The sequence below is a fragment of the Lagopus leucura genome, unplaced genomic scaffold (genome assembly GCF_019238085.1).
Source record: "Lagopus leucura isolate 7727_CA_CO unplaced genomic scaffold, USGS_WTPT01 Super-Scaffold_100008, whole genome shotgun sequence".
NCBI classification, from domain to species: domain Eukaryota; kingdom Metazoa; phylum Chordata; class Aves; order Galliformes; family Phasianidae; genus Lagopus; species Lagopus leucura.
The window spans coordinates 30,610,920-30,733,669 of NW_024962265.1; the positions used below are offsets into that span (position 1 = coordinate 30,610,920).

Below are 122,750 nucleotides of genomic sequence, written 5' to 3' on the forward strand. Positions count from 1 at the left end.
AATATTGGAAATACAACTAGGAAACTGGATGGAGCAACTAATTTTAAATCTTTTCACCTCTGCAAATATGAGAACTTGGAGTCACGTGAATGTAATGTACACAGATTAAGCCTTCCTACTCACTCAATACAGCCACTGAAAATGGCATTGTGAAAAAAAACAACAAAACAGTTGATTCAGAGAGTGAACCCATGAAATTAAAGTAAATAGTTTAGGATTTGCTTTTCTTGGCAGGTCAGATTCAGATGCAAGAAGGCTAGAAACAGCCTTTCTCCCAGTAATTTAGTGAAGTTCACAATCTCTTTAAAAGCTTCCATCACTAGGATGCACTGAGATCCTTCACTGGAATGCTTTTACTGCACTCTTTCCTGGTCTGTGAGATCTCCACTGGGATGATACATTCATACGAAGTTAGCGGAAGGGTAGTGTAAATAATATGTTGTTCAACGTGCCTTGCTAATGATACTGCAGTCACCCAGTGTAATGAAAGTACCTTTGAGTTTTGAATTGAATGGACTACAAACAAATGATGAAGCCAGAACTGGACTGCGTGAATGTGAATTATGGCTAAAACTCACAGTGGGAAAAAAAAAATAAAATAAAATAAAAAAATTGGGAACCATCGAGTTTTCTAAGTACAACAACTGAATGGCTCTTGTATCATTATTCTTATAGGTAACCAGAGTGTAAACAAAAAAGAAAAAAAAAAAGAAAGTAAATAATAATAAAAGGCATTCAACAATACCTTTAGGAATATTTTTATTTTATTTTATTTTATTCTTAAAGCTTTATTTAAATTTATAAAACTTCTGCAGCCACAGCAGCCAGTGTGATCATTCAGACCTAGTCATTAGCAAAGACGCATCTCTACTATCTGGAAGCTTCACTGAGATCTGTAGCACCACTTTCCCCTAACGAATATAATACAGGCTTTATACTGGGTGAGAACAACATTAATGTCATCTTCAACCTGATACCAAACAAGACAAAACAAGACATATCACAGAGTAGTCAATCAGAATCCTATACTGACTTCCTTCAGGTAGCATTGCAATCCAGAACAGTCAATATATAAGGTTGAAAACAGCTCAGATCACTGATCACTTATTCGGACATAAATACTGCAGATTCAAGGACTTTATAGATAAAAATCATGGGAAAAGCTACCCTTCAATAGCAACATCATTATAAAAATTGGGCTAAAAAGAAGAAAGAATCTAATTTTTAAAATTCTGAAAGTATTATATATCAAGCCATATTAGAAGATAAATCCCTTTTTTAAAAATAAAAGATTCATCCTCTAGATGATAAGTAGAAAGAGTTTAGTTCTGCTTTTTTAGTATTTAAGCATAAACTAATCACAGATTTACGTGAAACTAATTAAAGTCATATGATCAGACATGAAGTATAGTCATATGGTTTGGAAGATTAGATGATGTGAATGAGACAAATCAGATACCTAAAATAGAAGAATGGAAAAAGAAATCCCCCCCCTTGAAAACTCATTATCTTGGAAACAGTACACTAGTAGTCTCCAATTTAAAACAAACTAGCAAAACAAAGATCAATTGACAGAGCAAGATCTTAAAAATCAGAAGTAAGAGATGTGAAGAAAGAAAATTTTGCAACAAGAAAAAACAAAAATGTTTTTAGAAAGTAATTCTTTCATCTTATAATCCATAGCTATCCACTAGCTTTTGTACAAAATTGTATTGCTTACAGTCTTAAATGAGGCTCCCACATTCAGTATACTAAAAGCACTATTATAGTTCACATACAAAATCAGCATGAGTAGCAGTCCTGCAGCAGTGACAATCAGGAATTCAGTTCATACACCAAGAAAAGCTACAATTGAAGGCAAATCAGAATTTGATGGCATACCCTCAGCTCCAGCTCCATGATCCAAGTTGTATGGAAAGAAGAGCACACAAGGTAAAGTTCTGAATTCTTCATTACTTTTCCAGTTACCAATCTCAAATATTTCATCAAGAGAAAAAATACGAACTGGCTAGAAAGTTAAGAAGTAAATACATATTCTTGAAACTTTCACTTCTTATTATCCATAAAAGGGAGTGCATGATGGACACCAAAGCAAGAGGTTAGAAGAGTTAGTGCAGTAGGGGAAGTAGTATAATGTTGGGAAGAAATCTGCCTTAAAGAAAATGCCAACTGGAGATTAAATCTAACAGAGGCAATGCATAGTAAAGTCTTCCAAGGGATGGAATTTTCCCCACCTACAGAGCTTTCCATAAATAACTTTCTTGTGAATCTAAAGCTGCAAGAGAACACAGTGAAACTCTGTGGGGACAGAAGATAACTGAAGATAATTTTATAATTCTATACTCTTCGGGTATCGTTGCACTGCTTTAGTACATCTGGTAGATTTAAGATTTTTTGAGAGGCTTTTTTTAGCCCTCAGAACAGCCAGACTGCATCTACGAGGAATGTGCAATGGTGAAGGCACACTGAGAGATGGCTGGGGAGTCAGGAGGGCCATCAGCCCCAGTAGCTGTCATCCCACAGGGTCTGACCATGCTGGGCAGATCTGGTTCTGGGCACAGAAGAACTAGGGAAGAAGGCTTTCCCACCTAGTGAATCCAGTCAGGAGACAAGACCAGAGATAGGTCTTGAAAAAAGGTACAGCTAGATCACAGCTTCAGCTAGGAATGGTAATCAAGGCTTAAGTGAAGTTCTCAGAGCAATGGGGAGAGTGTGTATGTGGGTCTGATAATTTTGAGAGTAACCTCTATATGACTATAATGAGAAGTGCTGTTAAGATGCACACTACATGCTGATGGGAAAATGTCTGCCAGCCTGGGAACTGCAGGCCTGGAAACAGTCTGGAAGCTAAGGAGACACGTGAAGGGAGCAGGTGGACCTTGAAGTGCAGCTGGACACCTGAGAATCAGAGATAGCCTGAAGAAACCATCCAGGATGGCAAAACAAGAAATTGAGGAACAGTTTATCACCTGAGAAGGTGAAGAATGGACTTAGACTAGTTAAGAGTCAGCTTGACAAGTGGGAATTTATGTGAGAAATAAAATCTTAAAGAAAATAGAGAAAGATAAAAAAAAACTTCATCATTTACTAGCTGTCTCAGAAAGAAGTTAATAGTATCTGTTGATTACCTGAAGTACTAGTGCCCTACACCCTCTAATGTCTTAGTGGTGTAACAAGGATCTGAATTTTACAAAATGGATCATCTCTTTCTAAGAAGCTTCTCATGTTGCACATATTTTTCTCTCTCTTCTACTCTCTTTCCCTTCCCCTATCCCCTTCTTGACCCCTCTCATTTTTAAACAGGTTGAAGCTTCACTGGAACTTCAGGTTAATTCTGTGATGCTATAACATTGGCTACTAAACTCAGTGATGTTCCACATACTGTGCTGTAGATCAGCTTTAAAGTGGGGCTCTATTTTTTAAGTCCCTTTTCTGAGCTTTTTTCTGGTGGGAGCTGTTCTCTTTCGAGATCAGTTTTCTTTATTAGACACCTTGATGTTGATATTACTTTAATCTACAACTTCTTGGGATTGATTTGATGCACTCTGTACCACTGATTGTATGAACATATACAGATTATACAGGTATGTATGTTTTAATTATTACAGTTGAGACAAATATAATTGTGAAAAGTGTGCTAGTGATAAATATATTTTCTACTGTATTAGTAAGTTTGTTATCCATAATAAATACATAGGTTACATTAAAAGCAATGTCTCCTATTTATTTCTATGGAAACTAAAACAAATACAAACATCACAATAACACTGTTTGATAGAGCAAATTCTCAGCTACAAAACACTGTTTTTGAACCTACTCATCACCACTAGCTATGCACTGTCACCAGCAATGAACAAAAGCCTGCATGCTGCTCTCATAAAAATCTGTATGGTCATCCAGAATGTGGATGTCTTTCCTATTGCTGCTGCCATCACTGGAAAACACCATACACTGTGAAAGTTTTCCATAAATGCAAGCACCCATGAATGTCCATTGGAGCATTTTTTCTCTACATGAGGAACTCAATGACACGCCTTTTCTTCGGAAGTACTTTTATGTCAGACATCATTTTGTCAGTCTGCCACTCTGCTGCCATCTATTACACAGCAACAAAATGTAATGGAATATTGGTGGGAAAGTTCAAGCTTTACTGCCATACCACCAACATCTACCTCTGAGATTGTGGACCAGCATAACTATATAGGAGGCATTACTTTTGGAGAAGCCCCCATGTATTCACTTCCACAGTATTATTGATGTTTGTTGAACTTGTAACACCAATCTGTATTTTCAGCTATGTTATTAAGTTTACTGCCTGTAATTTCCTTTCTACTATCTCTCATGGCTTCTACTATGAATTAGTGCTGCACCCTTAACATCTACTATGTATATATTTGCTTTCTGGTAATATCTGCAGTAGTTTATCGTCTTCATTTTTTAAATTGTTTTAGAAATCACAATATAATTACTAGTGGTAGTTCCTTGTTGTCTGTAATAAATATCAAACAAAATCTTCCTGCCTTTGTAAATTACAAAATCCTACCTATCCACTGCTGTGATCTCTCTATCTTGTTCTGTATAACCCTACTCTATTACCCGCAGGCTGGGCAAACTCACTTTGATTACGATATGCTTCTAGGTAAGGCTAGTCAGAGCACATGAGTGCTGCTTAGTGCTTCAGGGACCTGGCAGTTAAAACTAATACATACTTAAACTTGTTAAAAAAACGATGACACCTTCTCACAGCTCCACACTAACCAGTAGAGTCATCAGTTGTGCAAGACAAGTTGCTTTATTCTGTCTCTTCATATCTTCTGAATGCTTTTAGAGCACACGCCCTTTTATAGTTTCTGCAAAGTTGCAGGACAGGCAACTGGCCCATGTAACCCCCATGTAAACCAGTGCTATGGAGCCACTATATGAAAAGTCAAACTATTTACATGGAAGTTTTTACTGTCAGGAAAGTAGGGAGGGAGCTACACAGATGTTAGGGACAGAGGAAAAAATAAATAAATAAATAAAAGGAAGTTTGTCTCCTCTTGGTTGTCTGTGGTACACTGTGCTTCAACAGGCTGCAAGAATTAAGGAGGGGGAAGCAGAGGCATTGTCCCAAAGAAGAGATGAACCAAAGCTAAGAACATGAAATGAAAAACAGTGGATCATATTATGGTACAGACCTCATAGAGATGGGAAAAGTGAAAACAGGGTCAAAAGGATGGACTTGACTTCAGGGAATGGAGCTGCTTAGTTGAGAAGTGTCTATTTCATAACTAAATGGAAAAATAAAAAAGAAGCATGATACTGAGTTGGTTCACTGAAAATCAAGAATTGAGCAAAGTAGTGAAAAACAGGGCAGATGAGCACAAATAATGTTAGGTGATTGTCAATGTCTGAAAATTAAACACAAATGCTGAAGGTCCCTTTAACCCTACCACAGATTCATGACAAAACCTGAGTGCATGTCAGATACATTTTGGCAGGAAAGCCAGGAATCTTGGCAGAGCAGGAGCCACACTGAGTACAGCCCTGTGACATGGCCTTTAAGGTCCTGAGTCCTGGTATCAGCCATGCACTTTCAGCTGTACTGCAGGTAATTAGATCTCTGTCCCTCTATTCATTTCTAAGGAAAACCTTTGTTATTTACTGATCAAACTACAAATATTTTTCTAAGAGCTGGGAAGGAGGAGGTAAGGTCTTGTCCTTGTAACCAAATTGCCTCTGCTTGTGTATAGACGTCAAACCAGTTTTACAAGAATGTTTCAGAGGTGTTGCCTTGCAACACAAAGTTACACATTACACGTCCTTCATCAACTCTTTCCAAGGAGACAATGTACACTACTACATATTTGATCTGTGTTTCTTTGTTCAACACTTCCTATGATCCTTTTGCACCCTACAGTTCGATCTCTTTTAGAAGGCAGACGTGCAGAACACACCTGTTTCACATCTCTTCTTGAGGAGTCTGAAAATACATTTTATGTTCTTTGTGCAGCTGCTTTTGTTGTTGTTGTTGCTGTTTAGATACTTCAAATGAGGCAAAATTCCTTACGGACCACTATTTTATTTTTCCATGTTCTTATTTTTAATAAGAATTTGCCATAAATATTTTTTTTAATAGACAGGAAAGATATCTTTTAACCATATCCATTCAGACTGCGTTCATCTCCTCCCACTGAAAAGTACCTGCTGAAGAATGAAACTGTTCAGCATGCTCTTAAACTCTTTCCAGAGTACAAAACTCAATGAATATTCCTAGATTATCATTAAGGTTAGGGGGTTTATTTTTACTATGAAAGGGCTATTTTTGTTACATGTGTTTCAGGATGAGATCTCTTACCTGTTTCATATTCTGTTGATGTATTACCTCTTCTGTTAATGACTTCATGGAATGCTATCTGTGTTATACCTCTAAAGATATCTTTCAGTATACAAACTCTTAAAAACCAATGAATGTCTGATCTGTTCTCATCTTGGCCTAGGTATATCTTTTCCCCAAACAATTATGAAATCTTCTTATCAAGATCTGATTTATCTTTGTACCTAGCTAAATCAGCAAAAGTAGGAACAATTCCTTACCTGTCCAGTCTGAATCTTTGCAATGTTGCACAAGACCACTGCATTTCTTACTGTGTCTCCAGAGAGAGCTAAAAGTTTCTCTTCAGTATGCACGTATGTTCAGTTTGGAAGAATTAGCCCTCTTGAACAGACTCTTCCAATAAACTTGCTATATTTTCTCCTGTTACTGCTCTTGCCATCCTCAAATGTATGTTTCATAACATGGTAGACTATGGTGTGTTCCAATTAAACTTACATACCTCTCAAGGAGCACTTACATACCTCACAAGGGGACTGGTCAGGTCTGTCAGGCAGCACTAGAGTTACCTGCCATCAGCTACAGTTAGGTTTTCTCTTCTCTTTTCTCCTTTGAGTCCCAGACCATTGTACAGTTCAATTCTGAGAGAAGGAGTAAAAGCCTGTTCTTACAGAAGACCTTAGAATCTACTCTGTATGTGGCACACCCTGTGTTTATGTCCGCAGGACTTTTGATGATTATTTCCTTAGGTGAACTAGATCCAAATAGAATAGAAGTACTGGACATTTCTTATTATTTCCTACAGTTATTTTCTATTATTTCCTCTCTCCTTAAAAGAGCAGCTGAGCACTGTAGCGTAAGTCTGGATCTTCCTCTGAGAAGGCTAAATGTTCTGTATGTGGTAGAGAAAAAAGAAAAATGAAAATTCAAAGTGTGGCTAAAGATAAACGAGTCTCATGACTGTCAAAGTGTAACTGCCAGTTCTGCTGCATATCTTCTGAGAGCTCTGCAGTTTTTGAAATTCTGTAGTATGCTTGTTGGATGAGAAAAACAGCAGAAAAAAACATCGTTCAAACCTACAAAAAAATCTAAAAATTTTCTATTGCTTCAGTTCACTGAATGTGAGGCATTGTTTTGAAAACCTAATGAACAAATAAAACCAACCCTTCCCCACAACCAACCCTTCATCCTCAAATTAAAAAGCAATAGAGCCATCACTGCAATTAAAATGGGATATACAGTACAAGGACGGAAGCAGGAGTTATGTCAGCTTCTACTTTCAGCTGCATAAAAAGCAGCATGGGTGAAGCATCGTAAGCCCAACATTTCTCTCTTCCTCTCACTACTTTTTGCCCAAAAGAGAAATAGCTACAGTCATAGCTGAGAACTCAAAGTGTAAAGCAAAATTCACAGAGCAGAAGAAAAGAGGAAGTGAGGAGTCCTAAGTGATATCCATCTTAAAAATCTGTGTATTCCTTTGGCTGTTCATATTCATTGCAGTTAATCTCCTGGAAATCTGTGATTACTGAGAAAATGTTATTTCCAGAGTCTTTTGCCATTTTATATTTCTATCTCCTTAGCAGGCTGAGCTTGTCAGTATGTAGAGGTTGATTATGCTGTAGTGTGTGTGAATAAGTTTCGTAATGGAGTAGCATATGTTGATTAAGTGTTTGCACTAACATAGATAAGCATAAAAACAAAGATCTCTGATACTGATAAATCCTTCATTTCCTGGGATCTCTCCTAGGTACAAAGCCTTCATTGTTCGAGGCAGAAAAATGAGGTTTACCAAGTTGACTGGGACATGAATATTTTGCTATCCAGCTCTTTAATGCAGTGCAGTTCACATTTTGTGTTGCTTGATTCCGATCACAGATGATGCACAACCAGAGCAAACAGATCACCTGAGCTTTGATTATCTCCAGAAATAACTCCTGCTCTAAACAAGGAAAGTTAATTCAAAGAAGCAGCTCGCACATTTTCAGCATTGTCTTCTTTCTTGGAGATGCAAGCAATGAGTCTCAGTTAGGTGAGACTGACTCACTTTAAGGCACTCCTGATTACTTACAAATCCCTCAACAGCTATGATCCATTTCATTTTAGTAGCTGTTATCTCTCTACTGTCCATGATAATACACTCAGTTGTAGAGGCTACAAATCTGTGGTTAATTATGACAAAGTAATCTGAGCTCAGATGCTTTTAGCTTTTTTCTCCTTCCATTATTTTGAATATTTGAAATTATTTATTTCTTTAACACAAGTCCTAACTATTGCTTGTCATCGTTAAAGGAGTCTTTAATACCAAAACTCTGAGGTAAAAGTAAAGACTTTAATCTCAGTGACATCTTCTCTACCTATATGAATTCATCATGAAAGTTAGTTTAAATGTTTCATTCTGTGGTTTTCTTAAGGGAATGTAATAAAATAGGTTATTTCAGAATTTAATAAACACCAGTTTTATCATGATGGTATTGCTACTTAGATGCTGTTGTATTACATCTGAAATGTAAGCAAAGGTCTGAAAGGAAGTAACTGCATATTTTTAAGCAACTGATTACATGATTTAGAACCTAAGCAGAAATATTTCATAAAGTACCTGAAGTCAAAATCACTGCCTTCAACTCGTTGATGACTAGGAAAAACAATAGTGCCCTTATTTCTTAATGATTTTACATGAAATCATATTGCTACATGACTTAGTGAAGTATAAGCACTGCCTGAAATTTCTAAATGGGACAATAACCAAAGATAATACGAACAATGTTCTCAGAACCCCTGTATTTCTATTTAAGACTTTGGACTTTATTTATCCACGTTATCTAAAAATAAACAGAACACATTTTTTCTTTGTTAACAGCACTGACAATCACCAGAAAGGAGACATGCTAGATTAAAAGAAGGTAAAAAAACCAGCTTAAACTGTAATTTCAACATGGAACACTAAGTATCAGCAACCTCAGTATAAAGATCAAACTGAATTCTTTATGATGCAGAGTAGGAAAATATTCCGTGAACATCAATGGCAGTAATGTCATACTAAATAACGAGTTATGTCATGGGAAGGAAATTTTACATGAGAAATAATAAGCATATAAACCATATCAATAAAACTGCTTTCTAAAGATGTTAGTTACTGAAGATCCAAGCCCATTTGGAATACTGGTTATATGGTGCACCCTATATTATAGTTCACATGCTGTATATCCAGCTCTGAAGTTACTGCATTATCAAGAAATCCTGAATATCCATAGATTCTAAAAGCTGGAATTACCTTTTCTGTGTAGTACCATCATTCTAATCACACAATTAAATACTGATAATATCAGCATAGCTATACAGCCAGGTTCATCATAACAATTGCACAAGTATTCATATGCAGCCTCTGTGCTACAGTAATAAAGGCAATATTAAAAAATCCTGTAATTGGATATTTTTATTACCTTTTCAGAGTCACCATGCATTTTGAAAATTGTGGTAAGACTGCTCAGAGGCTTCTTGGGTAACATCTAGAACTCCAAATTTTAGTGCTGGTTAAATGAACGTCGAAAAGTCATCTGCATTTTGTATTTGCATTTACTTTATCTCCTTTTTGTTTCCTTTCAGCTAAAAGTTTTAGCAGATAGAATTATTCTGTTAATTACTCCTGCACAATTTCAGAAGCTCTTCCTGCAAATAAAAACTGGATATGTAGCTTAATTATCCTGCAGCATGAAAACACCTTGTATGCTGTGATCCAAACTGTGTAGCAATCTGGCATTTCATTTTCAAAATGTGATAAACTTTGAAAAGTTTAGCAAAGTCACTGACATTCTTTAAAGAACAATTTTTTTTTCTTCTCTTCACTCTTTCCAGAGTGAAAATTGAAGTATATCTTTTGTTAACTGAAGTGAACTGGGAACTGTTTAGGTTCTGTGCTTGAAAAGTACATTTTCTAAAGAAAGCCTTGCACAGTTTGAAAACCAAAACATTTCTAAGGATTCTTGTTTTTGATGAATCATGTGCTTATGATCTTCCTTAGATATCTTTATTCATGCTCCCTACTGCCTTTTATCAAATCGTCAGTAATCATCTTTACATAATGCCACTGCATTAGCACAACCATACTAAAAAAAAAATGATGCATTTTCTCTAAAGTTTATTCCATTTTTGCTTCCACTGCCACTACCAAATCCTTGATCAGTTATCATAGACTTTTTTCATGTTTATGTGGTATTTTGGCAATGTGCTTTTCTCTATAGTCCCAAACTTCTCTCTTAGGACAAACAGAGAACAATTAGTCCCTTTCCTTACACAAAACATCAATGCCAGAGACATTCCCAAGTTCAAAAAAGTTGCACAGAACTGTTTTATATTTGTGCTAAACTATCTGCTGAAATTCTTGCAGGTTCTGTTCTTGATCGTATTCCTTTTGGTATTCACAATATTTCTGTTTCCTAGTGCAGAGTCCCAGGACATAACTATCTCTCTGCCAGAAGCATTACAGAGAAATCCTTTGTGTCTCTCTTCTACTTCAGATCACAATCCTAGACCGTTAGATCATGAAAGCATCTCCTGACTTTACCTTACTTTTCTTCTCACTCTGCTCTCTTACACAAAATTTTTGTATGTCCCCAAGTATGTGCATGAGTTCCAACCAGAAAACTTCATTTGTCCACACTCAAAGTTTGTAAAATGTTTCTTGGCAACTTAACTTGACGTACAGAAAACAGTGTTTGTTTGGATCTTAAGCGTGTGGCACATACTAAATGCCTGAATAAAATATCTTGGACTGAATTTAAAGTGTCAGCAAAATCACATTCCTTTCCAGAATGTTTTATCTGGTGACTAGATATCTGAATACCAGGATGCAAGGAGTTGATGTGTATGTAACAGAAACGTAGGAATATCAAGAAAAATAGTACTAAAACATACGTCAATGAAACATTAGCTCCACCCTTCCTCCTCAGATGACAAAAATCCACATGCATCTCAACTAGATTCACTGTTATATTGAATGGTGAAAGGATTAGTCTAAGTAACTTGACAATGTGAGATCTAGGTCTGAGCCAGTACTAGGTTTATTCAAGGAGACAGAGAATCTATGAATATCTTAATCTAGTTCTTATTGCTGAGAAATTCAAGCTTTTTCTTGTCAAGGATTTTTCACTGGTGTGAGAGTGAAAAGCCTTAGTTTATGACTGCAGAACAGAAAGTTCGTGTGCTGATTAAAGATCTCAATCATTGACCAGTATTTTTATTGATTAATTTCATGATAATTTTGATTTGTTTTTCTGTAGCAAATGGTTACCTACAAGAAACGGCCAGAAACTGCAGCATAGAAAGTTCTGCACAAATGTGCACAAGAACTTCTTTATGGTGAGGGTGACGGAGCACTGGAACAGGCTGCCCAGGGAAGTTATGGAGTCTCCTTCTCCGGAGATCTTCAAGACCTGCCTAGACACCTACTTGTGCAACCTGGTGTAGGGAACTTGCTTTTGCAGGGGGGTTGCAGTTCATGATCTCTGGAGATCCCTTCCAATCCCTATGATTCTGTGATTCTGTGATAAAATCATGAAATTATTTCAACAGCAGTACCTGAAGAGGTATGTGACTGGAATCCCCTGTATTCATTGACTGTATCAATATTATACAAGGGTTCAAGAAAAATATGTAACAGGATAACATAACATATATAATTTCCATCCTATTTCCCAGGTAGACCTTTCCCATTAAGAATACCAGATACAAAAGTATTTGGACTCTGTTTGTTCAACAGACACTATATAACAGTATATAACAGTATAACACTGTTTCAGGACAAAGCACAAATAAGTATTTCACAGTCTCACCATCTAGAGCATCTGTCCCAGAGACAGCTCTTATATGTGTTTCTTTCATTAGTCAATTTTAAATTTTAAAGGTATTCTAAGATCATCTTTTCCATAAAGCAAAAACCCTTGAGAATAATCAAAAAATGCCACCTAACATCCTTACAAATGAAGTTTTTCAAAATTGCTGAACTTGGTGCTCTGAATCTCAATGACTCCTCCTGAATTTTCAGTATCACAGAATCATAGAATCACACAGAATCACCAAGGTTGGAAAAGACCTTCAAGATCATCCATACACTGTTACACAAAGAAGGAAAAATACAGTGGTCTGAGAAATACTGCAGTTCAGACTGAAGAACACCAGGTAACCAAGTTACCAGCTAGCTCTTTCAGAATGCTTTTTCAGAACCTTGCATGTTACTGCATCGTGCATACAGATCTATTAAAGTCTGTAGAGGAAAAAAACATTTTATAGAGTCTCTATGGCATATTTCAGCAGTATTAAAAATGAGTGGTCAGTCAGATCTGAATACATCTACATATAAAACAAAAAGAAAATATTTAAGTAAATTTCCCCTAATGTATCAAGTGAATTATGCCTCATTGTATTACGTTGATTTTTATGGAGTACAGAAAATTTAACTATAGAAATTAGACAGCATTTTCTGTATGTCTATTGTTGCAGAGGCTGTATAAATGCTGACAACAGCAGAAAATTATCACAGAATCAAATAGTGAGTTGGAAGGGACCCACAAGGATCATCAAGTTGAACTCCCAGCTCCATGTGATTAAGATCACCTTTCTGCAAATGTCATGGCCCATCTTTCCACTTCATCACCCCCTCCTGACAGGAGATAAATAAGTCACTACTTTCAGTTTAACTTCAGTACAAAGCTATTAGGAAAGATCAACACTGAAGTCTTAATGTAAGACTGACACAGATGCTAAGTTCTCTTGCTGAAAAATAAAGCGACTTAAAATTTTCTATCTACTCTTATTCTTATCATGTCAGTCACTGCTCAAACCAAGATGTTAAATCTAAAATGTCTTACCTTCTGATGTACCAAAAGGTATACGAACAATGGAAAACTACTTTCTCTCATCTACCTGCTCAAAACATAAAATATCAATCCTGAATAATGCCCAGTACAAAAGACCTAGGTTAAAATATAACAACAGGCTTGGTAATAATCCAATTTCATTTATCCCTCACCTAGGATGCCATTCAAAAACTAATGAAAGCTCCATAGAAACCTTTAATTACAGTCAGCTTACCAATCTAAGGAAGCTTTTTGTTTGTTTGTTTTAGAGTTTTTGTTTGTTTGTTTGTTTGTTTTGGTGGTGAAGACAGCTTCTAAATTTCCAGACTAAACAGGTTCATAACTTGATCATTTGCTAACACTGGCCTTTCAGGTTAATACTTCCACTTTTCACTATGGCTTTTATTCATTTGCTATATTCACAATTTTTTTTTTTTTTTTTTTTTTTTTCCACAGATATCCTTTTGCTCTTGCAATGTCTACTGATAATACTTCCTCTTATTTTCACATCATTCTACTTGTTTATGCATTTAAGTAGCTCACCTGTCTTGATACCACACCAATATAGTCTCCATATACTCTCTATACTCTCACACCAGTATACTCTCCCATATACTCTCTAGATACCTCTGTAAGAAACTTTTCTGATTTCTCATAGTAGGTTTTGTTTGGTTGTTTTTTATTGCCCTCTCCCCACCAATACCCAAATCACTTTGTTGAATTCATGACTGATTATCATATCAATCATATCGTATCATATCAATCACATCATATCATATCATGTCATTATCCTTTCTTTTACTGATGTGGCTTGTTATATAACATAAGTTGCATTATCTGATATTTCCAGAACAAAGTTATACTATCAGTTATATGCAGGTATCTTGAGAAAGAAAATAGAGAAGAGGCCTCTCACTGGTCAGTCCCCAAAGATCCATCCAGGGTGCATAACTTTTGTATGTAGCATATTGCTCCATAAGGATAATAAGGTCAAGAATGACCATCCCATAATCCTGTAATTGCATAATTCACCTTGGTCCAAACCATACTCAGCAGATGCTGCAAACTATACTTACATAATGTGATCATCACAACACTTTCACATTCTTTCTAGGGAGTTAACCACTCTATTTCTTGTTTAACATTGAAATCTGTATAGATAAGAGTATCTCCAAATCCTGTAATTTAAAGGCATCACATAATGATGCCTTTAAATGCATATCAAAATATTGCAAATGTATTTAGTGGTATTCCCATAACATCTTCTGTTTTTTTTAAGATAAATAAATAATTGTGAAATAGAAACTGTCAGGTCATAAACTTCAAAAAGGATTTCCCCCAATTTATAATGATGGATAATGCATCAGAGATGTCATCAAAATTTAATTCTTGTTCTGCTAATAATTTCAGGCATTTAGTCTTGCTTCCTGCTTTGCTCCTTTGTCTCAGGTAAAGCTGTTAAACCTAACTGTTGGATCATTAATGACTCATAGCCATACCTTTAGCTTCTTGAGAGAATTAAAAAACAAACAAACTACAAAACAACAAAATACAAAAAACCAAATCACACTGGTAAAGGGTTAAATAAGACCTTTACTTTATGAAGCTGCTAATAACTGTTACTAAGTTACTAAGTTACTAAGGCATTGCTGCATAACTTAAATTTATCTCTATTACGACATTCCGCTAGATGCCATCCATTTCTTACACATATCGTATTTAATGAAGTCCCTGTAGTCCTCAGTATCCTGTAGTCAACAGGAGATCAATACCTCAATACACAGACAGCCTTGAAATTCTCATCTGAAGCACACAGAAATGTGTAACTGAATCTTGTTACCCATCCTGGAATTTAAATACCTGATAATTTGTTACAATACAGTATCTACACAGAAAGGTTCTATGGAGCTTAAGATCTTTCTAATCCAACTTGGCATTTCAGTGACGAACATCTCTGTTACATACTTCCTGAGGACAGTCTTTTTTTTTTTTTTTTTTTTTTAATTGGATTCCCTCTGTGTCAAACCCTTGATTTCATTCTCAAATTACTCTTATAAAAATTGCATAGAGTAAAAGAGTGCATACAAAGCTTTGCTACTTGAAAGATCTCCCAGTCTTCAGTTATGAGAGAGAAGCAAAAATAAATAATTAACAAAGAATAGAGAAATTGAACATAATGGGTTTGTCTTATATATCTCATATGTAGCCCAGTACTGTCACCCACAGCAGAGGCTGCTTTTATTGCAAAGAGAATATTGAGGAAGTATAATACATACTGGCTATGACTGTCATCTATGTTCCTTTCCTACCAGTCCCTCAAGAAATTTGTGATGGAAACACATACTCATGTTTCTTTATCATCTGCTGCTTATGTACAAATCCTCATTAGCATTAGTATCCCTTTCTCTTGCTAAGGTCTTTTTGTGAGAAATGCAAAACAAAATAGAAAAAAAAACCAAAAACTCCTATTTCATACGTTAAAGAATGCCTCACTGGAGCAATTTCTTCTCTCTGCTAGTGCAGATATTTATGAGCACAGCATGCAGGCTCTTGTTCATCATTAGTGAATACACATAGCTAATGGTGATGACTATGTTGAAAAAGAGTGTTTTGTAGATGAGAATTTGTTCTATCAAATAATTTCATTGTATACTTTGCTACAGTTTCCATGAAGATAATAGGAGGCATTACTTTCAGAGCAACCCATACAGTTAGAGCAACTTGAAAAAAAGATGGTAGAATCTTGTACTCCATTCATGAAGTAAGCAGAATAGTGACAGAGGTTGGGATGATTTTTTACATAAATTATTTGCTGTGTTTATCTCTGAAACTCCAGTTTCAATATAAGAATTGCATACTATCTTATAGCAATGCTAGTAGTCACAGACATCTTCTACATAGGCAGTGAACCCAGATGTAACTTCCATATGTTATTTGCATATAAAGATTCAAGAAACTGTGAGCAGTTCTTAGTTGGATATTACTTTTCTTGGTAAGATGCACAGTCTTCAGGTTGTTATAGACTATTTCTAATCAGGCACAGAACTTGAAAGATTTGCCCGGGAACAGACAGTGCAGTAGCTTGTCCTTCAAAAAAAGAAAAGATAAAAACCTCTCCAATTAGTTTTTATTTCCTATAGAATGTTAATTTCATCTCTTTTCAAGAAAGGATGTGAAATAATTAGCAATCACAAGTAAAAGGGATTGATTTCCAGTCCATCTCCAAACTGGCATGTACTTTCATTTTGAAGATATTCAAACTTCAAAGATGCTTTTTATTGCCATTATATCTTAATTAGTGATTATTTCTGAAATTTCTATATGAGAATGTGTTTAGTTAAAAAAATGTTGTTTTTCTACATGAGCATACTCAGTATAATTTGTTATCTCCTAGGCACTTGCCATGCTACACAGGCTTGCTCCTCTTAGAGATAGGATACACGCTGTGGCTCCCCTCTTGGCCAAGCTTCTGTGGGGATTCTATGGGGATTCTATACGGATTTCCTTGTATGTTAATTAAGTCAAAATAGGGAAGTGAAAGATGAACTCCTGGGTATTTGGACACAAACATATTTTATGTCTGGTTATAGACAACAATTAATTGCTTTCTCAAGCAGAAATTTGACTATTCTATGTACTAGAGCAAGTTGAAAACTAAAAACGTTGAGTAAGTTTTACAAAATATGTCTTCCAATAATCACAGAATGTTTCAGGAGAAAACTGATTTATGCTTTTGCTGCAAAATATTCATTCATCATACCAGATATAATGTTTTTTAACAGAAAAACAAACAAACAAACAAACAAACAACAGCAACAACAAAAAACAACCAGTACTATTATAGGTTTGGTATGTAAAGTATGTATTTCTCCAGAACAGCCTATAAATTTTAAAAAGAGATGCTTTGAAATTTTTCAATTATGCATAATCTCTATGAGAGTATTGCACTGAGCATTTAGAAACAGAAAACAGAAGAATGTGGTTTAACCCGGCAGGCAGCTCAGCAACACACAGCCATTTTCTCACTCCCCAGAAGTGGGATGAAAGAGAGAATTGGAAACACAATAGAACTCACGAGTTGAGAAAAAAAACTATTTACTAAGACAGAAAAGGAAAAGAGAAACAAAACCACAATGATAACAAATATATATATATACTCTATGCAATTTCTTGTCATCTGCTGATAAACATCCAGATAACAATACAGCTGCTCACTGACTCTCACCACCCACTGTCTTCCCCCAGAATTGTCCCACCTGCAACCAACCCTCCACAGCTCTACAGCCTTCTGCATGGTGTCACATGATATGGAATAACCCAGTGCCTAACTCAGGCCAATGTCCTGGCTTCTGCCTGCCCCCTTGTTGCCCTACTATAACTGCAGTGGCTCTACCCCAAGTGTGCTTCCGTCATTCAGTGGCAACCAAAGTATTGCTATGCTGTTAACATCGTTTCAGCTGAAACAAAGGAAGTGCATTTTCATAATGGCAGAAGACTAAATCTTCTATCAGGCATAGTTTAATTTATCCTCTGAGTTCATACAGGTTAACTATCTTCTAATTTTACAGAAATTTGAGATATCTGCAGTAACTGCTCTTCAAGTACCATCAAATCACCTAATGATTGCAGTTCTATTTTTTTATTCATTCCAACACGTATTCCTTAGAGACTCAGACATGGAAAGAACTTCAGGATTTCCTTTCTCTTTAACTTTTGTATCTGTCCTTTGATTTGTTTTTGAGCTCTGAACACAGAAATTCCAGGGTATTGCACACAAACAGCACTCATTCTTTCACAGTACTTTCACAGAAAATTTAGAATCTAAAAAAAATAAAGAAGTGTGTAAAAACATCCTGCAAAGAGGGTTTTGTCACTTGCCTCTAAAGCTGTATTTGAAATGCTAATGTTTCCACTGTCAAAATTTCATTATGATAATTGTAGTTTGTATGCTGAATCTCTTCAAATGCAACAGAACTGCTTCCTTTTTTTTTTTCAGTAGTTGTATAATTTCATGATTCAGATTGGCAGATTCAAAGCAGTTCAAAATATATGTGAATGTATGTATTTCTATAGTGTATGAATGTGTATGCGAGTATCTAACAGAAAAAAAAAAAACATAGTATAAAAAGTAGGCAATAAGAGTAAATCACATTCTGTTGACGCTTTTTAGTGAGAAAAGAAAAATCACTACTTGGAACGGAAACAGATCTCTTTATATATAGACTATTTATTCATAGAAATGTCATAATAACCATAACAGTAACACCAGCACGCTAAGAACAAATTATATTTATGAGCAAATCTGCCCTTATTTGTCACAAACTTTTACTTCACTTTCAGTTTCACTAATAATTATTTTTCAGAAAACAAAACAAGTAAAATATGTTGAACTGATATTGTAGCTAATCAGAAACTAGGGAACCAAAGGTTCTTGTTGATACTACCTGTGTATTAATTTTAGGAAGTATGTAACAGATAAAAGGTTTATGAAGGTGACACTCCTCTTTTGGAGTAGACTCAGGTGAAGTCAGAGCTCTGGACCACACATCCCTCAACATAAATGGCTGTTTCCCTGAAGGCTTGAAATGTAAGTCTGAAGGAGGACATTGCAATTTTTTTCTTCTGCCTTACTGTTTCCTATGGAAACAGAAGAGGACATCTACAAAACAGGTTTTGTTCACATGCATGTTTGTGAAGGACATATACAAAGGCTGCTCCAAAAGTAATGCCTCTTATAATGTCAGCCCATAACATCAGAAATGGATGTTGGTGCTATGGCGGTAGACATTGAACAACATTATTACATTTTGCTGCTGAGCAATAGATAGCAGCAGAAAGGTAATCTGGTAAAGTGTCATCTGACATGGAAGTTCATAGGAAGCAAAGGTGAGTCATTGAATTCCTTCATGTGGAAAATATTGCACCCATTGACATTTGTTGCCTCTTGCTGAAAATGTATGGAGACAAAACAGTCTTTGCATTATAGAGATAGAGAAATCTTCCATGGAGGGAAGGATATTATTAGAACTAAATTTGAAAGTTTTCTTACAAAATGGCTTCTTTGTAAGCCTTAAGATGGTACTTAGGAGAAAACTACTTTTATGAGGATGTTAAGCAAGTTAGTATGGTGGGAAATTGAGAAATGGAGCCCATGTACTGGTCTCATTTACCAAAGGAAATGCTTGAAAAATAAGAGGGAATGTCAGGAGTTGTACAACTCCAGTTGTAAAAAAAAATTAAAAACTTTAGAAAATAAAGCTGTAAAGATTCTGGGCAAGGTTTAAGCATTATAAGCATAAATTTGAGAAAACACAGCATGAGATATGCCACTCTTTGTTTTCAATCAGTACAAACAATTCTTGTGTTTAATCTTGGTAGATCAAATATTATGAAATCTTATAAAAATTTTGTTAATTATTATTATATATACCATACCTCCATTTACTTGCATTTCTCAATAGGTTTTAACTACTAAATATTCCTCAACAATTTCCCACATTTTTTAGTGTCTGTGGATTTGTCTTAATAATATATCATTCATTTCAATATACTCTTCTATGTTCTCATCAGGACTTTCACTATATCTAGCTGTATTAAGGCCTCTTGATTTTGGGAAATCCCAGATAATTAGACTGAAAGGGACTACATAGTGTAAATAATGAGTAGAATATATTTAATTTTCACAATTTCCTGAAAAAGTCTGCCCTCTGTACACGTCAAGGGATTGTCTTAAATCTTTATGCAGTTCACTGATATAAATAATTAAATATATCTAGTTGATAGGTGCTGAGAAACTGTTCTGAAACTAGAATTTACTACTGTAAAGAATCTAGATAAGGGGACTAGATTGAAATCTTTGTCAGATATATTTTTACATGGAAAATAGAAAACTTGCCACAGAAAACGTGGAGAAAGACCTTTTATGATTGCACAACTATTTTGTGTTTTGAGTTAACTTGAGAGAAAAGGCAGTGAGGCTCAACAAATACTAGTTAATGGAGGATGAGCAGGTCTCACTTTGGAAAGGAAAAACACTCTCATGAATAAAAAATAGGAATGCATGTTGCTTTGAATTAATTTGATTGATTTCAACTTTGCAACAAATTATTCCCAGAAGGATACTTTTATTCTACTGGTTAACCAGAAATTTAGTTCTGAAATCATGACAGTTTACTCAGTCCTTGGAATAATGAGGAAACAGAAAAGCCTGCTTTCTTTTCTCTGGAAAATTCTGGTGGTTCTACCCCTTGTATTCACCAACTCTATACTATAACATCACAAATAAGCACAGAACTACCAATGATAATCTGCAATAACCTGAATGCACAGAAGTCTAGAAATGAACTCTGCTAAATAGTGCCATTTCTACTGACAAAATTTGCAACTAAATTTGCCGTGGAAGACATTTTTTCTCATTAGTAAGTAAAAGAGCAAGGCATTAGTTAAGATGAAAGATAATCTTTCTTACTTAATAAAAAACAAATGTAGTAGTTTCCATAAAAAAATGGACGCTCCAAGTATGAAATTGTCACATATTTCATTTTCTGATTCTAGCACAAATATAACTTCTTTTCTTTATCCTACAAATCACAGTGCATTTTCCCCAGTTTTTTTTCTGGATTTTGAGAAGAATAATGGTACAAAATAAATCTTCTGTTCACTGCTGAGGAATAAAAGGTATCATGTTAAATAATTCTGCTGAGTACTCCTCTGGATCTAAGCCTGCACTCATTCCTGATCTTCTATTTTCCTCCTTTGACATAGCAGCATGATTTCACTAGAACTGATCAACTTCCTGTATTTTTATGTTGAACTACTAGCGTAATACCACCCACAGCCTTAGTAAGCTAACATCCACCATTTGGTCTCCATAAATATTCTGGAAGCATCAATGAATGTCGATGAGTGCCATGTTTTCTACAAGTAGCAATTCAATAACTCCCTTTTTCTTCATAAGCACTTCCATATCAGACATCATTTTGTCAGACTGCCCCTCTGCAGCTACCTGTTGCACAGCAACAAAATGTAATGGGATATTGCTGGGAGGGTTCAGCCTCTACTGTCCAATATCCACCTCTGACGCTGTGAGCAAACATGATAAAAATAGGAGGCATTACTTTTGGAGCAGCCCTAATACAATTTTTTTTGTTCAAATTTGTTTCCAAGTAAGAAATCATTTCATAGAATTTTCTATTCAAGTACCTGGCACTTGTTCTTTTTATTGTTTTTATATCTTATATAACATATTCATATTTTTACTATTATCAGGTTCTGCTATCACATCAGTAAAGTCCTGGATAAAAGGCTATGATCATATAATATAATGATGTTTAATATCAAGCTGTGCATTCACAACATTACGAAACAAAGTAATATCATGTTAATGTAGCATATAGAGACAGAAATTCAAATGTTAACAATATGAAGTAACAATTAACTTCCTTTTCACTTTAAATATTGTTCCAGTTGCTTCTAAACTTTTTGAAACGACAATGTTCTGAATTGCTGATGATATCTTTTTTCTTAAGGATGAAATACAAATTCCAAAATAAGGAGGTTCTAGAAAATAAGTCTAGATTTATCATACATGAGAGGTGAGATCGAAGGTATTTGTAGAATAAAGCTGTCTTAGAGAGGAAGCAAAAAGCTTCACTTTATGTTTCTGAAACCAAGAAGGCCACTCTTATATTTACTTAGAGACATCCATTGAAATGATTTCCTGGATTATGGCCAGAACATTAAAAAAAAACTGCACTGGTTGACACTTCAACACTTTATTAGCTAACATCAGAATGTTGTATTTATGTATGTACATAAGCAAAAAAATTCCACAATGCTTAATGCAACTGCATGCAAATAAAGTATGAGACAATTACATCATCAAGAAAATGATCTGCAGTCAAATATTCATTCCTAATTTCTTGGAAATATGATAATCATTCAAATCAAATCTTAGCTCAGTTCAGCTACGTTGTAACTAGTTCTATTAACACTACTACCCATGAAAATAACCTTCCTATTGGAATGTCTCAAAATGGGATTTCTGTTTGTAAAGTCTGAAAGAGACCAACATTTTAATTTCTGCTGTGAATCATATGTAGCAAGAGGTTGAATGTAACTCTTTCCCCCTCAGATAAATATCTTACTGCTGCTTAGCACTGTATGTCCCTTTCTTTTAATCTGCTTTTTAATTCCTCCTTAGAAATGATTCACAGTTGCCCTGACAAGAGATTCAGAGTCTCCCAAACACGTTGAGTCAAGACATCTGTTGTGTGAATACTGTCCTTGACAAAGAGGATTTATACGGTGGAAATGTCATCACTAAGTCTCAGAGCAATGCCATCCAGTTTCAGTCTATGCATTTTGACTTTCTTACTTTACCCACAGTGATATTAGTACACTTTATTTGAACGTGTTCCCTGCCTTTAAAAATGCAAACACCGAGGAAATTTTTCCCACTTTTACTGTCAAATAACAACATCTATAGAGAGTGCCTTATGACAGATCAGAGCTTCCCAGTAAGTACAAATCAGGCCTCTTTGCTATTTGAAAATAATGCATCAACTTAGTGGAAAAGAAATTCGGCAACAAGCTGTTCAGTTTCAAGATGGATTTACTTTAATATAAGAATTTAAAATACACTTCAATGGCCAATTTTTGTCTCTGTTGATAGAGGTGAGAAATTGCACATAGGTGAGGAAATTCATTAAAATTATGTTTCCTCACAATGTAGAGTCTCAAAGCAGCAACTCACAAACAGTAGTAAGCAAGACTCTACACGCAAGCTAGGCTCCTAATAAATTATTTGGATAGGTGGCTGAGGCTGATCTTCATCATCTTGTCTGTCTGATCAGAAATGGTTTTAAGCAAGACAGCATAAAAACCTTTTTATATGGCATTCACACACTGTGCATAATCCAAGTTTATTGAGTTTTGTGCTAGCAGCCTGCCACTGAAAGCAGCAGCACAGCACTATTTCTCCCATGCACAGCAGACACTCACATTCCTCAGGTCCATCTGTGCACAGCTGCAGTCTTTCTGGCTGTGTTCAGGAAGGGAGGTACATTACGAAGGCCTTGTGATAGATTTTTCCTTAGATCTGCATCCTTAGATGTTACTGCAGAACTTAAAGTTGACCTTTTCCTCTTATCATCTCTGTTAGTAAATAATGTACTTGATTCAGTACCTTTGCGGCTGTCAATGCAGAAAAAAACCAGGCTTGTTCCTGTTAGATAGGGTTACAGTGAACAGGTCATCAAAGGGGTTGAATGTATTAAATTTATGTTATCCATCCCTCCTAACTTTCTTGATTTCTTAGTATGTATTTCCCATGGATTTGCTCATGCTCTTGAAAATTCAGGATATTTCTCAGGTTAACACTACTATACAATGTCTATGGGTTTCTAAAAACAGCAAGGTGATTTGCAATGACAAAGGACTTGATAAGCACATCTTAATTTCAGGTAATTATTCTGTAGAGCACCTTTCCCATTAATTCTCAAAAATCAGGACCAGATTGAAAGGCAAAAGCACTGCATGGAGAAAGACCTGCACTTTCTGTCCTACAGACACATTTGCTGTTGTTGATGCACCTCATTCAGGGCATAGTCTCAGTCTTAAATTCCTTATTGAAATAAGAAGCATGAGTATGTAATTGATAATAATCTGCAACACTTTAAAAACAATTCAGAGTTCATTTAAACAAAAACTGCACAATACCAATAGCATGAAATGTTGTAATGACATTAAAAGAGATTTTTTTCAAGGAGTAACAGTGATGTTCTGTATTTTTAAGATGCTATTACTACTGAATTTTAGTATAATTACAATTATTTTACTTTTCTTTAATACATTAACAGTACAATTCACTTTTCTTTAATACATTAACAGTACACTGTATAATATGTACTCTTACTTTGTTTTGTAAACCTGACAAATGCAAAATCTCTTGTCATTTCTTTTCCATTACTGTATTGTCTACAGTTCTTTGCAACCAAAGATATACAAATAACAGTAATAATGACAATAAGAGTATATTTCTGTAGTTACTTACAAAATCATCATTAGAATAAAATGATGATGTGAAAACCCATAAAGTCAACAAGAAGAAATTAAGCTGTCATGTTTCCTTCTTTACCCGTGGAGTTATTTTTTTGTTGCATTTTATGAAGACAAGTCTGAAGACAGTTTCTAAGACAAATAGATTTGGACATCAGGGTTGGCCATATATATTTATAAGTTCATTTTCTAAAATCAAACAACTTAATTTTCTTTCAAAATGATGAGTATTTGGGCTCATCTATTATTTTCATCTACTATTTAAAATGAACACTCAAATAAAATGCAGTATCATAGAATTAGAGTCATCAGTTCTCCCCAAAGATTTAATGAGGTACTAGGATGAAGGTGTCATTGTAACCTTTGTTGGGGAAGTTCTATTTAAGTCTTTGCCAATTTCTGTAGTTTTGAGCTTATAGTCCTTTCTTCACACCTCTGTGATCTGTTTTTCTTTTCTACTTTCTGTGTCTTCCCTGAGGTCCCTATAGAATTCTTGTTTTAATGAAACCCACTAAACATGAGTGTAGCAGAGTTATAGTTTTCCCCAGCTGTGAAGGGGAAATGCAAATATTTTCTGGTACCTTTGTTCATTCCCTGTTATTGAAATCAATCTTATGTTATTTGTCTCTGCTTTCTTACCTAGTTGTGTTTGAACATAGTTGGTTTTTTTTTTTTTTTTGGATTAGGAGAAAACGAACCCAGCAGTAAAATCTTATCTCTATTTGTTACATCTACAGTGCTACAGAGTAAGTTCAAACCCTGAACCTAGTCACCCATACTACTTAATTATTAATGGACTTTGGCATAGTTTTAACCTATAACACCTGACACTCCTAGAAAATGCTTGGGATTGCATGAGCTAAGAGCCATTCCCACCCCCAAAGTTTCCTCCACAGTGCTATGCTTTACTAACCTTCTCCTTATCCCTCCCAGCTCCTGCAGTATTCTAGCAAGTCTTGTACCACAACCACACCCACATGCCATGTCTGTGGCACTCCAGAACTTGTAACAGGTACCCTCAATAATATACTCTGCAAAAATTGCTGACAGGCTGCAATATTATTTCATTATTTCAGTCACTTTAACTGGGGAAAACAAAAAAGATATTATTACATCCATGTATTCAAAGACCATCGCAGGCACAGACACAAGGTGAGGAATGTTGTGTGGATGTGGTCAGTCTATGCCTGCTGCTCTTAGAGCTAATGACCACTCCTTTACTGTATTCAAGTGTACCTGTTTTCTAGTACAGATGTCACCAGCTGTTAGGCTGAGGATGCAGATCAGTGCTATTGGTGATGCAGAAAGTTATTGAACTTAAACAGAATTAGTTGTTCATGAATCATGTGTTCTGGTGAGTCTAGGAACAGATTAACAGATAATGCTGAAGGAAGGTAAGATGTATCACATTTTTAATTATTTTTATAAGCCTTGGAATGTAAAGAGTCTTCTTTAACCATAGGATTCAGCTACTAAGCCCCTTCCCTAGATTAAACACATAAGCAATCCAACCAGATTCACCTTTAAAACAAAACAGATGCGTCTTATCTTTTGAATGCAATCTGTTTTGAAATATATCCCAAAGAATTACATTCCTTCAAACCCAACAAACTTGACTGCACATCTTCTACATCTCAAGGAAGTGCCCTAACCATGAGGCCATACCTTAGTTTGGGGTTCACAGTGAAAGGCAGAGCACCCAGCTAGATCTGTTTTGCATCTACGCCATAGTTAAATGAATAATACCTGTTGTTTTGCTGGTTATTTATAGTTTTAATCACAGAACTAATCTAATGTCCCTAAATCATCTAGTAATGATTAAATCCCATGCCTATTGCTTTTGATGGGAATACTCCACATTCTAAACAGCATGCCAAATGCTCACAACACCATGATCACATCTATTTTCTAGGCCACGGTGTCCGAAGGAATGTGTTCTGGCTTAGTTAGGCTGAACCCTGCTCTGCCAATTCATGACACAGCGTGGTAAACAGTACTACAGTGGGTCCTTTTGTGAGCAGATCTTAGATCTCTAAATCACAATGTAATTGAGATGCAGAGAAGGTAATGCTGCTCAAGACAAAGTAATTTTGTAGTGAAAGTACAAACCTTCAGACTGAAAAGGGAAAATCGAGTAAGTCATCTCCAGAGTTAGAAGTCACTGGAGTGTGTGTGCCTCCTGAGATTTGAGTACCTTACGTATTTAAAGCAAAGAACTTGAAATTCAGTATATTTTAAAACTCATAGCAAAAGCAAAATTCCATCAGAGTAATGTATTTATTTTAGAATATCTGCAGACAATATGGAACTCAATCCTGAAGGACGTCATAAGTGTATTTGTGATTCCCTGAATTCAAAACTATCAAGCAGTGCTTCCATTATTCTCAATGATAATATCTTGCACAAAACGTACAGATATCTTATCCCTGTATTTCTCAGCCTTAGCATGCTCCACACCTATTACGGTACTTTCTGAACTTAGATCTATTTTCCTTATGATTGAAGGCAGGAATCTGAACCAGTTTCTCTCCTGTTTTAAATTATTAATTCTCTCAAGGCTATAGATATTCTACAGGTAACACAGACAAGAGGGAAGATGAGACTTAAGCTACTTCTGCAAGAATTGTTATTCTCTATATAAAACCATTTTTAATCACAATTATGATAAAAGGAGTTTAAGATTGAATTCCTTTGAAATTAACTGGAAAGTAAACTGAAGCTGCACTCCACAGGTGGACATTCTAATATTCCAGCAGAAAGTAATACTTGACTTTCCCAGTAGGTTTGTCTCAACCTGATCAATCTTCTGTTTTGTTTTTTCTTACTTGTATTCTAGTAAAATTTTTTGTGCAAGGCCACACAATACTTTAATCTCCTACAAAGTGATTTTTTTCCCCCATTCTTCTGGAAAATAAAAATAAAAAAAAAAAAAACAACAACAGGTACAACAAACAAACAAAAACAAACAACCCACAGTTTTTTTAAAAACAATTAACAACAAAAAATACATTGTTTAATTCACAAACCAAATTGAAAAAATAAATTCTTTGCACAGCCTTAAAGCATAGTCAGTTTCATTGACCTAAATGTGCCTATGTACAAAAGTAAATTGAAAATCATACTCCCCTGACATTACTTAGTACTGTCACAAGCAATTTTAGAATCACTATTATCCTTCATTATTAAGATTTAGAAGAGCACTAATTTGTAAATCTGGGCACTTCTGACTTTGTTCACAATAAAAACCATTACAGTATCACCAAAAAGATTTTTTTCCCCATTAGAATTTATTGCTATTATTTTTGTTATTATTAATTATCTTAGCCACTCTAACACATCTCTTTCATTCAGGAGATTGACATATTGACATATGTGACATGAATGCCTGCCAAAGAACTAATCAAACACTTTTCTCTGAAGAAGCAAAACCAATCACACAGTCATATGTACATAATAGAACATGAGTGTTCATTTATAAATAATAAATCAGTTTCATTGTGCATACTGAATACAAATTACCATATTTTTTACATCTTTCCTTTAAAACTTCTCATTGAGAAATAAACGGGAATTGACTTCATTATGTATACGTAGGTTACTCTGAAAGCAATGCATCTTATTTATTTCCATGGAAACTAAAACAAATACAGAAAACACAATAACACTATTTGAGAGAGCAAATTCTCAGCTACAAAACACTATTTTTCAAGACAGTCACCACCATCAGCTCTGCATTTTTGCCAGTGATAAGCAAGAATCTGCACACCACTCTCATGAAAGCATGCACCAGTACAGATGAGTCAATGCCACTGTTGCCACTGCTGAAATGCACCACTCATCACCACATTGTACTCACAGTAACTGTTTGGTCTCCATAAATTTTCAGCAAGCATCAATGAATGGCAATGGGTGCAATTTCTTTTCCACGTGGAGGAATACAATAACACATTTTTGTTTCCACATTTCCACGTCAGATTCCACTGTGTCAGACTGCCCCTCTGCTGCCATCTGTCACATGACAACAACATGTAGTGGGATATTAGTGGGAAGGTTCAACTTCTACTGCCATACCACCAACATCTGCCTTTGACATTACTTTCAGGGCAGCCCTCAAATATATGTTCGTTTTGTTATCCTTTGAAAGCCATGCCTTATTGCATTTGGCCATTTAAAATGATAAGTAGAAACAGAAGACTTGTAGTTATGTGTTTGTTTGTCTTTATGAATACTAAATTTCCTTTTCTCATTATGAGAACTGTTAGAACCGATTACTGATAACCAATGAGACAAATTTGCTTTTGTATAAAAATTATCTAAGACTAGTTTACCTCACAAAACAATAAGACCTATGTATCTGGTGAAGGCTGTAAGAAACAGAATCTACAATTTTCATGTATGGGAGGAAAAACAAACAAACAAATAAAACACCAACCACCAACATTTTCTTTCACAGAAGAATATAGCTGATTATCAAATGCTTCTACCTGTTCTAAGTCTGAATACACTTGACAAAGAGATGTTACATGCAGGAGAAAAATATCTGCTTTATGAATATCACAAAATAGCTGCCAAGTATGTGCAGGTTTACAGTAGCTGCATTTCTGGTCTGGGTTCACTAGCCATATCTTTGGACTTGTTAACGCATGAAGCACTCTTTCTTCTGCAGAATTTTATGTAGTTGAAAGGAGTAGATTCACTGGTCCTCATACGAAACACAAGCGCAGCAAAATTTTGCTGTTTTTCCCATTTCTACAGGTGATTACTGCCAAATTATTCTATTCAAAGCTGACTCAAGTAGTAGTCAAAACAGAAAAGATAAAAGTAGCAACCTGCAGTTAAAGTATAGTTAAGAGACAAAGAAAAGTTTAAAGTACTTTTTAAGGGAGTTTGTTGATAGGCAGGTAGTAAAAGAATTAAGTTTTTATTACTACATCTAAAGAAAAAATCAGGGAAGACAATACAATGCGTCTTCTTAGTCCTTGCCATTGTTAAATGTTGAAGACTAAAGCAGAAAAAGCTTTTCACATGGAAATTCATAAGTTATTACCAATGGTTGTTTCTTTTGTTTGTTTGTTTTTATTCTCTTCAGCTTAACTAATACACTCAGTGCAGAACTATCAGCAAAAATTGAAGGCTTGTGCTAAGTTGTTGCACTACAGGATAAACAGAGTGGATCAAACTATTGATCAGTCAAAAAATAGTTAAGAGTGGTATGACAAATCTGTTATGGGTGCACTGATCAAATTTTCTCTGAAAAATGATGGCAACATGCAAAGAAGAGAAAAGTTAGGATGGAAGCCATTTCACTTTAAATATTTAAACTGCAAATGTTCATATCTGTACAAACACTCTGAGCCGTCTTTGCAGTCAGTGGAAACAAATGGGCAGTTCCAGAACACAAATAACCTCTTATACTCAACTCAGTCATTTAGACCTTTCCAGTGAAAGTAACTGTGTCCTTGAGGTACTTGTTTGTACCACTCACAATAAGGATATCCTATAATATTAGCTCAGATGTAGCTGTTACATTACAAAAGTTCTCTTATTAATCTCCAATAAAATAACTGACATCCAAAACATGCCTGGTAAGTGTGTCCCCCTGCAATTGAATCTTTTAATGTGTAGTTTGGGATCCTGCTTACCATTTGTGTGACCTTCCTACAAGCCATTTGGAGGGGACTGCCTTATCTCACTGTATCTGTCACTGCAACTGATCCAAGTTTCATAGATAAAGTGGCTTGCAATCACAGATGACAGGTCATGTTATGCATTCTTTTGCCTTTGGGCAAGATCAAGTATATTTTCTATGAGGTATATCAAAATACATTTTTACGTGAAACTCGTTAAATGGTTTTGTGAATTATTATTGAGAAAAAATATCCATATTAGATAACCAACGTCTATGCTGTTCAGCTGCCTCAGGGCGGTGAATAGGTAGGCCCTTGAGGATAAAAATCCTGACAAAGCTGTATTCAAAACCCTTGGCCACGTTAACTACAGTAATTGTAAAATGTTCCTACATTCCATTTTATGGCCATGCCAATTTTATAGAAAGCCTATATCTATTGTTCCAGTGATTTGTATGGAACAGAAATATCTGTAGATCTGTCTAGCTAATGTGCAGGCTAATGGGAGCTACAGGGTAATAGTCTGACCTTAACTCACTGATTTCTTTCAAAGATTCAGCTCTCTGTGCATCCTATTAATCTACTAATGAGTCGAACTAGTTCTAAAGTACACAGGCACCACTTCCAGACTTGTTAGAATTTGTTTGTCTCTCCCTGGTTTTCATCAATGTCAAAGTACTATCCACAGAATCAAGCTATTCTATTTTAAGAAGTACTCTGAGAAAGGATGCCCTTACCAGGAAAGGCTTTTGGAATTTGATAGGAGAAAAAAAAAAGCATAGTATATAATACACAATTTAAATCTGAATGAGAAATAGTTTTATTTACATTAATACACGTTAAAAAAAAAAAAAAAAGTGTAAGTGTCTGTTTCATATCTGATACAAGAGTTCCATAGCATATTTTCATAATGGAAAATTAAAAAGGCTTACAAGCGTCCTGAATATCTGTGGCTAATATAAACTACAGAGTACGTCCTACAGAGAACTGTGCACAAAAAACTATACACTTCAAGAAGAGGTCTTTTTCTACTGCACTACTTAGTTTGAGCTATTTAATTGCCTATTTTTCAGATGGCTTTTGTGTTAGGTTCTGCAACTACTTTCATTAATATGCCTTATAAATAAGATAAGCAGTGTAGCCTTTTCAAGCCTTCAGGAGTTGGGTATAGCTTGTAGATCATATCTTCGAATGTAGTGAAAGAAACTGGGGCTTTATGTGCTGTTTTGTTCAAAGAACAATTGAAGTACGCAAAATACAGTGTGCTATTGTGAAGAATGGGCTAATTTTGAAATTAAAAATGATATCTCTAGGCTCAAAGATCTTAATTTCTAGCCTAAAAAAGAATAGCTTGGATCATCTTTGCATAACTGAGATGTGTGAAACCATGCCCTTTTTTAATGACTCAGTACATAAAATATTGATGATTGAAGATTATTTATTATATACCTAGCATAAAATATTTTCAGATCTAAATATGTCCCAAAAGGTAATATTTTTTAATACTTTGGTTATTTTAAAAGTTGTACAAGAGTATCCAAGGACTTTGCTTCCAACTAGCTGCTGTAATTCTGGTCAGAGTATAAAAGGTTCCTACAAGGCTTGTTTGTTCTGTATTAGAGCAGCTAGTGTCAGAGATTTAAGTCCTCCTCCTTTTGGCTTCATCTTCATCTGTTCAGGAACACTGGCTGGCTGCCACTGCTCTGCAGCTGTCTAGGCTATGTCTCCATAGCTGTCCTGGGTCAGTAGCTACCCTATGTAACCTTAGTCCTATGATAAATTGGATTGTGTCCTTTGCAATTGCTTTCCATTTTTATTTGATGGTTGGATTCAAACCTGTTCTATGGTGTATTAGCTGCTGATCCTTCAGATCAGTCCGACATTCTGAAGAAAATGAGTTGGAGGTGCTATACAAAGTAAAAATCTTTAGACTAAGAGAAAAATAATTTCCCTTCCCTGATATATACAATCACTAACAAGGAAAATAAAATCTCTGTTTACAAGAAAGTGTTTTATTCACATGGAACAGGTAAGAAAGGCACTCAGACACAAAATTCAGAGCAATTTCTGCATCAATGCAGTCTTTCAGTATCACATAGAAACAACTCAAATAATCCTGTTAATATCTTAATGTACCTTAACTAAACAGCCCCAAAAATGAAGAGCTGACATTACACTGATAAACAATGATACAAGCATGCTGATGTTTACCAAAGACTGCCTTTATATCGTGTACTCAGTTTACAGTATTCTGTCATGCAATTTGCACAAACTACAGCAAATGAAAAAAAAAAATAATAATAATTTTGTGAAATCCCAACTTAACTCAGAGAAAGAAAAAAATAAGAGAGATATTTTTATTGCTTTTCTCAGAAATTTAATGATTACAGAGGAGTATCTTCTCCAATTTCTGGAAGCATCAAGAAGCAAAATATGTAAAATGCTGAACATGTGAGATACAAAATTAGCAGCCTATCTTATATGATGTCATATTTTTTCAATGTGTGTTCAATTAGCACAAATCCCAGATCACTCTGAAATACATACAAGGCAGTTCATTAGCTGATGAGGTCCTGACTTGGCTCCATGGACTTTATTAACACTACTGTCTAGAACAGAAGTTTATATATACAGCTTACACTAGAGCACTTCCATACAGATGCCTAGAGATGTCTTAATCTTCATTGGAGTCTCTTCCTACACCACTAAAAACTGCTGAAGAATTCATGTTGTTTGATGGGAAGTGGCTACTGCAAGATATCATAATTTCATATCCCAAGATGTGTATTACTGGCAATGAGAAAAGGACTGACAGTAAAATGGTAATATGAAAAAATAATTTATTACTGATTTTGTGACTTAGCAATGCAATCCCAAGATAACAGAAAATATCTCAGTCTCATGACCCATTGGAAAAATAAATTTCTATAAATTATAAGTTCTTATACAGGATTGTCTACTGTAGCTCTACACAGGAATGACAGAAACTACCTGGAGACAATAAATTGCACAACTATATTTTTGATGTAATCGGTAAAGAATAAAATACAAGATATGTTGAGGAGTTTTATTTCTGAACCACGCAAAAACACTCATTAAAACATAATATTTACTGTTAGGTTTTACACACTCTGGTAAAATGTTACTATCCCAGAGGAGAGCTGCAAAATAAAGCTTAATTTTACCAAGACATAAAGACAATAACTAAAAGCTCTTCACGCATGTTTTTGAACATATAGTCCAATGCTTTCAACGCAATGAAGGAAAGTATGGAAAATTAATTGCACAGTCAATAGGTTCTGATTTTTCATGTTAGCTTGAGAAAAGTGTTATATTTCTACAGACCAACCTATTGATATTATTCAGGGTAATATTCAGACTGTGGTAGCTGCCAGTGTTAAAACATCTACCTGACAGGATGATTCAGACTTGTTCCTTTAGATATCCCAGCCATCACACAGTCAGTGGGTTAAATTCCTCAAAGAGGAAATAAAGAATATCTAAGTGGGATGCCTTTCATTTTCCACTGGCAGGACAGCAAGTGTCTCTGGGTACACTACACCATGGTGTTTGTTTGAACAGTTAGTTCATGTACCTATGCAGAACAGGCATCTTCATCTCTTCATCTTCAGAGCACTGAATTCACTTTTGACCACCACAAGCTAATGAAGGATGACCCTTTTTATGCACAATTAGGGAATATGAACAGGAGACTCTAAGACTTTTCTCTATTTATATCTCCTACAGAGATGGCTCCACCTCGGATAGCTGCATAGTCTGTCAAAAAAAAAAAAAAAAAAAAAAAGGCAATTTTTCCTCTTCAATCTGGATCATAGCACAGAGAAAGATTGAAGCATTAGACTTGTAAGTTTTGAAAGTTCATCATTATATTATTTCATTTACATTATTATTTTAGCAGCCATTGAGTGAGATAAAAAATGACAAAGTATTCTAAGCAATCACCACTTAGAGCTGAAATTTACAGAAGCACACAATTAATTCATGTTCAGCAGAAGAAACACATTAAAATAGTGCACTAAAAACATGCAATTTGGTTAGTTTTTAGGGCCACAAATTATTTACATAATCAGCACATTTAAATTTTGTTAATGGGTTGTGAAAGTATGTTGCATTCCTAAAGAAAATTAGAACTTACTTTAATATTGGTAGCTAGCACTCTGGAAACATTTGACGAATTTGACTTGTTTTTTGGTCTTTCATTGTAAATGTATGGAATGATTTCTAGTTTCTGTGGTACAAACAAGTTTTATTTAAGCATCTTTTTAAGCAAACTGAGCAAATCTTTCTTTCCCTCCTCCCTCTCCTCCTGCCCTTTTTTTTTTTCTGGTTCTGATCCATTGACATCAGCTACCTTATGCAGTCCACATGAAAGAGTTAACTAACTCAAGAAATCATAGAATCATAGAATCACATGAAAGATGTCAAGAAATCATCAAGAAATATGTCAGTTGAATAACTTCAGTATTTATTTGGTAGAAAGATGTCCTTTCTATTCTACATTCTTTCTATTCTATATTCTTTCTATTACACAGAATTTCTATTCTGTGGCTTCTTTGGCAAATCAATATATCCTGATGTTATCTCCCTCTGTTGTTCTACAGAATCACAGAAAACAGTAAGAAGAGTTATAAAATGGTATCATTTTCCTTGTGTGTTCATGCAAGATTTCACTTCTTAACAAGTAAGAACTTGGGAATTGTAAGAGTGCTTTAGAGTGAAAGATGTTTTGTCTGTTTTAATAAATGTCTACTAAAAGTATCATATTTCCTCTGTACTCAGCACTGATGAGGCTACACTTTGAGTGCTGTTTTCAGTTTTGGACCTCCCACTACAAGAAAGACATTGAGGTTCTGGAGCATGCCCAGAGAAGGACAACAAAGCTGTGAAAGATCTGGAGCACAAGTTTTATCAGAAGCAGCTGAAGGATCTGGAATTGTTCAGTCTGGAGAAGAGGAGGCTCAGGAGTGACCTTATCACTCTCTACAGCTACCTGAAAGGAGGTTGTGATGAGGTCCCACTAGTGATAGGACTAGATAGGATGACCTCAAGTTGTGTCAGATTGGATATTAATAAAAATGTCTTCTCTGAAAGAGTGGTCAGGCACTGGAAAGAACTGTCCAGGGAGCTGGTGAGGTTACTGCCCCTGGAGATGTTCAAGAACCATTTAAACATTGTACTGAGAGACGTGGTTATTGGGTAAATATTGGTGATAGGTGGATGGTTGGACTGGGTGATCTTTGAAGTGTTCTCCAACCTTGGTGTCTGTATGACTCTTTTCTTTCTCTCTCTTCTCTGTGCTTGTATTAGGATAAGCATAATGGTAGAAAAGGTATTTCTAGATGACAAGAAATTACAAAAAAAAAAGAAATCATATGCTCCACAGAAGACTATGATAGACATAACAGGAACATTATGTAATGATTACACTGGCAGTATAGACAACAGCAAGTAGAATAAGTAGCTTCCTAGTCTAGCAACTGTAATTTAACAGAGGGTCACGGTGCCCCTAGGATTGTGGTCAGCTTTTTTCAGCTGCAGGAGCCTTCTTCACTTCCCTGTGATAGTGATTTATGTAACTGAATATGTCAAACTGTGTTTCCAACAACATTTTGAACACTACAAGAGACCTGACAAGCACGAGCAGTAAACTGCAGCTGTATTTTCAGCAGTATTACACACAGTAGTGATCTGGGAGTTGAGTTCATCAGTGACCTACCTAAGTTGTTACCTCCCCTCTAGAAGAGTGGTTTATTATCTCTCCCAGGTTTCCAGATTGCTTTTCTATTATCTATTTATCTTCTATACTTCTAGTGACTACCTGTTTCAGCTGATAACTGCCAGCTGCCTCAAATTCTTTGTGATGCCTGATAAAGATCTCTCACGGCTGAGTCTATTGCTGTTGTTACAATGTGCTGTGTTCTCTATCCCCAGGAGCTGTAAAAGAAAAGAATTTTATTGGGCCTTGAATAGATGTGTTTGATGCTTATAAAGAAAACTGATCTCAGCAGAAAGATGTACTTTGGCTATATTTTATCATTAGAATTCTGCAGTATCTAATTCTAGTCGAATTTTTCACACATACACAAAATGAAGTGCATCTATCTGTTTCACAATAGCATAGCAAAACTAGGATTCACATAGCAAAACTAGGATTAAAATTTTATGTTAGTGGATGGGCTTTCTGTGTTCATGAGTGAGGATGCAATGGGACGCAGGCTGACAATGACTAGTGGTTGATATAAAGCTTACAGAAGGTGGCTGAGGTGAATTACCAATATGGTTTTAATGACTACGCTGAGTATTTGCTGGAAATGAGCACAAGAGCCATGCCAGCTTGCCCATGCATGAAAGCAGTTTGAACAGTGTGTGCATGGAGCAAAAATCAGTTAGAAAAAGCGTGTAATCATGTTGTAATCATACAAACACTAGTGACACCAAGAACGGTGACACTAAGACCCTTTAGGTCTGGACTGTGATTAGAAGACATAACTGGTGAGATAGCAGAGGGAACTAAAATTTTGCATTCAAATGAAACTGCAGGACAAGTGGTAATGGGGGTAAATAGGCTAATCCAGTAGAAGACTTACCCAAATGATTATTTGATAGATTCACATAGATAATATCAAGTATTCAATATCAGCAGCATTAATTTTTTTCTTTCTCCAGAGAAAAATATTTCTTAAAAACAAATTCCAATAAAATCACTAAAAGGATCTCAAGTTGTTATGAATTCAGAGGGGAGAGTACATAAGATGCAGTCTCCCAAAGTCTATCTCACTGTCAAATGGATGTGGAATGAATAACCAACCAAATATGTAACTTCTTTTCACATACACAATACGTAGGTAATTTTACTTTATTTTTTCAAATAGATCACTGAAACATACACAGACAACATCACCCTCCACACATAGACAAACACATGTGTATACAGTGCTTGGAATCTTTGCTAGCTTCTTGAAATTCACACTTGAATTATTAATCACTATCACTAATACATTTTTAATTCTTACCCTTAGAGTGTGGTTGTGAACATTCTTACTTTGAATAATGGGCTGCCTACACTGAAGGTTCTCAGAGGCTGGAAGGGTGTAGGACAGTGACAGAGCTTTTTTTATCTACATCAGGGACCTTACTCACTTCAGAGCCCTCCTGTAGCACTCAGAGGGGAGCACTTGCTTTAAAAACTTGGTGCCGGTGAAAACAGGAGCTGCATAAAAAATAAAATCATACTTCAACATTTAGTCTAAGGGCAAACTGCAGCTTTTTGTCACATTAAGCAGGACACTGAGCTGTATCCAAACTTGTGCAGGCTGTGGGCCAGAATCACACACTGCTTTAATTGCAGTTAGCTTGTGTTCAGTCTCTGCCTCAGACTACAGAAATGTGATCAAGCGTACAGCAACAATAGGTAAATTAAGATGCACGGACCTTTCCTAGAGAGGCTGCTCCGAAAAGAGGCATGCAAACTGCTTGGGGCACATAAATACATACATGGAATATGGGTAGTATTCTGTAACAGTAAATATTCTAATGTTTTCTACTATTTCTATATAGACATGTCAATATGTAAATACTTATTATATATACATAGAATACATCCATTTTCACTGTGTTATATATCATACTACATAATGTGTACTAGCACTAGTACAGCAAATATAATCTGTGATTTAAACATATCACTGTGTAAAATTTATTGTACAGAACATATATTGCATACATTTATGCATAAAGAAAACCTATACTTACATTTATACAGCTATGTATTCATAAAAATTAAGGCAAACTAGAGGAAATAGAACTATAAAGTGAAAAAACATCACCATTTATTTTCATGCATTTCCTGTTTCAGCTCCATTTGAAAACCACTTTTTTGACATTCTGCAAAGCTGTATGTGAAGTGGATACTTCATTGAAAAAGGTAATGTATCCATGTTTTTCTGCATTTTACACATACTATATGAGGTCCTCTATGGCCTACAATTTTCTTCAGGGCACACAAGGTGTTTCAATACAGAAGACAGCTTACCACTAACACAATGCCAAGTTTAAAATCTGTATTTCAGCAATAGCAGCCCAGAAGATCCTAATTTAAACACCTGAGGTCTTGTAGTTGTGGGCCTGCCTGGAAGGGACCATGAGTTTGAGCATGGCATTTGTACCAAAGTCTTTGTACACCCAGGACTTATATCCTTGCTTGTATACCCAGGAGTTAATGCTTCGTGTAGCGGGCCTCTCTCATTTTTTTTTTTTTTTTTTTTTTTTGTCTCTCAAAGCCTGTAGTATGACCTGATGCCAGAATAGACCCTGTGATCGTGGGTATTCTGGGCACAGTTTCCATCATACACTTGCTCAAGAGATGACTGACACTGCTACCTGCGTTAATACAGCTGTGAGTTTCATGAACTGCACTGGCATTCACTGTGGATGTTTATTCCCAAAAATGACCCCGGACATAGGCAAGTAACTCAATTATTCTGAGCTTATATGACACCACAAAAATGGCTCCAAATTGTTTGTTTCAGAAATGAAAGCATTTTCTGTGTTACTCAGTGAACTACTTACTGCTTCTTAAACAACTGTTGTGCCAGGATCTGCCCAGGAAAGGCAAGCTGGCTGCTTTACAAGCACGTGATAAATTACTCCCTCCTTCTGAAGCTAAAGAACTTCCAGTGGAAACTGATGATAGACATATTTTAACAATAATATCTTAGAGAAAGAAGGAATTATAAGATAGGCTGTTATGCTGCTGAGTCTCTCTTCTTATTTAATATAAATTTTAAACAGAAAAAAAATCTCACATAAAATCAAGCAGAGCAAATAAGTAGTTGTAACAAAGAAATCTGATTTCTATGCACCTGTGCTTCAAGATGTCCTCTGTGCCTGAATTCTTTGATGCATAGTAGATATTACCGCTGCAGCCTTTTCTGGGGTGTCCTGCTCCTTTCCAGAGTATTTTTGTAAGGCCATTGTTCATTTTGGCTGAAGCCAGCTAAGGGATAAAAACACTATTAGCAGGAGATAGACAAGCCTATCAAGTCCCTTTATTGCTCAACAGCAGCTCAACAAGCTGAATATTCTCAACTAAAGCCCAACTTCTCATATCTATAAAGATCTATCCCCAGTTCTTAAAATGCCTGTGAAGGTCCTGTTTGTAAAGCTCGTACCAAACAATCTGCATGCATTAAAGTTATAAAATAATAAAAATTACATGGTATTCACAATTACTTTTTGTACATATTTTGCAACATGATGTCAGCAACTGTAACTACTTTTTTTTCAGATTACTTAAAATGTTGCATATGACATGAAATGTTACCCATGAGAATAGGCATTTATGGTAAAGGGTTTAATTATGTGATTATGTTCCATGTTCCATCATTCTCCCCATAGGATTTTAGCCTCAAGGACAGAATTTTGGGATAATTTAATGGCTGTTCTATAAATATGTTCATGGCATGTATACAAAACAGTTCCTGAATTTTTCTGGGAAGTGTGGAGGTAGGGAAAAGGGAGAGAGATCCACGACTTTAATCAAGAACTCATTCCTCACAGCCAGATTTGCTGTTTGAGAAGGTGATGTTCTCCCGTTCTGCACACAAAGATCGCTGTCATTTTTTCTTGACATAAGCTTGGCGTGCCTTGCCGTAACCTTTGTGTGGAACGGCCATCGAGTGCAAACAGCCACATGATGCGAAACACTCGGCGCCCCGTGTCCCGCTGAGGAGGACAGAGGGGTGGGACGGAAGGACGGACACGACCCGTCCTGGCAGAGCCGAGGTGAGGAGCGTGACACCCCACGAGCGCGGGGCCGGGCGGGGGCCGGGCGCTGCCTTTCTCGCTGGCTCGTCGTCTCCGGGCCGGGCGCCGCGCCCCCGCCGGCCCCGCGGAGCCGGGTTGGGCAACCCGGGAGGCGTCTCCTCCGCAGCCCCCGCCCCGCCGCGCCGGTGCTGAAGCGCCTCGGCCGTTCCCCCGCAGCACCCCCGGGACAGCGGCGCCCCGTCGGCCCCGCAGCAGCACCCGGGCCTCCCTCCCCGCCGCCCAGCCCGGGCTGTCCTGGCACGGCTCTGCTGCCAAGGCTGCCTCATGGGGAATAAATAAATTCATAGCCCCGCTCACCCCCGCGGCAGCGAGAGAAGCCGGCGGCGGCCGCGGGATTAGATCCAGCCCGAGCTAGAGACCAGGTAACGTAACCTACCCGCCAGGAGGGAGGAGGAGGAGCAGCGAGGCCGCTGAGGTCGCCCCCATCGGGGAGGGCTCCGGGGGACGGAGACGGGGCTGCCGCAGCCGGGGCGCGCCGGCGTCCCCCCCACCCTCCAGCCCCGTTCGCTGCGGGCGGGAGCGCTGCTGCTCCCGCGCTGTGCGCGCCTCAGTGTCAGTCACACACACGCACACGAGCCGCCACCCACGCAGGGATGGACGGACGGATGGATGGACGGACGGATGGACGGACGGACGCCGCCCCTCGCAGGCGCTGCCCACTGGTCCCGAAGCAGCCGCTGCAGGGAGGCGCCGCACGCCTCGCCGTGCCCATGCGGCCGCCGGGCGCTGACAGCGGGAGGGGAGGCGGGTGGCGGGGCCGAGCCGAGGCCGCATCCCGGGCGTTGCCGCACCTCCCGTTGCCGCCAGGGCCGCCCCCGCCTCGGGGCAGCTCCGCCGGGAGACGTGGGCGGGAGGCGCGGCAGCGAGGCTGGAGCAGCGTGCCTGACTGGGCGTCACTTGGCGGCTGCGGCCCCGAGGGGAGCGGTGACGTCACAGCTGTGCTGGGGGTGATCTCGGGGAGGGGTCCGCTGGGACCCTGCGCTATGGCTCTGCCTGGCGTGGGCCGGGCCGCTCCGAACTCGGCGGCGCTGGTTCATCATCTCCGAACATCGCTGGCTTTGCTTAGAGGCTCTGCGCCCAGCTCTCCCCGTGACTGGTACCAGAGCCGGGAGAACGCTCCTCCAGCGTTATTTTTATACGACCTCTGCTCGCACAATGGGGACACAGCGTCCTTGAAATCTCTCTTGAGTGGGGCATTGATAACCTTGTCCTGAGAGAAAAGGGTTTCTCTGTGCCCACGCAGATCTCTGTGCTCTGGCACTGTGGTTGTTGAAGTGACCCCTACAAGACACTGGAGGTGGGACACGGCCCTAACACAGACCTTTTCATATTCTGGAGACCAAAGTGTGCTCTGGTGCTCCTGGGAGGGACGGTGATCTCTTCATCCCGCAGGCATGCCACACTTATGCAGGCACACCGCTGCTTTTCAAATCAGAGATGAATAAGAAAACTAAACAGAAAAATAATGTTTCGAGAGAGCTTTTTTTCTTTTTTTTTTTTTTTTTTTTTTTTTTTTCCTCTCAGATGCCAGCCTGAACTGTTAAGCAAAGAAGAAATCTTACTAAGATTATTCTTCCTTTCCCCTCAAACAGCTTTCAGTAAACTGAGGAATGTGGATGCCTTGTCAAGGCATCCATTCCCGATTCTGTGGTCTCTATAATAACCACTCGTGTCACCATAGTGACATCCACCTGTGTCTCCAGTTACATATCAAATAGCAATGAAAGACATGCTTGCAGCTTCCCTTGCAGGAATGGAGCCATAAACTTAAATGCACACCAATTGAGACAGTGAAATATTGCCTTGACTCTCCCTAGATGAACCATGATATGAAAGGTGGTCTTCAATGCTGAGGGGGTAGACTGATATTTAAAGGAAACAGGAAACTGAGAAGTAGTTCAATGAAAGTAGTAAGGCTTTTATTTGTATATATTAAATTTGTGAATAACATGCTTGAATGATTCCCTTCTTACTTTTAAAGACAGCTCTCTCCGCTTTTCTTCCATGATTACTGACTTTGGATATCATACTTGAGAATGAGTGCTGAATATCTTCCACATAAAAGGAAGACAAGAAATTATATTTCAAAAGTTTCTATAATGTGTGCAATTAATTATGGAACCATAACTTCACGTATCTGAATAGCTCAGCTAACTTAGTTTGGAACACAGTCCTTCTAATGTAAGTGACCTAAGAGCAAAACAACTCTGAAGAAGGCAAATACTGGTAGATTTGTGTGTGTATGTGTGAGTGGTTTCAGATAATTTCACCAGCTTCATTTTTTTTAATATGATGGAGACATGGGATAGCCTAAGTCTCAAATGGTCTCTACATGGGAAGTCTTCATGGATTGTAGAAAATGAATTTCCCACATTTTGTGCATAGGAAGACTCTTTGAAAGATCTAGTGATATAGCTTGTCTGAAGAGGTACTTCTCATGTAAATTGATGAAGGAATAGTAGATACAAACTTCTGGGGAGACTCTGAAATATTTTAAAGGGAAATATCAGAGCAACAATTATATGGTTTAACATTGTGACTCTGCAGCTACAGTAAGGATAGGTTGAATTTTTTTTCAGCAATTTTCAGTGTAAATGAATAGGCCACTAATAGTGCAAAAAATACCCATCCAGTCTTTAACAATTCCATCTAATAATAAATTCCATCTAATTCCACCTGTCACTTCTCAGTGGTGTGTATTGGATTTGGACTCACTCAGATCTTGTTATTGCAAAATCCTCATTCTAGAATCAGGGTTCTAGATCTCTCTGCTTAGAAGATCCTATGGGCAGATTTGAAGATGCTGTTACTTACAGACATAGAAGTTAAGGCAGAGTGAAGAGCAGTCTTTGAATTACAGGCTGATTTGTTTAAAAAATGTTGTTCTTTCATTACTTTTCTTCCTTGGATTTTGTTCAGTATTTTCTACATTTTTACTATTTCTTTGTGTATATATACTTATGTTTCTGGTACCCATTGGTTTTCTGTTCTGTCATTTTAGGAAAAAAAATCCAGTTTAGTATCCTTTATTTCTTAAGTAATTTTTCTTGTCCTCTTTTTATGACAAGCAGGTGGCTTTGCTTGCAGTATCTCCTGGTTATTCTTTAAGGAAGGAGACTACAGCTCACCTGATTTTTCTCCTATTGCAACATCACAGGATATTTGTGAAGAGTTGAATTTGTCTTGAGTATATTTCTGCTTTAGCAAAGATGGTGTCTGAATGAAATTCCGAGTTGATTCTATGCCTAACTCTCTTTGCTAGAGTTAATGCTGTCCATTTTCTAATGTGTGAATCAAGACAAGAAAAATGGTCTTTGTCTATGCTAATTATCTGTGCTGTTAAATGATTTTTTTTGTTGTTGTTTCAAGGTGGGTGTGATTATGAAAATGTAATTCTCTTTTGATTTTTATTTAATAAAATGTTAGGTCATATCCATTAATAATTGATAGTGAATGTTAGTTCCTATATCTGTTCAGATAATAATATATATAATGTGCTAATGCTTGCACAGCACCAAGGAGAATATTGCATAGGAAAACAGGATTTCATTCGTCAAGTGTTTTATGTATCAAGCAAATGTGAGAAACAGGCTGTGTTTCACATATGCATCCCAGTCCAAACCTGCATTCTTTGGCATGTATGTTTTATGAGCCATTGTGCCAACTTTCGTAGTTTTATTGTGAACCTTGGAACATTCAAGCAATAGTAGCTGAGATGTAGGAGTTAAGGGTATGATATCCTGTGACTTGAGAAATATAGGCTAACTGCTTAGCTTTACATTCTATCATGTATTTCCACTATTTCTTACAGCTGTTGTTCTTAAGTGATCAAAACAAGCTTTTACTGAAGAAGAAATTTGTAGCTCACTAGTCACAGTGTCTGGCAAACTAGAAAGAGTCTGTTTTTTTTTCCCTTGCAATCTCTTGAGTTTTAATTTATAATATTTATGTCTGGAGGAGGGGTAGTCACAAAATTGCAGATCATAGAGTCCAATCCCCCTGCTAAAGCAGGTAATTTCCAATAGGGCACACAGGTAGCTGTTTAGATGGGTCTTGAACATCTCTGTAGAAAGAGACTCCACAACCTCTCTGGGCAACCTGTTCCATGCTCCATCACCCTTACCATAAAGAGGTTCTTCCACATGTTGGGATGGAACTTCCTATCCTTGTATTATCTTTACACACCACTGAGAAGAGCTTGGCCATTTGCCTCCCACCCCCCTTTAGAACATTTCCTTATGATCAGCTCCTTTTATTGACTATATTTTTGAATTTTGTTTATAAAGTGATGTTAGCTGGTTCCTTTATTTGTTATCATCAAGTTCAAGCCACCACTTACCTCCTATAATTTTTTTTATTTTCAGGGCATGGTGTTTTCCTGTCTTGTTTTGCATGAGAAGCAATTGCTGAAAAAGTGAATAAGTATTATCAAAAGGATATTGATGTAACTAGGGCAATTGAAAAAGGTCCTGGTCAAGGTGATGATCTATGTGGGAACATTCAGAAAGCATATGCTACACAGAAAACTGTTCAGACCATGTCCTATATGAATGGCTTTTGTTATCTTTATATTTTTAAGAAGTTCTTTAGAGTAGCTTATCTTCACTCAGCTGTTAGAAGCCTCCTGCTAGTCCTTGAGGCATGTTGCTCCCATCAGATGGCCTCTGTGGTAGCAAACTGTTGGCAGCACTCCCAATTTTGGCACACAGGGTTAATGAATATAAAACAAAGACTTGTAATTGTGTTCAAAGTGCATTCGACATCAAAGAAATTTTACCATTTGCAGTCACTACAGTGATGGTAGTGATAATACAACGATGACTGTTGCCTTTTGCATGAGGTGCATGCAAGAGATTAGTAAAGTCAGTCCCAAAGCAGTGCTACATAATTTCTAAGTATGGAAGTAATTTTATTTTCAAAGAAATAGAAGCTTTAATGCACATTTTAGCATTCATTCTCAACAACATGCTTGCAAATATAAGAAGTTATCCATCGTTTAGGCACACTTGCAGTCTATGGTACAAGCAAAAAATGAGACAATAAAAGATAAAATTTCAAATTGTTCCACTATCAACTTCAGGTTTATACTTCTCATTGCTCAATTTCTTCCAAATTGAAGAAATATTGGAAACAAATGTGTACACTACTAGAAGTGTACAGTACTAGAAGAAACAAGCCAAAAAAAATTTACCACTGCTGTAAAAAAAAAGTATAAATGCCAAATGCATGATTTATTTTTTTTTTTTTAAACAAAATCAGTTCCTACTGTAATCTATTTGATTAGTATTGCAGGTGGAAAAAATACCTATGCTTTTAAAGTTAATTGCATTACATCTTTTCCTTTACATCAGGAATGAAGTCTTTTGTGGCTTTTTTTTTTTTTTTAAATTAACTGCAATAATTACATACATAGTTGGCAGTGAGGGTTACAGTTTTTGAAATAACATAGGACTATTCAAACAACCAGCTATAACGGCATGACTTCTTAGACATTGCTGCTTTTCTCTGCATTGACTTACAGAAATTGAAAGCCTTAAAATAAGGGGTATCTAAATGTTTTGTGATACTACTGAATTAAAATGCCATTGGAGTTGCAGATACCTAATTGGGTTCCTATAGTTTGCATTCTTAATATGGCCCGTGGGACAAGTTTCAAACAGAAAAAAAGAAACCTTAATGATGCAAGTAAGCTGCTCTTGGGCATGTAGGTGTCTGATTTTTTAAAATTGGAATTGTATGTGTTAAATTCCTGGATGATTTTTGATAAGTAAGTTCTCCATTGAAGAACTCATTTTCTAGACTGCTTTTGGAAGCTGTGCCACCAAGAAGAAGTCACGTAAGAGAAAATTATGATCTGCTTGAGGGTAGGCAAGCTCTATGGACAGATCTGGCTAGAGGGCTGTGCCCATTGGGTAACAGTTAATAGAGTTAAGTCCAGCTGGCGGCCCGTTACAAGTGGTGTCCCACAGGGGTGGGTACTGCGGTCCATGTTCTTTAATATCTTTACTGATGACCTAATCAAGGGGATTAAATGTACCCTCAGTAAGTTTGCAGATGACACCAAGTTGGGAGGTAGTGTCGATCTGCCTGAGGGTAGGATGGCCCTTCACTGGGATCTAGATAAGCTGGATCACTGGGTTGAGGTGAATGGGATGAGGTTCAACAAGGCCAAGTGCTGGGTCCTGCACTTTGGTCACAATAACCTCATGCAGCGTTATAGGCTTGGGGATGAGTGGCTGAATGACTGTGAAGAGGAAAGGGACCTGGGAGTGTTGGTTGATGCTTGGCTGAACATGAGCTAACAGTGTGCCCAGACAGCCAAGAGGGCCAATGCCATCCTGGCCTGCATTAGAAATGGTTTGGCCAGCAGGAGCAGGAAGGTAATCTTCCCTCTGTACTCTGCTCTGGTGAGGCCACACCTTAAGTACTGTGTTTAGTTTTGAGCCCTTCACTGCAAGCATGACACTGAAGCCCTATAGCATGGCAAGAGAAGGGCACTGTAGTCTTACGAGGAGTGGCTAAGGGAGCTGGGATTGTTGAGTCTGGAGAAGAGAAGGCTCAGAGGAGACCTTATCAATCTATAACTCCCTGAAAGGAGGTTGTGGCAAGGTGGGGATGAGCCTCTTCTCCCGGGTAACAGCAATGGGGTGAGAGGCAATGGCCTCCAGTTGCACCAGGGGATGTTCAGGCTGGATATTAGGAGAAATTTCTTCTCAGTAAGAGTGGTCAGGTGCTGGAACTGCCTGTGCTGTCCAGAGAAGTGGTTGAGTCACCAGCCCTGGAGGTATTCAAGAAATACTTAAATGTGGCACTGAGTGACATAATTTAGTGGGCATGCTGATGGTGGGTTGACAGTTGGCCTAGATAATCTTTGTGGTCTTTGTCAACCTTAATGATTCTATGAAGCTATAAATAGGAGTGCATTTGGATCTGAATCTGGGTGCTTGACCTTTGTTCTCAGCAATGTCTTCTGCTGATGTTAGAAATGGAGACTGGGGAGATATAAACTACCAGCTGGAACTTAAGGGTCAGGTAGAAGTGTGTCTGGGACAGAGACTGAAACTAGCTGAGCAAGAGGTGTGCATCAGGGAGCAGGTGGAGAGAACAGATCCTCACCAACAGGAAAATCTATGTCATAAGCTGAAGAAGACAGTGGGCCTATCAGCCAATTACCAATGTACTCTTTATAATAATTTCTATGTAGTATTAAACTAAGGACTTCTTTTCTGTCCTGAGGAATTTATAGTATCTTTGCTCACTGTGTCACACATGGCTCCTAACTCCTAGTCTTCCATTATGCATACTCTCTTCCACTCTCAACTGCTACTAAAGGTGAATAAGGGGACTCAGTAGCCCATGATTAGAAGTCACAACACCAGGTTTTGGCAAAAAATGATAAAAACTTGCATATTTTGAGACCTCTGGGTTGTATATTTGGGGAAAATGAGAAAAGAGTATGCCATAATAGTCAGTAATGACCAAGCATGAACCATATATTGAAGCATAGACACATAAAGGCTTTATTCTCATGTTTTTCTGATGTAGTTATCCAAATGGAGATGTTTTGATGTTATTATACTGGATATATGAGTGCTTTATTTCAATTTAGGTTAATTCTTTATTCATACATAACAACATTGCAGCGGCCATAAATGGCCTCCTTTGGTTTTAGCTCTATTAGAACAGTGAAAGAGGTTTATAAGTGAAGTTAGTGAATGTAAGGTCCAACGTCTCATATAAGGCTGAGAAATCAGGGAAGGACATTTAAAACTGACATCTGAACACCCTGTGGTGTTTTCTGTCAATTATGTTCAGAGACGCACTCAAAGAATATGACAGTACTGCTAATTGGCATTTCTTGTTTCTGTGACTCCAGTTCTGTATTTCATCTCCGTACCCTCGTGTAATTCCACTGGCTTGCTCTTAGTTTACATACATTAAGGGCTGAGTACACTCTTTTGATTGCTTTCAAAGACTTTTGACTTTTGAATCACTGTCTTTGACTTGCCTGATTAGTTTAAATGAAAATTATTTCTCTTAATCATTATCAAAATGATTTCTGTTTTGAAACAAATACTCTCATGTGTCCTTCTATGTACTTTATTTCCCCTCAGTTCTTTCCATGAGAGCATTTTCCACCTTTATTAGAACAGGGGGAGATATCGAGGTAAATATTCTGCTCTGCTCATCTTACTGGTATGCTGTATTTTCCGTGCTAAAACTGGAAACTGTTATACATCCTCACTTGTAAGATAGCTTCTATATAGAGTAGATTATGCTCCTCCATAGTAATCAGTATGTATGTTACCTTTAGAATTGCAAGTGTTTACATTCTTTACCCTTAGTGTTTTATCTATCTATCTATCTATCTATCTATCTATCTATCTATCTATCTATTTACTATTTCTGCTTTTCAGATCTCAGGGGAAAGGAAAATATGTAGCGTTAGAAGAATGATAAACTGAAGAGGTGAAAACAGAAGTGCAAGAGATGTCATTATTTTGAGGGATTTCACAAAGGCTAATGCCTTCAAGCCACCAGAAGCAGAATAATGGATCGTATTTTCTGTCAACGGTTTATGGGCTGGTCCGGCCCAGTTCCGTGACCAGCAGGGCGGAGGGATCTGCGGATCCGCGCCTCTGGGAAAGGGGAAGCAGGGGACCCCAAAATACTTGAAAACAGCACTGATCTGAGGTGGAACAAATGATTTTACTAAATATAGTATTAGTAAAATACAATGAGAGAGAGAGAGAGAGAGTCTGTTTGAATTGTATAGACCTCACCACAATGCTGGGGTGAGAAGTGCAGTCCAGTTGAGTGACTGAAGTACAGACGGCCAAGTGCAGATGGTGAAGCGCAGGTGGCGAAGCGCAGATAGCGAAGCGCAGACAGCGAAGAGCAGGCGAAGAAGAAGGATCAGATGACCTTGCTTGGAGTTATATCCCCTTGCTGACCGCAAAGTCTCCTGGGGAAATGTAGTTCTTCTCCAACGGACGAACATTCGGCAGATATCAAACCCCACCCCCAATGCATTACATGATGTTATGGTGTGGAATACTGATGACCAAAAAAATCATAAAACCATGACATTTTCACAGTAGTTTTTAGTTGTCTTTAGATTTTTATTTATTTAGTTAGTTAGTTCTGAGAAAGTGGTAGAAAGAGTGTTGACTTTAGCTTTTATTACATCTGTGTGCTAACTGTACGCCTTAACAACATTTTTGTTGTTGATGAATTGTGTTATCTGATCACAAAATGTTATACTTTTCTATAACAGAATTTCTTCCAAACATGATGCTTATAAAAGAATAAATACCAAATATGTTATGAGGAAAACTAACCATTAAATAATACAATTCTCAAACCTTAGTACTACAGTCTAGAAAGTAAAAGTTAGTTAGACGTTGAATCTTACAGTCATTGTTTAGCCCATGGTTGAAAATATCTTGAGTTCCAGAAGTAGTTTGCAAAAAGACATGTTCAGAACCATTTAACTTAACATTACACTTAGCGCTTTAATCTATTAAATATTATACCTTTTGGATTTCCTTGAGTAAATATAGTCTGTGACTTCAAGAGAGGAAGACATGGACTCTGCAGTATAGATTAGTTCCAGAAGTTGCTCCCCACTTACTGACTGTACAGCAGTGTGAACTCATCCTTCAGTGCTTTCTTGCAAAGTTCATCTAGACATGCATAGATGAATTCCTCTCACTTGGATCATTAAAAAGGCACTTTGACATAAGAAATGAATATGTCATGTGTACATTTCCACGTTTGGTACTGTCCAAATGCATAAGGATGTGTTGATTCACCTGTAGCTTTCCAACTTAGAATTATTTTTGTGATTAAAAAAAAAAAAAAAAAGATAAATTGTTTCCACCATTCTGTTTAATAGTAAAGCTGATTGTTTCATGCAACCTGCAAAAATACGTTCATGTGTGATCAGATATAAAGGCCTGTTCTTTCCACAACTAATACAAGTTCTTTTTCTGACTCTGACAGCATAAATAGCTGATAATGTAACAAGACATTCTTTCTTAACTAGGTAATCAGCTTGCACTTCTAGATGTATTTAAGTATTGCTGAAATGGCTGTATATTGAAAATAATGATTTTAATTCTGTTCTTGCTCATTAATGTGTTTCAGCTGCAACACTATTTTTTTTTTTTTCTTTTTCTTACACCAATTTCCTGAAAAAAATAGCAGAATTAGTTGATATGTGCAAGTTTATTTTTAAAGTATTACGTGGAAATTGCTAGTCTAGTAAAATAGAATTCTCAAAGAATACTGAACAATACTTTTCATTGAGGACGGAGAATATATCTTTAGCCCTAATAAGTTAGTTAAGGATTTTTTTTTCTTTTTTTTTTCTTTTTTTTTTTCATTTACCAGCTTTATTTCAGGTGAAGAAATACTTGAGTTTAAATCCTGCTTCTCAATCAATCTCTCATCTAACCAACAATCTTACAGGATAAAATCAGAAATTACAACATTAATCTGAACAGCATATTAAGTGCATTGAACTACAGATACAGAGGTTTTATAAGCAGAGAATCTTGCATCTTGATGTGGTCTCAAAAAGCATCTTCTTGTTTTTCATAGAGGCAACTGAATCTATGTAAGTCAGGAGATGATAGTTTTCTAATAGAAATAATGTTGCATATATACAAATAGCAGTTGATAGGAAAAAAATTGGAAGAAATATGCAGCATGCTGTATACCAGGAGATGAATGAACAACATAGGAAATCACTGAAAAAAGAGATGTGAATACAGTTGCTTGAAGTTTCAGGATGCTTGGGTGTTTCGATAAAGTTTAGAACCTATATTGATCCACTGCAAGTGTCAAATATACAGAGGAAAGTGTTTTCCTTAAGATTTTTTTGGTTTCTTTGGAACATTTCTATGACCAGGTTTATAGGAGGAATAGTATATACTTATGGATAGAAAAGGAAGACTATTTCTTACAAGAGCAGTGTGAGAGATGGTATGGGGGTGAAGGAGGGGAACTTGCACGCTGGCAGTACCAGGGAGTGAGGAGGTGTAGATTCCGGACCCAGTAAGAATGCAAAAGGATTGAATACTTTAAGACGTTTTACTGCCATTACTTTGCCTTAGCCCACAAACTGCCAGAACAGAACAGATGATCTTTTAGATAGTAAATTTAGCCTCCTAAAGACTGAAGAACTTCAGTAATGAAGGAAATTTTTATTTATCCTACCAAAGCAGAGCAGGTTCTGTTTTTCAGTGCAAAGTGGCTAGTGTTACTTCATGTGTTCTCACTGCTCCAAAGGGGAGGTTGAACTGTTTGGTGCGTCTCTGCTGGGTTCATTAATTTTATGTTTGTTTCTGTTACCCCAGTTGAGAGGAGAATGGTTTGCACTTATGTTACTAAAAGGCTGGACCTGAATTATTTAACCAAACCCCACAGAGCACAGAACCTTTTGTATTAGGTCAAACTCGTGCTCCCAGGGTCATTTTTGTCTGCTCCTCTGACCTTGCCAGAGGGAATCGTTGTTTGTTTCTTTGCATGGTAGACAATTTTATCTGAGTCCTGCTAAGGAGAAATGGGCTACCTACTTTCTACTGCAGAAGGAAATCAAAAGAAACTGTTCTCTTTCTTTAGTCCAAAAGAGAAAAAAGCTTATGTAGGACTTCTATTTTTTTTTTTTTTTTTTTTTTTTTTTTGTCTTGGAGATTGTTGCAGATACTTCAAATAGGGGTAGAAGACTGGTGACAGTAATGAGAAGATGCAAAGTTTTGAAAGTAGAGAAAGGGAGGAACGGTATAATCCATTATAACCTGCTATAATCCATTAGGCTGCTAGATTTTCACTCTCTGGCAGTCCAGAAATTCGTCAACAGACTCATTTGCTGCCCTGCTCTTAAGGAAAGCCATTGTAGCCCAAGATACCTAAAAAAGCTCCATGCCTCAAAGGGAAGGGATGAACAGTACTGTCAGAGCACTGGCTTTAATTTAAACTCTAAAATGCAGCAGTATAAATAGAGACCAGATTGAGCGTGGTTGTGAACCAGGGTTGACTTTTGAGAGGCTGTGCTAAGTTTACCATCTTTAAAAAAGACAAAACAGCTGCTGTAGATCCACAGCAAACTAGTACAGTGATTTGAATCTTATACCTGTGGAAGTTAAAGCTGTTAAATTTCTCTCAAATAGACATACTCAAGGTGGCTGATTAGTTGAGAGAGGAAAAAAACTGAAAGAGAAACAAAGTGAACTGTGAGGGAAAGGTGCTGCTGAAGTGGCATTCAGGCCAGCTGGGAGCTGCATAAAATTTGTATCTCTCTTGAGGTGTCTGTTGGCAGGATTTGTGTGGATTTTTGCCCATAAAAATAAACCGGCTTTATGTTGGTAGAAACTGCAGCCAAGAGTTATCCCTTGGGGGTGAATGCTTCTGCCAGAACAGCTGCCCCTCTAGGCAAAGTAGAAAGATATTACACTACACCCCTTAATCACTACAGGGTATGTCTCCTTGTCTTTAAAGAAAATTATTTCATCACTTTCTGGATATTTTTGTCACTGTGCTTGTGTATTGAAGTACTGTGTACCCAAGCACAACTGTCATGTTGCCACTTTAATCTATGCCTGCACTTACTGCTTATTTGTTTTAAATGCCTACCTTAATCATTTGATGAAATGTATGAAAACCAAGTGAAATTCCAACAAAGATACCACATGTTTAAAGTTTTGTGTGTGTAAATCATAACCTAAAAGCTGGAGACTTTCTTACAGGCAGGAAACAAATATTTTTTGCTTAGCATAGCTATGAAACTACAGATATTTAATATGTTAAAACTAAGAGTTACAGGAGACTTTCAGAAGACTGACACCATTCGAAGTTAAGATACCAGAAAAGGTAGCAGTACCACTCCATCGAAGCTCGTTTTCCTTTTCCCTTATATTTTGCAATGTCCTCACAGCATCCTGTCTCCTCTGGAGAACACCCTTTCTTTTCTAAAACTCACTGAGTTTCATGCACACACACTTATTTCTACAGAATTGATCTCACAGACGTGATCTGATATGACTACAGAAATGTGTTTTTTTACTTGTCTGCAAACACAGAAATTCATGAAAGAGAAATGAAGGAATTTGGTATCAGAATTAAAATTGACCTAAGTAAAACAGAAAATTTGCAGGCATATGTTAGTGATTTGAGCATATTTTGTCCCTCATGAGCTACAGTTTTTTTTTTTTTCCTTTTTTTTTTTTTTTGGTTTTGTTTTGTTTTTTGTTTTTAAATCAAGGAAGTTAGCCACTAGGTTCATATGACTTTCTTTAAGGCATTAAGTTATATTCAGATAACCACAGCCGCTACTTCTGCCTTCATAGAGTTACAGTCATCTGTAGCTATAATAATAATTTTAAAGATAATAACTCTTTTGTGTGTGATGGTTCATACAGCAAAATGTAAGATAATGAGGAAGACTGAGGGGAAATTGAGGTACTGGAGAAGCATGAAACATCACTCCTGTGGCAAACAAGCCTCAGATCAGCTGTGAGGTTTTTCCTTACCTTGGACTTTGTATCCTGGTGTGTGCTTGAATTGTTTGAGCTGTAACAGTGAGAGGGTAAGCTTGGCAGCTTTGGAGGCTGGCGGATTAGGGAGGCAGAGTGGACATAGGGCTATCAGCAAGGGGCAGGCAGGCACTGCTGGGAAGGGCTGGTAGACTAGTGGGAAGCATGTGTTTTTGCAGCGCTGCCATTGCAGTCAGTGCCAAATTACAGGTAGCAAGAAGGAAACTACTGATATTTTTCTTTAGCCTGAGAATTGCAGCTTGTGCACAGGCACTCACAGTCGTCTGTGCTTGCTGCGGCTTGTAAGTCACCAGTGTGTCTGGCTCATTCTGAAGGATGGTGAACAAGAGGGAAACATTACTGCTGCCTCTTTCCCATCGCTCACCTTGGAGGCAGATAAAAAATCTTAATGCCCAAGGACATCAGGTCAGTCTCTTCTTACTGTTGTCTCTTCATGATTTCTTGTGTTATTTTCCTTTGAGTCCTTAATGTTAGCCACTGCCAACGAGTGCCTACAGGAGAATCAAACAAGAGCCAGCCCCAAAGGTTGCAAGTTCACACAGTGTTAGGCAATGTGATGTGCAATATAACTTTCATATTTGCATGTTCTTCATACCTAACACACTGAAACTTGTTTTTAATAGGCACTGTCATGCCTTATGACATGTCTTATTACTCAAGCTCTTGCGTATATGCAGTTATCTAAGCCAACATTATCATTCAGGCCTGAATGATAACGCCTTTTACATAATTCACGGAAAATAATTTTAAATGAATATTATACTTTTTTTTTTTTTTTCTGCAAATAGATTTACTAGGAAATTCTTGAGCTTATTTGAAAAGTCTTGTTACTGTATCTGGCAAACAGTTGTTGTCCTGGTTAGTAGTAAGCCATCCCTGATACATATCCTAACTATATAATCAGGATCAGCCTTAGCTGTTTTGTTGCCTTGAGCAAAATATATTCTGCTGCCTATCCTCCAACATTTGTAAGAAATCATTTTTAATACCACTCCTTTTTTATAGACTTTTAGAATGCTACATATTCAGCTATTACAAAGTATGGTCTCAGAAAGTTCCAGAAAAAAATACAAGACAAAGTGTCTATACCTTATAAGAATTAATGCCTTATTAGCAATTTAACTAGTGCAGTCACAAATTGGCTCTGAAAATGCTGCATCTCCAATTCTGCAGCTCTGGGCAACTGTCCAGTCTTTACATAAGGTAAGCTGCCCTCTGCATTGTTCTGTAAGGCACTGAACATCATTTCAAGTTTTAATTGGTGTTTGGATGGTTTATGCAATGATTTGGTTGAGTAAATTGTGAATTAATACTGCACATATGAAATCTGCCACTGTTTTCTTTTTATAAAACGATGGCAAGAGATTTGCCTTTACTATATAAGACTTGAAGATTTACTTTCAAAATGGATAGTATTAGTTGCCTATGGTACGCACATAAGGCATGAGATAGTTTATCTTTATCTTCCATAAATTTTCCTCTACACTGCCATGATAGCCACAAAATTGTTAGTAATACAGTATTTCAGTGTTACACGTTTTACAAACACAGCAAAAGAAAATCCTGTACAAAATATGAGTATTGCAGCACATGCTGTTCAGAGACTCGTTGCTCAGCAAAAATGAGCTTATTTTTCACAGCAATAAAGAAAAGATTGCAAAATTTCAGATTTCAACACTGTGCTGTTAAGTTGTGGATCTCTTTCAAGGAAGATCACAAGAACCATTTTTTTGGAATTCAGAAAATATATTTTTCAATTTCATATCTTATTTCAGGTTAAATAAACAAAAAGAAAAGTCTCTTCCTACTCAAATAAAACTTTAGATTGAACAGGAAGAGGCATCTGAGTCATTAATGTACTATTCCATACTGAGAAAATGCATTCTGGACATACAGAGGTGGATTAACCTGATCAAATGCAGAGCTTGGCAGCGTAGATATGTATAATTGAGCTAGTTATCTGTCTATGTTATATAATGGATGGATATAGCCACGTTTATGTTTGAGATCATTTAACTGTAATTCAGACATGTGTAAAGGTGATATAGATCTCAGAAGTTTATTTCTGACCACTGACAATAAATGGAACCAAGATACTGAAATCACATGTAGACGCCAGTACTCTCAGTGTCAAAAGATGGCTGTGATGAATCCCTCCTTTAAATCAGAATGAATCACAAATGGTCTATAAACCAAAGAATACACTGAAGGCTTTACACAAACCTTAATATTTCCTAAAATGTGAAAAGCTAAAATTACATAGTAGGAGGAGAGGCAGGAGATACAGAGATTCTCCCCTAATATCTGAGATGATGAGCCAAAAAAAAATATTCATGCCAACAGAAAAAACAGTGACCAAATTCTAAACCAATGTTTAGCTTAAAACAGTTGCCACTGCTAATGTAAAGCATTCTTTCAAGAAAGAAAACATCCTTAGACTGTGATCAAAGGACAAATTTTTCTGGAGTGTTAAATATGGCGCTTGGCTGTATGCAAAAGAGATTATTTTTTAGGTGTCTGTTAATAAGCAGATGTCCTGAAACAGACATTAATGAGTAGCAAACCTGAGCTGGAGTTCTGGTGATCATCCAAAGTAAATGATTATTGTGAACCTACCTCAATTTTTACAGTTTAAGCTTATGATCTGAGAAGAAATTCTCAGCCTGTTTCTGGTGTCTGGCTCTCTTCCAGGAGTCAGTGGTTAAATTTAATGAGCATGTGCCTGCGTATGAGTGGGCAGCAATGTGCAGTAAAGAAGCTACATCTAGGCATCCATTTCAGAGAAGTTCTCAAGGAGCTAGATCTGTATTATACTTAAAAATCTACTGCTGCTATTGGTCACAAAATATGCTGGTAGATTAGTCTTGTATACTGAGTTGTGTAGTAGCCCCTGGTATGTCTGAATTTTTGTAGACAATAGACCAAGACAGCATTAACTTTATTTTTGTGAAGTTTAAGCTGACGGTGAACTGCAGGCCGGGTGCCTGCCACCTGCGTGCCCTGCGCCAATTAGCTCTGTCACTCAGAAGTGCACTTTAATGTGAGCTCTGACCTTTTACTTCATGCTCAGTTCCCTGTATTTAGAAAGTTAGCCTCAGTGTAGGCACAGATTTAAGCTCTTCTGTTTGCTATCTGAATTGTGTGGACACGCTCCGGCTCTGATCCACTACCATGATGTCCAGTTAGAGCTGTTCCGGGCTTGCTGGTGTTCACTCCATGCACTGTCCCCAGAGGACAACTATGGATGCACCTTCTAGGGTGTTTCTGCTATCCTGCTGTTATCCTCTTTCTACAGTTGCTGTTTGTGGATGCAGAAATCTTGAGGCCACAGCTGATCTATCTTTCCCTGCCCTGTTTCTCCCCGGGTGGGACAGGAGCCTGTGAAAGGAAGGGCCTCTCCTGAAGGCCACAGCGGGGGGAACATCTTTGCTGACACAAGTGAGAAGCTGCACCCACAACTACATACAAGTTGTCAAAATCTAACAGAGCGTGCCCAGCACAAACAATAGCTCGCTTCCTATTTTTTCCCAATAAAAGGAAACGTGCTATTGTTGTTACCGCATGCTCTCTGTCAGAGTTCAACAACCCGTGTTTACTTCCTTTTTTTGCTCTTCTTATGTGTATATGTCAGCAAACTTGTTCCCTTCCTGTCGTTGTACTGGGACAGACGCCCCTTGCAAAGAGCCCTCCCTGCAGTTCTACATCAGAGGCTCACCTATTCCTGCTACATATTATCTCCACTATATTTCATCCTTCCTGAAGGAGCCATTTCAGCTTCAAATTAAAGTTTTAGACAGTACAGAGATCAATTAAATGATAATATTTTCTCATGATTAGGTTGGTATTTTTCTTCAAGCAGTGCTCACACTGGGCGTGCTTATAGGAGTTCTAAAATTCATCTCACTTTCCGTGAGAGATTGTCACAGCTTTTTTAAATGCTGATCACCATTGGCATCACTTTTTTTTTTTTTTTTTTTTTTTTTTTTTTTTCTTTTTTCCCAGATAAATAATAAAAAATTGTGGGAATTGCTTCTTTCCCTGTGAATATTCCAAGTGCTGGACTGTGAAGCAACAGCCGTTTTCTCATAAAAACCTGCCACAGAGACTGTCTGATATTCCCGAACAATGCACTTCTAAGACCATTAAGGCTTTAATATCAGTTACACAGTGGACAGGGAGAAGTTTCAGTTGTTTTAATCTGAGTTGGCAGAATGTTTTTCCATTTCATTTGGTCATGCGGTTTCATCCCTTCCAGCCTTTATTGGGTCAAGGGAAGTATGGTAAATGAGGCTGGTGAAAAATGACAACTGTAAGAACACGTACACTTTGCTTCTTCAACAATATAGTTAATGTCTTTTTTGCCTTTAAAAAGGTAGGGGTTCTGATGTTAAAAAAATAATGTGCATTTTGCTCAGAATTCCTGAGGGAAGTTATGGTTTGATCTAAGGTACAACTTGCCTTCTATACATATATGCATTATTTTATCATCAGTATTGCAAATGATTAGATTCTTTTTCCTATACAAAAATGGTGAATTTTTGTATACTTAAAGAAATAATGTAAAATAAATTCTGGAGTTCTGAAGCAAATTCTACATATTGTCAGAAAAACACAGCTTTTTGATTAATATAGTAACTAGCACTGCTTATTAATTCAAAGAATTTTCTATTTACTATACAAAGACTAATATGGAATTTTACTATGTCTGTAATTGGAACAATCTGAAAAAGTCTACATTCATTGCATGTTCATGGTTAATTGCTGGACAATTTTCTTCAAATGAGAAAAAATATTAGACTTCTGGAACTTGCTAGCTGGACTGAGTGTCTACATTTCGCTTTTAGGCTCTGTGTGTGATTGCCAGATCATTTTGTGTAAAATTTTATTTTGTTGAACAAAATCATATTAATGCTCAATATTTTAGAAGGCAAGTTCACACCCAGCATCTCTATAAATGCTGAATTCCTGTAGTATTAGGCATACACTATGTTCAGATGTCCCAGATATGTAGCATTTAAATGCTCTTTTGAGTGTATGCATTTCTACAGGCAATGATAAAAAAAGTCCTGTATGACAGACAAAGAAACAGAAAGAAACCCCATGCACTGTTCATAAACGAAGGATGACCTTCTGTGGGATCACGTTCTGAGCCTTGAGCTTCACCATAACCTCTCTTGCCTCAGCAATTTGAGATGCTTGTTGATTTGGCAATTGGTCGCATACAATAAACAATCCAAACATCATGTGTGATCAACATCCAATCGGGTCTCCAAAGAGTCTTTAAATGTTCAAGCTGAACAAAGGCTCTATATCTATCAAGTTCAGATAATTGTCTTGGACAGCAGCTCCCTGACAGGTAATATGCTGTTTTTCTATTTCCTTTTGTCCTTGCTTAATGTAAATAGATAGTTTCAGATTACTGTGTTAATCCATGCAAAACTAGCTGACTAATTAAATGCAAGATAAGTCAATGCACCAGCACAAGTTGCACAATATTTGCTATTGGCTTTTTAATGATTTTGTAGTATATATTGACAAAATAGTGTGAAATGCTTTCAAAAAGAAATCTTACACTTTTTCTATATCTGAAGAGTTTTAGCAGGGATTAATGTGAATAAATGGTGACACTCTTGACTCTTGACAGGCTTTTTAGATTTGATTGGCATTTTTTGTCTTGTATTTTGCCAACATTTCTGACAAAATTAAGAATTCGAAGATGAGACTTGTGAAAAGGAACTTAAAAAAGAGGGGAGTATCAGTGAAGCTCAGGTCAGAGTGTAGAATTGGTGGACATGGAATATAAATGTTAGAGTGAAGAATGTGGTGGAAGTTATTTGGTTTTGGATTGAAATAGGGGCACGATAAGACAGTGATAAAGAGCACAAGCAAAGTGTTTGGCAGAAGCACAACTTTGAGGAAGCTCAAGAACCTCACAGCTGATGTGGGAAAAGATGAGTGAGAGCAGGAAGTAGATTTGAAGACAAATTGAATGTGGCTAAGGCAACAGGCAAATTAGATTATCTCTGTGACAGTAGGCATAGGTGACAGGGGGAATTAATTTCATGTGTTCTGAAGTAACACACAATTTATAAATGCAATATCAATTTTACTTACAAGACAAGTCTGCATGATATGCATCTTATTTTCATAAAGACTTGGGAAGGCAGCAAAACCATAATACTTCTGCATGAAAGCAAGCAATGGAGTGAAGTCTATTCCACCTTGCTGAATGCTTACATGATTCTTCTGCTGTACCAGGGGTTTTTATAATAAAGAATGATGGACTGCTTTTAAAGCAAGCACTGTAGGTGTATATTTCATTGAAACAAGTAGCTCTGTTTCAGTCTTTTGCAACCTCAGAACTCAATGTGCTATGACTGGTTTTAGCTGTAGACACTTTAAAATCATTAGATTCCTTTGACTGAAACAAATGCAAGAGTAATTTGCAATTCTGTTTTTCATATACAGCAAGTCCCTCCTTCCCTCCAACTTCCAACCAACTTTTGCCAGTGGTTAATACTTCTAAAAATTTTTACAGGGGCTGTTTATACCTCATTGTAAACAAATATTTATTGAGCTTATTTCATGGAGATAACCTGGTGATTTTTAGTGCTGATTTTGTGTCACCTCTGCTATCAGAGTTTACAGCCTTAAGGTCTAATTCTGTCCTTACTGAGCTCAAAATACAGTTCAAAACTGTCATTGATTTCAATAGAGTGAGTTAATGGTTTAGAGATCATAGTTTTTCTTAATCATGTTCATGATTCTTATGATATCAGAAGCACTCTGATGGCTTACCACATATTAAGACAAAGTAGGTCAAACTACAAAATCAAAAATGACAAAACTACTCAACTGTTACTGTTTTCACACTTCCACTGAGCATTTTTATACCTTTTTAATATGTTTTTTATTTGCATTTTTTCACTAATTCTCATTAAATCTACATGAAATATTATACATAAACTGTTAATGAAAAAAAGAAAATATTGAGAAGATTAGAAAAAAATTGTTTTTCAGCAGGCAGTGGAACTCAAGTGTTTATTCACATAGTTCCACCCTGATGTACAACAGAAGTACTGTATATCTCCAGAGTAAAATCAGCCACTTGCTGTTAGTAAAAATAGAAGCAGATAACAGAAAGGTATTCTGTATATAGAGAGTATAAAGGTAGAGGGAACATTGAATCCTTACATAAAGGAGTCATATTTGAGCAAGCGTGATGCAATGTACAACCTTAGCCAAATTTGAATATGATAATTACTTCTGCTTTAATTTACCTCCCCAAATGCTTTTTTTTTTTTTCAGATTATCACACAAAATCGATTTACGAGTAACCCTCCCTGTTCCCTTAAACAATTAAAAGATGTAAAGAAATGGAGCACTATAAAAATCTGTTTGTCTTTTCTTCCAAAATTCACAGAGAAGGAAGTACTGTGATCAACTCACATAACAAAAGGAAGTAAAAGAATGAAAAAGATGTGTGTAATGTAGTTACAGACATAAAACAATCACTGCTTGATGCTTAAACATCACTTTATGGTATTTCCACTGATATTCCATGTGATGGTAATAAATCATGATTGTAATTTACTGAGAATTCTTGCCTTGACTGCATACTTCTCTTAATTTTTTTTTTTTTTGTTCCTGTGGATTGCACATGGAAAAAAAGGGAGAGAAATAACTTGAAGAAGATAACCAAAATAGAAGCAGCAAAATTACAGTGGTGATTAAAAGCAGACAAACTTTTCAACACCATTTTATTTCAATTTGTCAATATTCAAGTGCAGCTTTAAATATAATTTTTTTAGGAAATGAGAAAGAATGCCTCTAAAAAATGGCCCCATGGAGTACATACGTGTGGATTAAAGTGTTTGCTTGTTTATTCCGATTTTCCATTTCTGTAGACATAGCTTGTCTACATCAACTCATTTGAGAAAGAATATTCTGAACTAAAGAGGAAGATTGAGATATGTGTTTGGTTTGTTCTTTTTTTTTTTTTTTTGTTTTGTTTTGTTTTGTTTTTCTGGTAAGGTACTCAAGTTCTATAAAGAATTTCAGTTCTAACTCCTACATACTCAGATGGTGAGTCTTTAGAGCAGAGAAAATGCCATCTGGTGATTCAAAACAATACAACACTGATGGAATCAAGTTTGTGCAGATGACAAATGGAAATGACCATCAATCTGAAATAAAATTGCCATATGTGATTCATGGTACTGAAGATTCTGAAAGCTAGCAAAACACTCAACTATCTCCATCATCATGATTCTCTTTAAAATTCTGTACATTCATTATAGTGCAACAAATTACTATTGCAGGTTTAGCAACAGTGAATCATCATAGATGCTTTTCCTTGATCATAAAAGTGTCAGTGTATGTGATATACACTGCTACAAAAACTATGAACCATACATATCACAATTAAATAAGGTACGAGAATTATAAACTATGCAATTTCATCTATACTTGTGATTTTATATTACACTTTGAACTCTGATATGGGGATTGTGATTTGTATGGATATTACATAATATATGCGTGTAAAACTAGCAATAATGTCTGGTATATGAAGAAACTAGAGCAGCAATTTAAGCTATTTAAGTAGTAATAACAGTGAATTGGTAGCTAGTAAGCTGGTAGTGGGTAAATTGTAGGCCTTGAAGTGTAGAAAGATCAAAACAAAGAGAAAGGGTGCACTATGACTTTGAAGAGAAGGAAAAGAGATAGAAAAGGCAAAATTTTGTTCCATAAATTGTCCTCTCTATTTGAGCTATGTTCCGGTTTGTGATGAGATAGATTAATCAGCAAAGGGAGTAAGGTAAACTTAACTGTAGCTCACTGCATTTATTTAGAGGCTCCCATCTGTAAACATTTAGTCTGAATATTGATTTTATTCATATTCAGTAGTTTCTTATAGAGCTTATATTGTGAAATTCTGGAATTTTTTATCAGGACTCCTGATGAAAATGTGTAACACTATGTGTAAGCACTCACTAAAACTGCTCCTTTAGTTCTAAAACTTAAATATTTCTTGATAAATGCTGTAAAACATGTATCTCTGTTTGGCAGAGTCCCTTTGAAATCAGTAGGCATTCCCATGAACCAAAAGGGTCAGACTGCATATATGTTTGTGTAAACTGATTCTTCATTAATAAATAAATAAATGAATAAATAATACAGAAATAACATTTAATGACTACTATGCAATGTTTTCTAATTTTTTATTTGTGTGTTTAAAAATATTTTACTGTTTATACATTGCTATTGATAAAGATCTTTTTTACTTGAAAGTCATTTTATGAGAGGAAAAAGCATAAAGAAAAAAATGTCCCACTGAACACTTGTGGATCTGCATGTGATCAGTTGCATAAAATTTCTAAAATCTACTAAATATGAGCTTGAGATGTCTTGTCATATGCTGTGAAGTTATAACACTTTTTGTACAAAGACTCAGCGCTGCAGACAGTAATGCAACAAAGCAATATTTCTCAGCCAAATCCTGTTTTGCAGTCCCTTTTGACTTGCTTGTTACATGTTATGTATTCTCATCTTTTCTATTAGTATATATCAGCGTCTGGTAATTTAAACCTTGGTGTAATTCTGTCTTTATGAAGGATTACTGTGCTCCAATATTGTGTATATTACTTGTACAGGTAACTTCTTCCATAATAGACAGTATCTACATTTTAAGGCAATAAGACAAGGTGGTGATTCTTTAAATTGGCATTCAGTCACTGGTTGGGTCAGAGTGAGTTTCCATGGAGTAAGAACCCACAGTTCACCCTGATAAAGAGAACATACATAGATGTTTAATTTATTCATTTCTTTTTGCTTGGAGGGTCAGAATGAACTGGTATCTTCATTTCTGCTTCTGTGAGTTTTCAAATAAGTTTCGCTTTTTGGTTTTCAAATAATATTTAATTTGAAGTATCAAAAGAACAAAATTAAACCCTGGGTGTCTATACAAAGTTGAGAATGAATAAAAGATAAATTCTGTTCATTGTAAATTTCAATAACAACAGTCTAATTTGAATGCAGCTTAACTATTTCAGAAGTCAGTTGATGGTCAAAGCCAGTATAACTATGAAGTCTGAAGTGAAAGCAATCATCTTTGTTGTAATTGGGATAGATGATGACCTTTTTGCATTTCTTGTGATTAGAAGAGCAAAGAACTTTCTTCTCAAAGGCAAGTAATCTTAAACCAGATGTAGCAAGTCCTGTTAACAGAACGGGAGAATTCTATGGTATGCTTTCACCTTGTCTTAAACCAAAAGGCATTTCAAGATCTGATTAATTAATTTCCAGCACAAACAACGGATCTAAACTTTGCCTGACTGGAACTATTTAAGGAGTGAATAGGAAATTTAGGGAGAAATTCTAGGACTCAGTGATCATTTAAAGCCAGGTCCTCTTTGGAAAACCCATACTGCATTAGTTAGGATTCCTTCTGGATAGCATGTCCTGCAACAGGAGCTGTACCAACCTATGAGATGAAACAGCATATCCCATCTGTTGCTGGCCAGCTATCCTGTGCATCCCCCTCCTTTTCCTGAGATTAGCCTGACTGCTCTCGAGCTATCATGCAGTTGAGCTGCAAATGGTAAACGAAAAGGGGAAGATGCTCTTCTTAGCAGTCATTTGTCCAGAAATCAGTGTCTGGGTGTGTTTGGCTTTCTAGCTCTGGTCCAGAAAGAATAATTAGCTTGTGTCTGTGCCCCACAACAGCTAAAGAGCCTTTTCCTTGAGGCAAGAATACAGCATGAATACAGCCCTTGTTGGAAGAGATAATGGCATTGTTTATTGAGCATTTTTATAGGGAATATTTTCTAAAGAAATTAGTATTTTCCTGGTAACCACTATTTTGCAGTGCTTAGTAGCAAACTATTTTAGATTTAGTTAAATTTGCTATTGCCTACTCTCAATGGCTTTCTTATCACGTAGCCTCCAAAGACTAACTCCTGCATTTAATAATAATAATTACTCTCTTTTTCAAAATAGTTAATTTTTGCAATTTATTCAGGAAATACTTAAACCACTGAGAGTGGCTGCAAAATATTGCAGTCCACAAGGTGTCCTCTGAAATCTAGATCTGTGGGAGAAGGATAAAAAGCTTAAAACACACCTCTTTAGTGCCTGTCTTAAGAAAAGGAATACTGGCATGGCTGCAGGCCAGTTTGAGGAATAGGACTTTTTTTCCCCTATTTTTTCTACCTTTCAGATGATGTTCAAAGTGCATTGTAGGAAAGTACACTCTTTCTGGATTTGCATTGAAAATTCATCATTAAAGAAAAGAAGAAACTTTATCCTTAGATGCACAGAAAAGGAAGAATTAAAATGTAGGAAATTCTTATAACTTATCTTCTGGAACAAATTATTGTCAATTTTGGTGTAATTACTTTTTCCTTTGAAACCTTCTCAAAGGAGCAGGACTAGTCAGTAATTAGTAATATGTTATTATTTTAAATACATGCAGAGGTCATTAAGAGAAATACTCTCTAAAACTCTGATAATTGCATTGGTCATGCAATCTAGAATTCTTCAATCTGGCTGGTTTCACTGGTCTGACACCATGTTTTATAGTCTGTGTCCCTTGCAAGAACATGAAAGCTGACAAAGCACATCAGAGCTGATATACAATCTCAAATTAATGTCCCAATCAGCTCAATATACCATTCCCAAAAGAAGTTGACTGGATATGTGTAGTCTGTAAAAAAAAAAAGAAAAAAAAGGAAATGTCTATTATGGTCCATCATGTCCTGTGACAAGGAGCTCCTCTTTGTGAAATTGAGAAGTGTTTGCACGAAGCGTTATGTCATTTTTCTGTTCTCTTCCACTGCTGCCACATTCATTAAAGCTGAAATTCTTGCTCTTATTGACAGTAAACTTCAGGTATTTGTGAAAAAATATATATATATTTGATAATATGTTGTGAAAATTTTGGCTTGCTCTTTTTGTTTGTTTTGCAGCCTGCACTTCCTTGAGAATGCAGACCTGGGGAAATGCTGGTGCAGCCTGGCCAGTCAGGGTGATGCTGGAAGAGAACCTGTCCTGGCAGGCGGCACAGAGTGGCAAGCGCTCCCAGGAAAACAGTTAGAAGGTTTATCACACACATGCCTATGCTGTTGGCTGGCACTTGCCAGAAGACATCTGAGTTAGGGCTCAAGAAGGAAAGCTTAATCTACATTTCAGCTGTCAGGTTGATGCAAATTCATCTTGAGGTCGTTGTAGCAGGAAGGTGGTGCCTCACTCAAGTGAGCTGCGTTGCTGGTGGGCTAGGTGGAGGAGAGACAGAAAAGCAAAAATAAAACAGTTCATCTATGGGGATAAAAGTCTCTTTGACACACTTTGGTTTTGTCCCTTCGTGCTGTGGGAACTGTGTCAGTCAAGAAGTGAATGTGAGACCCTGAGACATGCAGTAGAAAGGTAAAGGACTAAGGAGGTAATTAAGATAATATGATTTCAACTGAGTGAACAAAATTGGTAAGACTCCATGAGTGGCAGCCAGAAAACCCTTTAGTTCGTTGGGTTTTGGATACAATTGAGATAAGGTTATAAGAAGGTGAATCAGCATGGTGACCTGAGATTAGCTACTCAAGCGCAGAAGTTAAACTGTGAAACAGAAAGCCTTTTCCCCAAATAGTTTTATAACAACCATTCAATTCAAGAGTTGACATCATTAACATTTGAAAAGATCTGTTTCAGTGAAGGCAAAATTACACCCTCTGCAAATCAGAAGACAAAGGAAGAAGCAATTTTTCCTTTTATGCACCCTCATCTCCTCAAAACAGGCACTTCAAAAATATATTGAATAGTGAAATAAAGAAAGATGGAAAAAGAAGAAGAAATTCTGCTTAGTGACAAACCAAGAATCGATTAAAAAAAAGAAGTGGTTTAACCAAGTTTGACACTATGAACGCTTTAACTTACTAGTCATGTGTAGAACATCACTAAGTGACCAGCAAAATGAAAAAAAAAAACAAAAACATTTAAGTGCCCTGGAGTGTTTATTTCCATATCTTAAGTGACTTGGGTTATCTATATATTTAGCTAGCTAGCTATTTATCTGTCTGTTTAGTAAGATGTGATTCTCAGAGTTTATGAACTGAGTTTTAAGTTCATTACAATTCATAAAATTACTGTTATGTCCTTGATCTTAAATTCAAAATGACTCACTTTTAGCTCAGAAATAGGAAAAGACAAAGGAAGGAAGGTAATTCTGTAGATTAGGAATTTTTCTATTAGTAATGAACTCTCTTCATGTGCTATTAGGAAACTCATTTGTATCAGTAAGTATGAAATGCACCATTGAAGCAAACCTTAATGTTCGTTGTTTAGTAATTCATCTCTGACTCACAAGGAAGACTTGCTACGATGTATGAAAATATTGAAGAGTTAATTACTGTCTATTGAAAAGCCTTGTGGGATGTATTTCATCCTTCACAGAAAAGACATTGTTTTCTGTCCCACAGTAAGTACTTTGTGTGTTCAAAATGATCCCATGGTATTCATTTCTGACTTGGCAAAAAGGATTTAGAATTAGATCAACAGTATGTAGTAACATCTGGCTGCATAGTGCAGCTGAATTACTCATGTGATAACAGTAAGAAAAGAAAATGGCAAGCAAATATACATAATTTTAGGCTTAAGGAACCAGTATTCTTGTGCAACACTGGTTAAACAGACTGTTTGAGGCAGTTTGAGATGTGTTAATATGGGAAAATATAATTAGGTCCAAAATAAAAGTTACTATAATTCAAGCAGCAGATGTAAACAATAAAATTCTGCTAGGCCTGTGTGTAATCAAATCATACTGTAAGACTGGTGATGTGCTGAGTATTGTACAGTTGAACTGAAAGTTTTGAAAAGAAATTACAGAAGCAAACCCTTCAAAGCTAGATGTATTATGCATTATCACAATTAAATACATCAATTACAAAAAAGTGACTTCATTGGTTATTGCAGCTCTCCTATCAGCCAAGTCACAACATTGAATCTAAAGACTGAAGTGTAACAATTGATATCTGTTTTTCACTTCGGACAGCAAGGTGGCTAAAGGACAAGTTAACCTCAAATTCATTTATGCTTGAATTTCTGTGTCTCACAGGGGAGGTGCTCTTTAGCTAAATATAAATTCCTCATCTCTTCTTCTCTGCTAACTGTAAGAGTGCACAAGGTGAAATTTTTTCTTTTCTGTGAGTAATGAAGAAGACCAATTAATTTTTTTTTTCTCTCGTGTATTCATCCATTCATCCCTCTGTTTTCCCCATCCCCTTTCTCCCCATTCATCTACATCCAAGATACTTCTGAAGCCTTGTAGCATCTCTCATGTTTAAAAAAGAAACTCAGGATGGCAAACAGTGATATTCTAAATGTGAGATTCTAAACACTGATGATGACATCTTCCCAAAGTGTTTATCTGTAGAAATTTTTTAGACTTTGTTATGATTTTTAGTTCTTTAGCCCCAAATTTGTCACGATCAAATGACAATGCAGCTAGTGTAAGATCTGCCAGTTTACTCTGTCTAGTTATCTGTATATCACCTAGGGCCTTCTTTCTGTGCACAGGTATTAGAGAAATTAAGGGATATCTTGTACATTTTAGAGGCCCAGAGCACATTTATTTGTTGCAGGCATCTACAGTTCCTGATGGAGGGGCTAGGGATGTAAAGGTAGATCTGCATCACTTAGGCATCAACATAGTACATGTCTCAGATGTTCTCTGTGTTGGCATGCAATAGGTGTTTATCCAGGTGCAAGATGGATGTAATGTCTGGTTAGTGCTATGAAGACATGTATGTTGGTGGATTCTTCTATGAAACTTGAGACAGCCGAAAGTCAATACTGGCTTAATGACCACATGTACAGAGTATCAGAGGAAAAAGCATTGGCTGATGCTTCTGTGGGTAATTTCAAACTGGTGACCTAGATTTTGGCCTCTCAAAAATAATCTCAGAGTCTAAAATGGCAGGTTAGAGAGGTGCACTCTTGAAAGAAGGAGTACTTCTGCTGTTTCCTCATTTCTTATGAAGATAATGTCTGAACATGTTTCCAGAGCATGGATTGCTTTGTGAGTATTGCATGTGTAGTGAAGCTAAAACAGAATTTTTTCTGAACTTGCGGCATGAGTCATAAGTGCCTAGCTACACATTTTTGGCAACTTCTTGATCTTTGCACTGTAAAATGGTAGAAATGTGATTCTGCCTACTCAGAACTGAAAAGATTTATCCAAAATTAAATTCTGGATTTCCAGAAGTCATGTCACCACGGAAGCAGAGGAGATATCTTACATCATTACAGATTATAAAAATTGCTTTGCATTATTTTAATGTTTCTCCAAACTTTACACATTTCCTGCATTTCTTTTAAATGCTGAATTTTATATGTTAAAATCCTATGCTTTTTTCTTTTCTTCACAGTGATTTCTTCTCCTTCTTCAAATTTATATTAGTAACCAGAAATACCCAATTTATTTAAACTACCATCAGGATAAAATCCAATTTTATTTCACAAATGTTTCAAAGACACATCCACCTTTCATTGTTTTGTGAGTTCCTAACATCTCCGTGAACAGAGAAGCAGCTTTATTTATTTCTTATACCCTAAAAGTGAGGAAGAAATCTGCTGCAAATAATAAATTGATGCCACCAGGTTATAACAATCAAAAATCAATAGATTCTGATGGCCTAAGGCCTGCTTTACAAAATTCTCTTTTCAGCATCTAGTGTCATCTGCATATCTGTAGTACTGATAAATAATCATTTGTCTGTGAAATTCATGTAATTCACAGACTACTAAATAGTTTTAGAAGTACTTGAAAGAACAATCACAGTTCGGATTTCTGGGAAGCAGTCGTTTACCAAGGCTTTCCTCTCAACTTTTGTCATGTGTGACTTTCACGAGGTTTCTTTTATTACCCTGTGCAGTTGCCATAATAACAGCAGGTCTGTTGTTGGAAACCTCAGGCTGTATTTGTAGCAGGCGTACCATGCAAGTAGGAAAATTGTACTTGAGCTTTGACATAGTGCAGCATGACTTGGTTCGTTTATCTAGATTCAGCCAGCTGCGGGTAGTTCAGCAATTTACTCTGTTAGTATGAATTTACTTCCTTGTCATTTTTGATGGACCATAGTAGCATGTCAGATAGTAGCAGGGGAATTTATAGTTTGAGTCCTGAAAAAAATGTAAGATTATTTCCAAGAGGCTGTGTATGGAGTAAAACTGAGACTGGTTTTGTTTTGCTTGAGTTTGGCTTTTTTCCTTTTGGCATAATTTCCAGTGCTGGTCATTGTGTTTTAATTGCCTTATGACTTGTATTTCATAAAGTATTACATATATGTGACCTGCTTACCTGTATTTTGCTAGTTGTGTCATATAAATCTTTCTCTTGGATATGAAATAGTTTGATCCCCTTCTTTATTTTTGTTATTGGTAGGAAGTTTCACATATTTCCACAGAATCAAAATTTCAATTTTGAAAAAGAATAACATTTATAGTTGAATAATTTGAATTACTCATTCTCTTAGTTTAAGTCCCTGAGAATTTTTCCTTCAGCTGTTTGGTCCTCAGAGCTGTAAAATTCGACAGGGTAAACCTTGAAGGATGTGGAAGTATTGTCTGTTTCGTTTTTTATATTGCTAGCTGATTGTTCTCAGTCATTGCTAGTAAAGCTGAAACTTTCTTGAAACATTTTTAGAAAAATGTAATTTTTGTCACAGGAATTTGAAGTGTCAATGGAAAATAGTTTCCATTGCTGCTTGACTACTTACTGAACTCTGAATTTAAAACTCATTTATAAATAAGATTGTTCTAGCTATTCAATAAATAATAATAATAATAAAAGTAAGGAATTAAAAATATTATAAATAAATAAAATTAAATGCTATTTGATTTTTGTATGAAAAAAATGGTGAAAAAAGAATGAATGGTGGGAAATGGGATTACCAAGTGTAAGTTAAAATGCAGATGATAACATGAAACATATAAATATTATCCAGAATATTAAATTAACAGACAAAGGATTAATCTTTGTATTTCTTTGCAATTGAATTATAGGCTATGACTTCATTTATTATATATAACAGATATTTGTACCCTGATGTGCAGATCATTGTTTTTCATCTGAAAATATTTTCAGGTCATAATTTTAGGACTTTTGGCAATTGTCCAGAAATCTCAGATATGTCTTTTGTGTCTGTACTGTGGTCTCTTGCAGCTCCGTTGTCTGAGACTGACTGTTTCTTTGTCATACAAAAGAGATGTTCATATTTTTTCCCAGAAAATCACAGGCAGAAATATGAGAGGCACTGGCAACATTAATCTGAAGTCTGGATAGTCAATCCAAAGTTAAAAGTTTTTTATAATTCTACAGCTCCTATAAATTTGGAATCTGATGAGGTGGAAGCTATACGAATGCAAGTGATTTTGCTTTCAAAATGCATTGCATTTTGTTAGTTTCCCAATGAGAAACTTGCTCAATACCTTGCATACACAGAACAGAGTTCCTATTGCCTTGCACCCTGAATTACTCCTATGTTACTCATACTAAGTTGTCGAGCACAGCATAAGATTTCTGCATTTTCTGAAAATGAATCTTTGCTTTGTTGTGACATAAGTGATTACTCAGACACTGAAATTCATGAAATGGTTGGTCAGTTTAAAAATATTTCTGAGTCCTTGCTTAAAGCTTACCTGGTAAGAGTGTTGTGTTGTTGTTGTTTGTTTGTTTGTTTAAATTGCATGCACAAGTAAGACAGACATGACTGAGAGAGGATGAATGGAAAATTAACTGCTAAGGTTATAGAATGATGTGAATTTTTTTTACTCACCTATCTCAGTCAGTCTCTTTTTCTTCAACTACTCTGGCACCAGTATTAACTTTTCATATGACTTTTGTCTCTGATATATTGGGGAAAACTAAACCCCATAGTTTCATGCACGTTAGATTGTTGGAAACTTTAAAGAAGACTGTGAAAACTTTTACTTAATTTAGTTCCAATAATAGATGTCCTTTTTTCTTCATCCTTCCCTCCACCTCCCCATTTGTAAAAAGTTCTGAAGTTGAGGGGAAAAAAGTTTCTGGAAGATATTCCTTATCCACTGAGTCTGGTTGTAAGTTCCCTGTCCTTCCTCTCTAACTTGATTCAGGATTTGCTTGTTCGTAGATAAAAAATACATGACAGGAAATAATAAGTGATCATTCCAAAGAAACAGTTGGATGTGTGCTGGATGCCTCACCACAGGGCACAAGCTAAAGAAAATAGAAATCACGCTATATTTGCTTCTTAAAATGCTGCTTAATCAGTTCACCTGCTGAAGAAGATAAAAACTTGTATTTTCTTATAAGCATGTAGGAAATTCTGTGTTGATGATTTGTATTTTGTAACACTCAGCAGCTTGGCTCAGATGTAACTCATTTCCAAAATCTGTTGTATGATTTCACTGTTGAAAGCTATTTGGCATGCCAGATCTCCAGAAATGCTGTGGTATTCAGTGACGGTCAGACGAGGCCAGAGTAGCTATTGGAAAATGTGCTGCAGGGTGATAGCAAGCAGGGTGATAGTAAGCCATAAGGTTGTGGGTTTTTTTTTGTTTTGCTTTGTTTTTTTTTTTTTGTTCTTTTTTAATGCTTGAGACTGTGCTATATAATGCAAAAGAAAAATTTGTGTGAAAATACAGTTGTTTTTTTTTTTTTCCACTGGATTTACTAGAAAAGAACAGGAATAAGAAATTGAAAACATGACTGGAAGCAAATTCCAGTGGTAGGGGAGAGTTGAGTGTACCGGATCTGCCTACATTTTCTTGCATAATTCTCCCCAACTCCATGCATGACTTAATACAGAATATGGTACAAACAGGGTCAATGGTGGTGAACCAAAACCTCCAGTCATTAGGCTAAAAGGTGACCTTGTGCTGTGTTGTCAAATATTTTATCTGAAATCTGAACTGAATCTTCTTGCTATATCTGTGTGAGCATAGCTTCTGAAATATTGAAAAAGTAAAAAATGGTTTAAATAAGATGAGTGAGACAATACAGAAAATAAAATGAATGATGAAAATGTACAATCAAGGATTCAAAAAATATTATACATGGCATTCTATTTTGCCTTGAATTAATGTATTTTGTTCATGGCAAATATACATATATATTTTAATGAGTGAGAAAGTTACTCTGGCACAAAAAATAGTCTGTTCTGCTCTTCTTCTTCTATCTTTTAATAACTGTTCTCTCATACTGCAAAATAGAAAGGTTGCTCTGATAGTAATGCCTCTTATTTCCACTCTACATTAGTCACAAAGAGCACAGTTACAATATTTGAAAGTACAAGTTCTCAGCTTCAAAACACTATTTTTCAACATAGTTACCACCATTAGCCATGCATTTTTGCTAGTGATGAAAAAGAGCCTGCGTGTCATGCTCGTCAAAAGCTGCTTAGCTATCTGGAACATGTCTTGTCTTTCTTGTCACCACTGCTGAAACACACCACCCACTGCCTCAGTGATCTCACATCCACTGTTTGGTCTCCATAAATGTTCAGCAAGCATCAATGAATGTCAATGGGTACAATTTTTTCTGCATGGAGGAGTTCATTGACACACCCTTTCTTCATACATACTTCCATATCAGATGCCATTGTGTCATACTGCCCCTCTGTTGCCATCTGTCACATGGCAACATGTAATGGGATTTTGGTGGGAAGGTTCAACCTCTTCTACCACAACACCAACATCCACCTCTTATGTCATGGGCCAAAAAATAAAATAGGAAATGCTATTTTCAGAGCAGCTCTCATACAAAAGAGAATTATTTTGTTAATACAGAATTTATTGGACTTCTATTTAGGATTTCATATAGGTCACGTATGATGCAAAGCCAATGTTGACTTTTTCTATTAAATCTGTACATTTGGGGATGAGTACTGTGTCTTTCAAGGATTGACATTTTCATTTGCAACAAGCAAAAAGAGAAGGTTACTGCTACATCATCACTTCACATTTTCAAAATCGAGATTTCAAACTTTTCCAGTAGAAGATCTTGGAAATTAGATTCTCACTTGGCCTGCTAGAGACGGAATTTGTTAAATTCAGAATAATAAAATGATACATGTCTTTGCCAAGGAGAGAGAAACAATCTAAGATGAACCATGGAGAGACTATTGTTATCATATAATCAACAAATTAAATATGCTACAAGTCTTCATTCACTCTCAATTAAAAATATTGTTGGCACTGAACTTGTTAGGATTACAGTGAAGAGAAAGGGAAATATTTGCAAAATAAATGCATTTATAAATTTTGAATATGTGTTAGACAAATAAGGAAGTTGCATTTAAAAATGTTTTTGTTGCTTTTTGTCTGTTGGTTTCTTTTTTCTTTCTTTCTTTTTTTTTTTTTTCCTTTTTAATAGAGAAAGATTATTTCAGAAACATTCTTCCTCCTGCTGAATTCAGGATTTTTTTTTTAGTGTCTGGTATGTTTTTATTAACTATGATCTAAACTGCTAAAAAGAATATTGTTATTTTTATCATTTTACTTTTAAAGTTAGTTGCATAAACAAACTTTTGACGCAGTCACAAGAATCTGGGGAGTGGGGGGGAGGGGTTGAAAGCTTTTTGAAATCGAGTTCAACCCCACTACCACTCTGATTTCAGAAAGTTTTGTGCAGTGCCTTGTCCTTTTCTGTGTGCTATGATTGTTTCTCTGAATAGCTTCAGAGAAACAATCATGGTGTCACAGCTCTCAAAATACACAGATGCCACTGCCTACCTGCAGGTAGCCTGCCTGTTGCATTTTAATATTTGTACGTAACTCAGAGTACTGCGCCATGGCAGTAAACACTTAAAAAATACAGATAGATTAAATAGGTTGTGACATTGAATTGCAAAAAAGGCAGTTTTCAAGGACAACAATATTGCAGTGTTAAAGACCTTGACATCAAGAATGCATATTCTGTCTCTAAAGACTGAAAGAAGCCAATAAACAAAATATTCTACAGCAGTAGAATCAATGAATTTCTGTAATGGACCAAATAAAAATAACAGAGCTGATCATACACAAACACTTTCACTGATAACTGTTTTTATCCTTAGAAAATGGTTGTCACTGGTTTTCACTGCTTTTTGTCTTGTAGGAATGTATTTGGTTTGATATGATAATCCCTTAATTCAGAGAATAAATATGAAAAGAAGTAGGAACTTAATACATAAGCTTTATATAAAAGTTTCATGATAATAAGTATAAGCTTATATATAAACGTTAGTAATCAAAATCTCGAACAGCTGCTGAATGACTGAAAGTCCTTAAATTCCTAGTTGCTTCAGGGTTCTAAAATTCTGTGCTTAGCATGGTCAGAAATGTCCAGTCTTGATTGTGCTATGTGTCATGCTGCCTTTTGGTCTGTTGAGTAAACAGCATGAGGTTGTTTGATGGGTCAGGGCTGTTTGACATTTGGCACCTAGTCAATAGGGTGTCACAGTGTTGGCTCTGTTAGGTGAACTTGTCAATTCCTTGAGCTGCTTGTGCAAGGATCAGAACAGAACCTAACATCCAAATTAATTTTCTATCTAGAAAAAAATTCTACCTGTCATCTTTTCTGTTTTAAGAGATTTCATCTTATGAGACGTTTCTGGAGAACATTGCTGCTCTATATATATATATATATATATATATATATTTGTTTTGGAGGAAATAATCTCATATTCTTTGGCTGCTGAAAAGTAATTATAAACAAAATTTAGCTTGAGCTAGAGAAGTTGCTGCTTTAGAGGTAGGTAAAGTTTAGGTTTACGTGGAATGACTCTTTTCACTATAGACCAGTTAGACACATTTAACCTGCAATCAATTTTCAAATGTCTTAAGGATAATTGTTTTATTTGAAATAATAAGAAATCTATGCAGATTATCAAGCACGTTATTGAATTGAGACATGTAAGTATTTCTTGAAATTACAGGAAGAATTTAATGCAGAATGGGAGAATGGGTCCAGGTCACCTGAAGTTATTGCCTTGACTGGAAGAATTATGCAGGAAGCTAAAAGATAGTCAGGTGTATACTTATAATTATTGGTACACTCGTCAGGTAAATGTAGATCATGGTAAAATTGTCATTAAGATGGAAAAATAAATACAATGGAACCAAGTAAAAACAAGAAATTTCAAAGAAGGAATTAAATGTGTCAGTCAACTTGACACATACAATCAATTCATACTGGTGTGAAAGCACATCTCAGAGTGAGAGAACTAATGTATGCCTTCAAAGATTTAATGCACCTTTCTGCTTTGTGTTCTCTTTCCTAGCTACATCTACCTATTTGCAAAATAAGCATAATATTTCATAAAGACTGCATATTTTTCACAGTCAGCTGGTTGGACAACATTGTTATCCAGTAGAAATAGAAAACCTGTAGCCAGTTATTACATTCAAAGTCATTTATAGGCAGCATTTTTTTTCTCTAAAATGTAATACCCTAGAATGCACACAATAATGCTATTTTGGATAGTGGTTTCTTGATAAAGTAAGTCTTTCTTTCTAACAGAGCAGGACAGAGACTCCATCTGAACAGTAGCCATTTTATGTCAGTCCAAATATGCTCTAGAGCCGTCTTTGCTTTGCAAAGTTTTTGAAACTTTATTTCAAGTATTTTATTGGCAGTTAATGATGATCTTGTCACTACATGATAGTATAAGTTGGATTAATATTATATTGTTTCACATCAAAGCAGGTATTTATGATGTATTAGAGCAAATGAATATATGAACTTCTCTGTCAAGAGACAAACCATTTTTCCAAAATGAGGTACAGCTATGCAGGTATCTTCAATAGGAAGAACTGGGACTATACCACGTACATGAGGTACATAAATATAAGTTATATTTTTCTAACATGTAGTTATGTAGGAGGCACGAATATAACCTTGTTTTCTGGCTCATGACAACATCATTAGTGTTTTTAAGTTTTCAGAATCTGAATGATTTTGTGGAATATTAGGTAGCCATTATTCACAAAGGTAGCCATTGCTTGGTCTTATTTCAGTTTCTTTGGTTTTTAGAGAAAGGTAATTTATAATCCTTTTATTTCAAAGTTTTTTAACCTGTAAACAACTGTGCGTTTGTTGCATTAAAAACGAACAAAAAACAACACAAACAGAACAAAACCTAAATAATGCCTGACTAGTTTTATTGAACTATTTGCCTACCATAATGAACCTTGGAGATGTTCCATATGCAGAAGCAAGGTTACAGTGAATTTCACTGAGTGATATAAAAGCTTTAAGGAGAGTTAAAATGGATGATTCAGCACTTAGAAAACCTGTAACCAGTTATTACATTCAAAGTCATTTATAGGCAGCATTTTTTTTCTCTAAAATGTAATACCCTAGAATGCACACAATAATGCTATTTTGGATAGTCATTTCTTGATAAAGTAAGTCTTTCACAACACTTACTTGGGAGCGACCCATAGCAATATTTGGCCACTATAGCAATACAAGTTCATTATAACTGCATCAAGCGCTCTGTTTGCAAAATTTCAATCTGTTCATTTTATATTCACAAATTAGAGCACCTGATATATTTCAAAGAGGTTTCAGCTTTTATTATTCTCGGACCATGTTGGTGCACCAGTTTTCCAGCTCATTATTAGTTATCAAACCCAACCAAAGTTTGGGGAAGCCTTTTTTTCCCCATTAATTCTGTGAGCTTATGTTTGCAGGACATATATAGAAGTCCATTTGTCAGAAATCACCACGTGCATGTCCAGATGTGGTGCGTGAGAAACAACTAAAGTAAATAAAAGTCTTCCAATAGCAAACTTTTGCATTCTTTTTTTTTTTCCTTTATTTTTTATTGTTAATAATGTCTGAAACAGCTTATGAAAAAAAAATACAATATTTTTATTTAAGGAGCTTGCTTGAAAAGATTTCCCTTTCTTTGAAGCAGAATTAAACAGTTCTTTTTGTTAGTTTGCTACTAAATTGTACTTAGCAATCATAGGTAGTAAGAATAGGTATTTGTTATGTATCTGCACTATACAGCTAACCCTATAAAGCAACTTTATGTTTGATGCATAACAGAAAGAAGCTGGAGCCAACTGGAAAAGTCAAAAATGCCAGAGCATTCCATATGCTTCCCCTAAAAGTCCTATTTTATTTTGTTAAGAAGATGAGTCATAGCTTTATTTACACTTTGATGATGAATGCAACACTATTTGCTTCACCCTTTTGTGCTCTTGATTATTTCCTCAGGAAAACGATAAAGATGAATTGAGTCACTGAGTCCCTGTTCACTTTCCCACAGTGTTGGTAAATTAAAGGTCAATACTGAAGTTTATCAGTACTGCATTTTGCAGCATTCAGGTCTGTTCTTCACAGGAAAATGAAACATTTCCCTGCAAAGGACAAGTGAAATATTCTGTGTCTTCCAATTTCATTTCATACCTAGAGTCACCTACATATGTAGCACCATTTTCTGAGATGTACATAAATATAACTTAGGTATGTTTTTCCATTAGATTATCCACTTTATTGTTTACATGATACAGTAAATGTGTGTAGCCTTTTACAGGTATATTTTTAGAATGAGTAAATTGTGCTAGGCAGTAGATCAAAAACCAGGCCATGCTCTTTCCACATGTGATAACCATACAAATTTATTTGGAGCTAATTAGAACAGAGTTCATTTTACACTACTGCCATCTCTTAGTAAAAACATTTTGTTGATCAGTGAGATGAATCTCACCTTACCTAACTTAGAAATTAAATCAAAACTGAAATATATGGTATTGAATATATAAATGGTATGAATATATAAATACCATATATAATATATAAAAACGCAAGATATTATGGAAAGGGAATAATAAACAGAACAAAGTTTTTTGGCTTAAGTCAAACCAGTTAACAGCAGTCCAATGTTCCCTCAAAAATATTAGGCAGCACATCCAATAACGTACTGAGAGAGTTGTGAAATACTAAAAAATATGTTAAGCGAAGAACCTCTGAATGAACAGAGAAGCTAGTCGTCCCAGAATGGGGTGGTTGTTCCATCTGCAGCTGTCAACTGAGGAAGGATCTAGCTAAATCACAATTAAAAATATGGTATTTTTCATATGTGAAAGCACATGCCAATGCATAGTTAGTGTGTGCATAAGTCTATGCATTCTTCTGCACAGGTAAGATGATTGTTCAAGACCAGCAGAAATGAATCAAAGATATGTGCTTAAGGTTTTAAGAGAAATATATATACTCCAGAGACAGACACTTTGTTTACAAAGGAAAGTGTTATTGTCTTGAAGATTGAAGGAGGACTTCAGAGAATTACAATAATAGACTGTGAATCGCAGCATTATAGTACTTTCTGAAGGAGAAACCTTCAGATTTAAAAATCTGCACTACCACTTCCTTGTCTTGTTATCAAGACAAAGTGAAAAGGTATGCAAAGTGTGCTGTAGATGTAGATGCTGAAGATGCATCTTCTCCCAGGCAACGAGCAGGACATGGGTTAATGGCCGCAAGTTGTATCAGAGGAGGTTTAAATTAGACACAAGGTAGAACTTTTTCTCTCAGAGTGTGGTCAGGCACTGGCTGCCCAGAGAGGTGGTGGAGTCACCGTCCCTGGCAGTGCTCAAGAAGTGTCTGAATGACGTGCTGCGTGATGTGGTTTAGTGCTTGTGGTGGCAATGGTGATGAGGAGACGGTTGGACTACATGATCTTGTAGGTCGTTTCCAACCTTGTAATTCTATGATTCTATGATTCTATGTTTTTAGAGATTATGATCAGTTTTATATGTAGAAAGTTAGCTAAACTCTTGTTTATATGTAACGGTATTTAGTATATATCATGTGATGGCAACAGAATGTGTGTGTGTATTGGTTTGTAATAACAAAAAACACAACTCATAGTTTTTTGCTTCTGATCTAGTTAAACTTCTATCCTGAAAGGGACAATAGGATCATTGCAATAGACTGAGGCACTCAAATAGGATGATGTCCTACATTCAATGTTGTTTGGTTTTGATTTATTAAACTTCCAGCTAGATATGATTTACTGGAACTATTCTGTGAATATTTTTACTGTACCCTTTTGATAGTTGGAATCATGCAAATGCCATAGATAACTTTATATTTCTTTTCTCATTTGCTGTATATTTATGTGTTTTATGCTTCTTCTATTGCAGCTATTATAAAGAAATTTTGAGGACTACTATTATTCTGATCTAGATTCTCTATAAAGATGAGAGAAATGTGTTTACAATGTTACCAAAAGTCACAGGAGATGATTTATCTAAAGTGACCATATAGAAATGAACCATATAGAAATGAAAAAGCTTATACTTTGGAGTCTAATTACTTGTTTGGTTTTGACAAAGAACAGCTATGTAGAGAAAAGTGCTTGGAATAAGTTTTAATATTATTAGAGCATAGCTTATATCAACAAAAGTGCTTCTAATTTTGAATTTATTGAGTTGCTTTTGACTAATGAAACAATGTTGACTCCTATACATAACCTCTGTCCAAAATGTGTAATTTACTAGCTAAATCAGAACTAGCAGAGTAGCAGAACTCCTGTTTGCAGGACTGCTTACTGGGTTTGCAACCCAAACAGTATCGCTTTTGAATTGTCCATTTTTATTAAGAATTAGCTTTGTATTAACAAAACAACTTTTCTTAATGTTTGGAAGTATTTGATAGGTTCTGATCAAGTGGCTTACATTCTGGAAAAAAAAAAAAAAAGCTGCGAAGCTGCTGTATGGGTGTTGTATAAGGTAAACACATAGTGCTGGAGTCAATGGAAAACACATAATGAGAGATTCAAATCTGGAAAAACACAGAAAATTAAGAAAAACAGGGAGAAATGAATTTGAATGAAGACTCCTAGTCTTCATTCCTGATGTCAGCACAAGAAAGAAGAGGTTTCAGGATTGTATAGCACTTCTCTAGCATCCTTCAGTGGTTGGTCATCTCATCTTATTGAGTTCATCAAGCAAGTGTCAATCAATAATTTTATGACACTGTGCCATAGCAGAGCTGCAGTCTTCACAGACATATTCTGGACATTCAATGAGAGCAGAATGTAAAAGACAAAATAAAAAACTGCAAATAATACAAGTATAAACAATATGATTAAATTAGATTCTCAATGAATTCTAAAGCTTTCTGCAAATTATTCAAAGATTGTTTTAAGTGCAGCATTGTAGAACTACTCTGTCGGAGGTACAGCTGTATGATGTACATTTTGGACAGCGTGTACTGGGCTAGAAAGTGTCCTACATAGTAGACACAATAGACACAGGTTTTTTGATCTCCTCACGTCCCATTTCTCACAATGGGTGGCAGAGTACACATTAGAAATAGATTAAATTGTCTTGGTCTTTAAAGTTATTTTGTATATATATCAGCAGGTCACCTCATTAACACTTGGACAAAGTACATAGTAAGTTTTTAATTAAACATCCTCTTCCTTCCAATGGAAATCAAATACAATTCCAGCTTCTTCCTTCCCTGTATTTGTTTATGTTAAATATTATCATTGCCTAAATTATATTAGTTTTGGTACATGCTTCAAATAAATTTTTATCACCATGTTCCAGACAGGACAAATAATCACCACACATGCACTTATTTTATGTAGTGCAGTGCCATGATACCTGAGTATAACTAAGTTGTCTAGATGGGATATTGAGCTAAGAAAGCTCTTCTATTAAAAGACAGTGTGAGTACCTCTGTATAATACCACACTGTTCCATGTAAATGTATACCTCCCCTTTTGCTCAGTTGTCTGCTCAATGTAACATCTCATGAAATAAAAATATATTTTATAACAACATAAATATCAGCATGAGAGGAGCAGTAACTTAACTGTGCTGGACATTGCTGTCTACTTTAGTGCTAGGTAGTTAGAGATGTTACTTTCCTCTGTATAGCCCTCAGGGTGCTATTAAAATCTGGTTTCTGTATTAAGAAACAACAAGAGCATCTTCAAGGATGCCCTCTGCATGGGCATCGCGTTAGCCTGTTTATCTATTGCATAGAACTGAGGAACTGGGTGCAGTAGGAGTGAGCGTACCTTGCTCTCATGTTTTACTTTTTTTAGAGTCCTGGAAATCACTGGTCATAGGGTGAATAAAATGGTAACTAATATTTCCACCTAGGGAACACTCTCAGGTAAACTGTGTCTGTAAAAAAAGTGTTGACGTTTTCAGAACTCCTCCACTTTGATTTATGAGCCCACACAGATTCAATTCTCAAATCATTTTTTAATAAACGTATAGAACTTTTCATCTCTGCTAAATTCTGTTAAGGCACATTGATAAAATACTTATTTTCATTATTTCTACTGATCTAATAGGCTTTAGTACTTCTTGAATTATCTCTGAATTAATTTATCTTTTGGTTGTAGCCTGCTTGAAATCACATTTTAATCTTTACTCGCAGAAGGAGCTCACACATCAAGCTTTTATGGGCACAGCTGTATCAATTTGATTTTTCAGTTTAAATTACCCATATGTTTTTAATTTTGTTTCATACAAATAGATGGATTGCTTTCTCTGCTCCCATAAAGCTTTAGAAAATCTGCCTTAACTGAATAGCTTCTTACTTATGTGACCTAAGTTCTGGAGAGGCTGTTAGACTGAATACCTACAAAAAATATTCTGCCTTTTCCAAGATTCAGTAGTTCTCCAATAATATCTTCCAAAGGCTATTTTCCTTATTGGGAGTTTTTATGATTTTGCTCATTTTCTTCTTGCCAGCATATTTTGCATATCTTTCCACAAATTAACTGTGGCTTAACTAATGTATCATTCTTTAGTTTTAGTGGTTCACACTTTTAAAAGCTTCCATCTCATCATTACTAACTTTTCCCATTTTAATTATAATATAGAAAACATTTCTTAAACCAATAACAATTTCCAAACTGGCGAGAATACTAGAAGTGTGAACCCTGCATAAGCTTTTGCAGTCTGGTGATACTTTCCAGCCTTGGGCAGTTATTTGATCCCAGTCATATGTCCTTAGGAACAGAATCCAGATCAGTTTACTTCCTATTACATAATCAAAGTAGTTGTCACAGAGACTGAAACATTAGTAACTATTTCCACCCATAGGAGTCATGCACTGCATGAATGTTGAAGAAAAATATTTTCTCCATATGCTCAAGGTAATACTTTCAGGCCATGATTTAGGTGAGGGGTAGGATGTATGCAGAAAATACCCTGGACTGTGATACTGAAGTGGAGAAGACAAACAGCTTGGATTCTAGTATCAAGAGACATATGAACTTTGATAGTATTTACAGAAATTGATGGCAGCACAATTTGAATTGGAGTGTATTGCATCTTCATAATATTAAACTGATAGATGGATGTGAGTATTATCTTCAGCAAGAAACGAACAAAATATTGCAATTTCTGAAGTATGTAATTACATAAAATAATACGAATTCTGATTCTGAACACTTTAGCTAGTTGCTCAGACTAAGAATAAGCTATTTCTTACCATCATCAATAATTTTTCTCCAGCTTAGTGTAGAATGATATTAAAATGAATATATTTTATTATTGATAATGTAAAATCTGCTGCTTTGCAAAAACTGTGCTATTTATATTTCAGGTAATGTGCAGGAGCAGTACAGATAACACCATTAACACTGACTTGAAGCCTTAGGTCTTCCATTTATAAAATATTAAAAAAATGAATATTTAACTCTTTTCCCTCCAAACTTCAGAACTCTAAAATATTATCCAACATATAGCTCTAGATTTATGTGAAGCCATTGCTGTTATTCTGGTTATTCTTTTTTATAACTTTAATTCTATTTGAATTGTAAAGACTATGAATGTGCTCATGTACTCAGAGGGCTTTGAGCCTGTGGCTCAAGAGCAGTCTATGAAGTGTTAAAATAATACATGCCTACAACATGTTTTTAGGCTGGTAACCATCACAGTTAAATATGATGGAATACTCACAGAATTTAAAGGATGATAGGAATGGTTAGAAATAAATGAATAAGCAGATCAATATTCTTTCAGTGCTGATGCTTTAAGCTGTAATGAAGGAGTTTAGCTGAGCTTATTAAAACTTCTTTAATGGAACAACAAAGTTTTGTGGTTTTGTTTGTTTTTGAAAAGTTGATTTGTTTGAGGACTTTTTTTTTTTCAATTATGCCAAATTTTTCATCAGCCTCAATCAACTTATTGTTAAAGCTGATTAAGTCTTTGGACTGGATCACTGGCATTTTCAATTTAGCCTTCAACATTTCATTTCAGTGTACTCCAATTTGGGTGGGGTGCCAACTTCTCCTTGCTAGATATTTTATTGACTGCTTTTTTGAAGTAATTGAAACAGAATTGCAATCACTGTGGTTGGAATACATTTCACTTAAATTTATTCATCTAGCCATTTAGTAATCCAGAATAAGGTGGTCATTTAGGTTTCCCATAAAGTCAGACAAAAATGGTAATAACAAATGCCTAATGAATGGAAGTTTGACCCAGAATTGTGGGAACTGTGAATGCAGAACAGATTTTAGAAGTTTTAATAATAGTACTCCATGTGAATCTGACAGCAACAATAAATGAATAAATAAATAAGTTAATTCCAAGGAATGATGAATGTTAGCAAGACTACATTGTTATCTCATTAATGACTTGTGCTCGTAATCTGATCTCAATCATTTAACATTAGTTTCAGTGTAATTTTGTCAGATGGGTATCTCAGTTCAGTAAGAACCTCTTTAGTGACTTAGCAATAGTAGCCCAGCCTTTGTTTAAACATGGATGAACAAGAGCCCTGGTGTGAATGGGATTTTTACTACGCTCTGTCAGGGTACTTAACACATTTTTGCTTTTCACAGGGCAACATCTTAACACACAACATTCCCTTCTGTCTCAGTAATCCTATACTGAGTCCTCAAACTGAGACAGAAGATGTGCCTTTATTTCAGTCTGGATTAGACCTTTCATCATTCCTGCAAACATCAGTAACTCACAGCTTGTAATTGTGCTTGGTTAACAGGTTTTGTTTCTCCATCCAATTTTCTGCTTAGGTGATGCTGTTACTAGGAATCAGCCCATTGCAACACCAAAGCCTACGAGGAAAGAGAGTTACTGGGATTGTTCATTTATTTTTGTCTTACAGCACATGACTTTCCCTTCATTCTGCCTCTCTTCACAGAGCCTGCCTCTGCTAACCTTCCAGGCATTTGGAACAAAGTTATTCCCATGTGTGCTTTGGAAGTATGAGGGGCTATTACTTTCCCACTTTGCCTTCAGGCATATGCTAGTGTTGGTACTGCTTCAGTGGTATGAAAAATATGTTACAATATTGATTCTAACTATAAATTATGTATGGTTGAATTACTGCATGTTTCTTTCATAAATATGACTGTTTAGAACTACTAATTTGTCTGATGTTGGAGAGAAAAAAATAATTTGTCTTTTTTTCTTTAATAAGATAAAGCTTAATATTTAAAATAGCTGTGGTAATATATTTTAACATTATTGGTTATTGTGCTACTAAGGATTGAAGTGAAACAGGCTTTAAAATTAAGACCAGTGGTTCTTTTTAAAAAAAGATTTGACCAGATTTAAAAAAGGAAAAAAAAAAAAAAAAGAAAAAAGAAAAGAAAGATAAATCCTAACATAAACCTCATAAATAAAAATTAGTATTGTTTATTATATTTATAGTACAATGTACTTGTTGTTACATTTTGCTATCTGGAAAACACCGTCTTTCAATTTGTGGACTTTGGAGAAACTTTACAAAAACAGCAGCTTTCTAAAATACTTGATAATTTGGGTGCATTTTAGCAGTTTTGTTCTTCACAGAGTGTTTTTATCCTGCAGGTTAGACCCCAATGGAAAAAAGTGCAGTAAAGTCAAATTCTGAATGTATCTGTAAGACACTCGGGTTTTATTTGTCACATAGCCCTCAGTCTCTGCATATGGGCATTCAGACAAAATGCAGCCTATTTTCCTCTTTCAGGAAGATAAGTAGGCTGGCTACCAGTGCTCCTTAGTAGTTACTTTGCCTATTTAAAGCTTATAGTTAGAATAAGGGCAGAGGACAGTCTCTCTTGGTCCCTTCACTAAGAGTCCTTCTATGTCCTGCCTTTCCCCACAACAAAATCCCAAGTCAGAGCAAAACCATCTCACGAAACTAATAAAGATTTTTTTTTTTTCAAATAATGAATGTTGCTTAAAGAATAATAGAAAATTGCCAAAGAAGTATCATTTAGTATAACAATAACCCTATAATACTGTCCTGCTTGGAATTAATTGGAGCTACTGATAAAAATAAGAAAAAAAAAATTATTTGCAGCTTTCAAACAGAGATATTTTATACAAATGTAATTCCTATATGTCTCATTCCTTAGCTAATGCTACCACAAAGTCATTGATTTTAAATAGAACTGTGTCATTAATATTCATTAGGGTTTAGAGCAGCTGACTATCCAAAGCTACAAAACAAAGACTGTACCCCACCTATGTTTCCACTTCAAGTATCAAGCTGTACAATTAATCAGCATTTGTTATGTCATGAACTTTAAAAATCTCACTCTTAATTGACAGTTTGCTTAGACATTAGTCTGCATCTCAGCTCTGCCACCCATTTTGGTGTAAAATGCAGTCAAGTTATTTATCCTGCTACTGTATTTGTTTTCGGTTTTCTGGAAGTGAATGAAACTTCTGAATCACCTCACTAGACTATTAGGAAACTGAGAGAACTGAAGTTTGCAAGGCTCTTTGCAGTCCTTGGCTTACTATGTGAAGCTGGAATGCCCTACATATGTGCTAAATATTCCTATCGAGCAAAAAAATAGGGACAGATTTTTCACATACCATCTCTTTTCCTCTGGGACAAATGGCAGACAGAACACAAGTGGAGAATGAAGCAGTTACTTTAATGGTGCAGAAGAGCAAAACTAAAACACCCAGTAAAATCTGTGTCTCTGTAAGCATGAGAACAGCACAACCCCTTCTCAGAAGTCTGTGACAAGCTGTTGTACTGAGAGCTGATGCTGGTGCTGGCAACTGCAGAATATTAATGAAGCCCTGGTCTAAACAGGTTGATCGTGACTGACTGAAGTTTGCAGCACTTGGTATCAAGATACATTATTTGTCTGTCATGTTTCTTCTTGGTTTGACCTTGCTGCTTGCTTTCTTGTGTGTTTCTTTCTCTCTCTCTCGCCATTCCTTCCTCCTTTCTCCATTTCCTTCTTTCTTTTCTCCTTCCCTTCCTCTCCCTCCATGTTTCTCTTTTTAATTAACTTGTTCTCATTTGCCCAATTAAATTCTAGTGTGCTGAGATACCTATATAATAACAGTGTTGAATATCATATGTTTTAAATGTATCCTTTTGCTCTCGTTCTACTATTTCTTAGTAGGTAGACACATACAGTTCTTTAAGTTAGAGATGTTCTTGTTTGCTGCTTACATAACAGGGATTTATACAGAGGAACTAGAAGAAGCTTAGGATAAAATCCTTGTTCACAGCCTAATTCAAGGTATAGAAAGACTGAGCAGCCTCTGTGTACCTGACAGTGAGAAGAGGGCTAATGGCTTCCCCAGGGACATGCTCCACTCACTGTACCACTGCTGCTTCTTCATGCAGACTATCCCTCACCCACCACTTGCCTATAAAAGGAAGGGGATGAGGAAGTATAACTGGTGAGCCATTGACACACAATGGAATTTGTGTGACTGCATGTCAGTTCTGCTGGTGACCTTTATTTACTCAAATGTGGCTTTTTCTTTTTTCTTTTTTCTTTTTTTTTTTTTTTTTTTTTTTTTCCCTTGGTACTGTGTTCTTCACATGCACATCATCACAGTTGACTGTTTTTACCTTTTCTACTCCGTATATCTTAATATCCTTCGTAGCCTTTAATAACCTCTGAGAGCTCTGGAAAGACTTTTCCCTTATCATTGCTTCAGTCCTCCCTCTTCTTTTTCTTCCTCTATCAGAATTTGTACCTTCTCATCTAAAATGCTATTTCATTTTGGTTGCTAATGGATTTCGCACTCATCTGTATACTTCTTATACTATCAAAATCTTACCAGTTAAGCTTAAGGGAAGAGCTGAGGATATTAATGTGTTAGACTGCTTTAGAAGAAGTTCCATTTTGTGGATATTAAATTAGATTTTTCCAGGAGGAAGCTGCTTTAGTTCCTGAGAAACTATGGGATGTTTGAGACATTGGACTTAATATTTCTGACAAAATGATTACTTTGCTTTTCTTTATGCAACTATGTATGTATTTACTTATGTATTTTCTTTTTACTATTTAAAGTGAGTTAAAAATGGCTATCATGATCATAAAGGAATATCAGGGAAGCTATTATTAACTGACTCTGTGGAATATACAGGAGGTGTAAGATATAATGATCCAGGCTCCTCTTTGTGGCAGGGCAGCATCTGGCATAGGGTAGTAGACAGTCATTCACTGTAGCAGTGCTATGAGCTGGCAGTGCAGTGGGCTTTGAAGCATAGGTGGAGGCATAGGAAAGCTACTGCACCTTTTCTCTTTTCCCTGATGTCCTCTTAGTTTACTCCGAAGCTTTCAAAGAGAGGAGCTGCTACCCTGACAAGGCAAATACAATGAGATTTTTCCAAAGAGTTGATACCTTAGAATCGCATTATTGATAGGTTGGAAAAGATCTTCAAGTCCAACCATCAGTCTGACCCACCAAATCCACCACTAAACCAGTCCCATAATGCCACGTACATTATGCCTTTCCAATGTTTGACTACCCTCTCCATGAATAATTTTTTCCCAGCACCCAATCTCAACCTCTCCTGGCACAACTTGTGTCTGTTTCCTTGCAAACTAATACTTGACACCTGAGGGACAGGATCACCTCCCTTGACCTGCTGACCATGCTTCTTTTGATGCAGTTCAGGATATAATTGGCTTTCTGGGTTGCAAGGGCACCTTCCTGGCTTATATCCAGCTTGCCACCCACCAGTACCCTTGTATTGTTTCTGATGGTGCTATGCTCCAACTTTTCATCTCCCAGTTTGTATTAATAGCTGCAACCCTTGCCTGCTGGCCACCCTATTTCTGATGTACACCAGGACTCTGCTGGCCTTCATCACCTTGGCATACTTCTGGCTTGTATTCAGCTGTCTGCTGACCACTGCTCCCAGGTCCTTTTCTGCCAAACAGTTTTCTAGCCACTCTTTCCCAGGCCTACAGCACTGCACTGGATTGCTATAACACTTGGGCACCACTGGAGTTCTTCTGACCAATGTACTGGCAGTGATTTTGCCAAACACTGGTGTGTTATTTCTAGGAAAAAGCGTGCTGCCTCAATAAATTGGTTATCACTTTCCATTTTTATGAGGAGCAATTCCTTGATGCTGCACCATATTACTAGAATTTATAAAAAGTGCTGTTGTATGAATATGAAATATAAAAACAAATACGTTCAAATTTTGAAGTGTAAGAAAATAATAGTTAACTTTTTTTTTTTCAGGAAATAACTAAAAGTTTTCTCTAATGAGCAGTACAACAGATTTCTGGGACAGAAAACTGCTATTCCAGGCCATTCAGTTAGGTCATAGAAATGGGATTTTTATTTTCATGCCAATTTATGTGGTTTTCTTTTTCTTTTTTTATTTTTTTCCTGTGGAGGCAATCAGTTACTCTGCATGCTCTAGTGTATGATGGACTTTTTGAGATACTTTGCCTTCCAGTGGGTCCTCAGTCAGTAAACAGGTGTTTAACTACTTTGCCAAAATTAAATTTCAACAACTGTAATTGTCTCTACTTTTCTAACTTCTAGTGGCAGACCCAGGTTTTTCCTTCCGATTCATGACTAATATCAAGCTGAGACCAGGGTAACCAGAACCGAAGTACATGCCAGGGGTTCTTTCTGGACATGCATATTAACAAAAAAAAAAAAAAAAAAAAAAAAAAGTCTGTGGAGCAGTAGATTTCTATTGCTGTCAGCAGCAAATCTGTATAACATGATGCAGAAAACAAATTAGCTGTGATATTGCAGCTTTGCATAGAAGCCAGGTGTTTTAGTGGTTGATTTAGCTCCTTTGGAGGTTGGCCAGTATGAAGGTGATGTCTACAACCAGCTGCAGTGAAGTAGAGAATCAGGATTAAAGAGGTTTCTATCACAGAGGTGACCTTATGATAGATAATTTGTAAAGGAACACTTTGCTAGTATGTGGCATTTACCCTGACAGCACTCTAGGTACTATACTGGGAATTAATATAAGCTGACACAGTTCATTTTTTGGTTTTGTTAAAGTAATCATATCACTCCCAATGCTAATGCATTTCACTGTGAGAAATTGGGGTATGATGTAAGCAACACAGAATAAATCTCATGGAGACTCACTGGTAATCATAATCATAATAAAAAAAAACCTTACATATTGTCATGATCCACAGCTTTCAGTACTATATGTTAGGAGACCATTCAAGAGTAAGAAGTCATGCAAATGCCCAAGTAAGAAACATAGAAAAGGGTGGAATGTTCAGGACATGCAGTGTGTGTAGGTTGCATTACACAGATGAAAACAAAGTGGACTCCAACTTTGTTCAGTAAAAAAGAGGATTTAGATTGGAAATATCTCAGAACTACAAAATTAATTCTTGCTGCTCCGTATTCTTTAGGAATATAATATCAAGATGGTAATATTTAATATCTGTAGGAATAAATAATCAAGATGATAATAAAAATATAAAATTAATTTCAGGCCTTAGGAGTTTTAAGTGAATTACCTATGATTTGTTAAACTCCCTGATTTTTTTTTTTTTTGTTGTTGTTGTTGCACCTCTAGGAACCTCTGCAAAAATCACTCTGATGCTTTCTATTATGGTAAACTTTAAATTAGAAAATAGCTGTGGGAAGTTTGTGAAGTTATTAGTAAAAGACTTTCTGATGTCTTTAAATGTGTAAATACAGAGCAAAAAAAAAGTACCATCGAGATTGACTTTGCCCCTGCAAGTAATATCAGCAGTTACTAATAAGCAGAATAAAATTTTAAAACCAGTACAGTATGACATTGTAATTTTTGTGTTTATTTTATGGCTACACAAGGAATTTTAAGTCTTTCTTTAAAATACACTCTTAAAATGTTATCTTGAGTTAAGCGAGAAATATTAACAATGATTAATGACTGGAAAATGAGAGCACATGATAAAGCATTCTATTACACACTTGTTCGTTACTGTAATTGCTGATGATTTTGCGAAAGTAATTGCAAGTGTTGCTAACAAAACAGCATTTAGGAATTATTTACTGTAACTTTTTTCCATTTCTTTCTATACAATATTGTTCTTTTTTTTTTTTTCCTGTCATACCTATTCTAAGTCCATAGTGTAGATTGAAGAGATAAGGAAATTTACCTACACAAACACATCATTTTCCAAGAAATGAATAATTACAAACACAATTTCAGTCACATAGTTACACATACTAAATGGGATATTTCAAATATTCAAATATTCTTTTCTTTTTTCTTTTTTCTTTTTTTTTAAAAGAACAGATTTTTGCTTCTGAAAACAGGTTTTTGTATTCTATGTTTGCATGTAAACTGGGAGTTTTTCTCTGCTTTGAGGATTCTGCAGATGATGGTGGAATACTGCAGTATATTAAAAAAAGAAAAAATGTCTGAAACTTTGTTTCTTCTCTTCTTTTTCAGCTTAATTGGAGAAGAGGCAGAGGCTAGAAATGCCACCAGCAATAGGAGCACCACAGTACCCACCTCCAGATGGAGGCTGGGGGTGGGTTGTGGTCTTTGGGGCCTTTATTTCCATTGGATTCTCCTATGCATTCCCCAAAGCCATCACAGTATTCTTCAAGGAAATACAGGAAATCTTCCATACATCATATAGTGAGATAGCTTGGATATCATCAATAATGTTGGCTGTCATGTACGCAGGAGGTAAGATGTTTGTGAAATTTGAAATATCACAGCTCACCTGCCCATATGGTCTTAAAGCACTTAAAGTTAATTACTAACTGATTTTACGAGTTACCTAAGAATTTACCTGGTGCTTTTTCTTTGAATGTTATAACTTGGAACATCTCAGACTGTTTGTAATAATGGGACTATGAAATCTTAAATACATATATTATAAAAAAAATGTACATATGTATAAAAATGTATAGAAACTGTATGTATAGAAACTGAAAAGTTTATATAGAAAAGGAATATAGTATAAAGTATATAGCAACTGAGAACACTGTGCCTATAGCACTTTATTCACTGAAGAGCAGCACTTCTGTATTTTTCAGAAGTGGTTTCTGTAATAAAGTATGATATTATCAGATCCCAGCAAATGACCTTGTGAACAATACACAAAGTCCTGTTTTTACCATGGTAATTTTTTATCACTGATTTCAACCTACCTAAGCCTTGACATTTGAGTGACCATAGCTGCTTTAGCAGTGAAGGAAGAGAGGTAGGTGTCTATGGGAGAGAGTTCAGACTAGCTGAGTTGCACTCTTTAAGTACCTTTTTTCTCCTCTGACTATAAAGAAGAGTCTACAGCCAGCATAGCATTAGCTGAAGCACCTCAGTTAAATATTTTTCAATTAATGGAATGGAAAACATAATGGTTGTTTTTTTTTCTTAAAACGGTAGCAGAGACAGAGACCTAATAAAGTTGATTTGGCAAGTGGTGCCAGTATCAATGCAAACTTGCTTTTCAGATGTTTTGATCTTATATTTATTCATAGGGAGAATTTGAAGGAGTTTATAGGAGCAGCAACAATTCACCAAGCAAAGAAGTAACTTGATTCAGTGCCTTCAAGAGTGGAGTAAAGGAGCATACATGTCCTTGCTATATGTTATGACTTATGACCAGGTTACTCTCAAATCATAACTGGTGGTTATGGATACTGCAAGCCTAAAAATGTGTTTCACTCTGATAATATGCCATTTTGTGTGTCCAAGCATGCTTGACTAGCACTGTGCACTCTGCAAGCAGCCCAAAGGCAGTCAGTGTGCATGGTGCTGTGGGAATGGAGAGAATGTCTCATTCAGATTTCCTCTGAAAGTACTTTCTTCAGAAGGCTGTGTATTTACAAATATATATGCTCTTGCACTGCAAAGTGCACAGATGTAACTGTGGCAGCCCCTGTGTGGATCCATCTGGAAGAAGGGAAGTGCACAGATGATAAGAATTGGAATCTGCTTCCATTTTCCTTATGCTGTGACTTCTGAACTGAAGTCTTGTTCACTGTGTTTTCTAATGTTATCTAAATTTTATTAGGGCAGATTTACTTTATAGCACAGTTGTTTGTTTTTTTTTTAATTTTTGTTTGTTTTAATCTCTGAATAACATCTAATTTGTGCCATTTCTATCATCTCAAAGTTCAATCAACTTTTATTAATAGTGCAGACACAAACTGAAAGGCATTTAGCTATGGTCGTGTTTGAACATAGGCTGATCTGAAAGCAATGCCCCTATTTTATTGTTTTGGCCCATGATATCAGATGTGGGTGTTGGTGGTTTGGCAGCAGAGGGGCTCACAAAATGGCATCTGACATGAAAGTGCATGTGAAGCAAAGATGTGTCACTGAATTCCTTCCTCCACACGGAAAAAAAAAGGCACCCATTGACATGCATTGACTCTTGCTGAACAGATATGGAGACTAAACTATGGATGTGAGCACAGTGAAGCAGTGATGGTAGGTTTCAGCAGTGGCAACAGTGACAGTGGGTCACCTCCACTGGTGCAGAATTTATGAGCATGGCATGCTTGTTGATTGCTGGCCAAAAGGCATAGCTAATGGTGGTGACTATTGACAAACAGTATTCTGTAGTTGAAAATTTGCTCTATCAAACAGTGTTACTGTGTTCTTTGCTGTAGATTCCATGGAATTTAATAGGAGGCATTACTTATCTTACTGTGGTTTTGAAATGACAATTCTGCTGGATATAAACATTCTTTGAAGCCATAGCTTCTCTAGAACCACTTCCTAAAAAATAGAGCATTCAGACAATATCTGGCAGAATATGAAATAGCAATCAGGAAAAACACTTCTGAAGGAAATCACTCCATTGTTTTTACTGTCTGAAGGTGGTTTTATTTCTTAGCATTTGATGTGCTGTAATGTGAAAGACATGAAGACTACAAGTACAGTCTGTAGTGTTTACTATGAAGTATGATATGTCTGCGTGAACACTCTCTTCATCATGCTATTAATTAAGGTAACTTGAAAACATCTAAGATCTGTCATTCTCATTAGAGCTTAGCATTCAACCTATTAATCATCACAGTGGGGTCAGTGAATAAGTTAAGAGTCTGTGCTGACACTTTTTGCTTTAGAGGCTCCAGCCTCTTGCTGTAATTAGCTGGCTTCTGTGTTTCAATAACAAGGTATTAACTTACCTTTCAATGCTTTAGGAAAAAAAAACAAAAAACAAAAAACAAAACACAAATACTAATAAACTAATAAATGGCATCCAGTAAGGAACTGAAAGAATGTTAATTATGTTTATCACTTACTTCATACTTAGAATAAATGGCATTAAATTATAGCAGACCATCTGGCAATCCATATGGTCTCTTGCAGTCCTGGTTAATTCCTGCAAATAGGTCAAGCACAGCATTCACTCTGTTAGGAAAGCACTAAGCAGAGGTGACAAATCTGATAAATCTAGTCAATATGAAATTCTTTCCCCCTCTCAATCTAAGATAATAAGCAGTTCCATGCAGTTCTTGTTGGATTTATTTATTTATTTTTTCTCAAACACGCTCTTTTCCTCCCAACTCTCGTCTCCTGGATGTTTATTAGAACTTACTAAAAAGCCTCCCCAAAATGCAAGATCCTGTAATACGATCAAGGTTACATGTAATAGATGGCCTCTGTGGTTCAGCCTGTGCTTGAAAGAAGTATCCTCTGGAGAAGGGCAATAGTTCAGTCTCCATGGCAACTCTTTCTTCTGCCTCTCTTGAGCAGAGACTGTCAATTGTATTAAATTAGTGGTGATAGCTTTGTGATGGACTCCTACACACAAGGGACTGTGGCTGGGATGACCACACTTCTACTACAGGAGGGCCGAATTTGGGGTAAGATGGAATTAGTGGAGCTATCCTGACAGGGCATATTGTGTTTGTGTACACAAATGAAAGCATATATATATATATAATATGTATGCATGTATGTTTTCTTTAATATATCAACTGTGTGTGCATACTTAAAGAGTCATATGTTTGCTCTGATACACAAGATATTAAGGAACTGAAGACCCAAAAGACCAAATATGCTTTACCTCAGATTCTCACCGTTCATTCTTCTCTTTTTCAAAATTTCCATTTTTCCACTTTGCACAGCATTAACCAGCTAAAAGTGATTAGAAATTTTATTAGAGTTCTATTTGTCTAGAGAAAAATATATGTATTTGTTGTTTTCAGTATAGATTTGATGGGAAACCTTAGTGGTGGTCGTTAGAGCCATGTGACAGATATGTTGATTTCAGACACAGCTGACCTTGGGTTTTAGACATCCTTGTGGAAGTCTAAAAACTGGAAAAAGCAGGTTACTTAATTGACTTTAACTCTTGTCATTTAGCCAAGAGCAAATTTCACTTTGGTTGTTGTTGTTTCTATTTTCAAAAATAGCTTTTCAGATGTGACACTAGGTTATAGAGATAAGCTTGAAAACTGCTAATTCTTCCAAACTGTGAAATGTGGGATTATCTTGCTATTCTGAAGTTCAAAAAATAAATGTCCATTTAACTTCCAGATAACTTATCCAAATAATAATTTTAAAAGCATTTTGAGACCATTCTCCAAGAAAAATGCTTCAAGTAGTTTGAGTAGTCAAGCAGAGTTTAAGTAGTTACCATTACCATTTTTGAAAACATGCTTACAGTTAAAAAACACAACATCTAATTGATTCACAGAGACACAGAATTGCAGAATTATAGGAGTTGGAAGTGACCTCTAGATATCATCAACTCCAACTTCTCTGCTAAAGCCAATTCCCTACAGTAGGTCACACAAGTGAGCATCCAGGAAGGGCTTGGATATCTCCAAGAAAAGAGACCCTCTCTTCTCTCTGTTTTTCTTCTTTTTTTTTTTTTCTATGTTTCTTTCATTATTCAAGTTTGAGCTTAACCATCATGTAGTTGCAAACTCTTAAAAGATTTTTCAGGTGACAACGCAAAAGTAAACTAAAAACAAGTGCTCAATGTGACTTTGTTGAATATTAATTTGGAAAATAAAATATCATATGGTATGTTCAAAATATTTGTGATTTTATCTCAGTGGGTGTTTCAGTGATATTGCTGTGAAGATGGAATGACGTGAACAGTGGAGATGACAGTTGCAAAATGCATGCAACACAAACAACAGATGGTTATGGATTTTTACTTTTGGATAGAACCTAGTCTCCTATACTTTTCTTCCTCCCTGGTAGCATTTTCTTATTTTACATTTACAAATACTGGCACAAAGTATTCCATGGCCGTGGATAAGGAGACTGAGAAGCTTTCTTAAATTGACCTATGTCCTTTGTTGTTAGGGACAAACATTTTTCTCCATCAGAATATGAAAAGCATTGAATTTTAATAACCTCATTTAGAGTGTCCTTGAAAGCAGAACTTATCAACTTTCCAAATGCCTCATGGGCATGAGGGAATACTTTACATTTAGCCTAAAATGCATGTAAAGTGTCTATGTCAAGTTAATTTGAGACTCACGTAAAGAAAAGAAGGCGTAATGAAGAGACACAAGAAAAAAACATTTTGAGCCTTACTAACTGAGATAAGTTCTAGAAAGAAATACCAAGTATAACAAAATATTACAAATATACAGTTATTCTGTTTTTAAAAGAATACGCGAACGCTAAGATGGCCAGATAAAGGCTTTGATAAAGTAGTACAGCTACATTTCACTTTTAGAAGTCTTTGAGTTTTAGTAAAACTACCTTTTAGGGAAGTGTTCTGTTGTAGTAACCTGTGTTTTAAATGCAGAGAGGTTCTCTGTTTCTACAATAAAACACCCCTGAAAGTGGACTTGGGAAGAAGGATGATAATGTTTTAGATGGTTTCGTACCTTTTTTTTTCCTTTTGGAACAGATTTGTCATTCTAGCCAGTCATTCTAGCCAGCTCTCAGTCTTGCCATTCTGAGACAGTCTCAGAGTTAAGTACACTTAGAAAAATAATTTTTTTGGTCTTTTGAATAATTGTCAGAAGGACATCAACAGGACAAAGAATTGCCACTGTACTTCTACTTAGCATTTTCAGTGTCTGAAACATAGGTTATTAGTAATGATTATCATAGGAATATTTGCCTTAACTTTGATTAAACTAACTCAAGCATCTAATGAAAACAATTTTCATTTATATACAAGCAGGCAACATTGATCTTCATTTCTGTAGATAAATTAATCAGTCATGACAGCTTTTTTTTTATTCCTGAAGAAAATAATTTTTAACTCCCACTTTATCTAAAATAATGGGTCAAAAACAGAACAAAACAAAATAATAAATAGCATACATCATAAAGTACATTTTCTAAGGGACAAAAATGTGGATTTGTTTAATTTAAAATTTAGGCCTTTGATATGTTCGTTGAGCTCGCAAAACTTTGATGAAGGAATGCTTTTTTTCTGTACACTAATAATGTTGGATTAGTTCCCATATAGTTTTTCATATCACTGGATCATACAATGGTTGCATTTGTGATGTGTGTCACATAATTCAAAGGTAATGAAACAATGGTGTAGCACAACTGGGAATCATGAAATATTTAAGCAGATCCCAGAGAAGTATTATGGGGAAGGAAAAGTCTATCTACTCATGCTGTGTATACCATTGTAATCACATCAGCACTTCAAATGAAATAATAAACCTGGCACTTTACAAAGAACTTATTATAGAATTTTACTGGTCCATTGTTTTGGAACGTCTAAGAACTATTCCCTTGTTTATTTTGAAAGGGTATAGTCAAGGGAAACAGACCTGAACTGTGATATTTATAAGATATTATAAAGCAGTATCAATTGACTACAGCTGAGATTTTTATTGTGATTCCTAAAGGTATGTAGATATGTATTTGTTAATAGAAGACTTAGTGGCAGGTTTATTCTCCTGCCAGAGTAACTATAGAAATCAAAGAATGAGGTTGTTTTTAATTGTCATTTAATTCATTAGCCAGTTTTGAAGATTTTTGCAGAGATCACATCTGACACACATTGATAAACATATGTACCATATGAAGAGGTTTTTGATCAACCAGAGCTTTTTTATCTAGATTTTTAAGATTGCTATTACTTTTAAGATTAGTTATTAATATTACTATTGAGATTTTTAAGATTACTGTTAAGATCACCCATATCAAAGAGTACAGAGCAACTGAAGTTTTCATAGCCAATAAGCATTTCAGCAATGTGTACAAGAGAAAAAAATTACCTTTATTTTTCACAGATTTTAGCATCTTTATTTAATTCTCAAGAAATTTAAGCATTTCCAGTGCAATTTTACCTGGCTTTTGTTTAGATGAATAAGAACTATGATGAGACAACATAATGACACATTTAAATATGGAGATTGTAATTAAAATAGGAGACTGTATTGAGAAATAGGTTGTTCATTTACTCATCCAGTTCAAACACTTCCTGCAGCACTTTCACATGGGCAGGTTTTACACTGACTGTGCCCTGCTTTATTTTCTATTTATATTGCTTTGAAACACTTTTCATTAAGTGCTTTGACTCTCAGAAAATTCTGGAAGGGCATAGTGATACCATTAAAGCTTTTTAACAGTAGTAGCTAGAGATTATATCTTCTGTATCGATGGTTGACAGTAGGTTCAAGTGTATCCTCAGCAAGTTTATGGATGACATCAAGCTGTTTGGCGCACTCGACACTCCTCAGGAAGGGGGTGTGATTCAGAAAGGCTTAGGTATGATCACTGGGCCAAGGTGAACCTTGTGATGTTCAAGAAAGCCATGTATAAGGTCTTGCACATGGGTTGTGGCAACCCCCATTATCAGTACAAGTTGGGGAATGTAAGGATGGAGCACAGCATCACCAAAAATAATGCGTGGGTACAAATGGATGTGGTCCTGCCTCTCTACTCTGTGCTGGTGTAATCTCACCTGTAGTGCTTTGTCTGCGTGTGGAGTACTCAGTACAGAAGAGACATGGACATGTTGGAGCACATCCAGAGGAGAGCCACAAAAATGACCCAAGGGATGGAACACCCAGCTGATAAAGCTGCGGCTATTATTTCTGGAGAAGGCTCTGGGAAGACCTGAGAGGGGCCTTTCAGAATCTAAAGGGAGGCTATAAGAAAGAAGGGGACAGACTCTTCAGCAGAGTCAGTTGTGATGGGACAAGGGCAAATGGTTTCACAGTACAAGTGGAGAGATTTAGATGGGATATAAGGAAGAAGTTTTTTACAATAAGTATGATGAGGCACTGGAACAGGTTGTGATTTGGGGCTTGTTCTGATAGAGATTTAATTAATATTCTTAGTCTTTCTATATCTCTTGAATGTTGTGTAGGTTGTAGTGCCTCAGAATTTCAATAACAGTTTCAGTTGTACTAGTTTTGATAACCTGGTAATCTTAAAATTATTGTCTTGTAAATGTCAAATCTTTCCTCAGACCCCTAATTCACTTGCTTCCATCAGTAACTAAATAAAGATAACACATCTGGGGGAATAAGTTATATGTTTAATAATAGGCAGAGTTTGTTTAGTAATTATAGCTGATTATAAGCTGATAGAAATCTATTGATCTTTTTATGTCTTCGTCTGTTCTGTGAATGGTCTGGAAGTTTAATACATTCCAGTTTATTTGAGGCAAGATCCCTAAACGCTTCCCTGTTGGTATCAACTGTCAGTACCAAACCTGTCATGCTGGAAGTCTTGCTTAGCTTGCTCGTCTTTGTAGGATGCCTTTGCTTTTCCATGAACGCGAATTATTTGTGAATCCTTTTTTTTTTCTTTTACAGCAGTAAGCTTTGCTGTCCAGCATATGCTGCTGTCTAGATTTACTGCTGTAGCCTACATTTTATCTTCTTGTTATTCAACAGAGTAAAATATAACTTATTCAGAGGAGTGGCTTAGTGTCAGAACTTTCAAGGACTCCTTGCAGTGGCTTTCAGAGTAGGCATAATTCAAGAAGGCAAGTGTCCTATTTGGCCTTCCCTAGAAGATGGAGTCATCTTGTGTCCTTGGATGTCAAATTTCACTCAGAAAAACTTCAAGAACAGTTATGTTTTAAATCATTTGAATTGTTGACATATACCTGAACAGCAGAATTGATGTATTTTTATTGTATTACTGCTAAGCTTTGAGTGTGTCTAATTAAGTAGCTGAAGCTGTTGTTATTTGTCTAATTAGAATACTTGAAATTTCCAAAGCAGAAAGTAAATAAGCTAAGTACAAGAGGTTTTACTTTTGGATCTTCTACATAAATACTCTCTTTGCAGGAACTGTTTAATCCATAAGAAACTAAGACACTATAACTGTTACCATGAAGCATTTAATTAAGGAGCATAAAGTTTTAAAGCTGTACACAAGCAGCATGGCATCATTATTTATGGTGAATAAAAAATAAATTAGCTAGCATGCCTGAACATCTATCCAGCAAAATACAGTAAAATAAAAGGACTGAAATCAGTAAATAGATACATTATAGATAGATTGTGTGCTACATATGTGAAAATGTGAAAATCTTAATTGAACTTATTGCCGAATATTCTAGAATTGTAGTTTGGATAGTGACACTTGAAAAAAATAACAAAGTCGAAAAGGAAAACCTAAAACAAATCCATTGATACAGATACTGGCAATTGACATGTTTCACTAACAATGTCAGGCTGTTATCAGAGATATGCGAAAGAAGCGCTCGGAACTCTGCTCCAAGTATGGGCAATATGTGCTTAAATTTAAATGCTGAAGAACCAATCAAGTTCAAAGTTGTAATTCTCTCTTGCTTAATGAAAGTCAGCATATAAGTGTGTGTTTATATATTTATGTAGAAATCCCTCCTTTCTGTGAAATGTACATCAAGAAAGACTACATATTTCACAATGAAATGGGAATTTATCTCAGAGCAAGATCCATTGTGTGTTTCATGACTGTATTTACAATAATGACCAACATAATTCAGCAGCTTATCTTCCACTGAGCTCCAGTTGAAAGACTGTGGATCTGCAGCATTTTAAAAATGATTTAATAACATTTAGAAATGTAAAATAGTACTGTGTGATCTGAAATAAAATGTTTTTTTTTTTTTAGTATTATTATTCCATAAAGCTAAAGAGTAGGAATTGCACTACTGGATAGCTTTGTTTCTAATTTGTTTTTTTGTACCATAGTAGAAGTTTGCAATATTTCAGAATATTGTACTTCAAGAGTTTTGACTCAACCGAAAATTCTGAGATTTTAAAGTTTTATTTCAGTTTAGGAATAAAACATGTTAAAGCATAAGGACATTTCATACAATGCTGGTTCTGATTTGTTATCAGTCCTTTACAATCAAATAGCAAGTCACAAAAAGAATACACCTAGGAGTGATTTTTTTTTTGTCTTTCACACAGTGAATTTATATCTGTATAAAGAATGTGCAAGGACGTATAAGCCATTGCCATTCTTATTTAGAAGCTTTTTGTATTCACCTGCTCAAATATAACAGTAACTTCAGCACACAGCATGTGACTGTGTGCTCAGAGGAACATATCTGAAGTGGCAAGTGAGATTAAGACACGAACAAATTCGTATCATGAACAATTTCTTCTTGATCGCTTCTCCATATGTTATAAAAAATTTACCTGACAGGGTGTTCAGATATACATATTGCCTAGATCATTCAACTTTCTAACCAATAGTTTTTAAGCAAGATGTATTAAAATTGATTAGACAAACTTAGTTCCTCCTGCAGGAAGATAATAATTCTTTTATTAGGAAACCTAAGTAATATTCTCCTCACCAGCACATACATTAAATCCTTGCAGAGGCAGATGTATTTCACTGGATCATTTTAATATGTTCTGGCTGAAAAATATTAGCATAACTCCTTAGATGCAAGGTGACTCCAGGAATGCATGATATCTAAACAGCATCTATAATACAAATCATAGGAAGCCTATATTTTAATGGCCACTGATTTATTTAGAATTTATGATGCATTACAATCATTAGAACTAAGCTGCTTTATGTTACTTGGTAGAAAATAAAGTTTCTGGCACTGCTAGGTTGTTGTCTCACGTCAAGTAAGAAAATATACCTGTTTCAAAAGCCGCATGATTATTATCTTCAAGTGCAATAAGATGGTCCTGAGTGATCAAGCTACTTCTTGTTGCTGCCTACAGGAGAGCTCAGATATTCCTTATGCATATGAACAAAATCGGTATAGACTCCCTTTCACCTCCACCTTTTTCAAGAAGACCTTGTCTTCCGTGGGGATACAATCTCTGATGCCACAACAGAAGGGCATGATTCCTTTATAGTCCAGGCAAAAAACAAATGCAGCAGATAACTTCGCCTAGCTCCCTGGTGATATCTTAGTTTTCCACTTATTAAGTCCCAGGTTTCATTTACTCATTTTTTCATGACTACTACTCATCTTACCTATTCAAATTTTATGACATTTTCTTTTTATTGAGAAAGCATACTTTCCTTCTTGTTGAGGGAAGTCATCATGCTTTAACTGATTGGAGCCTGTGGAATAAGCATGTTCTGAAGTACACAAAAGAAATGGCATGTGACTACTATATATGGAAAATGTCTAAAGATTTCAAAGACCCAACGTACAAAGCTCTTATTGTAGAAGGAAATCTCAAAGTGTCAATCTGATGACAAACTCAAGTCTAATGAAAAAAATAATAAGTAAGGTAGATATTGGAATATGGAAAGATAAAATGACATCTGCTCATATGTATGGAGAATATATATATGTATATGATTTCACTTTCACTATCAAATAGAATACTATTCTCAAGCATATGTATTTTGCTTTAAAACATTAAAAGAACTGAAAGAAAAAAGGACTAGGAGAGTAATGATTAGAACTCACTCTTAAGTTACTTATTCACTGGTGAATATTTTCCTAAATATTCCTATTAAAAAAATTTTGGGGTGCCTAAATGGTAAATAAATTGGAAAAAATTCTAATTTGAACCTCTGAAACACTTCCAAAATTCTGGAATTATTCACTGAGTTGTCTCTACCATAGTTTTTTTGCTTGTCTGAAAACAGAAAACCAACCAAACAAGGAAAACAACATCCCAAGGATGCTCACTTTAAATTGATGGCTGAATGTCATTGTGTATCTCCCCCACTCCCAATTGCCCTGGTTGCTCAGATTCCCCTTTTGCAAAATACTGGGAAATATGCAAATTCTACTCATGGAATGATAACCTTTCATATACCAACATCTGCCCCATTTACACTTCAAATATCTTGGGTGCCAAACCCTAGTGGAAGTGCTCAGTTCACACCTTGTAGAATATCTCTGAACAACAATATCTTCCTCTTCACCTTTTCCTCAATACTTTGTGAACTAAATATTACTCAGATATAGTTCTTCATACATGAGCTAGCTTACTTGTCAAGGAGGCTGTTGAGGAGCTTCTGAAATTTCCACTCACAAGTTTTGTCAGTTGTAACTCCTGAAAGTCACCACATGCATTTTATCAGATATTTTTAAGAATGCAATTATAATGAAAATGATTATTTTAGAAAGATTTTTTTAATACATCATAAGCATAGTGTGAGATGTGTGTTAGACAACAAATGCATTTGGAAATAATCTAACAATATAAATATGATGAGTTCTCAGGACTCCCAGTTATGAATACATCCAGATTTATACTTCTCAGTACTTGTATTCTGAATATGTAGATGATATTTAATGATTAACTCATGATCCATAATTCACAGTAAGTGGTCCACAAAAGCATCATACGTGGTAGATTGAATATTTTCAATTTGAAGTTTAATTATACAGTTAAAAATTGAGTTGTGAAAGGAATATGATAAAGAAAGACCAACGAAGAGGAAGCATGTATGTTGTGCTTTTCCTGAAGTATTATTAACAGTATTATTGTCTGCAATAACTTATAAGGAGTCATTTCTAAGTTGGGTTAGACTTTATATTTTTCTGGAAAACAAACAAACAAACAAACAAAACAAAGCTGTAGGATGATGTGCAATGTAAAAATATGAAAAATATATGAACACTACTACAACAGGCAGTTTGAGGAAGACAGAGAAATCCAAATAGCAATATTAATCTTAACTGATGAAGTTTTGTTTTTTTCTAGGAAAAGTAGTCAGTGTTTTTTAAGGTATACAAGAAATCATGAATCATAATAGGATATAATAAATAGAAAGTGATGAGTAATGAACATTTGTGAATATTTTGCTCATGTGTACATACAGATGCAGAGAGGGAAAAGTATTGTTGTTCAGGAGCAGAAAGAAAAAATCAAGGGAAATATTTATGACTATATATTTGTAAGTTAATAGCATGGTTTAGGAAAATATCCATGAAGAATTTAAATATTAGCAAGAACTGTTTATTTTCTTTTTCAATGAGTAGCTCTGAAATTAAGAACATGGATTTATTTTCAAATTGCTATAATTGTAGCTGCAGCAGTAGTATAATGCAACTGCTGTCTTTTCATTTTCTGAACTGCAACAATGCTGAAAATCGCTTTGTAGTAGCAGAATATACAGAGCTTGACTGACAGTTCAGTTCACAGAAGCAACAAGCTGTAAGGAAAGTTTTTACTCCCAAAATTGTGATCTGCATTGACAAGACACAAGTCTTCTGCATACAGACATTTAATTATTACTTTTCAAATTCTTTTGTCTCACTAATACACTCAGAAGTTTTCAGGTAAAAAGTAAGTACTTTTATAAGTACTTTATAAGTATAAATGGGATGAATGCTCTCTGTTACCCCAGGTAGAAACAGTCCATTTGTATCATTTGAAATCTCACAACCAAATGAGGAAAAATGAGTGTTTATATTTCTTTCTTCATACCTTAATTGATATTTCTATGTAAATACTGCTTCCCATTTTGTTATTGTTGTCTCTGTATGGGCATAGGGTTTTTTTTTTTTTTTAGTTTTTGTTTGTTTAGAAGAATTATCTTTGAAATAGTACTAGAAATTCTGCATAGCTATAAGTTGTTCTTTAATTTCACATTAGTATTAATTTACCTTTGTTTCCTGTGAGTAGACAAAAAAAGATAGATAGAGCTTGTTTTGATCTCTTCAGATAAGCAATGCTGCTTGTACAAGCACACAGCTACTATCAAATTAAACTAAGTCCTTCATCTATAAGAATCCACAGAGGAAGAAGGAGCACCCTGAGATGAATGAATAATACTTCACAGACAAGATGTGTCCAAGAAAACCATTAAATATGTTAATTGGAGCATTTCTGTACTTGGAGTTATACATCCTGAAATTCCTGCTGAAACCTTGAAAGGATAGAAATTTAATGAAGCTTATTATTAGTATCTTCATGTAAACTATCCGCTGTAGAGAATTATATTTATTAATATTTACCTGTTTTTTGTCTCACGTATTTTTGAGCAGAAAAATGAATAAATCCTTGGTTTGTTTTTTTTTCTTTCTTTCTTTTTTTTTTTTTTCATTTAAAGAAGTAACCTTTTGTCGTATGAGTTCCGTGTGCATGTAACATTATTTAGGTGAAATCTCCAAACACATTTCTAAGTCTGAACAGACTGTCTTAACTTTAGCTTCACAAAAGTTCATGAGCTCCCGAAGATTGAAGTTGATTACTTTTAAATACTACAATAGAAAATTTCATAATATTTTCTTCTCCAGGACATTTTCATTATGTCTTCCAAGAGCCTTGCATTTGCAATTGAATTGTCTAATGTTAATACTGATGCACTACATTACACTTGCTGTTTAAGTTACAAGCTGTTTGCATCAGTTTTCTGAAAAAACAAAACAAAACAAACACATTTAATTTTTTAGAAGACGATTTGAGATTCCAATATCATGGTGTTGATTCTATTTGCAGCTGTTCGCATGACAGAAGCATATAGGCCACAGTGTCCAGTTAATTTTGAGACAGCATGCTTTTTTATTTGAAAGTAGTAAGTGACCACAAATGTTAGTGATAGTGGCTGAGTGTTCAGCAGTTCATAGTATCACACTCATTTCTGATTAAATATCATAAGGTTTCTTATTGCTAGTTTCTAAAGAAATGCCATAAATCATCTTCAAATCTTCTGCTTTGTGATTGACTCTTTCATGACAGGCTTTTGTGAAAGAAAGTTCTATAGCAGAGCATACAAGAGATACTTAATATCAAACAAAAATGTGTATCCATTGAAATAATAACCAGCACCACTACGCTTTGATTAAAACTGAAAAACTGAACAGTTTTCCAACTTCTCAAAATTAATATTTATACAGTAGTTTGCCAACTTGGAGATCAGTTTTCCAAATTGTGTGATCCATAGATCCGTACACCTCAGTACCACAACTAATGTACAAAAGCATGCAAGACAAAAAAAAAGGAAACATAGTTTGAGATGAGGAAGAGATGAGAAAAGCTCAGTGCGCTGGTGGATGGTTGAGCTGTTGGCTGCTTGCATCCTGACATGCAGTCCTTGAACTGTTGCACAATCTTAACTCGAGTTCAGCTACCCTGATTCAGTCTTAACCGCTTCTTTTTGGTTGCTATTTCTTGCATGTGTTACCATCCTGCAGACATGATAAAGAATTCAATAATAAAATGTTGCCTGACATTTTAATGTTCTCAAATTCATAGATGCTTTCTTTTTCACCATCTACTCCAACCCCCTCTAAACGCTCATCCAAGAACGTTGATAGTATTTTATTGGTATATGATAGTATTTAATGGAAAATTTTGGACTAGAGATAAGAATGTCCCAGTATACTCAATATTTTTAGTTAATCCTGGTTGAGAAAAACAAAATATTTTTAAGACATTTTCAGCCTTCATGATTTTCAGTACTGTCAGAAATGAATTTTGATTTGCTTACTCTCTGAATAACTAATGTGACATTCCAACAGTAATACTAAGTACTTGCAGAAAGGACTTGTGGTTGGAGGAGTAGTTTTAAAATGAAAAGTAAGGCTTTGCTGTAGGAAAATACTGGTGACTGCCAAACAAAACAAATCAACTCCTAAAAGTGGGAAAAAAAAAAAAAAAAAAAAAAAAAGTCAGAATGAAATCAGTATTAGCAAGTAGATTATCCTCATTTTAGTTCTTAGAGTTCCTTTGTATTTTCTGCCTTGTCAGATACACAGATAAAATACAGCCAGAGTGAAAATATAGCTGATGTTAAGAGAAAAAAATAATAAAATAAAATAAAATAAAATAAAATAAAATAAAATAAAATAAAATAAAAAAGATGAAAAAGAGAGAAGGCAGCAAGAATTCTGTGACCTAGACTCTCTTTCTCTTATAAATTAATGGAGTGTACCTAATACATTTGGACTGATAAATGTTACTTTACCAGAGAGCTGAACAAGATATAGATTTTATGCCAAGTAAATCTTCCTTTATGCTTTTTGGTGGCCTTCAAACAGATCTTCCTGTACTATAACCTTTGGGTATCATGAAATGGAAATACTGTTATCATCTGGTTTGCATCCTTTAAGCTTTCGGAGATATTAGATGTGAAGTTGTTGCATTGTCTCCAGAGTCAGATAATTTTTTGAAGTATATTTTTTTAGGACTGGAAAAAGCAAATAAATACATAGGTATGTGCATGACTGTGTGTGTATCTCTGACAATGAGACAGAGGCTATTAAATTGATAGTCTGTAGTTTGAGCTGTGTTCATTTCCACAAAAATATCCAGCAGTACACTGCTGTAAAAAAAAAAAAAAAAAAAAAAAAACCCAACATTTTATTGTTTGAGTTCTGTTTAAACAATATTAGCACATGGGTATCTTTTAAAGGGAAAAAAGTGATTGTTTCTTCTAACATCTGCTTTTTAAATCTACTTATTATTCAGTTACCTAGTCTTTTTTATTATCTTTCTTTAACAACAGCAGAGCTTAACTGAAGAAGGGAGATTTAAACAGTGGTTGAAACACTGAACTTGGAAGTGAGAGGAAAACATAGCTTATTGCTACTATTGTTATTATAAGAAATAATGTATTTCATTTCTAAACAATGTATTTCTACTAAGAGGTCTGTAAGAGGGCTGAAGGCCAGTCAAAGCAGTCTTGTCCTCACATTTTTTGCCTACAACTGGTCAAGTAAATGTTCTGCTTAGCTGTCAAAATAAGTGCTTATAAGTGATTATAGGCTTTGTATAAAACATCATTAACAGCTCCCAAACATATAGCTGAGCAAGCTATTGCAATCTTTTCATCAATGTATGATGAACATGAAAAGCTTCTTTCTTTCCCTTGTCTTCCTTTAAAACATTTGTGCCCTGCTGTGTAACCCTTCCTGAGTCTGTTCTTTAGTGACACAGTTACTGTCGCTATCTTACTCCTCGATGTCTGGACATTACCTTAGACAGATATAAAACAAAAATACAGCCAGGAGACTATTAGTATATTACGGTCATGGCCTTAAATTTATCTCAGGGAGTGTATAGTCTTTTGTGGCTGATGGTTTGTAGGTGTTAAGGGAGAGATCAGGCTAAATATTCTTGTGGGCTTCCTGAGTTAACATCTGCTAGGTAGTTATTTCAGGCTTCAGGAAAATAGACTCACAGATCCAGCAGTCCTTTAGTGCATTAATATGCATGATTTTGGCAGTGATACGTGACTTAAACAGCTTAATATTGCTTCTCAAAAAAAAAAAAAAAAAAAAAAAAAAAACCTCCCCCCAGAAAAAAACAAAATAGAAAAGCATGGAATTTAGGTCCCTTCTGCTAGCATGTGAGCATTGCTTATTTGCAGAAACTGTTAAATGTAAAATTAGATTGATGCAGGGCTATAAAAAGTATGATTTCAGACAAACAAACAGCTGGAATTTATGTGGACTCATATACACTGAGATATGATATGCATCATTTTATGAGACTCAGAAACCAAGTATATACACAGATGTCACAAGAGCATATTTAACCTACTCAACAGATTGGGAGGGTTTCTGGATACTAATGGAGGTGTCTTGAACTAACTTAGTCTCTGATAGAAAGTTTTGTATTTCTCAAATGCACAAATACTAAATTAAAATGCTAGAATACAAAAAAAAAAAAAAAAAAAAAAAAAAAAAAGTGATATCAAGTTTTGGCAGTAAATGCACTTCATTACTTGGGTAAAACACCTCAAAGATAATATAAATTTTAAAAGAATTTTTAATTTATGCAGTCCAAATTTAGGTCATTTGAAAGTTTGGAGCTCTGATATACCAGGTATCTTTGTCTTTTCTCTGGTGTCTTTGCTCACTACCTGCCTGAACTGATACATGCATACTTGACTTTGAGCTAACGCACCTTGTAGGTGAGGATGACATTGCATTCTTTGATCACAAAAGCTGTAAGTCCTTAAGTTCTGGCCCAGCTGCCATAGTTAAGATCCACAGAGATGCAGTTTTCTTTTCTCTGAACTGTTTGCAAAGCTATATCCCTGAAAGTATTGTGCTGTGAAAACGAGTTATTTCCCATTCCCTAAAAGAAAACTTCCAAAAGCAAATATCTTCCCCAGACAGCTAAACAAATAAGAATCTGACGTATTATCCTGTCTTGTAGAAGGAAGGAAGGTTTGATGGAACAATATCAAAGAACATGGATACTATAGTTCAGATTCTTTTACAGTAAATGCTACTGTAGAGCATGACTTTTCCCATGGTTATAGTTGGAAAATGTCAACACGGTGCAATGTTGATCCATAGTTTTATTTAAATTAAGTTAGCAATGCAGCAATATTGCACAACAATATTTTTCAATCTATTTCTCTCCAACATTTGATAGTCTGCTATGTGTGCATTTAATTCATCATCTTCACACTGTCTCACACGTATCTTGGCTTTTCACAGTCTTTGTTTAATGAAAAAGACTGTGAAAAGAAACAGATTGCTATCAGGTCTTTTGCTATCTAGATAATTTCTTAAGTTCTTACATATGGGTACAACTCAAGATGCTGCCTGTAGTTAATACGTCTGCAAATACTTTGACCAAATATTGTCCAAAATGCTTCTTTTGTAGTTCTTCCCCTTTCTCCCTCCCTCCTCCCCCAAGGATGATGAAAGGAACATTCTAATATGATTACAGCAAGTCCGCATTTATTGCTGACATAATTCTGGGGAAATTAACAAATATCACATGATTTTTCATGTGGTCAAATTTATAGAAATACTCCTATCTCATAATAAGAAAATAACTTGAAAATATTAAAATATCCTTGTTTTGGTGTTTGAAGCGAGATGCCATTGTTGTGTTTAGCAATGAGAACCCTTAAGCCTTTTTCTTTCAGAAAAATATCTAAATATTATTTTTTAATAATATAAATATTACTTGATATTGGAATGAAACTTTTTACTTTGAGTTAAAGTTGTAGGTTTTTTGTTTGTCTGTTTGTTTTTACTTTAACCTAAGAAAATATATTGTTCATGTATTTTAAAAGGGCTTTCTTTCTAATCCAGACATGACCCTAACTACTGATTGTTCAGACATATCTGTATTAAAACAACCTGTGATTGAAATTACATATCACTGTAGTTATGAGTGCACAAGTTTACTAAGACAAGAGAGGTACACATGATATATTTAGAAGTGGTTTGAGCATACGTTATCCATCCTTCATGTCTCATGCCTTCTGCTTATGTCCTCAAAAGGAAAACCTCACCTCACCAAGGTTCTGCATGGACTCCCCTCCAGTGTAAATAAAAAAGCACTGATTATCTCACAATGTAAAATGTCTGCTAAATGGTTTAGTGTTTCATGTGTGATTTAAACTCATTAAATCTCTGGGCTATTTTATATTTGGTGGGCCATTCTATTATTGAGTTTTTAAGCCTGGAGGTTTCAGTCCACTTTTGTGATTAATCAATGAGCAGCAGAGCTAGCAGAGTCCTCTGTCCTGTTTTGTTCATCAGCAAGATGAGCCCTAACACCTTCACTTTGATTACCCTTTACCTTACCAGTAAAATAGCAATAATGTTTCTCCTATATTCCACCACCTATCTTCCACTGCTCAGCTTCCTGGGAAAAAAAGTGTTTTTAGGTCCATTCCATCACTCATACAGAATTGAGCACATTTGCTAATGCCTGGGCTGCCTGGACAAGGAGCTCCTTTTATTGCCAGAAATTTCCCTGGGCTGTTTGGGCCCCAAGCTGTTTCTTAAATACAGATTGTAAGATCCAAGCATCACTGAAATCTTGTAGTAAATTAGAGCCCTAAATATTCAGTCAGTCAACTTGAAATGTTTGTCATCAAATTAACTTCAAGCTGACCTTTGGATTCACAAGCTGTTAGAAAAGGTGAGCAGGCACAGAGCAATACTATGGTGAATATTTGTTTCCTTAAGGAAGTAAGCTAAAATGTGGTCATTCAGCATATGAGAAGTATTTTTGTTGTAGGTATTTACCATTTACAGTATGTTCATAATACTCATTTAACACATTTAGAGTAATTCAAACAGTGGAGTCCAAAATAACAGTATACACATGAAATATACAGTCTTAAATTTGATGGAATTTAGGGTTTTTTTTTGCATCATGAAAATTCTGGCGTTTACTCCTTCTGATATTCAGAGCGAGAGACTTAAAAGAATTTTGCAATGAAATCAGGTGCAGTGCTTGGCATTCCACTTTATGCCAAGTGCCTGTTTTGTATTTAAAATTTATTGCTTTTTAATACTGGTGTTTTGGTTTTTTTTTAATTGAGTAAGTTTAGTTATTGCAAAAACAATGCGATTCATAATGGTTTGGGCCAAATATAGTGCAATCAGACGGTGTGCAGTTTTGCCTAAAGAGCTTTGACAACCTCTTAATCTTGATATGTAGCATGCCATCTATTCTAGTCATGGTCGTTTAAGAAACATATAATGCATGTCATGCTAAATTGCATACTAGCTGTTTGTTTAGTGTGGACGTAATTACACCATAAACTGAACTGCAGTTGAAACTGAGAAATGGACTTGTAGTAATATTTTTAAAGTTTCAAAATCTTTATGCTAAACCACATTTTAGATTTTCCCAGACAACCTGTAATCATCCTATTGCCCATTAACTGCCTCTCTGAATCAGGTAAGGGAAAATGATGATCGAAGGCCAAAAATGTACATTCTGATGTGACAGGGTCTATGTGTGGGCTTAAGTCAGTGTCCAAAACATACTGATGTGCTACAGTATCAACAAGATCAGTTGTTGGTTTGCTTGCCTGGATATTTTTCCAGCTCTGTTAAGCAGGGTTTTGATATCTGTCTCATACATGAAATTCTTCAGCCCTTGCACTTTCAAAACTTCCACTGTCCGATCTCAGTATTGATTACTTGTGAACTGTAACAATCCTTCTTGCTTGTCTGATGTCTTTAATCTTTTGATCCATCTCCATGATAAATCGATATTTATATTGTCATGGAGATAGTATATCCACATTCAGGCTCATGTGTCTGCAAACAGAGTGTTTGTCTGACAAATCAGTATAGAAACAGCTAAACATTCTCCTGGATGGAATACTAAGGCATTCCAACATATCTTGAAGAAGAAGACATGTATGATAGAGTTACCTTCTATCTGCTAATACTTTTTCTTTCTTCCAACAGGGCCCATAAGCAGCATTCTGGTGAATAAATATGGTAGCCGACCAGTGATGATAGCAGGGGGTATTCTGTGTTCATTTGGCATGATTGCTTCCTCTTTCTGCAATAGCGTTCTGGAGCTTTATATATGCATTGGTGTTGTTGGAGGTAAGAGTGCTCTTTAAAATGTAATACTATATTATTTCTAGTACTGCTGTACCAACAACCTGTTACTGAGGAAAAACTCACCATGCAAGGCATTGCACATGCTAAACAAGAAGGAAACAATATCAGTTCATTTCAGCCACGTAAATGTTTTAATTCTTTAAATTAGCCACTATGATGTTAAATTATTTCATAGAATATTTAAGGAACAGCTGAGAATTTTATTCAATAAATGCTGTATGTATGTACTCTTCCACGCTGCACTGTAATTATGGTATAAAAATTGACAGCATTTATTACAGTAATTTGTGTAGCATTTCACGTTCATTGTTTTAGCTTTCAATCAAGTTACACATCAAGCAGGGTGGCAGAGAGTAACAGAATTATAGTAAAAATGCAGAACCTAATCCCAGCTTTCTGTAGGTTTTCTTCCGTAGAAAATATGATAGGTTTCAATTCTAAAGCTTTCTGTGTAAAATCCAAGTCAAAATTTAAACAAAATTTTTCCTGTGTCATTAAAAGCCTGAATATTTCCTAAGACAATGAGGTAGTTGTAAAGCCAGTAAATTAGTTATTTACCAAAAGTATCTTTAATAAAATGAATGCCACCAAACAGATCAATAGCTACTTAGCCTTTATTACAGAGATGTCTTAATATGGACAGAAGGCCAAGAGGTGCAACTCATATTCTTGTGTAAATGTGTGGACTATCTCCATACTTTTCCTCCTCTTCTGCAACAAGTGGGGACTTCCATACCTGAGGTTGTAGAGCTGAATGTGCTCCAAAATAATTATCCCTTTTAATTTCCACTTTTATAAAAAATTTCAATCTTAAATAGGACTGGAAATAAAATGGGAGGAGATTTGTTTAAGTTCATCCTATTTTCATTGTAACTGAGTTGCCATTTAATAACTTTTGTGAAATGAGCCAAGAGAGAATTGTATTACGGCTTACTAAATGAAAAATAGAATCATGGTGCTGATACCATAATTCCTGTGTCATTCCACTGTCTCTATCATTGCTGAAACACAGTGAGGAATTTGGGTTTATATTAAAATGCTACAGGCAGAAATGACAGAATACCACCATGACTTACTGCTGACTTGAAGAGAGACAGAAAGGTGTGAAGCTGTATTTCACTCTCATTCTTGGTGGTTTTCATTTTCATTCAAAATCACTAGATTAGATATTGGTAATTTTAAAAATAACTTGGCTAAAGTATAGTGTATGTTCTGCAGTTCATGCTATGCAATAATGCTTTGTACTATTTGTATTTGTATTTTAGGTCTGGGTTTGGCATTCAATTTACAGCCTGCCTTAACAATGATCGGCAAGTATTTCTATAAGAAGCGTCCCATTGCTAATGGATTGGCCATGGCTGGAAGTCCAGTGTTTCTGAGCACATTGGCACCTCTCAATCAATTCCTCTTTAATGCATTTGGTTGGAAAGGAAGCTTTCTCATTCTGGGAGGACTACTTTTGAACTGCTGTGTGGCTGGGTCACTTATGAGGCCTGTTGGACCAAAACCAGTCCCTCCTGTGAAAAAAGATGTTGAAAAAGGCACAGGAGATTCTAGCCTGCACAAAAACAACAAGAAGTCTTTTTGGCAAACTATTAATAAATACCTAGACCTATCCCTCTTCAAACACAGAGGGTTTCTGATCTATTTGTCAGGAAATGTTATTATGTTTATTGGTTTCTTTGCTCCAATAGTTTTTTTGGCTCCTTATGCCAAACACAAGGGAATTGATGAATATTCTGCTGCTTTTTTGCTATCCATCTTAGCCTTTGTAGATATGTTTGCTAGGCCTTCAATGGGACTTGTAGCAAACTCTAAATTTATCCGTCCAAAGATCCAGTACTTTTTTAGTTTTGCTGTCTTCTACAATGGAGTCTGTCATATCTTGTGTCCTCTGGCAACAAATTACACTGGCTTGGTGATATATGCTGTATTTTTTGGGTTTGCATTTGGAATGGTTAGCAGTGTACTTTTTGAGACTCTGATGGACCTTGTTGGTGCTGCCAGATTTTCCAGTGCAGTTGGACTGGTCACCATCGTGGAATGCTGCCCTGTGCTCATAGGCCCTCCTCTAGGAGGTAAGAATCTCTTTTATTCCACTCTTTTTTTTTCCAGATATGACCTTGCAGTTTACTAATGAATTAATAAAATAATTTTACTTAATGTTATGTCATGTTTTCTCTGTGACTAGGAATGTAGTGTAGAAGCACTGCATTGCACCTATTATCTTTGCAATTCACAGCTTCATATCTGCATGAAAATGTAAAGGCATTCGTGGAATCTATTTGCAGTAGATAGATTATGAATGTATCTTGACTAGCCCTTAAATTCAGATAATGTATGATTCCCTGGTAGTACTTAGAGCTAAGTTTGCTGCCTTAATTTTCGTATATTCAGTTCCACTTTGCTCTTCACCAGAACAATTCTTACTCCCTTGAATTCATCTGATCCACTGGTCAGTTTTTGAAGATTTTACAGAGTGACTTGTAGTTTCTCCATCTTCATCACAGCTGAAGGAACACTTTCTTACATTTAAAATGACAATCTTAATTTCTCTAAATGGAGACAATTTGCATATCTAGATAAAACAAACTGGCAGAGAGGTGCTGGAATGGACAAAGTCAGGCTTAGCAGCTCAGGCAGTACTCCAGCATGGTGTTGCATGGCACTGTGCCCTCATGTGAATGTCACACCACACCTCCACACTCAGCCAATTGTTCAGCCTGTTTCTGTAAGCATTAGATAGGTTTCAGACATTTCACTGTATGAATCATCCTACCTGGACTGAAAGTTGTTAGTGTTGCTAACTTCTCTTTTCAACGTAAGGGGAGATAAAAAGCAGACTAGTTGATATAGCTTGGGCTATATTTGTAACTTTTGGGAATCAGGTAGCAAAAATGATGAAAAGAGTCTTATAGAAGTTTCTCTAAAAAAAATAGATACCCTAATCTTGTTGAAAAGTATATGTTAATTGCGTGTGTGTGTCTTGTACTGTAAGCCCAACAATATAGAAATGCAAAGACTCCTAGCACTGTGAACATACACTATACCCAAAAAAGCAGTGTCACAAGTCACCTAGACTATATGTGCCTAAAAGTACATGTCCAAGTTTTTTTAGGATTACCATCAATATTTGTATGAAAAAAGCATTCCTTTATGAAATTTTAAATAAGCTAGAACTGTTCAACTCATTTCATTACAATAATAATTGTACAAGTATATTTTTAACAGACCTCAAGATATTCCATATTTGCCTCATCTTTTATCGTATGAGTTCATTTTGGTAATGGCAGAACAAAACGTACAACTCACACAGACTCTTTCTGTGCCACCTAGTGGGGGGAGCCATCTGTGACTGATAGAGTCTAGCTTTTTCAGCCAGACTCTGAAATCAATATCAATATCCAAAAATTTTAAATTTAATATCAGTGGTGCAATGGCATATATGAGTATTTATTTTTTAATTCGTCAGGTTTGCACAAGTTTCGAAAGGCTGTGTATAGTGCTATAATCACAAGTCTTTGTGGTATAATGATAAGTAATTGTGCTTGTTAAACAGAGACAACAGAGGGGATGAACACATGAAAAATCTAAATTCCAGTTTTGACTAGTTCTTGTTCTTTTAAATACTATGCTGAAGTAATGTTAGTGCAGAATCTCATTTTTAATCAATTTTATGAGACTGCTTATGAATAAAAAGCGGTAAATTGTACTATATACAATAATAAGTTAATTATACACTTGCAGCACTGCTTGAGTTTTTTCTAATGCTAGGCTTGTGAAGTAAAGAAAAGACTAAAATAGTTTGATGGCTTGTAAATGTGTCTCAGGTGAATTAGGGCATTGGGTACAACCCAATAGAAGCATCTAATTAAGTACTTACTGTGCAGATTATCTTTTGAATTTCAGTGATAGTGTAGCTGTGTTCAAAGCTGAATGCTTGGATAAGTACAAATGTTGATTAGGGAGTTGAAAAAAATCAGAAAGAATGGCTCGTAAAATGGAAGAATATTGTAGTTGTCATGTCCGAACTAATCTTAGAATTTTGAATATAATTCTTAGGGACAGGCTTCTGAGTTCAAAAATCAACAGTTAGGGATGATGGCTGAAGAAATAAGCCTTTCTATTTCTTTCACCAGTCACAGGAAAATAAAAATGAAAAACAAGCAGTTGGTGCACAGTGACAGCAGTCTAAGAAGGCACATTCCTTCTCATGCTATTGTCTGTGTACAGGCTCCATGAGTGTCAGGCAGTCACTCCAAAACAATAAAAAATAAAATCAGGAGCTGAATAAAATAATAAGACAATGAAAGAAAATGAAAGAACTGGAAACTGTCTGTCATTATTCATTAAGCTTTTCTTACTTTGTTCTTCAGTATTTCATCATTGTCAGTGATTCCAGTGACAATTGCTGGTTTAATCAACGCATGTTTTATTAGAGGCCCACTATATATTTTAGACAATTTGAATGTGTTGGAAACACTTTTCTGCTCCAGCTTTGAAAACAGGTCATATATAGATGTTTCTCCTGAAGAAATATTTAGATTGTGTTAGGTGTTCTACTCTAAACATACTTTTCTCTCCTTTTGTTTTTCTATTTCAGGTTGGTTAGTGGATGTTACTGGTGAATATCAATACATGTATTTTGTCTGTGGAGTGATTGTGATTGTGGCCAGCATCTGGTTGTTCATTGGCAATGCTATTAACTACAGGCTATTGGCAAAAGAAAAGAAGTTAGAAGATGAGAAACAGAAAGCACAGAAGAACACTGACTTGAAGGAGGCAGAACCACTAACAAACAACGAGAATGAAGATGCTGCTAGCAGAGCTGACAAAACTCTTGAAGATCCTTCAGAAAGAGAAACCAATATTTAATCTGCTATGTAGCCCAGAAGACAACACTTATGACTTCCATTTGAAATATGCCTTCAAGACACAAGCCAGGTTTTGTGTTAATAATGATCAGTTACAATATTGGATGGGAACAGATTTTTGCCCCATGTCAAGACTCCAAGTTAAATTACAATCTATAGTTTATTTATTTCAGTGATACAAAATTGAAGTTACAGAGGTAGTGGTTCCATAAATAAGCCCATCCAAACTATGACTCTGGACAGTGAAGAGTCAAGAAAACTGGGTGTAAAGCCTTCACATGACAAAGTTTTGTTTCAAAAATACATCTAATGCAAAAGCGTCTGTTGCTGTTATATGGGGAGATATTTTGTGTTCTTTAATAGAGTACTGTTAATGTCTGTTGAATTAATGTGCCCAAACTGTATTTACTACTAATATATAAAAAAAAAACGAGCTCAAAGGTTTGTTTCAAAATTACCTGAATGAAGCACAATGAAAACTTTTTTTCTCATTTATATGCCCACTAGATCAAAATATTCATTATATCTATGTAAACAATTACAATAGGAATGTAGAAGTTCAGGTTGGAAGACAAACAATTGGTGGGCACAATTTATAAAATGCAATAAACAGCAGAGGTTGTTTCCTCCTGTGGCTATGTTATACTTCAACAGACGCATTTGAACACAAGTACATTCAGACCTCACTAATTCAAAATAAGCTAAATGAAAGTATTTTAAACTAGAATTTATACTGCTAACAAAAGTGGAAATCAGTTTGTTCACTTGCTTCATGGCAATGACATCAGCGTGGATGCTTGAGTTAATTGGCAAGTCATTAACTGGTTGATGACAAGATGTAAGGTCTAACTTCAGGTCCTTGAGGGCAGGTAACTTCATACCAGTTCTCATCTCCCCTTCCCATGTATTTAGTGAAAAGCTACTTCTATTTCATGTTATTGGTTTAATCAAAAATGCTGCAAAGTACATTGTCAGTACAAATCTGGGAGCTTTGTATTAGCGTATCATTTTTTGTGCAGGATATTTGGTCTTATTTCACACAGACACATCAATTGAAATGCACACAATTGTTCCTTGAGGTAAAAAAAAAATAAAATAAAATAAAAATTATTAATTAAAAAAAAGATTTAGCATTGCACTTGAAGTTGAAAAGTGCAAGATTCTGAAGGTTTTAGATGAAAATATTTCTGTTCTATTCATAGTTGAGGAACTTCATTTTGCAGAATTTCATATATATGCCACAGAAGTTGTGAAAATTAAGGGTCTGATTCATAGAACATTTATACATGTACATTCAATTCAGGAAAAAGTATGTTATTTTTCTTCAGTCCTCAAATACATATCATATAGCTGTAAATACGCTGGACAGACAGATATGTTAAACACGATTTGAAGTGCCAATAACAAAAGAAATACAATAACAGAAACTAGCAAGTGGAAATGCCAGTTTCTTAAGAGCAGCATTCAATTTGCTTATTTTCACTATTTAAAAAAGACAAAAAAAGATTCTGCTTGCTTCTGTCTTGCAGGATTATCATCTTATTTGCTACGAACTTCCACAGTAACGCTGAACTTTTCATTAGCACTGTTTTGGAGAAGAAACATCATGAATCCACTAGCAAGATGGTACAGAAATTTGCATCTTCTTTTTACCTAATTAAGTGCAGGAAATCCAGACAGCTTCTACAAGTCTTGTAGGTACTTCAGCAACAAAATAATGTGTATTTCAGAGTTTCAGAAGAAAATAAGGGTTATATGCTCAGATTTGAGCAGTGAACTGTCTAAAGGAAAGTGATATAATCCCCATAAAGTTGAAGTTCAGAGACATAAATACATTATACCTTCTTTCAAAATGTAATCCAGACAACACCCTATGAGATGAAAGCATTACTCTGGTTATGGATGCATGGACATACATGGGGAGTTCCAGGGTCCAGTCTGAAAATGTCCCACATTTCACGAGATGTAGAGTTTCACAATTGGCAAGCTGTCATACAGTTAGGAATATCAGTAATAATGCTGGACTACAAAGGATGAACTGAAACATCAGCTAAAGAGTAGCCATCAGGAACACCACTTTGCTCATGACAGCAAGTGTCAAAGGCAGAGATTATTTGAAAAGAGTTGAGTACATAGGTAGAACAAAAATGACTGAGGCAAAAATTTGTATGTTTATTATCTCTGCAAAACAAGCAAACAAACAAACATAAACCCAATAAACCAAAATGAAAAAAAAAAAAAAAAAAAAAAAAAAGAACAAAAACACAAAATAGCACGATTAAAAATGCAGGGTAAAAGACAGCAAGTATCAACTTTTGATTTAAGCCCATTAAAAATTGATATTGACCTTTAGGACTCAAGTAAGAGGCTCTTGGGAATCATACAGGCAGCTCACCTGTTCTGTAAAGGACTGCAGAATGCAATAAAACATGGCATAGGAAATAAGGGAAAAACAAGTTTCTTTGAGCCGTAGACACACCTACAATAGCAACACTGATGTTACTATCTCAGAGGAAATCGATATTTCTGTATATTCTCTACAGGACTCCTGATCTTTCATCTCCAGTCAATTATGTCAGTAGTAGGAATCAAAGAGCTGCTTTACCACCATTCACCAATGTACAGCTTTTAATCACATAATGAGGTAAAATGATGTATCAGGTAACAGAAACAACATAAGATGTGAACTGAATCTAGAGAAGCATTTCTTTACATTCTTCTCATTTCATCTTCTTAAAACTGGCAACAACTACTACTAGAACAGCAAATCAGAATGCACTTGATATTACTGAGTGTTATGGAATTTTGAATGCAAAGCGTAATGAAGAAGATTGGAGCCATATCTATGCAAAAAAAAAAAAAAAAAAGCCAGAAATGAAAAAGTCTTCCAAATAAGAGTCCTAAAGTGGAATTTTAATATGTAGTTCTTATTTTAATATTAATAATAAACTGCCTTCAGTCAATTCTGTGAGCATTAAAGTAATGAAATGAATATAACTTGCCTATAAAACCTGGAATATCATTCTTACTTGCACTGAGCTGAAATCATTACTGCAAATAAATTCCTTACCATTCTGCTTTTAGAATGAGAGACCCATGTATATATCATTTATTTATGTCCCCCTGCTTTATTTTAGTTACTTTGGTCAGCCTTCACTATAGACCACTGCAGGGTCAAGATTAAGAGATGCCTTTGCTGTACACAGTCATGTAATGTACTCTCAAATTTTAAGATGTACCACAGGCATCTCTTACACACGATGAAGTCTGTAGTCTGTCAGTCAGTGTAAGCAAATCCTGAGTTAGTCTTAATCTGATATATATTTCATCCTCTTTATCTCTCTGCTATAATATTTCTGAGCCAGATTATCATGTTGTTTATATTCAATTAATCAAATAATGCCAAAATCTTAAAATTAGTAGGAAAGAGAATAATCAGTCTCCACCAATCATATGTTTTCTATTTAACATCAAGGTTAAATTTCAGATAGATTCAGAGCACTTATCCAGATACTTCTATCTCTTTAGGGTTTTTTGACATTATAATTCTCTAGTAGCAGGACGGTTCTTCTGTTTTGCCCTTTTCAACTCTAGAGAAAGCCTTCTCACTAATAATCCTTAGTACTTGTTCAAGAACAAATGTTCACCCTTGCCACTTCTCACCACTGAACTGTGCTTGCAGCTGTTGCTAGTTTTGTACCTCCCTCAGGTTCGAAATCCTGTAGTCAAAGTGCAGTACTTATGTTTCAAGAAGGTGATGTGTGAACTGTTTTGACAGGGTTGGAAAAAGTTGTCTTCAGATAGATTATTATTATTTTCTTCAGTTTTCTAATGATATTTTCCTTATGAGAGTAAGTTCAGCTGTCCTTGCTGTTGAAGTTAATGGCAACAATTTCCCTGACTTTGTGACTCAACGTTCACATTAATTTTTATGGCATTTTTGCATAGCAACATCCACTGTACCTAAAAAAAAAAAAAGTTTGTCAGCATGTACATAACTGTTCAAAACTTAAGCCAGAGAAGTCTATGAAGAGTCACAAGCTCTGCGGGTAAACAGTGAGTTTTAATTATTATTTTTGGTTTTTTTTGGTACAACCATCCATAAAGATTCTATGAAGTAGCAATGCATCATGTACTCCCTCAAGGAGTAGGATTCATCTTGCCTAGTTTTATCCATACAGAAATCATATTGATTTTATTTCCCATTAGAGATGCATCCCTATTAACTATTTTTGTAACTTCATTTTCCTTCTTATTCAACTTCAAGGTTCTTCTGACTCGCAGTTTTCCATTCTGATGTTGCACAAAAAACTTAGATAAGGCACGGAATCTCTTTTATTAAATACTTGCTGTCATTGACTTCCCTCAAATGCCGAAATATTTTTTTTTCACTTGCTACTTTAGATGGTTGTGGGGAGGTAAGGTGTTATCCACTCATATAATAAACTACAGATATAACACACAGCCAGATTGTATTTAGCCATCAGGATTTACTAAACAAGCCCACTTTTTTAGAATCATAGAATCGTAGAATGGTTTGGGTTGGAAGGACCATTTAAGATCATCTAGTTTCAATCCCCCTGCTATAGGCAGGGACACCTCCCACTAGACCAGATTGCTCAAAACCTCATCCAGCCTGGCCCCAAACGTCTCCAGGGAGGGAGCATCCACAATCTCTCTGAGCAACCTATTCCAGTGTCTCACCAACCTCGCAATAAAGAACTTCTTCCTGATAATATGTAGTCTAAATCTACTCTCTTCCAGTTTAAATCCATTTCCCCTCATCCTGTTGCTACATGAACTAATAAAGAAGTCCCTTCCCAGCTTTCCTGTGGGCTCCCTTCAAGTGTTGGAAGGCCACTATAACATCTCCCCAGAACCTTCTCTTCTCCAGGCTGAAAAGCCTCAGCTCTCTCAGCCTGTCCTCATAGTGGAGGTATTCTAGCCCTCTGATCATTTTCGTGGCCCTCCTCTGGACCTGCTCCAACAGCTCCATGTCATTCGTGTGTTGAGATCCCCAGAACTGGACACGATACTCCAGGTGGGGTCTCATGAGAGCAGACCAGAGGGGTAGAACCACCTTACTCTATCTGCTGGTCATGCTTCTCTTAATGTAACCCAGGATACGGTTGGCTAGATTAACTTGCTTCAATGGATACTGACAATTTTGCCTTTAATGAAAGTCAATCAAGGCAATTTTTGTTAGTTTCTCTATAGATAATTATTTTTTTACTCCTACTGAGGAATATAAAGGGATTTTTAGAAAATATTTATTATCAGAGATGACATCAATTTTAACAAGGCTCTCTGGTTTACTTTGGGGGGGAGGGGAGAAGTTGGCACTTTTCTGATGTTTGTACATACATATTTAAAGCATTTGCATGTATAGGCATCTTTTAAATCACAATTTGCATAAGTATTGCTATATAATTTCAACATCATTTCATGTTATTATTTTGCAATTCAATTTTTTTTTTCTCTGTCATCTACCTCTCAGTTACAGTTAGGAGACTTGCATGACCCTGGAAGAATACAGCTAACAAAAAGCATGGTGTTTAAACTTGCACAGATTATTAGACAGTCTCCAAAATATTTGAAGTAGTTCACAGTAATATTTCAAAGCACTGCATACTGATGACTGGACTGTATTCCTTTTCAATATTTTTAGTAAATCTGAAGACTAAAGCCATACTGGTATATTTTTTGCATCACTGAACTGATGTAAAAAAAATTGATGTGTCATTTGAACACCCAAAGTCTACTGCCCTTTCTGTGAGATGCTGCCTTTTT

General features: G+C 35.8%; 1 protein-coding gene and 1 long non-coding RNA gene across 6 annotated transcripts; one reads left to right on the forward strand and one right to left on the reverse strand.

Annotated features, from left to right (window-relative positions):
- Positions 1-35,818: 35,818 nt before the first annotated feature.
- Positions 35,819-40,168, reverse strand: LOC122180586. Its single transcript, XR_006179174.1, has 3 exons — positions 40,072-40,168; positions 38,732-38,865; positions 35,819-37,080 (listed from the first exon to the last, which is right to left on the reverse strand). It is a non-coding gene; the product is annotated as an uncharacterized LOC122180586 (long non-coding RNA).
- SLC16A7 (solute carrier family 16 member 7) lies at positions 39,872-121,330 on the forward strand. Of its 5 annotated transcripts, none has more exons than XM_042872297.1 (5): positions 39,872-40,057; positions 90,909-91,151; positions 111,925-112,068; positions 113,352-114,164; positions 116,690-121,330. In XM_042872297.1, the coding sequence occupies exons 2-5, from the start codon at positions 90,938-90,940 to the stop codon at positions 116,959-116,961; spliced, it is 1,443 nt and encodes a 480-aa protein (XP_042728231.1). In that variant the 5' UTR covers positions 39,872-40,057; positions 90,909-90,937; the 3' UTR covers positions 116,962-121,330. The 5 variants fall into 5 exon arrangements, with proteins under 5 accessions (XP_042728231.1, XP_042728234.1, XP_042728233.1 ...); XM_042872300.1 differs by lacking the exon at positions 39,872-40,057 and adding an exon at positions 82,329-82,407; XM_042872299.1 differs by lacking the exon at positions 39,872-40,057 and adding an exon at positions 84,432-84,550.
- The last annotated feature ends 1,420 nt before the right edge of the window (positions 121,331-122,750 follow it).

What these genes read in the sequence shown, in the direction of transcription:
- SLC16A7 (XM_042872297.1), top strand. Translation starts at nt 90,938, where the DNA reads ATGCCACCAGCAATAGGAGCACCACAGTACCCACCTCCAGATGGAGGC. An exon ending in GGCTGTCATGTACGCAGGAG is followed by an intron (nt 91,152 to 111,924) that starts GTAAGATGTTTG and finishes TTCTTCCAACAG; the next exon opens with GGCCCATAAGCAGCATTCTG. An exon ending in ATGCATTGGTGTTGTTGGAG is followed by an intron (nt 112,069 to 113,351) that starts GTAAGAGTGCTC and finishes TTTGTATTTTAG; the next exon opens with GTCTGGGTTTGGCATTCAAT.